The following is a 144,179-nucleotide window of genomic DNA, read 5'->3' as shown; positions in this document are numbered from 1 at the left end:
CAGCTAGCTGCCATGATTTATGGGATCATCCTATTTCCCAGTATGCCAAACTTCATTGACTTCACTGCTATCAGCATTTTCATCAGAGGGAATCCAATCCCTACTCTTCTAGCAGATACTTACTATGCCATCCACAGTAGGCATGGTAAGGGTGGAGCCATCAGGTGTTGCTTACCGCTTTTGTTCAAATGGTTCATGTCTCTTCTGCCAGCCAGTGGACCATTTGTGGATACCCAGAGCACTCTGAAGTGGACTCAGAGGGTCATGTCGCTCACTTCTTACGACATCAGGTGGCAGTCATATCGGATGGATGTGAAGGATGTCATCATAAGTTGTGGTGAATTCCGGAACGTGCCGCTCATAGGGACCAAGGGTTGCATCAATTACAACCCAGTTCTTTCTCTTCGCCAGCTAGGGTTTGTTATGAGTAGAAGACCACTTGAAGCTGAAGTAGCTGAGAGTGTATATTTTGAGAAGAAGGATGACCCTGTTAAGTTGGAGCAGATTGGAAGAGCCTGGAGATCTGTTGGAGTGAAGGATGGATCCGTCTTAGGGAAGAAGTTTGCCATTGCAATGCCCGATTACACTGATTGGGTAAAGAAGAGAGTGGAAACTTTTCTGCTACCCTACAATAGGATGGAGCCGTTGCAAGAGCAACCACCCTTGGTTCTTGCTGATAGTGTGCCTGCTGAGCACTATAAGCAAGCCTTGATGGAGAGTCGTCGTCTGAGAGAGAAGGAGCAAGACACTCAGATGGAGTTATACAAAACTAAGGCTGATAATCTGCACTTGGCCCATCAACTCAGGGAAGTGCAAGGAGAAGATGCTAGCAGAGCAAGGGGGAAGAAGAGATCATATGATGAGATGGAGTCTATGTTAGATGCAGAGCATAGGGAGTGTTTGAGACTGTAGAGAGCAGAAGTCAACTACCAAAAGAAGATCAGAGACTTGGAGAAGCAACTCAAAGACAAAGACACTCAGCTGAAGAAAGAGATGGAGTTGAGACAGAAGTCAGAGGATTATCTTGGAGGATAAGTCTTAGAGCTCAGAAGATAGTTGAAGGAGAAGATCACTCCGCTACCAGATTGCTCAGAATGTTCACTGTTGTTAGACCAGTGTCATTACCTGAAGACCCTCATTCCAGAAGACCGTCTGCCTTAGACTGTATCTTTGTTGGTTTTTTTTTTTTTGAATCACCTCCAGGCTTGTTGGATGGGATTCATTTGTGTGTAATCCATCTCTGTTGGATCTTTTCGTTAAGGATCACCTTCAGGCTTGTTGGATGGGATTCTTTTTCTTTGTACTCTGTTTTCGAATATTCAAGTTGTATGACCTTTTTACCCTTATTCATATATAAGGATGTCAGATTTTCCCTGTTGCTCTCTTCTTCCCTGTATTTGTTTGTTCTCTTGTTGCAGGTTGCCATTTTTTCAGAATGGGTCAGGCTCTTTGAATGCCTAAGAAATGAGCATCTCATGTGCATCATGCATATCATTAGACATCATAATCATATCATTTGCATAACAGGTGTTCTTGTGCCGTCTTCTCACTGTGGGTTCCTGTGTTGAGACAGGATAGCTGATCAAAGACAACACCGCTACTCAACGAGGCTCAACCATCAACGCAACATGGATCAAGTACAGGCCGAGTTGGCAGAGATGAGGGCAAGCATGGCCCAATTCATTCATATGATGCAAGGGGTTGCGCAAGGCCAAGAAGAGCTCCGAGCACTGGTTCAGAGACAAGAAGCTACATTGCCACCGCCCAACCAGCCTCTGCAAGAAGGAAACCCAGTTCCTGACGTTCCTGCCGCTGCTATTCCCGTCAACAACTATGCTGTGGGTGAAGAGTTGAGGGGTATCCGAGTTGACGGTCAACCAATAGCTCTAGATGCTACTAGTGCCAGAGCCATTCATGTTCCAACCCGTAACAGAATTCCGATTGTTGACAGACAAGAGGATTTGTTTACTATGCTCAGTGAAGACGACGACATTTTGGGCAGAAATGATGCGAGAGATCGCAAAGTAGAGGCCCTTGCTGAGAAGATCCGGGCAATGGAATGTCAAAACTCCCTCGGTTTTGATGTTACCAATATGGGATTGGTTGAAGGACTCAAAATCCCGCACAAATTCAAGGCGCCATCATTTGACAAATACAACGGTACCTCCTGCCCTCGCACCCATGTGCAGGCATACTACAGAAAAATATCCGCATACACAGATGATGAGAAGATGTGGATGTATTTCTTCCAAGACAGCCTATCTGGGGCGTCTTTGGATTGGTATATGGAGTTGAAGCGGGATTCCATCAGATGCTGGAGAGACCTGGGTGAGGCGTTCCTCAGGCAGTATAAGCATAATATGGACATGGCTCCGACCAGAACTCAGTTGCAGAGCTTATGTCAGAAGAACAATGAGAGTTTCAAAGAGTACGCCCAGAGGTGGCGCGAATTGGCTGCAAGAGTTCAACCCCCTATGCTGGAAAGGGAGTTGACTGATATGTTCATCAGCACTCTGCAAGGTGTTTATATGGACCGGATGGGAAGCTGCCCATTCGGAAGTTTTTCTGACGTCCTTATCTGCGGCGAAAGAACAGAGAGTCTGATCAAGGCTGGGAGGATCCATGATGCTGGTTCCTCATCTTCTTCCAAGAAACCCTTCTCTGGGGCACCTCTCCGTAGAGAAGGAGAAACCAATGCTGTACAGCACAGAGGGGGTGTGTACAGAGCAAGTGCAAATAGGGACCAGTATCGTCCAGTGGCCGCAGTAACCATCCCTGCACCTCAACCTCGTCCACAACAACAACCGCAACAACAACAACAACAACAACGTCCTTTCCAGCCTCAGCAGAGACAAAGGTTGAATCCTGATAGAAGATTTGACCCATTGCCCATGACGTACGCCGAATTGTTACCCGAACTACTCCGGTTAGGGTTTGTGGAATTGCGTACAATGGCCACTCCTACTGTGCTGCCTCCAGGCTATGACGCAAATGTCCGTTGTGACTTTCATTCTGGGGCACCAGGCCACCATACTGAAAGATGCCGAGCTTTGCAGCACAAGGTTCAGGACTTGATCGATGCTAAGGCGATCAACTTCTCTCCAGTTCCGAATGTGGTGAACAATCCTATGCCTCAACATGGCGGGCATAGGGTTAACAATGTTGAAGATGGAGAGGCTGAAGACTTGGTTGTCAATGTTGAAGATGTCCAGACTTCTCTACTTGTTGTGAAGGGCCGTTTACTGAAGGGGGGTGTTGACCCAGGCTGCGATGAGGAATGTTTGGGTTGTTCAGAAACCGACAATGGTTGTGACCAGTTGAAGACTGGTATTCAGAAGCTAATTGATGAGGGCTGTCTGCAATTCAGCCGGGCCGTTAAGAATGATGGGGCAGTGTCTACCGTCACCATATTTTACAAGCCGTCTGAAGGACGAGGGCGTGGGACTGCCAGTGCACCCACAACAAACAATGCTCCGGTTACCATTCCAGCTCCGGTAACCATCCGCGCTCCGACTACTATTGTTGCGCCTGGCAGAAGGCAGATTGAAAATAGTAGAGCAGTTCCCTGGAGATATGACGACGCCTATCGCCGAGATAGAAGGGCTGGTAACCAGACGAGACCAGCTGTGCAAGCGCCAGTTACTATCAGTGCTCCTGTGAGAACTCCTGCTGTTGCAAGTCTGGTGGTGGACAATGTTGGAGGACAGGGAGGCTTCACTAGGAGTGGACGACTGTTTGCTCCTCAGCCTTTGAGGGATGCTGCTGCTGAGACATCCGCAAGGGCTAAGGGCAAACAACCAGTGGTTGACGAAGAACCGGTTCAGAAGGAGGCTGAGGGTTCTTTTCAGAAAGATGTTGAGGAGTTCATGAAGATCATCAAGAAGAGTGACTACAAGATTGTGGATCAGCTCAATCAAACTCCGTCAAAGATCTCCATACTCTCTTTGCTGATGTGTTCTGAGACACATCGGGACGCTTTGCTTAAGATGCTGAACATGGCATACGTCCCGCAAGAGATATCTGTCAACCAGCTGGAGGGTGTACTAGCTAATGTGAGTACCAGGCACGGTGTGGGTTTCACTGACCTAGACCTAACGCCTGAAGGACGTAATCACAACAAGGCCTTGCACATCACTATGGAGTGTAAGGGTGCTGTTTTATCTCACGTACTAGTGGACACCGGGTCGTCCCTGAATGTCCTGCCCAAGCAGATATTGAAGAAGATCGATGTCGAGGGAGTTGTGCTCACTCCCAGTGACCTGATAGTTCGTGCGTTTGATGGATCCAAGCGTTCTGTCTTTGGTGAAGTCACATTGCCGGTGAAGATAGGTCCGGAGGTGTTCGACATCGTATTCTATGTGATGGACATTCAGCCTGCTTATAGCTGTTTGTTGGGGCGTCCTTGGATTCACGCCGCTGGAGCAGTCTCGTCGACTCTCCATCAAAAACTCAAATATGTCTGGAACGATCAGATTGTGACCGTATGCGGCGAAGAGGAGATTCTGGTGAGTCATCTCTCTTCATTCAAGTATGTTGAGGTGGATGGCGAGATCCACGAAACCCTGTGCCAGGCATTTGAGACTGTGGCGCTTGAAGGGGTTGCTTGTGCTGAGCAGAGGAAGCCAGGTGCTTCGATTACATCATACAAGCAAGCCAAGGAGGTGGTTGATTCTGGTAAGGCTGAAGGCTGGGGCAAGATGGTTGACTTGCCAATCAAGGAAGACAAATTCGGCATTGGTTATGAGCCTTTTCAGGCAGAGCAGCAAGCAGGTCCGAGCACCTTCACCAGCGCTGGGCTGATGAACCATGGAGATGTCTTTGCTACTGATGGTGAAGACAGTGGCAGTGATTTGGATGTCTGGGTCCGCCCTTGTGCACCAGGCGAAGTTATCAACAACTGGACAGCAGAAGATGTGGTCCAAGTTACTCTACTGACAGAGTAATTTTCTTTTGTTTTTCATTTTGCATGAAAACCCTACGTTCTGCCCAGGGCGTAGTGGTTCATTGTAGGGCCACATCATGTTCACAATGTTTATAAATGAAGGACGTTTTTTCAATCAAATTTTGAGATCTTTGTCTTTCTATTTTCTGTTTTCCACTTTTTTCAAAACAATAAAAATGGCAATGTTTTTGTTTTTTGTGACTTTTTTGAAATCTTTTTCTAAAAACAAAACATTACACATGCAGAAATGATCTTTTGGCATCCACTGTGAACGACTCTGTTATGGCTCAGTATGATTTCGATAATCCCATCTACCAAGCTGAAGAGGAGAGTGAGGAAGACAGTGAACTCCCTGCAGAATTGGTCAGACTACTGAAGCAAGAGGAAAGGGCCATCCAACCTCACCAGGAAGAGTTGGAAACTGTTAATCTGGGTACCGAGGACGCCAGAAGAGAAATCAAGATTGGGGCTGCTTTAGAAGACTCTGTCAAAAGGAGGCTAATTGAGATGCTAAAGGAATATGTGGAAATATTCGCCTGGTCATACCAAGATATGCCTGGGTTGGATACAGACATCGTGGTGCATCGGTTACCTCTTCGAGAAGAGTGTCCGTCGGTCAAACAGAAGCTTCGCAGAACAAGTCTTGATATGGCTGTCAAGATCAAGGAAGAGGTTCAGAAGCAGTGGGATGCAGGTTTTCTGGCTGTAACCAGTTACCCGCCGTGGGTTGCCAACATTGTTCCTGTGCCAAAGAAGGATGGCAAAGTCAGGATGTGTGTCGATTACCGGGATCTGAACAGGGCGAGTCCGAAAGATGATTTCCCATTACCTCACATCGATGTATTGGTGGATAACACGGCTCAATCCTCGGTATTCTCTTTCATGGACGGTTTCTCGGGCTATAATCAGATTAAGATGGCGCCAGAGGACATGGAAAAGACGACATTCATTACACCTTGGGGCACTTTTTGCTACAAAGTGATGCCATTTGGGTTGAAGAATGCCGGTGCTACCTATCAGAGGGCAATGACGACTCTCTTTCATGACATGATGCACAACGAAATCGAAGTGTACGTGGATGATATGATTGCGAAGTCGCAGACAGAAGAGGAGCATTTGGTAAATTTGCAGAAGTTGTTTGACAGACTGGTCAAGTTCAAACTGAGGCTGAATCCGAACAAGTGCACGTTTGGAGTGAGATCCGGGAAGCTCTTAGGCTTCATTGTCAGTGAAAAAGGGATTGAGGTTGATCCAGCAAAAGTCAAAGCTATTCAAGAGATGCCTGAACCGAAGACGGAAAAGCAAGTCCGTGGGTTTTTAGGGAGGCTGAACTACATTGCAAGGTTCATATCTCATCTAACTGCCACATGTGAACCAATCTTCAAACTACTCAGAAAGAACCAGGCGATCAAATGGAATGATGACTGTCAGAAGGCATTTGACAAAATCAAGGAGTACTTACAGAAACCTCCAATCCTGATACCTCCAGTTCCAGGGAGACCATTGATAATGTACCTTTCAGTCACCGAGACTTCGATGGGGTGTGTATTGGGGCAGCATGACGAGTCTGGTCGAAAAGAGCATGCCATATACTACCTAAGCAAAAAGTTTACCGACTGTGAAACAAGATATTCACTGCTCGAGAAAACTTGCTGTGCTTTGGCCTGGGCTGCTCGCCGACTAAGGCAGTATATGTTGAACCATACTACTCTGTTGATTTCTAGGATGGATCCAGTAAAATACATCTTTGAGAAGCCAGCTCTCACCGGACGTGTTGCCCGTTGGCAAGTGATCTTAACAGAGTACGACATTCAGTACACGTCACAGAAGGCCATCAAAGGTAGTATTCTGTCAGACTATCTTGCCGAGCAACCGATCGACGACTATCAGCCTATGATGTTTGAATTCCCCGATGAAGACATCATGTATTTGAAGATGAAAGACTGCGAAGAGCCGCTTGTCGAGGAAGGACCGGATCCTGATGACAAGTGGACACTGATGTTTGATGGGGCTGTGAATATGAACGGTAACGGTGTTGGTGCAGTGTTGATCAATCCCAAAGGTGCTCATATACCTTTCTCTGCCAGATTGACGTTCGACGTCACCAACAATGAAGCTGAGTATGAGGCTTGTATCATGGGGATAGAAGAAGCCATTGATCCGAGGATCAAAACACTCGACATATTTGGAGATTCAGCTCTTGTGATCAATCAGGTCAATGGAGATTGGAATACAAACCAGCCGCATCTGATTCCGTATAGAGATTACACCAGAAGAACGCTGACGTTCTTCAAAAAGGTGAAGTTGTATCATGTCCCTCGGGATGAGAATCAAATGGCTGATGCATTGGCTACTTTATCCTCTATGATAAAAGTTCATTGGTGGAATCATGTGCCACATGTTGCTGTGAATCGACTCGAGAGGCCTGCATATGTGTTTGCAGCCGAGTCTGTTAATGCTATTGATGATAAGCCGTGGTATTATGACATCAAGAATTTCCTCAAGACTCAAGAGTATCCTGAGGGTTCGTCAAAGAATGATAAGAAGACCCTGAGAAGGCTGGCTGGAAGCTTTTATCTGAATCAGGATGATGTGCTATACAAGAGGAACTTTGACATGGTCTTGCTCAGATGCGTGGATAGACACGAAGCAAACATGTTAATGCAAGAAGTGCACGAGGGTTCGTTTGGTACCCATGCTAGTGGTCATGCAATGTCGAAGAAATTGCTGAGAGCCGGATATTACTGGATGACTATGGAATCCGATTGCTTCAAATACGCCCGGAAATGCCATAAGTGTCAAATCTATGCTGATAAGGTGCATGTACCACCAAGCCCGTTGAATGTCATGAACTCGCCTTGGCCGTTTGCCATGTGGGGCATTGATATGATTGGGAGGATAGAGCCAACTGCTTCTAATGGACATCGCTTCATCTTGGTTGCGATCGACTACTTCACCAAATGGGTAGAAGCAGCTTCCTATGCCAACGTCACCAAACAAGTGGTTGCCCGGTTCATCAAGAAAGAAATCATCTGTCGTTATGGGGTTCCCGAGAGAATCATCACTGATAATGGTTCGAATCTCAATAACAGAATGATGAAAGACTTATGCAGAGATTTCAAGATTGAACATCACAACTCTTCTCCCTACAGACCGAAGATGAATGGTGCTGTAGAGGCAGCTAACAAGAATATCAAGAAGATTGTGCAGAAGATGGTCGTTACGTACAAAGATTGGCATGAGATGCTGCCTTTCGCTTTGCATGGATACCGTACTTCAGTACGTACGTCGACCGGGGCAACCCCCTACTCCCTTGTGTATGGTATGGAAGCAGTCCTACCAGTTGAGGTGGAGATCCCTTCTCTGAGGGTATTATTGGATGTCAAGCTGGACGAAGCCGAGTGGATTCGTACAAGGTTTAATGAGTTAAGCCTTATCGAAGAAAGACGGTTAGTAGCTGTTTGCCATGGGCAGTTGTATCAGAGAAGGATGAAGCGAGCCTTTGATCAGAAAGTGCGTCCTCGGACATTTCAAACTGGCGATCTAGTTTTGAAGAGGATCCTTCCTCCCGGTACAGATAACAGGGGCAAGTGGACTCCTAATTACGAAGGTCCATATGTTGTGAAGAAGGTCTTCTCCGGTGGAGCCTTGATGCTTACAACTATGGATGGTGAAGATTTTCCTTCCCCTGTCAACTCAGATGTAGTCAAAAAATACTTCGCATAAATTGACCCGCTGGACAAAAAGAATAAAAGAGTCCAGGCAAAAATGGGCATCCCGGCGAACCAAAAAACAGAAAGAAAAGGTTCGGGCAAAAGTTAGGGATAAAAATGAAAAAATTGTACACCCGGTAAGTCGAAAACCCGCAAGGGCGGCTTAGGAAAAAATGGGCATCCCGGTGGATTGAAAACCTGGAAGGGCGATCCAGCCAAAAGAGGGATTAGAGCGAAGACTACAGTCTGAGTCATCTGTACTTCATCATGCTTCGTCAGCTACCATCTCGACAGATGTGATCGGTCCAGTCATTCTTCTCAGAAAGCAAGGAATTGGGAGGAAACTGATGATCTATGCGTTATAACTGAGTTGGGAAACAGTGGATGCCGTGTTCACATTGCCATTAGGATAGTTTATTTTCCTTTTGTGCGCAATTACCTCTTTCTAGGAATTGCTTCCCAATGTATTTGCCTTTTCAGGCACACTTTCAATCAATAAAAGTCGTTATTCAGATAAATTGCTCTCTTGTTTTTACTTTTACTGTTTTGTTTGCAAAAACGTCCGAATTTTTGATAAACATTGCATATAAAAACATGAAGGCTAAACAATGACGTGCAGAAGGATTAAAACATTTGAAAATCATTTTGAATGTTGAGGACACTTGACCGTATCTTGTCCATGTACTCCCTGGGGCATCTGTTGTTCTGATTTGCAGGCCGTCACCTGTGAATATCTTCCCCAGAAAGGTCGTCGCCTGTGAGCATTCCCCAGCAGTGCTTTCCCCAGGCAGGATCATTCTCCTAACTATGGTTTGTTTAGGCCTTCCCCAGCAAAGCAGTTATCTCTCCAGCAGAGTTCATCCTACCAGTGGATTGAACGGGTGTCCATGACAGACGGATACCTACTTCCCTAGCTGAGTCGTTTCTACTTGTGAGCATTGTGGGTCGTCCCCGGCAGAGTAGCGGTTATTCCCCAAAGCACAGTCTACTTTATCTGAGGTGTCTGAACCCTATCCCCAGAGAGTTGCCTGGTTTAGCCTCCCCAGTGGAGCTTTTATTTCCCCAAGCGGAATTTTTTGTGGATTTGATTGGGCCACCCCCAGCAGGTTTCCCTTTGCTTTCCCCTAGCAGAGTTGCTCTTACTCCCCAGTGAGTTGCCTTGTCTTCCCCTGGTGGATTTGTATTGACGGCTCCCCAGCAGTTGTATTGCTTCCCCCAGTGGATTTATCTTGAAGATTCCTCAGCACAGTCGTCCTGTGCATCTTTCCCCGCAGAGTTCTTATCATTCCGCATTGCATCCTCAAAACTGCGTAGCATTTCCATCCCATATGGAGCATTACGCCATAGAAAAATTCAAACATATGCATTCATGTGTCCGAAACCACATCAGACTGTATCCCCGGCAGAAGCGGATCATTTTTGTTCGACATTAGCACCAAGCCTGCTACAGTTGCTTCGACAGCATTCAGAATTGATTATCCCCACAGAGGTTTATTTCCTCACCCGATGGTGACAGAGGTTTATTTCCTCACCCGATGGTGACAGAGGTTTATTTCCTCACCCGATGGTGACAGATAGCTTGTTTCTCCCCAGTGAGACCCCCAGCAAGTGATCAGCCTTGCCTTGACATGTCTAAGATGTCGTTCTTGTGATACCAGTAAGTGTCATGTCAACACCCGCGTGTGTCTTCTTTGTTTTGGTGTCGGTAAACGCCATTGTTTCGGTGTCAGTAAACATCGAGTTCCACCCAGTCATCGGTAAATGTCTGGTCATTTTTGGTGTCGGTAAACGCCATTGTTTCGGTGTCGGTAAACATCGAGTCTCACCCAGTCATCGGTAAATGTCTGGTCATTTTTTGGATGTCGGTAAACATCATCTTTCGATGTCGGTAAACATCGAGTTTCACCCAGTCATCGGTAAATGTCTGGTCATTTTTGGTGTCGGTAAACACCATTGCTTCGGTGTCGGTAAACATCGAGTTTTTCTTTCAGTCATCGGTAAATGTCTGATAATTCCCCAGCTAGAAATCCCCAGTAGAGTCATCGGTAAATGTCCTATCTGGTTTTCAGTTGCAAATATTTGTTTGTCTCTCACCAATAAATTTCCCATCCCAGTCATCGGTAAATGTCTGGTCATTCTTTTTGATGTCGGTAAACATCATCTTTCGATGTCGGTAAACATCGAGTCTCACCCCAGTCATCGGTAAATGTCTGGTCATTTCTCTTTGATGTCGGTAAACATCATCTTTCGATGTCGGTAAACATCGTGTCTCATCCCAGTCGTCGGTAAATGTCTGGTCATTTTTTGTTCTCTCGTTGATAAAATCAGAATCCCCAGAAGTTGTCGGTAAACGTCTTGTCTGGTATCACCACAAAGATTTTGTTCCTCCTCAAGCGGAGATGCCATCGGTAAATGGCCCAGTTTCTTCGATATCGGTAAATATCGAATTCCCAGTTGCAGCAGCCATCGGTAAATGGTCTTGCTAAGTTGACATCGGTAAATGTCAAGCTTCTTTGAAGCAGCCATCGGTAAATGGTCTTGCTGAAGTTGATATCGGTAAATATCAAGTTTTTAACCATCGGTAAATGGTTCTGTTTTTCTCAAAATTTGTTTCCCAGCAGCCATCGGTAAATGGTATGGCTGAAGTTGATATCGGTAAATATCAAGTTCTAACCATCGGTAAATGGTTTTGTTTTTCCGAAGTTTGTTTCCCCAGCCGCCATCGGTAAATGGTCGTGCTGAAGTTGATATCGGTAAATATCAAGGTTCCAGTTCTCCAACCATCGGTAAATGGTTTTGCTTTTCTGAAGCTGTCGTGCAGTTTGTCATCGGTAAATGACGTGGTTCCTTTGTATTATATCCTGTCGGTGCAAATTTCTACGGTTCTTTTGTATTCAATCCCTGTTTACCCTGAAAGTCTGACAGCCATCGCTATCATCTGTTCGGGTTCCCAGCTGATTGAATAGGGGCAGCTGTAGCACCTCAAATTTGCACCTATCATTGTACATACCATTTCATATTAGGTCATAGCATATCATGGTCCATTGCATAGCATTTGCATTGTTCCCAGTTGCCTCAAGAGCAAGCAAGCAAGAATTAGGTCAAACTGATCAAGAGATCAGTCCACCAATCAAGCAAAGGTATTTCTCAAGGAGCAAAAGCCCTAGGGTTTGTCCAACAAGTTCACATGACTTGGAGGTCCATTTGAAGTGTTCAAGTCAAGGGTTGGATGTTCAGAGGTCATCAGCCAATGCATGGCCAGGCAAAAACCCTAGAAAGTTAACAATCAGTCAAAGTAGTGGATGGTGGCCATTCTTGTGGAATTTGGGCACCATGGTCAATAATCAAGAGTCCATACAATTTGGAACATCATTTGAAGTCAAGGTCTCAAGGGAGTAGGGTTTGGAATTCATCAGAAGTGCACAGTCAGTCCAAAACCCTAGAAAAGTCAAAGTTGGTCAACTGTGTTTGATTCTATGGTTTTGATGGATGGAAATGGTTTGAGAGAGCTTATTCATGTCCTAATAGACCTCATGTGTCATGGCAATCAACCTCATTGAAGAATTTGAAGCCAATCAGAAAATTTCCCAAAATAGAAAGTGGACCTGTAATTTCAACTGCCAAAAATGGAAACTTCTTGATCCTCAACTTGCATCATGATACAAGCTTCAAATGAATTTTTTCCCAACATGAAAGTTGAAGGTCTTGTTCTCCCATTTTCAAAAAGTCCAAGAACTCTCAAATCCCATGCATGGTTGTCAAGATATGATCAAATCATTTTCACAAAATCTTGAACTTCAAAAGGCCATATCTCTCAAACCATAAGGCCAAATTTGGTGGGGTTTTTTCCTACAAACCACATTTTTCCTCCTCTTTCCAAAAATATAAATTTCATGAACCAAAACCTTGCCAATCAAAATGGCATTTTTTGACTTGTTCCATTTAAAATTCAAGTTTGACTCAAGTTTGACTTTTTGATTTAAACATTTTTGACATAATTGCCCAATTGGGATTCATTTTAAATGTCATTTGCAAGATGTTCCAAGCCCAAAATTGAGCAGCATTCCATCATACCACCTCCATATGCACCTTTGGTTCACAATTGGCAAAATTGGCAATTCTTTCCATTTGAGCAAAACAAACTTACCATTCATTTAGCATGGCTCAAACAGCAAAAATAATTGTCATTTGCAGCATGACTAAAGCCCAATTCGTGTACAACTCCACACCTCCATATCCACTTATGTCAAACTTAGCAATTTGCATTTGGCTTCATTTAAGTAAAACCAGCTTAGCATTGGATTAGCAGACCTTAAACAGTCATATATAATTGATTTTCTGACAGAAAGCAACCCTAATAGCAGCCTTCATACACAGAAAATCTCTTGCTCCCTCATTTGGCATTGTGACACTTTTGCATTTTTCTGCAAAAATTCCCCAAAACACCACGAACCATCTACATTGTTTCTTCACTTGGACATCATTTGGAAGGGTTTTCGAGCACCAAACCTCAACTGTGCTGCAGCATATCGACTGTTTTCTTCATGGACCCTTCAATGGCAGATCATGATTTGGTTGTCTCCAAGCATCAATGAGCTAAAGCTATCCAACCATTCATCATTTCAAAGCATCTGAAGCATCTGTTTAAGCTTGCAACCTTCAAATAACCGTTGCTGCTCCATTCACTTCAAATCCAAGTAAGATTTTGACTCACCTATTTTCCAAAATCATGCTGTGTTTATGAAGGGTCTTTGTATGCTGAAGCCAATGCAACTTGAACCATTGAAAATGATTAACTATGCTGTGAGAAATATGGATTTCAAATTTTATGCTCAAATGTGTTTTGGCTCGATTTGGTTTGTCTAGGCTGATTTAATGAAATCTATTGCTGAAATGTTGATGTACATGACTTGATGTTTCGATTGGTGTGTTCCATCCACGTTTCTGGAAAATTTTCGAATTGAGCTTGTTAGAGATGATGAAGATCATACTGTGCCATGATAAACCCTAGCTAGTTTCCAGAAATTTACATGAATGTGTTTGTTTACTGTTGCTTTAGTTGTATGAATGTCAATGCCATGCTATTGTGTGATGCTTGTTTGAATGTTGGTTTGTTGGTGTTGGCTGCACGATGCCCTGCTGTTCCAAAACCCCTCTTGTTCTGCCCAGAAAATTTACATGATCTATGCTTGTCTTGTTGTCATCTGATGGTGCATGATGATAGTATTCCTTTGCCATGTTTGATTGTTGATGCTGGTTATGTTGTTGTTCATGGTTAATGTTTGAAAATGAGTTGATGTTGTTGCTGTTTCTTAAACCCTAAGTTGCCCAGAAAGTTGAATTTCGATTGGCCTTTGATACATGAGGTTACTGTTCTATTGGAAGATGATCAATCAAATTATTTCGTGGCCTGGCCTTAAACACAGTCGTTTTGATAAGTGGCATGCTGAATTACAGAAATGCCACGCTGACTTCCTTTGACTCACTTAAATTATGTTATGTGTTCATGTTTGCTTCCATTTGTTCATTCAACTTACAAAATCCATTTCTCATCCAATTCAACTCCAAAAATTATGGGATTTTTTGCATTGTGACCTGTTGGATGTCTAGTATTTTACCATGATTTTTAATAATTTTTCTAATCATTGGATTTTAATTGGCCTTAGGGTTTGTGTTATGTGACCAAAAATGATACATGTTGCCAATCCTTTTGTGAAATGATCATGATGCATCCTTTGGTTCTGAAATTTTTTGTGGTAAAACTAGACACATTCACTTTTGTCTCCATGTAGAGTTTATGCATTTATCATATGTGGTTTGCTGGATATGAATTTTTGAACTTGGGTGTGACAACTTGTGTCACACCAATGATGTGCATTTTCCCAATTTTGATTGACATTCTTCCTTACATCCAAATGACCCCAAATTTTGCATGATCCCTCCCTTACATGTCTAGTTCATGTGTGAATTTTCTTGGAATTAATTGTGCTGTTTTCCATTTATTTGAGATTTTTCTTCCCTGCCTAGTCAAATGTTGACTTTTTGTGCTACATGTTGCCAAATCCTTTGGGAAATTCTCATACCTTATTGTATGACCATGAAATTTCATATGTGATAACTAGACATCTTGAGCTTTGCATTGGTGTTAATCTCATTCATTTCTCATCTGTTTTCAATTTGTTACGATTTTTTGAAGTTGACTCATGTTTGTTGACTTTCATTGTGCTTACTTGAAATTATGTTGACTTCATGATTTTCATTGACTGCCTTCCTCTCATCCAAATGCCATGAAATTTGACATGCTTACCATGCTAGATGTTAGGATTGAGTGTGATTTATTTGATGATTTTTGAGATTGTTTGGGTTGACTTTTGATGCAAGTCATTCTGTTGACTTTTTTGTGCTTTCATTTGCCTTACTTTGACTTCAAATGTTCATGAAATGATGATAATGATTGATATGCATGTGAGACCAATTGAGATTGCTTCTTGAATGTTTAAATTTGATTGTGGTGGACTTTCCTTTGCTGTTTTGACTTTCTCATTTGTTTTCGACCCTAGGCTAGTCCTAGTGGTCTTTTGAGCTTACAATTGAGTTAATGTTTCAGGTTAAGCATCAATGCTTCCAAGATCATACAAATGTGATTGGGTTTGATTACATATCATATGCTAACTTTTGTTTTGTAGGTTTGACTCATGTGTGTGAGTCTTGTGCTTGGCACAGTTGATTGTTGGTTTTGACTGTTTGTTTCCCAATTTCCTTTTGCTTTGACTTGTGGAATGTTTACTGATTAGTTTGACTTTTTCAGGTACTCTTAGTTGCTTAAGTTCTTTGAACTTGCTTTGCTTTGCTTTTTAGCAACTTGCTTGAGGTATAATTACTCTCTCTTCATGTAGTCTGGAGACCTGGTCTGTTATTTGACCGGGCAAACTGTCTGAAGTCCTCCTTAAGAGGCCATGCTTGTGTGTGTTTAAAATTGTCCCAAGCAGGAAAAGTCCTTCGAGTAAGGCAATTGGTAGATCAAAGGGATAAGTAGCCTATCCCCTACTATTCAGTGAGTCCTCTCCTTGCTCCCATTACATGGTTGTAGCATTGAGATAAAAACCCAAGATCAATCGAGTCAATAATGTGGAAAGAGCTCCATCTTTCTGAGCTCCCACACTTTCTAATATGCTCTCCCTGATCAGGGATAGAAGCAATGAGGCACACCCCTCATCTCCTTTCATTTGCTTCACCTTAGCCTCTCAATGGCAAGGTTAAGAGCACACTTACCCTATTCCAGTTGGCCCTAGTGCCTAACCCTTGTGTGAGCCTCTTGTATGCATATAGAGTGTGCTTTTTGTGATTGCCTGTTTACGTTTGCCTCTTTAGGTTTAGTTTAGACTTGCCCTTGTGCAGAGTAGGTTGTGCTTGACTTGCTTCCTGTGCAAGTCAAGTCTGTGTGGCTTACTCCTTGTGTGAGCCATGTTTAGAGTTGTTTGGCCGAACTACGGCAACTCTGATTCTCATGTTCAGATGAGATACGTAGGCACGAGATGCGATGTCTTGTCGAGTTTGACTAACCACTAACATCTAATTCTTTTCTCTCACCCCTGTTGTGATTGAGATATCCCCTTTCTCTTGCCCTGGTTGCAATCGAGACTTTGCTTTTTTTCCTGTGTCTGTTTAGGATAGGTTGGCCCTTGTGCCATTTAGCTAGAAACCATAACTTAGGGTTGATTTTGCATGACAACATCTAGGCTCGAGTCGTAGTCTCCCTAGAGTTGTGTCTCCCTCTGTTATCTGGTTAGGCTAGAACCTTTGTCCCTGCGTAGGGGAACTACATCGCCCTGATCTTCACACCAGATGAAGTATGTAGGCAGGAGATTGAGCTGATCTCTCCGGGCGCCTTTTCTTTCTTTTGTGTGTGTTGTCTGACCTTTGCTAGGCTCGAGTCTGTGACTCCTTAGCATTTGCTGTCTGTCTGTTTGTGTGTGTTTGACAGTTATAGGCTGAGTCCCCGACTCCCTATCTATCTGTTGTGTTGTTTTGGTTCGGATGCTGACATAAGTCCAGTGATAGGCAGTCGGGCTCCATGTTTGCCTGTGTTTTGTTTGTCTGTGTGCGTGTCAGCCGAGCTACGAATGCTCTGATTCTTCTCTTGTCCGAGAAGATACGTATGCATAGGATGCGACATCCTAGCGAGCATGTGTCGTTTCCCCAGTCCGAACTACTTGGACTCTGATGTCTATGCTTGATAGACTAAGTAGGCCCAGGATGCGATATCCTGCCGAGTTCAGTCTCAGTCAGTCTCTTTCGTTTCTTTCAGCCAGTGTGTGTGAGTTTGAACAGTGTTTAGCAACAATTTTCCTTTCTAGTGTGCGTGGATCCCGTAGAGTACTACGGATGCGTAGGGGTGCTAATACCTTCCCTTCGTATAACCGACTCCCGAACCCATCCTCTTTGGTCGCGAGACCATGTTCTTTCCCAGGTTTACTTCGAGCGTTTCCTTTCCCTCTTTTGGGATAAATAACGCACGGTGGCGGCTCTGTTGTTTCTTTCTTTTCCCGCCGGTTTTTCGCGTAATGCGACAACAGTCTATTCCCGCCATTCTTCGGGGTTGAAGATGACAGAGAGGAAGACAGAGAGGTTGATCAGTTCTCTATGCACAACGAGCCGTTTGGGCAATATGGCGTCCAACCTCCCAATAAAGAAATTCAGGTGCTGGCTGAGAAGATCAGGGCTTTGGAGAGTTATGCCACTCCTGGGGTCGTCAATATGTCAAACATGGGGCTAGTCGAGGGGATTGTGATCCCACAAAAGTTTAAAGCGCCCGCGTTTGATCGATATAATGGGAGTTCCTGCCCGGAAACTCATCTTCAAGAATTTGTCCGCAAGATCTCTGCGTATACTATGGACCAAAAGTTGTGGATGTACTTCTTCCAAGACAGTTTGTCTGGAGGATCCTTGGAGTGGTACACCAAGCTTAAGTCGTCTGATATCAAGAGCTGGCAAGATCTTGGTGACGCTTTCTTTAAACAATACCAATTCAATGCTGACATGGCTCCTAGCCGTACCCAGCTGCAGGGTATGTCTCAAAATCCGAGTGAGGGGTTTAAAGAATATGCTCAGAGGTGGAGGGAGTTTGCTGCCAGAGTGCAACCTCCATTGGTGGACCGGGAGATGTCGGATCTGTTCATGGGTACCCTGCAGGGGGCATTTGCTGAGAGGATGGTCGGTTGTCCGGTGACCAATTTTGCAGACATTGTCGTGGCTGGTGAAAGGATTGAGAGTTGGCTGAAATTGGGGAAGATTCAGGGTAATGCTTCATCTTCAGGATCGAAGAAGCCCTTCGGTAACGGCCAGAGGAAGAAAGAGGGTGATACCAGTGCGGTGTACACTCAAAGAGGACCCAGTAGGGATCGTTACTTTCAGCACACTGCTGTAGTAACTATTCCTGCTGATAATCAGCATCATCCTGCACAGCAGCAACAACAAAAACCTCAACAGCAAAGACAACCATTTCAGCAGAGACCTTAGAGGGCTGGATACCAAGTCAGGGGGAGGATGAATGATAGGCAATTTGACAAGCCGCCTGTGACCTACTCCTTTTTGTTAAAAAAGTTAAAAGACTTGGGGTTGGTACAGATGAGAACTCTGGAACCTTTGAGACCTGATCAGAGGCCAACCAATTATGATGAGAATGCAAAATGCAAATTTCACTCAGGTGCACCCGGACACAACATAGAGAACTGCAAAGCTTTTAAGCACGTGGTTCAAGGCCTGGTGGATTCAAAGGCAATCAACTTTGCACCATCTCCCAATGTGAATGCTAATCCCATGCCCGCGCATGGTCAAAGGGGGGTGAATGCTATCTCTGAGGAGAACAGGATTGGGCTGTCAAGTGTTGATCAACTGAAGACTCCTTCGGCTGAGGTCAAGCGGCAGTTATTGTTGAATGGGGTCTATCCGGGCTGTGGTAATGATTCTGCTGCGTGCACTATTTCTGTTGAGGGGTGTATACTGTTGAGAGAGGCTGTCCAGAGGTTGATGAACGATGGAAGCCTCAGATTTGAAAAGAAGGTGAATATGGGGAAGGATGATGTCTCCACCATAACGATTTACTTTGACCCGGTTGATTTGTCAACTTTAGCTGAGGCGGCTCCAGTTACCATCACGGTACCTGGGCCAATTCCCTACGACAAAGATGATGTCGTGCCATGGCATTATGGTGGAGAGGTTTATTGTAATGGAGAGAAAGTAGAGGATCAGACTGCTGGTGAAACCACCGTTTTAAAGGTAGATAATGTCGGACCCAGTGGTTTCACTCGCAGTGGAAGACTGTTTGCTCCGGATGCTCTGAGAGGTGGAGAAGGAGAAAAAGAGATAAAAGAAAAGGCCGAGGCTTTAGCCAGGGCGAAAGGAAAATAACAAGTAGTGAATGATGGTACTCCTGTAGTGACACCGGCGCCTGGTGGGTCGGAAGAAAAACTTGATGATGAGGCGGAAGAATTCCTCAGAATCATCAAGAAGTCTGAGTACAAGCTTGTTGACCATCTGCAGCAGACTCCATCCAAAATCTCAATTCTATCTTTGCTGTTAAGCTCTGAGGGGCATAGAGAGGCTCTGTTGAAAATTCTGAAGAAAGCCTATGTTCCTCAGGAAATAACTATTAACCAGTTGGAGACGGTGGTGTCTAATGTTCATGCCAGCCATGGGCTGGGTTTCACCGACATGGATCTGACTGTAGATGGGAGGAATCATAACCGGGCTTTGCACATTGCAATGGAATGTAAAGGAGCCGTGCTTTCGCATGTGCTGGTTGATACCGGCTCCTCGTTGAATGTGTTGCCAAAGAAGGCTCTGGCTAAGCTGAATTGTGAAGGGTTGATCATGACTCCCACTGATCTGATAGTAAGCGCATTTGATGGGTCGAAGCGGGCTGTATTCGGAGAGGTTGATCTTCCGGTGAAGATAGGCCCAGAGGTGTTTAAGTCTGTTTTCTACGTCATGGATATTCAGCCGGCATACAGTTTCCTGTTGGGTCGCCCATGGATTCATGCTGCTGGGGCAGTGACCTCGACTTTGCACCAAAAGCTGAAGTATATCTGGGAAGGACAGGTTGTCACCGTCTGCGGAGAAGAGGACATCTTTGTCAGCCACCTTTCATCTTTCAAGTACGTTGAGATGGACGGTGAGATATGGGAGACACCAAGTCAAGCATTTGAAACCGTTAAGGTAGAGAATGCTCTTTTCGCAAAAGAAGAAGAGAAACCGTCCATATCTTTGTACAAGCAGGCCGCTGAGGTGGTGAAGAATGGAGAGGCTCCTGGTTGGGGTAGGATGATGGATATCTCCGCCAAGAAAGACCGCTTCGGAGTGGGTTATCAGCCAGGCAGAGGCTCGTCAGGACAAGGCAGAGGACGCCGTATGTCGGTCACGTTCACTAGTGCCGGAATGCTGGATCCGGATCACATCTGCATGATGGGTGACGAAACTGATAGCGACTGCAAAATTGACCGATGGATAAAGCCGTGCGCACCAGGGATGGGAATCCAGAACTGGAAGGCTGAAAAGATCATCAGGGTCACTCTGCTCGAAGAGTAATATTTTCCTGTTTTTGATTTTATCTGCATGAAAGCCATACGTGTTTCCCGACACGTAATGGTTCATTGTAAGGGTCACCTCATGTTCATCTTTGCAAGGTTTTGCATTATAAATAAAAGGATGTTTTTCAATTAAAAGCGGTGTTCCCTGTTTTTCATTTATTTTTGCAGTTTAAAAAAAACAAAATAAAAATGGCAATGTTTTCATTTTTCTTTTCGATTTGTCTCGTTCCGGTTCTAAAGCAATGCATGAATCCACATTCATGCAGATGCGATCATTCTCTGGATATCATTGATAACAATCCTGTTACACCCTCATATGACTTCGACAATCCGATCTATAATGCCGAAGAAGAAGGCGAAGAAGATTGTGAACTGCCAGGGGAATTAGCCAGGTTGTTGAAACAAGAGGAGAAGGTGATTCAGCCGCACGAGGAGCAGGTTGAGGTTGTGAACCTGGGTACCGACGAGGTCAAGAAAGAAGTGAAAATCGGGGCTGCTTTGGAGGAAAGTGTCAAGAGCAGAATGGTAGCATTGTTGAAAGAGGATGTCGACATCTTTGCCTGGTCTTATCAAGATATGCCAGGTTTGGATACCGATATTGTTGTGCACAAGCTACCGTTGAGAGCAGACTGTCCTCCAGTGAAGCAGAAGTTGCGCAGAACTCGACCTGACATGGCGATGAAAATTAAAGAAGAAGTGCAGAAGCAGTGGGATGCTGGTTTCCTTGTTGTCACTAATTATCCGCCATGGGTTGCAAACATCGTGCCAGTCCCGAAGAAGGATGGGAAGGTGAGAATGTGTGTGGACTACCGGGATTTGAACAGAGCTAGTCCGAAAGATGATTTTCCACTACCTCACATTGATGTGTTGGTAGATAATACAGCTCAATTCTCGGTGTTTTCCTTCATGGATGGCTTTTCTGGCTATAATCAAATCAAAATGTCGCCAAATGATATGGAGAAGACAACGTTCATCACACCGTGGGGCACTTTTTGTTACAAGGTGATGCCATTTGGTCTCAAGAACGCCAGTGCTACTTATCAGAGAGCCATGGTGACTTTGTTTCATGATATGATTCATCATGAAATTGAATGCTATGTTGATGACATGATAGCAAAGTCCCAAACAGAAGAGGGGCATTTGGTAGATCTGGCCAAGTTGTTCGACCGGCTGAGACAATTCAGACTGAGGTTGAATCCGAACAAGTGCACTTTTGGAGTGTGGTCCGGTAAATTGATGGGGTTCATTGTAAGTGAGAAAGGAATCGAGGTTGATCCTGCTAAAGTGAAAGCGATAAGAGAAATGCCTGAACCGAGAACAGAGAAAGAGGTTCGTGGTTTCTTAGGTAGATTGAACTACATTTCACGGTTCATATCTCATCTAACAGCCACGTGTGAACCAATTTTCAAGTTGTTGAGAAAAGATCAAACGGTCAGGTGGAATAATGATTGCCAGCGGCATTTGAAAAGATAAAAGAGTATTTGCAGGAGCCTCCGATTTTGATGCCTCCTGTGGAGGGACGACCGTTAATTCTGTACCTGACAGTCCTCGAGGGGTCTATGGGGTGTGTATTGGGGCAGCATGACGAGTCTGGTCGAGAAGAGCATGCCATATACTACCTTAGCAAAAAGTTTACCGACTGTGAAACAAGATATTCACTGCTCGAGAAAACTTGTTGTGCTTTGGTCTGGGCTGCTCGCCGACTGAGACAGTATATGCTGGTTCATACCACTTTATTGATTTCCAAGATGGATCCGATCAAGTACATTTTTGAGAAGCCAGTATTGACCGGACGGGTTGCGAGGTGGCAAATGAATTTGACTGAATATGATATACAGTATACCTCTCAGAAGGCGATTAAGGGGAGTGTATTGTCTGATTACCTCGCCCAGCAACCCATTGAGGATTATCAACCGATGAAGTTTGAGTTCCCTGATGAGGACATCATGTTTCTCAAATCGAAAGATTGCGAGGAACCGATCCCGGAGGAGGGGCCTGACTTTGAATCCGAATGGATTCTGATGTTTGATGGGGCCGTTAACGTGAATGGTAGCGGTGTTGGTGCTGTTTTGGTTACGCCGAAAGGATCCCACATTCCTTTTGCTGCCCGACTAACATTTGAGTGCACCAACAACGTGGGTGAATACGAAGCTTGCATATTGGGGATTGAAGAGGCAATTGATTTGAGGATCAAGAACCTTGTCATATATGGAGATTCAGCTCTGGTTGTAAATTAGGTTAAGGAAAATGGTATACGCATCAATCTCATTTAGTTCCATATCGGGATTATACGAGGAGATTGTTGACGTTTTTCACCAAGGTGAAGATGCATCATGTGCCTAGAGAGGAGAATCCGTTGGCAGATGCTTTGGCTACTCTGGCCGCCTTAATTAAGGTGCAGTGGTGGAATCAGTTCCCCAGTGTTGAGGTGGGACGTCTGGATAGACCGACTTATGTGTTTGCTGTTGATACAGTACCTGATGATGAGAAGTCGTGGTATTACGATATCAAGCGCTATCTAGAAACTCAAGAGTATCCTGAGGGAGCATCTAAGAAGGACCGAAAGACTCTGCGGAGGTTGGCCATGGTGTTTTACTTGAATAAGGATGGGGTTTTGTATAAGCGGAAATTTGATTGGGTCTTGCTCAGATATGTTGATGATAGAGAAGCAAGCCAATTGATGAAAGAGGTTCATGAAGGATCGTTCGGTACCCATGCCAGTGGGAATGCAGTGGTGAAAAAGCTGCTGAGGGCAGGTTATTATTGGATGACCATGGAGGCCCAATGTTTCAACTACGTGCGAAAGTGTCATAAATGCCAGATTTATGCTGACAAGGTGCACGTGCCTCCAAATCCGTTGAGCTTAATGTCGTCTCCATGGCCGTTTGCTATGTGGGCATTGATATGATCAGAAAGATTGAGCCTACAGCTTCGAATGGGCACAGATTCATATTAGTGGCTATTGATTACTTCACCAAGTTGGTGGAAGCAGCCTCTTATACGAACGTGACGAAGCAGGTCATTGCCAGATTTCTCAAGAGAGACGTCATTTGCAGGTATGGGGTTCCTGAGAGAATCATTACTGATAATGGTTCTAATTTGAACAATAAGATGATGGCAAAACTGTGCCGGGAATTCAAGATCGAACATCACAATTCTTCTCCTTATCGTCCGAAGATGAATGGGGCGGTTGAGGCAGCCAATAAGAATATTAAGAAGATTGTGCAGAAGATGGTTGTGACCTATAAGGATTGGCATGAGATGTTTCCGTTTACATTGCATGGGTATCGAACGTCGGTGCGCACATCTACTGGGGCAACGCCTTTCTCTTTGGTATATGGAATGGAAGCTGTATTACCGGTTGAGGTTCAAATTCCCTCTTTGAGAGTCCTGATGGACGTGAAATTGCAAGAGGCTGAATGGGTAAGGACCCGGTATGAAGAGTTGAGCCTGATTGAAGAAAAGAGGCTGGCAGCCATATGTCATGGGCAGTTATACCAACAAAGGATGAAGCGTGCTTTTGACCGAAAGGTACGACCTCGTGTGTATCACGTAGGTGATATGGTGCTGAAAAGGATCATTCCTCCTCAAAACGATCGTAGGGGCAAGTGGACACCCAATTATGAAGGTCCATTCGTGGTCAAGAAGGTCTTCTCTGGCGGAGCCTTATTGTTAACGACCATGGATGGCGAGGATTTTCCATCCCTTGTGAATGCGGATGCGGTTAAAAAATACTTCGTATAAAAAGACCCGCTGGACGAAAAGAATAAAATAGTCCAGGCAAAAAGGGGCATCCCGGCGAACCAAAAAAAACAGAAAGAAAAGGTTCGGGCAAAAATTAGGGATAAAAAGAAAAATTGTACACCCGGCAAGTCGAAAACCTGGAAAGGCGACTTGGGCAAAAAAGAGTATCCCGGTGGACTGAAAACCCGAAAGGGCGGTCCAGGCAAAAGAGGGATTAAAACGAACAACTGCATCCAGCATGATTGTTTGAGCTTTGGTTAAAGCATCCTGGATAATACCCGGTAGGGATCAATCAGAAGCATCTTGTTCAGAAGGCAGAAAGCATGGAGAGTCTGAGGACATATGGGGTGTAACCGAGTTGGAACTCGATGAGATCACGGGTTTCACATTGCCATTAGGATAGATTTTTTCCTTTTGTACGCAATTACCTCTTTTCAGGAATTGCTTCCTTTGTATTGCTCAATTTGAGCCACACTTTTCAATCAATAAAATGCATATTCAGTCAAATAATTTTGTTTTTGTTTTTCATTACCGCTTTGATTGCAAAAACATCCGATTATTTTGATAAAGAATCTTTGCATTTTAAGACATACAGGTCCCTTCCAATGCATGTTTATGAGATTGGAAATTTGAAATCTTATTCGGAAGGTTGAGTGACCCAAGTGTTGAAATCTTGACACGCCTAGGGCACGGTTTTATCTAACGATCTCTTTTGCAGGTGCTGTTAGATATTTTTCACTCACTTGCAGGTTGTGATGTGGAAGCTTTTGACAAAACATATCCCCATGGAGTCCAATCAGGGACGAATGAATAGAAGAACGGTGAGAAAAGACGACCACTACGCCAAAAAGGTTTTTTAACAGCGCATCTTAGACAGCGCTTTTAAAAGAAAGCGCTGTCTAAGGTTAAGATAAAAATAAAACACGGAAAATATTCTAAAAAAATAATGAAAGCGCTGTCTAAGGGGGGGGGGGGGGGTCTTAGACAGCGCTTTTAGAAAGCGCTGTCTAAGACCCCCCCTTAGACAGCGCTTTTAGAAAGCGCTTTTAAATATAGACCTTAGTCAGCGCTTTTGAGAAAGCGTTGTTTAAAGTCTTTCAATTAAAAAAAAAATTAAAACCAAAAGCGCTGTCTAAGGTGGGGGTTTAGAAAGCGCTTTTGGAAAGCGCTGTCTAAGGCATATCTTAGAAAGCGCTTTCCACAAAAGCGCTGTCTAAGGTCTAATTAAAATTAAATTTCAGACTTCTATTTTCGTTCTCAGTTCTTTTTGTTTTCCCTCCTGCGATTAAACCCCTCCAGCGAACCCTAACAGCGAACGAGAATACATTGTAATCATTCGGTTTCAATACCAGAAAGTGTTTGAAGAATCGGTTTCAGAACATCATTTCTACTACGGTATGTTCTTCATTTCTGCATTTTTTCATTTCTGATTCAGTTCGTCATTTCTACTGCGTTTTGTTCGTCATTTCTTAACATTTTCATTCATTTGGTTTCATGCATTGCAAGTGTTTTTGACAATGTTAGGGATAATCCTGATGGGTTTAGTGTGTGGTATGTTATATAATATACTTTCTCTCTTGATATAATTATATGATACTTTTGGTTTTTTTTCCCGATTTTATCTTATCTGTGATACCTATTGAATTTCACCCTCAATCATGTATTTGGTGTTGGTTTCTTGTTTACTGACTACCATTTTATTTGATATTTCAGAATATTGAATGGTTTTAATTGTTGATTCTGGTCTGGGTATATAGTCAGCTTATGAAGTTTTAGTTCAAGTTTTCAAATATATAGAGCCATGAGTTTTGTTTTTCGAGGAGCAAGAGGTGATATAGAAAATGGGTTTCCAGGATTTATGCCTGAGAGGCGTGCATTGGTATGTACTGCCTGCATCAATTATTATTTGCATAAATGTGTTATTATATCTAAAAAATTTGATGCTTTTATTGTTTCTTTGATTTATGTTTAATGAATAAAGTGTTGTTTTGTACTGATTTTAATCTTTTCTTCAGCGTGTTCATGCAACACGTCCTAGTAATTCCAACTCACTCACTTTTCTCGTAACAGGTATGTTTTCAAATTAAGTTTCTTTTATAATTTGTTGTGTAGATAATTTGCATTTTTATATTTTCTCCAATGTTCCATTCACAACTTAATCCGTATATATTTCAGTTCTCCTGTTATTCATGATACTGAACTCCCACCAGATGTCACCAAATTTTCTGGTAAGGTCTTATGTATCTAAACAAAGCATATAAATTTCATCTAAAAAAATATGAACTTGTTAATATCTTTTATGATTTATGAGGTTTTCTGTTTGTAGCTCTGGCTAGTGCTTGGTGTTTTTTTGATGGCTACAATGCTAAGGATGTATGCGACATGTCAACAGCTTCAAGCCCAGGCCCAAGCTCATGCAGCAGCAGCCAGTGGCCTTCTTGGCCACACAGAACTACGGTTGCATATGCCTCCATCGATAGCACTTGCAAGCCGAGGGCGTCTGCAGGGTCTCAGACTTCAGCTGGCACTTCTTGATCGGGAGTTTGATGATCTAGGTTTGTTTGTTCTTTTCATAGTATAAATTCTTACTCTGTTTCACAATAAATTTTTTACAACCTTTTGAAATTAAAAAATATTGTAGTTAATTTATGTGTTCACTACTTTTCAGGTGTATTATATAATAATATTCCTAATTCGTTTTATTTTTCCTTTTCCAATTTTAGATTATGAAACTTTAAGAGCTCTGGATTCGGATAATGTTTCTACTGCACCTTCTATGACTGAAGAAGAGATAAATGCTCTTCCAGTTCACAAATACAGGGTTTCTGTTCCCCAAAAGTAAGTGATCAGTCCGATCAGTTGTTATATATTCCCTTAAATTATAGAGAAACGTGGTTAAACTGTTTATATAAGTTGTAAGTTGTCTTTTTAAGTTATCTTGAAGAGCATATTGAAATTATATGAAAATAAGATCCCATTTGAATATTTGATGCAACTAATGAAGACAATGGGAAGCTTCTACCTATAATTAACAGTTGGTAAAATAAAATGCATGATAATGCATTTTTATATGGGTTTATATTAATAGTGTAGGAATGCTAAAGTATTACAGAAGCCAAGTTGCCAACATGTATGCACGCACACACACTTTTACTACTTTATTCATAAATTTATGAAGTCTACATGCACTAAAAGGTTATATTACTGATTATATGACAAGAAGCTGCTTTTGCTTACAGAAGTAGTTCCTTAGTGCCACAAGTATCGCCATCCACTTCCGCTGAGGTATCATCTACATCATTGTTTTTTTTGGTTATTTATTTTTATGATGTGCCCTCCATTTAGCCTAAACAAGTTAATTACATTGCTTCGCATGAGAACTCCGACGATTCCTTGAGAGTATGGTTTTATGCATGTTGTTACTTAATACTTCGATTTTCCTGGAAACTTCCTGGTGGTACAGGAAAGAGATGACAATCCTTTAATGGATATTACATGATGAGTTAAAAATAAATAGCACATTTATCATTGTTGGGCTTGGGACTTCGAAAATCTATGCCATTATATTATTTTCTTGAATATCTTTTTATCATTTTTATAGACCATTATGGCTATATATAGACCACCATCTCTGACATTGTCTGGTGAATTTTCCACCAGTTAATGTTCCCAAAAGGGAGATAAATAGCAAAATGATGAGTATACAACATCGATTATTTTCCTTACTATCAAATTACTATATTTTCATTTGGAGTGACGGCAGGTTTGCATGATTAATTTCTTTTTGTTTCTAGCAGAAAACGCAGGATAATTCAAATGCGGCTGGAAACTCAAAAGCCTCAGATGATGATCTCACCTGCAGTGTATGCTTGGAGCAGGTTAATGTTGGAGATGTACTTCGTAGCTTGCCCTGCCTGCATCAGGTGTGTTTAGCTGGTCTGCATTGTTACATTTTAGCAAATAGTTTGTTTTCTATTTGTTTGATGATATATCCTGCCAGTTCACTTAGTCATCTCAGCTAATGTTCATCTAAGTCACTAATATATGCAAGAAGTCAAATCATGTATTTTGTGTGCGTTGACACTCATTCTGAATTCCGGAGTGTTGGCACCTAGATTTTACCAAGGGTGGACAAATGCACGTGCTCTCTTACGCCCACACACACTTAAAAGCCAATAGTCACTTTGAACTTAATAGAAAGAAGATCAAGCTTTTTATGTCATGTTTTAATCTTCATTTCTGTTATAAAATTTTAATGAAAAAAGTGTAGTTGAAATCCTTTAAAATTTTAGCTACAGTTGAAATTGGATGTGCAAGATATTGACTTTTTATTAGCATTGCCTTTGTTTTGAAAAGTATTTTTCTTTGGATGTTCCATCACGAGCTTGAGTTTATCATTGAGAAAAGGCATCTTTGATGTAGTTGAACATTTATTGTGGAATATTCTCCAGTTTTAAATTTATAAACTGATTTTAGTAGTTAGGTATGTTGAAAACCTTTATATTCTCCCCCACCCCAAACAAACATTAAATCAACATTTCAGTTTTAAGTGAAGTAAATTGACAGTGGCATGATATTAACTAGTATTATATTAAGAAGTCAGGCTATTCGTAAGTATATAAAAATCTCATGCTTGACACTCTTTATAATTTTATCTCAATTTGTAACTGATGTTGTTTATTTGTTTTCTAGTTTCATGCTAATTGCATTGATCCTTGGTTGCGGCAACAAGGGACGTTGGAATTAATTCAAAATATGTTATATTATTATGTAGTACTTTGATGAATTCAAGTGTGCATTTTATACAAAGGATCAAGTGGACGAAATCAAAGAGGAGTGGTGTCAATTCATGATAAAGCTCAATGTTTGTTTATAAATTTGTGTAATTAATGTGTACATTTGTAGTATATGTTATGACTTGTAAATGTGTACATAAATTTGTATATATTTTGATACATTTCAGGCAAAATTGGTTTGAATTGGTATATATATATATATTTGTTAGCCAAAAATTGGTAGAAAAAAAGGCCAAAATGGCATATATAAAATGTGATAATTGTCTGTCAAAATCTGGTTGAAAACAGGTAGAAATTCTGGTTTATAAACCTGGAAAAAATGTGGTTTAAAACAAAAGCTTCAAAAATTTTCTTATACCTTAGACAACGCTTTTGTAAAAAGCGCTGTCTAAGGGGGGATTAGAAAGCGCTTTAGGCAAAAGCGCTGTCTAAGGGGGGGGGGGGGGGGGGGGGGGGGGCTTAGACAGCGCTTTTTGAAAAGCGCTGTCTAAGGTATACCTAAAAAAATTAAAATAGGAGGGTCTTAGAAAGCGCTTTTGGCCAAAGCGCTGTCTAAGGGGGTGGGGCTTAGACAGCGCTTTTCAAAAGCGCTGTCTAAGGTATACCTAAAAATTTTAAAATAAGAGGGTCTTATAAAGCGCTTTAGGCAAAAGCGCTGTCTAAGGGGGGGGGGGGGGCTTAGACAGCGCTTTTAAGATTTAAAAAAGCGTTGTCTAAACCTTTAGCAACGGAGGTTTAGACAGCGCTTTAAAGCGCTGTCTAAGGCTAAAAAAAGCGCTGTCTAAGGTCTTGTTTGTTGTAGTGGACGAGACGTACGGCGATCCTTGGAATTAATCAAGAAGACTCTTCAAAGTCTGAAAATTGAAAAGTCTGTATAAATCCCAGGAGTGTGCTCTCCGTCGAGTGCGGAGCGGTTGGGAATACAAGGTGATGAATCAGGAAAGTCTAGACGAGTCTGGGAGTTCTCAAAATTGGAAAGCTGATAGTGGGATGGTGGATGCCAATGGGTCGACGCGTTGACGGGTGTTCGGTATCAGATTTTCCTCATCTCACCAAGCAGAGTCGGGAGGACTAATTCTCCAGCAGATTCAAGGTCTTTGGCTTTCCTAGCAGGGTCAGGATGGTTATCTTCGACAGGTTTCAGATCGATGTTTCCCCAGTCGCCAGGCCTGAAGGTTGCTAGTTCCCAGCGGAGGTATCTGTGAGGGTTTCCCAAGAAGAGTCGGGATTTATATCCCCAGCCAGTCAGAAACCGTTGTTTCCCCACAGAGTGCAAAGGAGGTATTCCCCAGCAAGGGTTGCCTTATCCCAGCAGCAGCAGTGCTATTCCCCGGCAGGGTGGAGATCGGAATGTTGTCGAGTTCCTCAGCAGAGTGTCTCAAACTCCCCAGAAGAGTCCCTTGAGGGGGATACTTTTTATGCATTCATCATGTAGAATAAGCATAGCATATTGCATAATAAATCGCGTAGCATTTCCATGATTATGGAGCATTACGCTGAAAAAAGTCATGCATCATCATTGCAAGCATAGGCTAGTCTCAGGCCGTGGTTACCGTTTGAGATATGGTTTTGCCAGTGGGTGAAGATGCTACTCAAGCCGTGGTTACCGTTTGAGGAGTGGTTTCGCTAGTTGGAAAATCGTTAACATTGCAAGTATCAGTTACTCGAGCCGTGGTTACCGCTTGAGGTTTGGTTTCGCCGGATGGTGAAGATGTTACTCTGAGGAGTTTAACATCGTGGTGTTGGGTCAACAATATTCCCCAGTAGTGCGATACTGGAGGAGATTTCTGTCGTGCGAGACAGAAGTTGGAAGATGTTACTCTGAGGAGTCTAGCATCATGATGTCAGATCAGCAATGTTCCCCAGTAGTGCGATACTGGAGGAAATTTTTTCCGTCGGGCGGAGATGGAAATGAAATCAAAGGACGTTACGCGATCAGTGCGACAATCGGGGTTCAAACGGAGAAAGGGAAATGTTGAGGCATTTTTTGGAGAGAGGGGTCCAAATAGAGATTGGAGTTGAAAATTGTATCCGGGATGAGGTCCTCAGGATTATCTTCTGTTCATGTGTCACCTTAGACTTTGGCTGAGGCCAACAGAGGTCGTTATAGGTGTCTTCTGAGGAAGAGATGCACATGTTACATTCCTTTTGTGAAGGTGTACCCTCTGATATATCGCCCTCAGAGTGGTGTTTGGTGTTATTTCCGACGTTGCCAGCAGAATTATCACAAGAAATTGGAGAACGGGGTTCAAATGGAGAAAGGGAAATGTTGAGGCATTTTCTGGAGAGCGGGGTTCAAATGGAGAAAAGGAGACACAGGATGTTTTCTGGAGAACGGGGTTCACAATGGCGATCACAAGTTATCGTCAGGCGACTGGGGTTCAAAGGGAGAATGGGGTTCATTATTTTGGCAAACAAGATGTCGGGGTTCAAATGCAATGATCTGGGATCATTTGCGCGAAAAAAAATTTCGGGGTTCAAGAAAAGCAAAAAAGAGAGAGATGATAATCCCCAGCGGATGTGGTGTTCAGGCCATGGTTATCTCTGCGTTATCATTTATTTTGGTATCCAGGTCAGATTTCTGTTTCGGTGTTCAGGCCGACTTTCTCTGTGCCAGACGGATTTTTCTTTCAGCATTGTTTCTTTGCCGATTCTGACAGGCATTGTTAATTATTTCCCATCAGAGTGCAAATTGTTCGTTTGTTCTTGGTATTCAATCACTCTTCATCCTGATCATCTGAAAGTCGAGGCTATTCATATCGACAGGTTCACAGTGGATTGAATAGGGGCAGCTGTAACACCTCAAAATTTGCCCTCCTCTCTTGGGACTAGCATAACATATTGCATATCATTTTTAGGTCATTAGGCATTGCATATTTGCATATCATATGGCAACATCAAGCAAGTCATCCTCCTAAGTCTTGATTAGAAGATGAAGAGGTTGAGATATTCAAGTTGAGGGTTTCATTGGATTGATCACTAACCATCTGAGGGTTTGTGCTTAAAGTTAGGGTTTCTTGATTCAAGGAGGTTGAGCTTTATCTTGGTTGAAATGGTACATCATCATCATCATGGTCTTGTCATCACTAAGAGATTCATTGTGCTTGATCAGATACCTTGGGATTAGGGTTTTGACCTCTAGTCAACCCTAATCATCTGCATTGTGCCAATCAGGGTTTTGCAAGGATATGAGGGTTTCAATGGATATGGGGATCATCATATGATTATATTGAGCTTATGGAAGCTAGGGTTTCATCATTGAGCCATTTCATCAGGAGATTGAAGCTCAAGTTCATCTGTGCATGGCCAGTTCATCTATTAGTCAGAAAAAGTCAACCAAAGGTCAACTGATGAATTTGGAGGTGGGAGAGGGTTAGAGACACTTCATTCATGTCCAAACAAGTTTCATTTGACATTTCAAAGATCAACAATGAAGAAAATAAAGTCATATGAAAACTTTCCAAAAATAGAAAGTGACTTGTAATTCAAAATTGCCAAAAATGGAAAGGATTTCTCCTCAAAATTACATGTCCAAAAATGCTTCAAATGAAATTTTGTTCAACATGAAAGTTGTAGATCTTGCTCTCACCTTTCCAAAAAGTCCAAGAACATGAATTTCTCATTTGTGGTTGGCAAGTTATGGATCAATCATTGTCAAGAAAAGTTGAATTTCAAAGAGGCATAACTTTTGATTCACAAGGCCAAATGGAGTAAGACTTTTTGGAGCAAATTTCTTTTGATGTCCTATATCCAAAACAAGCATTACATGTCATGAATTTTGCTCACACAAAAATGGCATTTTTCAAGTGAATCAATTTTGAATTTTGGTGGGAAAAGGTGATTTTGAAAAGTATGCATAATATTCATTCCAAACCAATTCCAATTGCCTTAAAACAGATTTTTGGACTTGTTTCAAGTGAATTTGCATTGTTCTATTGCATAGCATAACATGAGGGCATTTTGGCCAAATTTGCATAACATACTTATTTCACTTAATCCATTTACATTTTGCTAATCATGTTTAACTAGCAGGATTAACAGGTGGTATAAAGTCCTAATCATAACAGAATTCTGCATCAACACATTCACAATTTCAGATCCAAACACTTTTTCATCTCAAATTCTCTCAAACTTTTTCAACTTTGTTCATCGAATTTCACCATTCCTTTTGCTTGTTCTTGTGCTAATCATCATCTGCAGGAAGTATTGAAGATCTGTTGAAGCAAATATTGGAGAATTCTTGAAGAATTGGAACTGTTGGAGCTTGAGCATATTCATGGCATTTGGAGATTTCTTCGAATTCAAGCACTGTTGAGCTAAATCCTTGCATTCATTCATCTTCCTCATCATCATAGATCATCTGTTTTCACCTTTGAGGCCTTGAAACTCACGAATCAAGTTCTACATCTTCAAAGAGGTTAGAACTCGATTGCTCCAATTCTTGCAGTTCTCATGTGGTTCTTGTAGATCTTAGCATGTAGATCATTATGCAATTTAGATCTCTTAATTTCATTAGGTATTGAGAAAGTTATCTTGATTTGAAATTTGGATTGTGAAACTTATTTGGATCGGTTCTTGTGATATGGTTAGAATTAGGCTAAATCCTTGCTATATTGTTGATGTGTGATGAAAGACGATTTGAATGATATATGTTTTGTAAATTTCTGTGACCAAAATTTCATGATGATTATGAACATGATGATGATGATGATGAATGTTTAGGTTTTGTTTCCAGATCGCGTTTCAATCTGCCTTGGCCTTGTTTGCATGTGATTTTGGTGTTTGTGAGCCATGTAACCAATCACGTCGTGCCATGTACTTAAGTGAAACGCAGCGTTTCACTTAAGTAGCGCTTCATTTGAATAGCGCGCGTGTTCGAGTCCGGACTGAGGACTTTTCTCTTTTGGCTTTTGTGTTTCTTTTTCAATTGTGCATATCATGTTCATATGCTCCCTTTCATTTTTTTAATTTTCTTCCACATTAGAAAATTCATAACTTCATAACCATTAATCCAATTGAGATGAAATTTTTTGTGCCATGATCCTTGCCATGTCTACTATTTTTTGGTGATTTTTATTAAAATTGTGCACGTGTGATTTTTTGAATGGCCTAGGGTTTGTTCACATGTGTTCTTTCATGCACCTTGCTTGATGTTTTGATCATGAAATGATGATGCCTAATCCAAAATTCTTGAAATTTTGTATGCATAATCTAGACACCTCAATTAACATTTTGGTATATAGTTTGTGATTTTTGCTTTTCTGGATTGTGAGATATGAGCTGTTGAATCTAGGTGTGACAATTTGTGTCACACCATTTCTTGTCTAACTTCCTGATTTTATTTGCCATGCCATATGAACTTGAAATGAGCTGAATTTTTGCATGATGATACTTCTGGATGTTAGGTTCACTTGTGAAGTTTTGTGGATTTTTTGGATGCATTTCCTATTTGTTTGAGAATTTCTTTTCTGTTTGGCCAAATGTGGACCTTTTGTGAGTCATGATCTTAAATGATTTGTGAAATTCTTGATATGTATTGGATGGACTTGAAATTTTGTGGAGAGATTCTAAACACTTTGAAGTGTATCTTGGTTTTGGTTTGGTGCATTTATCATTTTCCTACTCTGTTTTGTGCTTGCTTGAAGTTGATGCATGATTTTAGGCCTTGTATGAGCTCGTTTTGCCTTACCTTGACTTGATGAATTTAATTGACTTGCTTCCCATTGTCCAATTGACTTGAAATTTGGTATGATGATCATGTTATGAGTGCTGTTTAGCCATGAATTGTTTCGGGATTTATTGAATTATTTTTGATTGAGTTTGGATTGATTCATTCTGTTTGGTCCAATGAGCTTTGAACTGACATGCTTTGCCTTCTATGTTTCATGGAATGAAATTGGTGAATGATATGAATGTGAGACCACTTGGATTTGTTTCTAAATCGATTGAACTTGATTTTTGATAATTGTCATGTTCTGTTTTGGATTATTGATCCCTATTTGACCCTAGGCTTTGTCCTAGGGGTTTGCTTCTCATGTTTGAGTTGTGTTTTCAGGACAAAAGGCATATGGCATGGGGGAATTAATTCACTTGGCTTGAGTTGTTCATTTGATTGATGTTGATTAACATTAAGTTTGTTTTGTAGGTGGCTCTTAAGTCATTTGTGTTGAGCATTGGCTCATGCTTTGCTTGATGCATTGCTTGTGTACAGTTAACTGTTAACCATTAGTTTGTCTGTTTGACTGTTTGAGCTGTGTACTGATTATGTTAGATTGATTTCCGGTACATTAGTTGCTATAGTTCATTGTGAACTTGCTTTTGCTGTTGCTTGGTTGCTTAACCAATTGAGGTATATCATCACTAACTTCATGTAGTCTGGAAGACCTGGCCTGTTACTTGGCCAGACACCTGTCTGAAGTCCTCCTTAAGAGGCAATGCTTGTGATTGTTTATTTTTGTCCCCAAGCAGGAAAAGACCTTTGATAAGGCAATTGGCAGAACACAAGAGATGTGCAATCCATCTCCTGCTATTCTTGTTGAGTCATCCCTCTGCTCACACAACTGGTGTTGATGCATTGTGGATATTAACCCAAGATCCTTGTACAGTTGTACAGTTGAGTCAGTGTCATAAGTGTAGAAGGGTTCCCACTTTCTGAACCCACACTTCATTGTCTAAAGCTCTCCCTGGCCAGGGATAAGAGTTGTGAGGCACACCCCTCACTTCCTATTTCATCTGCTTCACCCTGACTCTCAATGTCAGGGTTAAGAGCTAACATCACCCTGATACAGTTGACTTGCTTTGGCAGTCTAACCCCTGTTTGAGCCCACTTTGTCTGTATATAGTGTGTGCTAATTATGAATGTTTGCTTTGTTTTGATTATGCTTGCATGCTTTGCTTTGCCTGTTTAGGATTAGCTTGATGTTGTGCAAGTAGATAGAAAACTCAACCTAGGACCATTGTGGAATACATGATAACTATTAGGCTCGAGTCAGTCTCCCTTCTAGTTAGTCATTTCCCAGTCTCTGGTTAGGAGAAAGTTTCTCCCCTATTCAGGGGAACTACGTTGCCCTGATCCTCATACCAGATGAGGTACATAGGCAGGAGGTCGTGCGAGATCTCTCCGGGCACCCTTTATTTTCCTTTTTGTGTGTGCTTGCTTGACAGTTGCTAGGCTCGAGTTCCCGACTCCTTAGTAACTTGTAGCTTGTTTGTTCTTGTCTGTGTAGGAGATGGATGTAAGCCCAGTGATTGGCATTCCGGATCCTCTTGTTGTGTGCTTGGAGTCCGGTATAAGTCCATCAAGTGGCATCTGGTTTCCAGTGTGGGTTTGTTTGGTTCGGAAGCTGATGTAAGTCCAGCAATTGGCGTTCGGGTTCCATGTTTGCCTGTTTGTGTATTTGTTTTGATGTCTCAACGTTTGTGCATGTGTTTTGTTTCGGCGTGCGTGAGCCGAACTACGGTAGCTCTGATTCTCGTTCCAGACGAGATACGTAGGCATAGGATGCGATATCCTAGCGAACCCTTTTCCCTCTTCCCACCTGTGTTTCTTGTGTGTGTGTGTGTGTTGTTTGTTTTAGCAACCTTTTCTATCTTTTAGAGCGTGGATCCCGTCGAGTACGACGGATGCGTAGGGGTGCTAATACCTTCCCTTCGCATAACCGACTCCCGATCCCATTCTCTTTGGTCGCGAGACCATGCTTTTTCCAGGTTTACTTCGAGCGTTTCCTTTCCCTCTTTGGGATAAATAACGCACGGTGGCGGCTCTGTGTTGTTTAGTTTTTAGCTCGCCGGTTGTTTTTCGCGGATGCGACACGACGTTACTATGCAATCTAACGGATGCTCGACCTTTGGAGGCTTACTCACCTATAGTAGAAGGAGTTAACGTGTTCTTAGGAAAAAGAAAATCAAAGATTTTGTTTGTGTTTTAGGAATGCTCATGGAAAAAGGAAGTCCTAGACGAAGGAACTGTGCTACCTTAATTGACATGCAAATGAGAGACTATGCGAAGCCTAGCAATCCTATGGGGAGACGACCACACCACACAAAACATATAGCATAAAATAAACACACCAACAAAGGGCTCAAACATACATGGGTAGGGCTTTAGTCAAGAGGGGTCATATCAACCTCGACAAACAAGCCATGGAAAGGTAATCAAATGGGCTCTTAACCGCGGATATTGAATGTCAGGGTGAGCAGATCAAAAGGGTAATGAGGATAAGACCTCATAGCTCTTAACCCTGGACAGGGTGAGCTCATGACAAAGCATGGGGGTTCAGAAAGGTCGGACCCTCCCCACTGACTGACGGGACAAAAGATCTTGGGCTTTTGTTCTAAAGCATCGACACGTAGTGCGAGCATATAGAACGACACACTGAATAACAGGGGATTGACTACTAATCCCTTTTATCCGTCAATTTCCTTTTCATGGAGGTCTTTAGCACTGGTGCCTTCTCTTGGAGGTCTTTGGGCACAAAAGTAAACACACAAAAACATTGCCTCCTATCGAGGTCTTCCAGCTAAGAAAGCGGTAAAATGCTGGAAAGATGTAAAAGGGATCAAGAGATCTACCACACGGATAAAGATCCGAAGTAACAACAAATAAAGACGCAAGAAACCCATAGATCTCTCAAGCTAGCACCATCAAGAAAGCAAGTCAGCAAAGCAATCAGAATAAATATCCAAATGGTATCCCACAAATAAAGTGGAATACCGAGCAAGTTATCTCTTCAAGAGTCATGTGATCCCTCATAAAAACTCAACAAACAAGTTAGAATAACAAGATGGGGTGCAATCAAGAGTTGCACCAAACAGAAGAATCATAGCAACCACATGAATCATGCTATTAAAGTTCACAAAAAGCTCACAAAAAACAACCAAGGATAGGAGGCCTAAACCTCTTGTCAAACAAATGCATCAAAAGGGTATCAAAACTCAAAGTCAGGGAGCAAGGCTCCACACATCAATACATGACATACCCACTAAAACAGATTAGAGAGCAAACAGAAAAACCAACTACTGTCATGATCGCTACGGCTTCGCGTAGCGAAGACTTAGCGAAGCTTCGCTACAGGTTCGCCTAGCGAGATGCTAGCGAATGCCTACGGGTTATGGGTTCTTCCTTGATAATAGTCCAATTCCAGAAATCCAAAAGTCTAATGATACCCAATCTCCCAAATTTCAGAAACAAAGTAATTTAACATGCTAAGAATCGTTCTAAACATACATGCAAACCTAAAAACCCAATCTCCCAAATTCAACCCTAATGATTCATTCTATAGAATTTACAACATTGAAAGCATAAAAGAATGGAGACAGAACAAACCTGATTGAAGAGGTTGATTGATTTTGAAATGTAACGGTTAGGGTTTGCAATGCAACCGTTAGGGTTTGTGTGAGATGGAAGCGAAAAGTGTGAGACTCAGCTTCAGAGTGAGAGATGGAAGTGAAAAAATCTGAGCGTCAGAGTGAAACTAAAATAATTTAAAAAGGTTTTTTTTGGGCCCAAATGAGTGGGCCTCTGAAAATTAAATGGGTTTCTACCATGCTCGCTACCGTCTTCGCCTAGCGAGCAGCTAGCAAATCATCTCGCTACTGTCTTCGCCTAGCGAGCATCTGGCGAACATGACGGGATTTTGTTTTTTTTCAAAACAGCATGCAAAGCACAATTCAGCGAGGTTCCATCAAACACCCCCAGACTTGGAACAAAGCTAGCAGTTACTCGCTAGGCGAGCATCCAGCGAGCAGGTAGCGAGCAATTCCAGTAGCAACATCATCAAGGTTCGCTGGAGCGAAGGAGGAAGCGTGGGCTTCGCCTAACGAGCATGACAGCTCAGAAACATCTTTCCAAATTTGGTAACCTGTGCACTGGACCTTTGTTCCAAGATTAATGTTTTGAATGATGAATAAACCCCATTTGGACATGTTGGAAGTATCTCAAGTCATTCCCTAGCGATTTGACCCTCAGTCGACCTACAGTTGACTTTTGACTTCACAGTTGAATTTTGAACTGTACTAAGCCCATTAAGCTTGATCCTTTGAAGAAAACTTCTGAAAATGAAACCCTAGCTCCCATGAGCTCTACACAACATCCATAAGACCTTCAAACCAAGAATGTATCTCAATCCTTGAGGAACCCTACTTTGACTGCCTTGATTCCCAAATGAATACAAACTTCCTTGAGTGTTGAGAAAAATCCTAGTTGATGCACAATCTCCCTTGTGTTGACTGATCAATCAGATAGAACCCACAAAGTGACTTGGATGATAACCAAGCTTCTTGGAAGACAAAATCTTGGAGCTAATGATGAAATGCAATATGAAATATTAAATGACCTAAAAATGAATGCATGAATGAGGAGGGCAAATTTGAGGTGCTACAACTGCCCCTATTCAATCAACTGTGAACCTGAACGGATGAAAGCAGCGGCTATCAAACTTTCAAGGCAAATAGGGATTGAATACCAAAAGAATCGGGGAATTTGCACTCTGTAGGTGACGGATCAAAGAAAGCGAGGCCATTTACCGATGGCGGCTTCAAAACAAATTTGATATTTACCGATATCAAAGAAAGCGAGGCCATTTACCGATGGCGACTTCAAAATAAATTTGATATTTACCGATATCAAAGAAAGCGCTATATGACCAGACATTTACCGATGACTGGGAAGGAACTCGATGTTTACCGACATCGAGCAAAGATGTTTATAAGTGAAACAAGACCAGACATTTACCGATGATTGGGAAGGAACTCGATGTTTACCGACATCGAACAAAGATGTTTACAGACACCGAGGAAAGAATACATTTATGAAATGAAACCATTTACCGATGGCGAAAATGAAATACTCGATATTTACGGATAGCGAAAACACACAGTTATTTAAACGACAAAACCATTTACCGATGGTTAACAAGCGACTGATGTTTACCGACATCGAACAATGATGTTTACCGACACCAAAAAAGGAAAGGACACACACGGGTGTTGACAGAACGATTTTTTTTGTAGACACCATGAAAGACATGCCATTTATTGATGGCCAACGATTGGAATTCGATGTTTACCGACATCTAAAGATGATGTTCGCCAACATCAAAGAAAAGCACAAACATTCACGGGGATCAACACGACACTTACCGGTATCGCAAGGATGGTATTTACATATGTCAAAATAAGGCAGACGCTTACTGGTGACTAAATCGTAAGAGAATCAAGCTTTCCTTTCACGGACTGGTGAGAAAATAAATCTCACCGGAATTATCGATTCTAAATGTTGCCAAGAGCAACTGCTGCAAATATGCTACACTGATGTTGAAAAATGATCCGTCTCTTCCGGAGATATGATCCAATCTGGTTTAATACATGTATGCATATGTTTGAGTTTTCCATGGCGTAATGCTCCATACTGAATGGAAATGCTACGCGATTTGAGAATGCGAATGCAAATGATGATTACTACATGCAAGATGCAAAGGGAGGAGAACTCCTGTTGGGAAAGCAAATGATCACTTTACTGAGCACACAATTTCTGATTCGATCTTCCAACTCTGTGGGGGCATACAATAATTCCGCTGAGGATACTTACTGATCTGACATTCTCGGAACGGTAGAGAAACCAACTCAACTGGGGAGTCACTTGTTGGGAAAACACCAACCTCTCGACCATGCTGGGGAAACAAATTCTGAACTCGACTTAGACGACCCAACTTCTTACACGACTGGACAATGTTGAAACAACAGGGTCTTCCTTCGAACAAACTTTGGCTCATCTGCTTTAGCCATCAATCAAAGATAGTAACCTGCAAAACGGCAAGACATACATGCCCTAGGGGATCGTATGGACAAAATATACTCAAGTGTACTCAACATTCAAAATGATTTTCAGATGTTTTATCTTTCCGCACGTCATTGTCTAGCCTTCATGTTTTTAGATGCAATGTTTATCAAAAATTCGGACGTTTTTTTGCAAACAAAACAGTAGAATAAAAAAAACAAGAGAGCAATTTGACTGAATAACGACTTTTATTGATTGAAAATGGCCTATAAAGGCAAATACATCGAGAAGCAATTCCTAGGAAGAGGTAATTGCGCCAAAAGAGAAAATAAACTATCCTATTGGAAATGTGAACACGGCATTCCACTATTTTCCAATTCTGTTATGACTCATAGGTCTTCAATTTCCCCCAAATTCTTTGCTTTCTGAGAAGAGTGATTAGACCGACCATATCCTTCAAGATTGTAGACACTGAAACGCGATGAAGTACAGATAACTCAGTCTGTAGTCTTCGCTTTAATCCCTCTTTTGCCTGGACCTCCTTTTCAGGTTTTCAATCCACCGGGATACCCATTTTTGCCTAAGCCGTCTTTGCAGGTTTTCGACTTACCGGGAGTACATATTATTTTCATTCTTTATCCCTAACTTTTGCCCGAACCTTTTTCTTTCTTTTTATTGGTTCGCCAGGATGCCCTTTTTTGCCTAGACTTTCTTTTTTGTCCAGCGGGTCAGTTTATGCGAAGTATTTTTTGGCTACATCTGAATTCACAGGAGACGGAAAATCTTCACCATCCATAGTTGTAAGCATCAAGGCACCACCAAAAAAGACCTTTTTAACAACATATGGACCTTCATAATTCAGAGTCTACTTGCCCCTGTTATCTGTACCGGGAGGAAGGATCCTCTTCAAAACTAAGTCACCTATTTGATAGCTTCGAGGATGCACTTTCTGATCAAAGGCCTTCTTCATCCTTCTCTGATATAGTTGTCCATGGCACATGGCTGCTAATCGCTTTTCCTCAATTAAATTTAACTCATCAAACCTGGCTTGAATCCACTCAGCCTCGTCAAGTTTTACATCCATCATCACCCTCAAAGAAGGGATTTCAACATCTACTGGCAAGACTGCCTCCATGCCATACACAAGTGAAAACGGAGTTGCCCCGGTTGACGTATGCACTGAGGTACGATACCCATGCAAAGCGAAAGGCAACATCTCATGCCAATCCTTGTACGTCACCACCATCTTTTGCACAATCTTCTTAATGTTCTTGTTTGCCGCCTCTACAGCACCATTCATCTTTGGTCTGTAAGGAGAAGAATTGTGGTGTTCGATCTTAAAGTCTTTGCAAAGCTCTTTCATCATCTTGTTATTGAGATTTGAACCATTATCAGTGATGATTCTCTCAGGAACCCCATAACGACAGATAATTTCTTTCTTAATGAATCGAGCAACCACTTGTCTGGTAACATTGGCATAGGAAGCTGCTTCCACCCACTTGGTAAAGTAATCAATCGCGACTAGGATGAAGCGATGTCCATTAGAAGAAGTAGGTTCAATCTTTCCAATCATATCAATGCCCCACATCGCGAATGGCCAAGGAGAGTTCATAATATTCAGAAGGTTTGGTGGTACATGCACTTTATCTGCATAGATCTGACATTTGTGGCACTTCCGAGCGTATTTGAAACAATCGGATTCCATGGTTATCTAGTAATAAACGGCTCTTAACAATTTCTTGGCCATTGCATGACCACCAGCATGGGTACCGAAAGATCCCTCGTGCACTTCCTGCATTAACGTGTCTGCTTCGTGTCCAACCACGCATCTGAGCAGAACCATGTCAAAGTTCCTCTTGTACAACACATCATCCTTGTTCAAGTAAAAGCTTCCATCTAGCCTTCTCAGTGTCTTCTTGTCATTCTTTGACGCTCCTTCAGGATACTCTTGGCTTTTGAGGAAATTCTTAATATCATAAAACCACGGCTTCTCATCAATGACAGACTCGGCTGCAAACACATACGCATGCCTCTCGATTCGATTCACAGCAACGTGTGGCACATGATTCTGCCAATGAACTTTAATCATGGAAGACAATGTGGCTAAGGCATCAGCCATTTGATTTTCATCTCGGGGTACATGATACAACTTTATTGTCTTGAAGAAAGTCAGGATCCTTCTGGTGTAATCTCTATAAGGAATCAAATGCTGCTGATGAGTACTCCACTCCCCATTGACTTGGTTAATCACTAGAGCAGAATCTCCATAAATGTCCATAGTTTTGATCCTTAGATCGATGACTTCCTCAATCCCCATGATACAGGCCTCGTACTCAGCTTCGTTGTTGGTTACTTCAAAAGTCAATCTGGCGGAAAAAGGTATGTGTGCACCTTTAGGATTAATAAATACTACCCCAACACCATTTCCATTCACATTTATCGCCCCATCAAGCATCAGTGTCCACTTGTCATCGGGACCCGGTCCTTCCTCGACAAGAGGCTCTTCACAATCTTTCATCTTTAAGTACATGATATCTTCATCGGGGAATTCAAACATCATCGGCTGATAGTCATCAATTGGTTGCTCGGCAAGGTAATCAGATAGAATACTACCCTTGATGGCCTTTTGTGACGTGTACTGGATATCATACTCTGTCAAAATCATCTGCCAATGAGCCACTCGTCCGGTAAGAGCCGAATTTTCAAAGATATACTTTACTGGGTCCATCTTAGAAATCAACAAGGTAGTATGGTTCAACATATACTGTCTTAGTCGGCGAGCAGCCCATGCCAAAGCGCAACAAGTTTTCTCGAGCAACGAATATCTTGTTTCACAGTCGGTAAACTTTTTGCTAAGGTAGTATATTGCATGCTCTTTTCGACCAGACTCGTCATGCTGTCCCAATACACACCCCATCAAATTCTATGTTACTGAAAGGTACATTATCAGAGGCCTCCCAGGAACTGGAGGTATAAGAATTGGAGGTTTCTGCAAATATTCTTTTATCTTATCAAAAGCTTTTTGACAATCATTGTTCCACCTGATTGCTTGATCTTTTCTTAGCAATTTAAATATCGGTTCACACGTAGCTGTTAGGTGAGATATGAACCGTGCAATGTAGTTCAGCCTCCCTAAAAACCCACGAACCTGCTTCTCCGTTCTTGGTTCAGGCATTTCTTGAATAGCTTTTACTTTCGCTGGATCAACCTTGATCACTTTCTCACTGAAAATGAAACCTAACAGCTTCCTAGATCTCACTCCAAATGTACACTTGTTCGGATTCAACCTCAGTTTGAACTTTCTCAATCTTTCAAACAACTTTTGCAAGTTTACCAAGTGTTCCTCTTCTGTCTGAGACTTCGCAATCATATCATCCACGTACACTTCGATTTCTTTGTGCATCATGTCATGAAAGAGAGTCGTCATAGCTCTTTGGTAGGTAGCACCGACGTTCTTCAACCCAAATGGCATTACCTTATAACAGAACATGCCCCAAGTAATTAATGTTGTCTTCTCCATGTCTTCTGGCGCCATCTTGATTTGATTATAGCCAGAAAATCCATCCATGAAAGAGAAAACCGAGGACTGGGCAGTGTTATCGACCAATACATCAATGTGAGGTAATGGTAAGTCATCTTTCGGACTGGCTCTGTTTAAATCTCGATAATCGACACACATCCTGACTTTACCATCCTTCTTCGACACGGGTACGATGTTGGCCATCCAAGGGGGATAATTGGTAACTGCTAGAAAACCTGCATCCAACTGTTTCTGAACCTCCTCTTTGATCTTGACAGCCATATCAGGACTAGTTCTGCGAAGCTTCTGCTTTACCGAAGGACAATCTTCTCTGAGAGGTAGCCTGTGCACCACAATATCTATATCCAAACTAGGCATATCTTGATACGACCATGCGAATACATCCACATATTCTTGCAGCATTTCAATCAGCCATCTCTTGACCTTTTCCTCTAAAGCATCCCCTATCTTGATCTCTTTCTTTGCGTCCTCAGTACCGAGGTTAATGACTTCTAACTCTTCCTGATGAGGATGAATGACCCTTTCCTCCTGTTTCAATAGTCTGGCCAATTCCTTGGGGAGTTCACAATCTTCTTCACTCTCCTATTCGGCTTGGTAAATGGGATTATCGAAGTCATACTAAGCCATAACAGAACTGTTTTAAATGGAATCCGCAAGATCAATTCTGCACGAATGATGTTTCATGCTTTATTTTAGAAAAGGGTTCAAGGAAGTCACAAAAAACATTGAAAATGAGCCATTTTTATTGTTTTGAAAATGAAAGTAATAAAAACAGAAAGACAATGAACACAAATTTGATTGCAAAACGTCCTTTATTGATGATAATCATTGAAAATTTAAAACATGATGTGGACCTACAATGAACCACTACGCCTTGGGCAGAGCGTAGGGCTTTCATGCAAAATGAAAAACAAAAGAAAATTACTCTGTCTGAAGAGTAACTTGGACTATTTCTTCAGCAGTCCAGTTGTTGATCTTCTCCCCTGGAGCACATGGGCGCACCCAATTATCCATATCATAATCACTGTCACCATCTTCATTGTCTGTTGCAAAGACATCCCCGTGATTCATCAATCCAGCACTAGTGAAAGTACACGACCCTTTCTGATTCTGGACGCTCTGCTCTGATGATTGAAAAAACTTATAACCAATGCCAAACATGTCTTCTTTTACGAGCACATCAATCACCTTGCCCCAGCCTTCCGCGTTACCTGAATGAATGACCTCCAGAGCTTGTTTATAGGACGCAATCGAGGTACCTGGTTTCTTCTGTTCAACAAAAGCCACCTTCTTAATACTGACAGTCTCAAAAGCTTGACATAGAGTTTCATGAATTTCGCCATCCATCTCCACATATTTGAAGGAGGATAAATGGCTCACAAAGATGTCCTCTTCGCTGCACACAGTCACAACCTGACCATCCCACACATATTTTAGCTTTTGGTGGAGAGTCGAAGAAACTGCTCCGGCTCCATGTATCCAAGGAAGCCCCAACAGACAACTATATGCTGGTTTGAATATCCATCCCATAGAAGACAATATTGAACACTTCTGGGCCGATCTTCACAGGCAACGTGACTTCACCAAAAACTGATCGCTTGGATCCATCAAAAGCACGGACAACAAGATCACTTGGTGTGAGAACAACCCCTTCGGCATCAAGCTTACTCAGGGCCTTTTTGGGCAGCACATTCAAAGAAGAACCGGTATCAACCAAAACATGCGACAGAACCGTGCCTTTGCATTCCATCGTGATATGCAGAGCTCTATTGTGCTTGCGACCCTCAGGTGTCAAGTCTAGATCCGTGAATCCCAAACCATGTCTAGTGTTAACATTTGCAATAACACCTTCAAGCTGGTTAATAGAAATCTCTTGAGGCACATAAGCCATATTCAACATTTTCAACAGGGCGTTACGATGTGCCTTGGAACACATCAACAGAGAGGGAATAGAGATTTTTAACGGTGTCTGGTTCAACTGATCCACGATCTTGTAATCACTTTTCTTGATAATTCTCATAAATTCCTCCACGTCCTCCTCAAAAGAACTATCGGGCACTTCCTTTCGCACTGGTCCTTCTTCAACTACAGCTTGTTTTCCTTTTGTCCTACCAAGAGCCTCAGCATTGTTATCCTTCGGAACCTGTGGTACAAACAAACGACCACTTCTCGTAAATCCTTCGGGTCCTCCCACATTACCCACATCCGAACCAACTGTTACTGGAGTCTTATTTGACGAACCAATCATCACTGGAGTATGATTTACTGATTTGGTCTGATTCTCTGGTCTTCTATTTCTGCAAAAAGCATTGTCATATTGCCACGGAATTGCTCTAATATTCTCAAAAAGTCTTCCACTAGAAGCAGTAATGGTGGTAGGAGTACTGATAGTTACTGGAGCATTAATAACGGGAACACCAACAGTCACCGGAGCAGATACGGTCACGAGCGCAGCTACAGTCACAGGAGTACCAATAGTCACAGGCGCACTAATAGTTCTTGGAGAACGTACAGGACCTTCTGACAGTGTAAAGTAAATGGTAACAGTCGATACCTCTTCACGGTCTTTCACTACTCGATCAAACTATAAACAACCTGCATTCATCAATTCCTGGATACCTTCTTTCAATTTCACACAGCCGTTTTCATGATTACCACAATCTGAACAATTCTTATCACATCCTGGGAATACCCCCTCTCTAAGCAGACGTTCCTTCACTACAAATAACGAAGTCTGAACATCATTAATACCGACTACCAAGTTCAAATTTTCCCCATCTTCCACACCATTTACTCTGGACCCTCCATGCTGAGGCATAGGATTATTCACCACATTCGGAGTAGGAGCAAAGTTAATCGTCTTGGCATCAATCAAATCTTGAACTTTATGGTGAAAAGCCCGACAATTCTCGATGTGGTGCCCTGGCACACCAGAATGAAAATCACAACGGACATTAGCATCATAACCCGCGGGAATCCTTGTTAATGGAGCCATAGTGCGAAGTTCAACAAACTTTAACCTGAGCAGTTCAGGGAGTAATTTAGCGTAAGTCATTGGCAACAGATCAAAATGACGATCTGGTGCTCTTTGTCTTGGTTGGAATTGGCGTTGTTGTTGTTGTTGTGGTTTTCCTCTTTGTTGTTGTTGAGGTTGGGTTGCTGGAATAGTCACAACAGCAACTTGACGGTATTGTTGTCCTTTGTTTCCATTTCTCTGATTATGTATAGCATTTGTCTCACCCTCTCTCCTTCTGGGTGCCCCTGAAAATGGTTTCTTAGCACTTGAAGAACTTGAAGAACCAGGGTCTTGAATTTTTCCCACTTTGATAAGACTTTCAGTTCTTTCTCCACAAATCACAACATCCGAAAAACTACCAAACGGGCAACTTCCCATATGATCCATGAATACACCTTGCAGGATTCCAATGAACATATCAGTCAATTCTCTCTCCAACATCGGAGGTTGTACTCTCGCAGCCAGTTCACGCAACCTCTGGGCGTTTTCCTTGAAACTCTCACCGGTATTTTGAAACAAACTCTGCAACTGGGTTCTTCTCGGAGCCATGTCCATGTTATGCTTATATTGCCTCAGAAAAGCTTCACCTAACTCTCTCCAGCTTCTGACAAATTCTTTTCTCAAGTCCATGTACCAATCCAAAGAGGCTCTAGACAAGCTGTCTTAGAAAAAGTACATCCACATTTTTTCATCATCAGTATAAGCGGATATCTTCTGGTAGTAAGCTTGCACATGAGTTCGGGGACAAGAAGTGTCATTGTATTTGTCGAAAGGTGGCGCTTTGAACTTGTGCGGGATCCTCAAACCATCAACTAAACCCATATTAGTAACATCAAATCCCAAAGAATTCTGGCACTCCATGGCGCGAATCTTTTCAGCAAGGGCGTCAACCTTTCTATCTCTCTCTTCCGCCTTTCCAAATTCATCATCATCACTGGGAATAGTGAACATATCTTCTTGCTTGTCAACCAAATGAGAAGGATGGTGAACTGGAGCACGTGCCGCTCGAGCATTAGAAACCTCTGTAATGATGGGTTGTCCATCGATTCTAATACCACACAATTCGTCACCAGTAGCATAGTTGTTGACAGGGCCGGTAGCAGCAGCGGTGTCATTGACAGGGGCTCCTTCTGGCAGATTCTGACCTACAGGGGGAATCACAGTTTCTTGTCTCTGGGCCAAGGCTCGGAGTTCCTCTTGCCCTTGCACTACCCCTTGCATCATACTCATGAATTGGGCCATGTTGGTCCTCATCTCTGCTAGTTCTGCTTGAACTTGATCCATGATCCTCTGTTGATTCTGCCTTGTTGCATAACGATGCGGACGATGCTCAACAATTCTTCCTGAAACGGGAACCAGAATGAGAAATCCTCTTCAAGAACACTTGTAATGATGCAAGAATGATATGTGTATGATGCGTATGCTATGTTTTATCATTTCTCAGGTATTCAAGAGTCTCGCCCACCTTTGAAAAATGGCAACCTGCGCCCGAAAGTGGAACATAAACAACAAAGAAACACCATACACTGGACGGAAAGCAAAAGTGAAACATCAATAATCTCATCCAGAGACATAAGAAATAAGGTTCATACAAACATAGTTCAAGCAAAGATTCAGTTCATCAGTGTAGAACAAGGAATCCCATCCAACAATCCTGGAGGTGATTCTCAAAATGAACGACAAGACAAACTAGGGGAGTCGTCCTTCAGGAATGAAAGTCTTCAAATACTGACACTGATCCATCAATCAGTCACACTCTGAACACTCAGGTAGAGGGGTGAGCTTCTCTTTCAGTTGCACCCTGAGTTCAACAACTTCCTCTCGAAAATGAGATGCACGGATGTCACTTCCTCTGAGCTGGCTCTCTGCTGCATGCCTCAGATCTACCTCTTTCTTCAACTGAGTATTTTTGTCCTTAAGCTGTCTTTCCAAGTCTCGTATCTTCTTTTTGTAATTGGCTTCCGCTTTTTGTAATCTCAAGCGTTCATGGTGTTCTTCATCCAACATTGTTTCTATCTCATCATAGGACCTCTTTTTGTTTCTTGATCTACTAGAACTTTCACCTTGCACTCCTTTGAGTTTATGAGCCAAATTCAGCCTATCAGCTTTTGCTTTGTAAAGCTCCATTTTGATCTCTTGTTCATTTTCTTTCAACTGGCGATTCTCCATTAAGGCTTGTTTGTAATATTCAGCAGGCACACTCTCAGAAAGGATCAAAGGCGGTTGCCCCTGTAATGGTTCCATCCGGTCATATGGTAGCAACAAAGTCCCAACTCTTTCCTTGACCCACTGATAACATGAAATGATATAACATTCTAGGACTCAATTTAATTAAATTATATTAATATTTACTTCAATTTATTTCATTTTATTCGATATTACTCTGTATTTTCTTTCTATTTATCTCAGGTAGCTTATTTGAAGCACAAGTGAAAAAGGAAGAAAAGGAGGTGAAAAAGGAATGAAAGGAAGCAAATATCAGAAGCCAAAGCCCAGCCCAAAAGCACAAGCGCTGCGCCTGTGACGAGCGTCACGCTCTACCCACTTGTATTACGAGCGTAACACATGGTGTGACGGACGTCACACCAGTCTCCTATATTTTTTGGCTTCAGAAGCGCAACAAAGACGTTGAGGCCTATTGTTACGCTTGAACATTGAACGTGAACGGAAGAATTTTAGAAACCGTTACAACAAAGTGACCAGTATAAATATTGGCTTTGCAAACCCTGCGGGAGAGTTCAGCCACTTCGTTCAATTTTCTTCTTCCAACCGTGCAACATACCATTATTTTTCCTTTACTGTTTTTGCTTTTAATTGCAGTTTCTATTTTTATTTTCTTTTCCAGTTAAGCTTTCAGCATTTAATTAATTCTTTTTCGCACAATAGTTTCTACACCGGAAACTATTGTGTATCTTTTACTAGATCTAACCTTACGTTAGACCCAAGATTTTTTTATTCCTTCACTTTTATTTTCCTGCCCGATTGAAGAATTCAAGAACAAATCCAACCGGTCTGTGGTGGATTGTTCAAGACTGCTATTTAATTACTCAGGTTCTTTAATTATTGTTTGAATTTATATATGCTTTGTTTTACTATTTATTTATATTATTTGCCTGAGATGGAATTGTTTATGCATGCTGATTATTTAGATCTGTTTAGTATGTCTGGCTAATTTATTTAGGTATCGGTATGTAAAGTAAGCGGAATGAAGGAATCAAAACTAAGTTGGTTTAATTACATTTAAAAATAAAATCACTCTTTTTACGGTCTCAATTTACAGGTCTAATAACGAGGTTTTTATACGAAAGTAAAAGACATAAAGAAGTTAAAACCAATAGAACGAGAGTTTGAGTTTTTAACTGGACAGTGTAAATTGGACATTAATTCTAGATCAGGGCGAAAACAATTTTTAGAGTTAATTAAATTCTAATCTTTTTCAAAAAGTATTTTTAAAGGTTAAATGTGAGGATGAGAGTTAAGCATTTGAATTTAATCATATAATCTAAGTCAATAGAGCGAGAGTTTGAGACAAGGGTGTTTAAACGGTTAGTGTTTTCTTAAAAAGAGTTTCTACGGATTCTATTGTTTTCAAAAAGTGATTTTGGACTTAACTAATAAGTGACAGCTACGTTAATATAAAATCATAGTTTACTCAACAGAGCGAGAGTTTGAGATAAGACTTTTAACCAATAGTGTCTACCGAAAGGATTTATTTTAAAACTAAGAAACCAACGAAGAATTGATTCCCTAATTACGACGAACTACATACCGATATCCGCTTATTTGATATTTAATTTAGATCTTATTTTAGTTTTAACTTTTCCCCCAAACAATCAAAGTATCATCCGCCTTAGCTTTACGAAGTAACCTTAGAAAACGGTATATCGGTTCATAAGTCCCTGTGGGATCGATATCTTTTAAAACTACGCGATAGAACTGTGCACTTGCAGTTTGTACCCCTAATTCGACTCATAAAGTCGCGATCAAGTTTTTGGCGCCGTTGCCGGGGACTTTTATTTAGTCGATATCGTAAGTCTTCTGTTACGCTGTAGAGACTAAGGCTTATTTTTTTCTTTTCTTTCTTTCGTTGATTTGTATGCCACATACTCGCTCACAAGGCGAGCCGTTCTACTTACGAATCAACGATATCGAACTATATCTCCGAGTCTTACGACGAATTCGGGAATACCGTGCTGCAAACAATCTCCCTCCTGTCGAACTTCCTGATCTCAAGAATCTTCTTCCTTCGCCGATACCCGAGATGGCAGAACCAGCTCGTGCTCTTCGAGATTACGCTTCTCCATCGCAAGATGAGCCGCATTCGAGTATTGCTCCACCCGCAATCGAAGCAAACAACTTCGAACTTAAACCTTCACTATTGCAGGCAGTGCAACAAAACCAATTCTCTGGAAATCCTACAGAGGATCCAAACCTTCATTTATCCGTATTTGTACAATACACTCATACTGTTAAAGCTAACGGTGTCACTTCAGAGGCAATTCGACTTCGTCCTTTTCCTTTCTCGTTAAGAGATAGCGCTAGAAGATGGCTCCAGTCTCTTCCTTCCAACTCAGTCACCACATGGAACGAGTTAAAGAAAGTCTTCCTTGCTCGATATTTTCCGCCGAGCAAAACAACTATGTTAAGAGCCCAAATAAATGGATTTAAACAGAAAGATAACGAGTCTCTTTTCGAAGCATGGGAAAGATACAAAGATATGATGAGACTTTGTCCACACCATGGTTTAGAGGACTGGTTAGTAATTCATACCTTCTATAATGGTCTCTTGTACAACACGAGGTTAACAATAGACGCCGCCGCAGGTGGTGCACTAATGAACAAACCTTATGCTGATGCTTACCAACTTATCGAAAGCATGGCCCAAAACCACTATCAGTGGGGAAGCGAACGAACAATGGTAGAAAAACCTCAAACGAAAACTAGCATGTACGAGATAAGTAACCTTGATCATGTTAATGCAAAAGTGGATGCTCTGGTCCAGAAAATTGAAAGTTTAAATGTATCACCTCCAACCACCGTGGTTGCCATAACCCAGAATTGCGAAGTCTGTGGAATCCAAGGTCACACTCCTGCAGATTGTCAACTCCTAACAGGAATCCAAGCGGAGCAAGGGAACTATGCTCAAGGAAGCCCCTACTCGCATACCTATAACTCAAACTGGAAGAATCATCCAAATTTTTCATATAAGAGTAATAATTCTTTATACGCACATGGACAATCTCCGAATCAAGCCCCAACTATACCTCCGGGATATCAAAAGCCGATCCCATCTACACCTAACAATAACGCCCCTAGGAAATCCAACTTGGAAATCATGATGGAAAACTTTATAGCCTCTCAACAGCAAACCAATAAACATTTCTTAAACCAGAATGTACACATTGGCGAACAAATTAAACAACTAGCAAGTAAAGTAGATGCCCTGGCTACCCATAACAAAATGCTGGAAACGCAAATATCACAAGTAGCTCAACAACAAGCGCCTACTGCTGCCCCAACTGGTACATTTCCTGGACAACCCCAACCTAACCCGAGAAGCCACGCTCATGCAATCATACTGAGAAGTGGAACGGAAGTGGAAGGACCGTCTGACCCAAGGATAGAAAACCAAAACTCTGAAAAGTCAACTGAGGAAGAAAATAAACCTAAGGAAAAGGAAGAGAGTAATAAGGAAACCGTAGAAAAGAAGGAACCTTATGTACCTCCACCACCTTATAAACCACCTATCCCTTACCCTCAAAGGCTTATTAAAACCAAAGATGCGGGCCAATTTAAAAAATTTGTTGACCTACTGAAACAATTAAATGTCACAATTCCGTTTACAGAAGCTATTACGCAGATGCCCTCATATGCCAAGTTCTTAAAAGAAATTCTTTCTAATAAAAGGAAACTTGAAGATAGCGAAACTGTTACACTCACTGCTGAATGTAGCACTATAATCCAGAATATGCCTCCTAAACTTAAAGACTCGGGTAGTTTCTCTATACCCTGTCACATAGGAAAATTTGTCATTGACAAAGCCTTATGCGATTTAGGAGTCGGTATTAGTGTTATGCCTTTATCCATATGCAAGAAACTGGAAATGGGAGAATTAAGACCAACTAAAATGTCTGTGCAACTAGCAGATCGTTCCATTAGATATCCTATAGGAATTCTTGAAAACGTTCCCGTGCGCATAGGTCAATTTTACATTCCAACCGATTTTATAATTATGGACATTAGAGAAGACGAAGTTACACCCATTATACTGGGAATACCGTTCTTAGCAACTGTCGGTGCAATCATAGACGTAAAACGAGGACGACTCACTTTCGAAGTAGGAGAAGAGAAAATTGAGTTCATTCTTTCCCAATTTTTGAAAGCACCTACAATAAAAGATTCATGTTACTTCATGGATATCATCGATGAATGCATAAAAGAAACAGAGTTAGAAAAAGACAAATCATCTGACTATCTTGTAGAAGACAAACTTAACCAATGTTTAGCAATAACACCGGACCCTACGCAATGCCTTAAGAAACCAACCCTAGACCTGAAAACACTTCCCAAAAATCTGAGATATGAATTCCTAGACTTAGAACTTGAACGACCAGTGATAGGTAATGCAGACCTAGGAAGACTCGAAATAGAAAAACTCCTGCATATCTTAAGAAAGTATCCAACCGCACTAGGATACAACATCACCGATCTTAAAGGAATAAGTCCTTCTATTTGTATGCACCGCATCATGCTAGAAGAAGACTGTAAAACTTCTAGGGAACATCAGAGGAGACTAAACCCGATCCTGAGTGAGGTAGTGAAGAAGGAAATAACCAAGTTATTAGAGGCAGGTATCATATATCCTATATCTGATAGCAAATGGGTTAGTCCTGTACACGTAGTACCAAAGAAAGGCGGTATAACAGTTATTGAAAATGAAAAAGGAGAAATTATAACCAAACGAATCGAATCGGGATGGAGAATGTGCATTGACTATAGGAAACTAAACAAAGCAACCCGAAAAGATCATTTCCCTTTACCATTCATTGACCAGATGTTAGAACGATTAGCAAAACATTCTCATTTCTTTTATCTAGACGGTTATTCAGGCTTCTTTCAAATACCGATTCATCCTGATGACCAAGAAAAGACAACGTTCACGTGTCCTTTTGGTACCTTCGCTTATAGACGAATGCCGTTTGGCTTGTGTAATGCTCCTGCAACCTTCCAAAGATGCATGATGGCAATATTCGCCGATTTTCTCGAAAACAGCATGGAAGTATTTATGGATGACTTTTCCGTATGCGGACAAAGCTTTGAAGAATGCCTTGAAAACCTAGAAAGAGTTCTAGAGCGATGTGTAAAAGTAAACCTAGTACTTAATTGGGAAAAATGCCACTTTATGGTACAAGAAGGAATCGTTTTAGGACACATCATCTCGAACAGAGGAATTGAAGTAGACAAAGCCAAAATAGAGGTAATCGAAAAACCTTCAACCCCCGAAAACTGTGAGAGAAGTACGAAGCTTCTTAGGACATGCCGGTTTTTACCGACGATTCATTAACGACTTCTCTAAAATAACTAAACCTTTAACCGGGCTATTGATGAAGGATGCCGAATTCATATTCGACAATAAATGTTTTGAAGCATTTAAAACGCTTAAACAAGCACTGATCTCCGCGCCCATAATGCAGACACCAGATTGGAACGAACCATTCGAAATAATGTGTGATGCCAGTGATTACGCTGTAGGTGCTGTTTTAGGACAACGAAAGGATAAAAAGCTTCACGTTATATATTACGCAAGTAGAACTCTAGATGAAGCACAAATGAATTACGCCACAACCGAGAAAGAACTTCTAGCAGTAGTATTTGCGCTAGATAAATTTCGTTCTTACTTGGTCGGAGTCAAAATAGTCATTTACACTGACCACGGTGCTATCAAATACCTCTTAACAAAAAAGGATGCTAAACCTAGACTCCTAAGGTGGATCCTGTTGCTACAAGAGTTCGATTTGGAAATCAAAGACAAGAAAGGAACTGAAAATGTAGTAGCAGATCACCTCTCTAGACTTGAGAACCTTGAACCGGAAAGAACATCAATTAACGATGATTTCTCGTACGATAAACTTATAGCTACTTTGGAAGAAAATAACGCTGATAAATAGGTAGAAACCACCTTAGCTATATCTGTTACACCATGGTACGCTGATCTCGTCAATTATTTAGCTGCCGGAATAGTTCCACCTACTTTATCCTACCAGCAGAAGAAACGATTCTTCTATGACATGAAATACTATTACTGGGATGACCCCTTACTTTTTAAAAAAGGCCCCGATGGTATTTTCCGTCGGTGTATACTCGAAGAAGAGGTAGAAAATATAATCCAACACTGTCACTCCGCTCCTTATGGTGGACATGCAAGTACATCCAAGACCTGCTCTAAAATCCTACAAGCCGGTTTTTATTGGCCAAATATATGGAAGGATGTACATGCAGCTATTAAGAAATGTGATAGATGTCAACGCACAGGAAACATATCTAGACGTGACGAGATGCCACAAAAGGGCGTTTTGGAAGTAGAGATTTTCGACGTGTGGGGAATAGACTTCATGAGACCTTTTCCATCCTCTTTCGGTAACAAATACATACTCGTGGCAGTCGACTACGTATCGAAATGGATTGAAGCTATAGCTTCTCCAGCAAACGACACACGAGTAGTAACTAGACTCTTTAAGAATATAATATTTCCAAGGTCTGGTGTCCCAAGAATAGTAGTCAGTGATGGTGGATCGCATTTCATATCCAAGGTACTCGAAAAACTACTATTTAAGTATGGCGTAAGGCATAGAGTAGCGACACCTTACCACCCTCAAACCAGTGGGCAAATGGAAGTGTCTAACAGAGAAATCAAACATATATTAGAAAAAACAGTCGCCACCTCAAGGAAAGACTGGTCATTGAAATTACCAGAAGCTATATGGGCTTATCGAACTGCTTACAAAACTCCCATAGGGACAACCCCATTTAAGCTCATTTATGGAAAATCCTGTCACCTCCCAGTAGAATTAGAACATAAAGCCTATTGGGCTATTAAAAATCTAAATTTAAACTATAAGGCCGCCAGTGAAAAAAGAATCCTTGATATAAGCGAATTAGAGGAACTCAGAAGAGACGCTTACGAAAATGCCAGAATCTACAAGGAAAGAACAAAACAATGGCATGACAAGCGCATATCAAGGAAAATCTTCAAACAAGGCGATACAGTCCTTTTATTTAACTCTAGGCTAAAGTTATTCCCGGGAAAACTACAATCTAGATGGTCAGGTCCTTTCCAAATCACCAATGTCTTTCCCAGTGGAGCGGTAGAAATTAAAGGCAAATCTATGGAACCCTTTACCGTAAACGGGCAACGTCTAAAACATTATCACTATGCAGAAAACAATGAAGATTCGCAAGTCTTGCACTTAGACGAAATGCCTCCAGAATTTATAGATTATAATTGATAGTTTTTATGTCGAGCTTGCGACATTAAACAAAGCTCTTAGTGGGAGATAACCCACAAATATTTATATTTTCATTTCTTCCTTAATTATTCTTTTAAATTTTATTTAGTATTCGTTCTTAATTTATTTTACTTTATTAAAAACTTTTCTCTTCTTCTTTCGGCATTTGGCCAAATCCTAACTAAAACTATTGTTTTTCTTTTCTCTATCTAACATTAACCTGATGGGACAAATTGACCGTATGGGTATCAAATTCAGAGGGAAAGCTCAGAAACAAAGGTTTGAGGAACTAGCCATGAGAGAGATACTGTCTAGTTTGTATGCTGATGACTGGGCAATGACTGCCCTTGGACTAAGACAAAGTGTCCTGTATTTGTTGAGTCAGATAGGGTGGGAAACCTCTCCTATCCGTAGACATTTTGTCACTTACCGGAGACTAACACTAGAGTTCCTTAGCTCCCTGATCTATCTACCCAGCCATGGAAAAGGAATAAGCAAAGGTTTCATCCAGTTCAGAATGTTTAACATGGAGTATCAATTTAACATTAGAGACTTTACCAACCTTTTAGGTTTCCCTACCTCCCTTGATACATTCACAGTGAGCCAAGAAGAACTTTTTGAATATAGAGAACTTGAACACTTTTGGGGAAGCTTGACTGGAAATGACGATCCCGAGGAACATGAGTTTCTCTCTGGAAACATACATAACCCAGCCTTTCGTTATTTCCATAAGATCCTGACCCACACCTTATTTGGGAAGAAGTCAAACAGTACCTCAGTTTCACGTGATGAGCTCTTTATCATATTTTGTGCTTCCCAGAACCATCCAGTAAACGGTGCCACTTTTATGTTGGCAAATTTTGACCACCTTATCCAAGATGAACGAGCACCAATTCAAATAGGCAGTTTGATAACCATGATTGGTAATGCTATCGGATTATGCCAGCCTATGCTTGACTTAAGCCTTTTTTGTGGCATTACTATTATGAGTATACCCTTCCTCTTCAACACTATGTTTATAGCAAATCTAGGGTCTGAAGAGTTTGAGCTTATAATTAATAACCAAGTTCTTTGCCTATTCACCTTGCCCAATCCTAGGACTAGTGTTCATAACCGCAATAACTGGCTCTACAATCTGAACGAAACCCCCTCTCCTGCTAGATCCACTGAATCCATCCAGGACTATGAGATTTGTGATGACCAGATTCCTTATGCTGAATCTGACCCTCAGACACCATCTGGTTATTATGATATTGATCCTCCTCCTCAGTCTGTCCCGGCCGAAGAATCAGCAATACCCGATCTTTGACATCATATGCCCGGAGCTGATTATAACACCGCCATTCAAGCTTTGATGTCAGAACAAGACGCCCTCAGAGAAGAGTTAGCTAACATGGGACAAGAATTTATGGGATACATGAACAGTATGACAAATCAGTTTCACGAGTTGCTACACCGTGTTAACTCCTTTGCTCCTCCGGCCAGAGATCGTGCAGATGGATAAAAGTTGTTTTTCTTAGTTATTTAGTCTTAGTTAGATTATTCATTAATGTTATTTCAAATTATGTTCGTATTTGTTTCCCTTTCGCATTTTTTGTTTTTTTTCTTCCAATGTTACATTATGATTATTTTATGAAGCTATTGTTTTATTTTACTTTATTATGAATTATGCAATATCTATCAATAATGCTCTCTACTGTTGCTACCTACATAACTTATTAAAGATATATATATTATGGAAAGTAGAATAGCATGCAAGGCAATTTAAAGTATCAGAATAGCCAAGTAAAATAAACCGAAGCAAAACAAAATAATTAAAAAAAAATCACTATAATTATTATGAAGAACGCAAGTAGTAACCATGCCAAAATGACTGTGTGACGAGCGTCACACAATCCATTACGGTCGTCACACCAAATGCTTGTGACGCCCGTAACGCCCCTGTCACGAGCGTGACACCGTCTGACCAGGTGAACGTTACAAGCCGTTGGAGACACGACCGTTACACCAATTCCACCTTTTTACCTTCCCCATTTATTCACATTTACCCACATTTATTTACTTTTCAACCACTCCCTTTCCAACGTCCAAATCTTTTCCTATAAATACCCATCATACCTTTCTTCATACACCACAAACCATTCTATAAAATCAATTTCATTTCCCTTCTCCCCTAATTACCTCTTTCAAACCACTTATCGATATGGCGGGCAACCAAGCTTTCGGAAATATCATCTTCCGATCCGAAGATGATAATTATCAAAGGGAGCAGTTCGAGCGTTTCCAACAGCGAGGTGTCATCTCTACCAGGTATCCTGATCTAACTTGTTTACAACAATTAGGATTACTTCAAGGTATAGAATGGATGCTTCGCCTTGCTGATTTAACCTTCCTTTGCACTCATAATCAACCTACCTACCCCTCCCTAACCTTAGAATTCTTAAGCTCATATGCATACAACACCCCCACCGGTGAAGACGAGTACTTAACCGGTACCGCAACCTTCCGTATGTTCAACACCGAATACTCCTTATCCCAAAACCAATTGATCACCATGCTACAATTCCCTGTAGAAGGTCAAGTCCACCCTAGGATACCTCCAAACTCCCAGTGGCATATAAACGCCTTCGACCTTTTCAGGAAAATATCCGGTGTAGATACCAACAACTGGGATGTGCTCCTTGCCTCCCATATACATAACCCAACTATCCGGTACTTTATCCGCATCTTGCAAAACACAGTTTTCGGAAGATCGAACAACAACAAAGTCAACGCCAAGGAATTATTCTTCCTCCACTGCATTTTTGCAGCAGATACACAAGTAAACACCGCCTCCTTCCTATTTCATCATATCCGCACCTTATATGCTAGAGGTCGTCAACCTTTTGTAATTGGTGGATTAATCACCACCATAGCACTTGGCTTAAACCTAGGGGACCGACTCCAAACTTTAGAATCTCTACCTCCCATATTTATGGATATAAGCTACTGTCGGTTCAGCCGCCTAATTAAGAACAGAGTAGGCGGAGGGTATTACCTTATGGTGAACAACCAGGAAGTCCCAAGCGTTGTTCTACCCAACATTGCCCTAACAGATGTCACCAACCACAACAGCCACCTCTATGATCTGAATGCTCCCGAAGCCACCGAGCCTTCACACGCAAATCCGTCTACAGACGAGTTCGAAGAAATGGAGCAAGGTGATCATGCCCCTGCACAACAATCAGTCCCGCTCAACCCTTCCGATAATCCAGCTGGTCCATCCTCACGACGTCGTCGACGAAGAAGGCCTGCCACCAACGACGACAGCATGGATGCTATTGATGGTATGCAAGCGCAGAATCTCGAAATGATGCAAATGATGCGCCAAATACAACAACAAAAGGAAGCGAGGAATGCCATAACCGATCAGCGGTTCACTGAGTTGTTCAGCAGATTTGACGACTTAGAAGTCCGTCAACGATCACCAGGTCCAAGAACAAGAGGCGGAAGACCGCATTGACTTTAGTTTCCCTTTCCTTTCTTTTTGTATTTCTTTTATTTTCCTTAACTAAAACTATTGTTTTTCTTTTCTCTAGCTAACATTAACCTGATGGGACAAATTGACCGTATGGGTATCAAATTCAGAGGGAAAGCTCAGAAACAAAGGTTTGAGGAACTAGCCACGAGAGAGATGCTGTCTAGTTTGTATGCGGATGACTGGGCAATGACTTCCCTTGGACTAAGACAAAGTGTCCTGTATTTGTTGAGTCAGATAGGGTGGGAAACCTCTCCTATCCGTAGACATTTTGTCACTTACCGGAGACTAACACTAGAGTTCCTTAGCTCCCTGATCTATCTACCCAGCCATGGAAAAGGAATAAGCAGAGGTTTCATCCAGTTCAGAATGTTTAACATGGAGTATCAATTTAACATTAGAGACTTTACCAACCTTTTAGGTTTCCCTACCTCCCTTGATACATTCATAGTGAGCCAAGAAGAACTTTTTGAATATAGAGAACTTGAACACTTTTGGGGAAGCTTGACTGGAAATGACGATCCCGAGGAACATGAGTTTCTCTCTGGAAACATACATAACCCGGCCTTTCGTTATTTCCATAAGATCCTGACCCACACCTTATTTGGGAAGAAGTCAAACAGTACCTCAGTTTCACGTGATGAGCTCTTCATCATATTTTGTGCTTCCCAGAACCATCCAGTAAACGGTGCCACTTTTATGTTGGCAAATTTTGACCACCTTATCCAAGATGAACGAGCACCAATTCGAATAGGCAGTTTGATAACCATGATTGGTAATGCTATCGGATTATGCCAGCCTATGCTTGACTTAAGCCTTTTTTGTGGCATTACTATTATGAGTATACCCTTCCTCTTCAACACTATGTTTATAGCAAATCTAGGGTCTGAAGAGTTTGAGCTTATAATTAATAACCAAGTTCTTTGCCTATTCACCTTGCCCAATCCTAGGACTAGTGTTCATAACCGCAATAACTGGCTCTACAATCTGAACGAAACCCCCTCTCCTGCTAGATCCACTGAATCCATCCAGGACTATGAGATTTGTGATGACCAGATTCCTTATGCTGAATCTGACCCTCAGACACCATCTGGTTATTATGATATTGATCCTCCTCCTCAGTCTGTCCCGGCCGAAGAATCAGCAATACCCGATCTTTGACATCATATGCCCGGAGCTGATTATAACACCGCCATTCAAGCTTTGATGTCAGAACAAGACGCCCTCAGAGAAGAGTTAGCTAACATGGGACAAGAATTTATGGGATACATGAACAGTATGACAAATCAGTTTCACGAGTTGCTACACCGTGTTAACTCCTTTGCTCCTCCGGCCAGAGATCGTGCAGATGGATAAAAGTTGTTTTTCTTAGTTATTTAGTCTTAGTTAGATTATTCATTAATGTTATTTCAAATTATGTTCGTATTTGTTTCCCTTTCGCATTTTTTGTTTTTTTTCTTCCAATGTTACATTATGATTATTTTATGAAGCTATTGTTTTATTTTACTTTATTATGAATTATGCAATATCTATCAATAATGCTCTCTACTGTTGCTACCTACATAACTTATTAAAGATATATATATTATGGAAAGTAGAATAGCATGCAAGGCAATTTAAAGTATCAGAATAGCCAAGTAAAATAAACTGAAGCAAAACAAAATAATTAAAAAAAAATCACTATAATTATTATGAAGAACGCAAGTAGTAACCATGCCAAAATGACTGTGTGACGAGCGTCACACAATCCATTACGGTCGTCACACCAAATGCTTGTGACGCCCGTAACGCCCCTGTCACGAGCGTGACACCGTCTGACCAGGTGAACGTTACAAGCCGTTGGAGACACGACCGTTACACCAATTCCACCTTTTTACCTTCCCCATTTATTCACATTTACCCACATTTATTTACTTTTCAACCACTCCCTTTCCAACGTCCAAATCTTTTCCTATAAATACCCATCATACCTTTCTTCATACACCACAAACCATTCTATAAAATCAATTTCATTTCCCTTCTCCCCTAATTACCTCTTTCAAACCACTTATCGATATGGCGGGCAACCAAGCTTTCGGAAATATCATCTTCCGATCCGAAGATGATAATTATCAAAGGGAGCAGTTCGAGCGTTTCCAACAGCGAGGTGTCATCTCTACCAGGTATCCTGATCTAACTTGTTTACAACAATTAGGATTACTTCAAGGTATAGAATGGATGCTTCGCCTTGCTGATTTAACCTTCCTTTGCACTCATAATCAACCTACCTACCCCTCCCTAACCTTAGAATTCTTAAGCTCATATGCATACAACACCCTCACCGGTGAAGACGAGTACTTAACCGGTACCGCAACCTTCCGTATGTTCAACACCGAATACTCCTTATCCCAAAACCAATTGATCACCATGCTACAATTCCCTGTAGAAGGTCAAGTCCACCCTAGGATACCTCCAAACTCCCAGTGGCATATAAACGCCTTCGACCTTTTCAGGAAAATATCCGGTGTAGATACCAACAACTGGGATGTGCTCCTTGCCTCCCATATACATAACCCAACTATCCGGTACTTTATCCGCATCTTGCAAAACACAGTTTTCGGAAGATCGAACAACAACAAAGTCAACGCCAAGGAATTATTCTTCCTCCACTGCATTTTTGCAGCAGATACACAAGTAAACGCCGCCTCCTTCCTATTTCATCATATCCGCACCTTATGTGCTAGAGGTCGTCAACCTTTTGTAATTGGTGGATTAATCACCACCATAGCACTTGGCTTAAACCTAGGGGACCGACTCCAAACTTTAGAATCTCTACCTCCCATATTTATGGATATAAGCTACTGTCGGTTCAGCCGCCTAATTAAGAACAGAGTAGGCGGAGGGTATTACCTTATGGTGAACAACCAGGAAGTCCCAAGCGTTGTTCTACCCAACATTGCCCTAACAGATGTCACCAACCACAACAGCCACCTCTATGATCTGAATGCTCCCGAAGCCACCGAGCCTTCACACGCAAATCCGTCTACAGACGAGTTCGAAGAAATGGAGCAAGGTGATCATGCCCCTGCACAACAATCAGTCCCGCTCAACCCTTCCGATAATCCAGCTGGTCCATCCTCACGACGTCGTCGACGAAGAAGGCCTGCCACCAACGACGACAGCATGGATGCTATTGATGGTATGCAAGCGCAGAATCTCGAAATGATGCAAATGATGCGCCAAATACAACAACAAAAGGAAGCGAGGAATGCCATAACCGATCAGCGGTTCACTGAGTTGTTCAGCAGATTTGACGACTTAGAAGTCCGTCAACGATCACCAGGTCCAAGAACAAGAGGCGGAAGACCGCATTGACTTTAGTTTCCCTTTCCTTTCTTTTTGTATTTCTTTTATTTTCCTTAACTAAAACTATTGTTTTTCTTTTCTCTAGCTAACATTAACCTGATGGGACAAATTGACCGTATGGGTATCAAATTCAGAGGGAAAGCTCAGAAACAAAGGTTTGAGGAACTAGCCACGAGAGAGATGTTGTCTAGTTTGTATGCGGATGACTGGGCAATGACTTCCCTTGGACTAAGACAAAGTGTCCTGTATTTGTTGAGTCAGATAGGGTGGGAAACCTCTCCTATCCGTAGACATTTTGTCACTTACCGGAGACTAACACTAGAGTTCCTTAGCTCCCTGATCTATCTACCCAGCCATGGAAAAGGAATAAGCAGAGGTTTCATCCAGTTCAGAATGTTTAACATGGAGTATCAATTTAACATTAGAGACTTTACCAACCTTTTAGGTTTCCCTACCTCCCTTGATACATTCATAGTGAGCCAAGAAGAACTTTTTGAATATAGAGAACTTGAACACTTTTGGGGAAGCTTGACTGGAAATGACGATCCCGAGGAACATGAGTTTCTCTCTGGAAACATACATAACCCGGCCTTTCGTTATTTCCATAAGATCCTGACCCACACCTTATTTGGGAAGAAGTCAAACAGTACCTCAGTTTCACGTGATGAGCTCTTCATCATATTTTGTGCGTCCCAGAACCATCCAGTAAACGGTGCCACTTTTATGTTGGCAAATTTTGACCACCTTATCCAAGATGAACGAGCACCAATTCGAATAGGCAGTTTGATAACCATGATTGGTAATGCTATCGGATTATGCCAGCCTATGCTTGACTTAAGCCTTTTTTGTGGCATTACTATTATGAGTATACCCTTCCTCTTCAACACTATGTTTATAGCAAATCTAGGGTCTGAAGAGTTTGAGCTTATAATTAATAACCAAGTTCTTTGCCTATTCACCTTGCCCAATCCTAGGACTAGTGTTCATAACCGCAATAACTGGCTCTACAATCTGAACGAAACCCCCTCTCCTGCTAGATCCACTGAATCCATCCAGGACTATGAGATTTGTGATGACCAGATTCCTTATGCTGAATCTGACCCTCAGACACCATCTGGTTATTATGATATTGATCCTCCTCCTCAGTCTGTCCCGGCCGAAGAATCAGCAATACCCGATCTTTGACATCATATGCCCGGAGCTGATTATAACACCGCCATTCAAGCTTTGATGTCAGAACAAGACGCCCTCAGAGAAGAGTTAGCTAACATGGGACAAGAATTTATGGGATACATGAACAGTATGACAAATCAGTTTCACGAGTTGCTACACCGTGTTAACTCCTTTGCTCCTCCGGCCAGAGATCGTGCAGATGGATAAAAGTTGTTTTTCTTAGTTATTTAGTCTTAGTTAGATTATTCATTAATGTTATTTCAAATTATGTTCGTATTTGTTTCCCTTTCGCATTTTTTGTTTTTTTTCTTCCAATGTTACATTATGATTATTTTATGAAGCTATTGTTTTATTTTACTTTATTATGAATTATGCAATATCTATCAATAATGCTTTCTACTGTTGCTACCTACATAACTTATTAAAGATATATATATTATGGAAAGTAGAATAGCATGCAAGGCAATTTAAAGTATCAGAATAGCCAAGTAAAATAAACCGAAGCAAAACAAAATAATTAAAAAAAAATCACTATAATTATTATGAAGAACGCAAGTAGTAACCATGCCAAAATGACTGTGTGACGAGCGTCACACAATCCATTACGGTCGTCACACCAAATGCTTGTGACGCCCGTAACGCCCCTGTCACGAGCGTGACACCGTCTGACCAGGTGAACGTTACAAGCCGTTGGAGACACGACCGTTACACCAATTCCACCTTTTTACCTTCCCCATTTATTCACATTTACCCACATTTATTTACTTTTCAACCACTCCCTTTCCAACTTCCAAATCTTTTCCTATAAATATCCATCATACCTTTCTTCATACACCACAAACCATTCTATAAAATCAATTTCATTTCCCTTCTCCCCTAATTACCTCTTTCAAACCACTTATCGATATGGCGGGCAACCAAGCTTTCGGAAATATCATCTTCCGATCCGAAGATGATAATTATCAAAGGGAGCAGTTCGAGCGTTTCCAACAGCGAGGTGTCATCTCTACCAGGTATCCTGATCTAACTTGTTTACAACAATTAGGATTACTTCAAGGTATAGAATGGATGCTTCGCCTTGCTGATTTAACCTTCCTATGCACTCATAATCAACCTACCGACCCCTCCCTAACCTTAGAATTCTTAAGCTCATATGCATACAACACCCCCACCGGTGAAGACGAGTACTTAACCGGTACCGCAACCTTCCGTATGTTCAACACAGAATACTCCTTATCCCAAAACCAATTGATCACCATGCTACAATTCCCTGTAGAAGGTCAAGTCCACCCTAGGATACCTCCGAACTCCCAGTGGCATATAAACGCCTTCGACCTTTTCAAGAAAATATCCGGTGTAGATACCAACAACTGGGATGTGCTCCTTGCCTCCCATATACATAACCCAACTATCCGGTACTTTATCCGCATCTTGCAAAACACAGTTTTCGGAAGATCGAACAACAACAAAGTCAACGCCAAGGAATTATTCTTCCTCCACTGCGTTTTTGCAGCAGATACACAGGTAAACGCCGCCTCCTTCCTATTTCATCATATCCGCACCTTATGTGCTAGAGGCCGTCAACCTTTTGTAATTGGTGGATTAATCACCACCATAGCACTTGGCTTAAACCTAGGGGACCGACTCCAAACTTTAGAATCTCTACCTCCCATATTTATGGATATAAGCTACTGTCGGTTCAGCCGCCTAATTAAGAACAGAGTAGGCGGAGGGTATTACCTTATGGTGAACAACCAGGAAGTCCCAAGCGTTGTTCTACCCAACATTGCCCTAACAGATGTCACCAACCCCAACCGCCACCTCTATGATCTGAATGCTCCCGAAGCCACCGAGCCTTCACACGCAAATCCGTCTACAGACGAGTTCGAAGAAATGGAGCAAGGTGATCATGCCCCTGCACAACAATCAGTCCCGCTCAACCCTTCCGATAATCCAGTTGGTCCATCCTCACGACGTCGTCGACGAAGAAGGCCTGCCACCAACGACGACATCATGGATGCTATTGATGGTATGCAAGCGCAGAATCTCGAAATGATGCAAATGATGCGTCAAATGCAACAACAACAGGAAGCGAGGAATGCCATAACCGATCAGCGGTTCACTGAGTTGTTCAACAGATTTGACGACTTAGAAGTCCGTCAACGATCACCAGGTCCAAGAACAAGAGGCGGAAGACCGCATTGACTTTAGTTTCCCTTTCCTTTCTTTTTGTATTTCTTTTATTTTCCAGGCTAGCTACAATAGCATGACTCGAACTGGTTTGCATGAGGTAAGATTATCAGATGTGGTAACGGTAGTTCTTGATGTCGAGATTTAATTCAAGTTGCTTCGAAACAAAATCTACTTGCAACCTAGTACAAATTGATGTGTGTTTTGAAATTTCACCTGGCTAAATTTTTAAACGAGTTCTATACTGTATTTTGCTTGAGGACAAGCAAAGATCTAAGTATGGGGGAGTTTGATAACATGAAATGATATAACATTCTAGGACTCAATTTAATTAAATTATATTATTATTTACTTCAATTTATTTCATTTTATTCGATATTACTCGGTATTTTCTTTCTATTTATCTCAGGTAGCTTATTTGAAGCACAAGTGAAAAAGGAAGAAAAGGAGGTGAAAAACGAATGAAAGGAAGCAAATATCAAAAGCCAAAGCCCAGCCCAAAAGCACAGGTGTTGCGCCTGTGACGAGCGTCACACAGGCTGTGACGAGCGTCACGCTCTACCCACTTGTGTTACGAGCGTAACACATGGTGTGACGGACGTCACACCATTCTCCTATATTTTTGGCTTCAGAAGCGCAACAAAGACGTTGAGGGGTATTGTTACGCTTGAACATTGAACGTGAACGGAAGAATTTTAGAAACCGTTACAACAAAGTGACCAGTATAAATATTGGCTTTGCAAACCCTGCGGGAGAGTTCAGCCACTTCATTCAATTTTCTTCTTCCAACCGTGCAACATACCATTATTTTTCCTTTACTGTTTTTGCTTTTAATTGCAGTTTCTATTTTTATTTTCTTTTCCAGTTAAGCTTTCAGCATTTAATTAATTCTTTTTCGCACAATAGTTTCTACACCGGAAACTATTGTGTATATTTTACTAGATCTAACCTTACGTTAGACCCTAAATTTTTTTATTCCTTCACTTTTATTTTCCTGCCCGATTGAAGAATTCAAGAACAAATCCAACCGGTCTGTGGTGGAGTGTTCAAGACTGCTATTTAATTACTCAGGTTCTTTAATTATTGTTTGAATTTATATATGCTTTGTTTTACTATTTATTTATATTATTTGCCTGAGATGGAATTGTTTATGCATGCTGATTATTTAGATCTGTTTAGTATGTCTGGCTAATTTATTTAGGTATCGGTATGTAAAGTAAGCGGAATGAAGGAATCAAAACTAAGTTGGTTTAATTACATTTAAAAATAAAATCACTCTTTTTACGGTCTCAATTTACAGGTCTAATAACGAGGTTTTTGTACGAAAGTAAAAGACATAAAGAAGTTAAAACCAATAGAACGAGAGTTTGAGTTTTTAACTGGACAGTGTAAATTGGACATTAATTCTAGATCAGGGCGAAAGCAATTTTTAGAGTTAATTAAATTCTAATCTTTTTCAAAAAGTATTTTTAAAGGTTGAATGTGAGGACGAGAGTTAAGCATTTGAATTTAATCATATAATCTAAGTCAACAGAGCGAGTGTTTGAGACAAGGGTGTTTAAACGATTAGTGTTTTCTTAAAAAGAGTTTCTACGGATTCTATTGTTTTCAAAAAGTGATTTTGGACTTAACCAATAAGTGACAGCTACGTTAATATAAAATCATAGTTTATTCAACAGAGCGAGAGTTTGAGATAAGACTTTTAACCAATAGTGTCTACCGAAAGGATTTATTTTAAAACTAAGAAACCAACGAAGAATTGATTCCCTAATTACGACGAACTAGATACCGATATCCTCTTATTTGATATTTAATTTAGATCTTATTTTAGTTTTAACTTTTCCCCCAAACAATCAAAGTATCATCCGCCTTAGCTTTACGAAGTAACCTTAGAAAACGGTATATCGATTCATAAGTCCTTGTGGGATCGATATCTTTTAAAACTACGCGATAGAACTGTGCACTTACAGTTTGTACCCCTAATTCGACTCATAAAGTCGCGATCACCCACTCAATGTAAGCAGGCATAGCAATTGCAAACTTCCTCCCTAAAGCAGATCCATCTTTTATACCAATATTCCCCCAAGCTTTTCCCACCTGCTCTAATCTTGCTGGATCGCTCCGTTTCTCAAAGTACACACTTTCAGCTATCTCGACATCTTGCAGCCTTCCATTCATGACAAAACCCAACTGACGGAGAGAAAGAATCGGGTTGTAGTTGATGCAACCCCTAGTTCTTATGAGTGGAACATTGCGAAACTCTCCGCAACTCATAATGACGTTGCGCACATTAATCCTATAAGCTTGCCACTTGATATCATAAGATGTGAGCGACATGATCCTCTGAGTCCATTTGTGAGTATTCTGAGTATCCACAAACGGTCCATTGGTTGGCAGAAAAGACAAGAACCATTTGAGTAGCAACGGGAGACAACACCTGATAGCTCCACACTTACCATGCCTATTGTGTATTGCATAATAGGTGTCAGCTAACAAGGTAGGCATCGGGTTTCCTCCAATGAAAATAGTGATTGCTGCCAGGTCCACGAAACTAGGCATACTAGGGAACAGAATAACTCCATAAATCATGACAGCCAACTGAGCGTTGAAAGCTACCCAATTTCCTTTCTTTGCTTCTTCCTTAGCCATCCTTACCAAGAACTTTAAGGATAAGCCCACAACATCACCGCTTGGTTTCCAATTATCGCTCTCTTCCTTGATGCTCAAGTAAAGAGCCTTAGCGACAACCTCGAAATCCACCTCCTTTGGCACATCCAGGAAAGGTACTCGGTTTTTGATTCGGACATTCATAAGAATGGAATACTCTTCAAGAGTGGGAGCTAACTGGTAGTCCTGAAAAGTAAAGCAATTAAGCTCCGGATCATAGAACTGTAAGAGAGTCTGCAGAGGTACCGAATCAACCACCATTTTCAACAATGCCAAGATATCCTCATATTGATCACCAAAAAATTTCTGATTACGGTCGTTCACGAGGTTACCCAATTCTTCCAAAGATGTCAACGGCTCACGGTAAAAGTTGTAGGTCCAAGTCTTCCTCTTCAACTCTGGAATGGCAGCCATCTCTCGGAGTGAACAGACTCCTTAATAAACCTGAAAAATGATATGCATATGCGGGTTAACTTTTTTTTTATGCATTATTTTTTTGAAAATGAACATGCTATGATGCAAAATGATGAAACGATGGTTGGTTGGCTGCGTATCACGAGGCACAGGATCAGAACTTCACCATGAATTCGGAACCGAGAACCATAGAACACAGTCATCAACTTAAAACCCATACTTCAGAACCGACGGTCACCAACAAGAACCAAACAAAAGTCACCATCAGAACAAGTCACCATCAGTACCTGTAAATGATTCATTCCCGCCCCACTCACGGGTGTAATCTAGGCCAGGGTAAGGGCAAGAGAAACGCAGGATAAACAATCCTTTCAAGAATATCATCATATGCACACCAGGTGTATGCAATGATAATACCCCATCAGAATCTGAACTGCTCGTGATACCATGTTCTGCTAAGTGGCATCATACCACCCGCTTCCCATGAATCACTCTATTCCTAGGTGTCCTAAAGTTCACTCATAGCCTGTGTATTGGGCCTTTTACCTCTTGTGACTCCCACCCAACAGCGAAACAGATACGCAGCCAGCACAGTATGCATGAAACAGTAAAGCGCACATAGGATGCAATGCAAACAGATAAGTATGCAAAGCAATAAATAAATAAATAACACACAATAGACAATAAACAAACAAACACTAGGAAAGGCCCACTAGGGAAAATAAATCCCCAGCAGAGTCACTAGCCGTCGCTCCCCGGATTTCCCGAATCCAAGTACAAACGCGAAAAGGAGTGGCGCAGAGAAAGAGTAGATTCGCCAGCTATGTACTTTTATCCCAAGAGGAGGGAAAGGTAGTACTGCATAACTAAGAGGGAATGGATAAAACAAAGTCTCGAACCAAAGAAAACCGAGTAAGGGGGCCGGTTACGTGAAGGGAAGGTTATCGCACCCCTTCACGTCTGTGGTACTCCACAGGATCCACGCTTGCTATTTATGTCTAAAGTGTGTGTATAAAAAGTCATATATGTGATGCGAAAGAGAGAAAAATCAAAGTAGGGAAAAGAAAGAGTTATTGCTCGCACATGCCCTACCCTGCTGCATACGTATCTCGAGAAGGATTGAGAATCAGAGCACCGTAGCTCGGCTAACCTATTTTTGTTTGTTTTGTGTTTTTTAGATGAACGACGTTACTACTCAATCTACCAGATGCTCGACCTTTGGAGGCTTACTCACCTGTAGTAGAAGGAGTTAACGTGTTCTTAGGAAAAAGAAAATCAAAGAGTTTGTTTGTGTTTTAGGAATGCTCATGCAAAAAGGAAGTCCTAGACGAAGGAACCGTGCTACCTTAATTGACATGCAAACGAGAGACTATACGAAGCCTAGCAATCCTATGGGGAGACGATCACACCACACAAAACATATAACATAAAATAAACACACCAACAAAGGGCTCAAACATACATGGGTAGGGCTTTAGTCAAGAGGGGTCATATCAACCTCGACAAACAAGCCATGGAAAGGTAATCAAATGGGCTCTTAACCGCGGACATTGAACGTCAGGCTGAGCAGATCAAAAGGGTAATGAGGATAAGACCTCATTGCTCTTAACCCTGGACAGGGTGAGCTCATGACAAAGCGTGGGGGTTCAGAAAGATGGAACCCTCCCCACTGACTAACCGGACAAAAGATCTTGGGCTTTTGTTCTAAAGCATCGACACGTAGTGCGAGCATATAGAACGATACACTGAATAACGGGGGATTGACTACTAATCCCTTTTATCCATCAATTTCCTTTTCATGGAGGTCTTTAGCACTGGTGCCTTCTCTTGGAGGTCTTTGGGCACAAAAGTAAACACACAAAAACATTGCCTCCTATCGAGGTCTTCCAGCTAAGAAAGCGGTAAAATGCTAGAAAGATGTAAAAGGGATCAAGAGATCTACCACATGGATAAAGATCCGAAGTAACAACAACTAAAGAAGCAAGAAACCCAGAGATCTCTCAAGCTAGCACCATCAAGAAAGCAAGTCAGCAAAGCAATCAGAATAAATCTCCAAATGGTATCCCACAAATAAAGTGGAATACCGAGCAAGTTATCTCTTCAAGAGTCATGTGAGCCCTCACAAAAACTCAACAAACAAGTTAGAATAACAAGATGGGGTGCAATCAAGAGTTGCACCAAACAGAAGAATCATAGCAACCACATGAATCATGCTATTAAACTTCACAAAAAGCTCACAAAAAACAACCAAGGATAGGAGGCCTAAACCTCTTGTCAAACAAATGCATCAAAAGGGTATCAAAACTCAAAGTCAGGGGGCAAGGCTCCACACATCAATACATGACATACCCACTAAAACAGATTAGAGAGCAAATAGAAAAACCAACTACTGTCATGATCGCTACGGCTTTGCGTAGCGAAGACTTAGCGAAGCTTCGCTACAGGTTCGCCAAGCGAGATGCTAGCGAATGCCTACGGGTTCTGGGTTCTTCCTTGATAACAGTTCAATTCCAGAAATCCAAAAGTCTAATGATACCCAATATCCCAAATTTCAGAAACAAAGTAATTTAACATGCTAAGAATCGTTCTAAACATACATGCAAACCTAAAAACCCAATCTCCCAAATTCAACCCTAATGATTCATTCTATAGAATTTACAACATTGAAAGCATAAAAGAATGGAGACAGAAAAAACCTGATTGAAGAGGTTGATTGATTTTGAAATGTAACGGTTAGGGTTTGCAATGCAACAATTAGGGTTTGTGTGAGATGGAAGCGAAAAGTGTGAGAGTCAGCTTCAGAGTGAGAGATGGAAGTGAAAAAATCTGAGCGTCAGAGTGAAACTAAAATAATTTAAAAAGGTTTTTTTTTGGCCCAAATGAGTGGGTCTCTGAAAATTAAATGGGTTTCTGCCACATTCGCTACCGTCTTTGCCTAGCGAACAACTAACGAATCATCTTGCTACTGTCTTCGCCTAGCAAGCATCTGGCGAACATGACGGGATTTTGTTTTTTTCAAAACAGCATGCAAAGCACAATTCAGCGAGGTTCCATCTAACACCCCCAGACTTGGAGAAAAGCTAGCAGTTACTCGCTAGGCGAGCATCCAGCGAGCAGGTTGCGAGCAATTCCAGTAGCAACATCAACAAGGTTCGCTAGAGCGAAGGAGGAAGCGTGGGCTTCGCCTAGCGAAGGATTGCTCGCCTAGCGAGCATGACAGCTCAGGAACATCTTTCCAAATTTGGTAACATGTGCATTGGACCTTTTTCCCTTCAAGATTAATGTTTTGAATGATGAATAGACCCCATTTGAACATGTTGGAAGTATCTCAAGTCATTCCCTAGCCATTTGACCCTCAGTCGACCTACAGTTGACTTTTGACTTCACAGTTGAATTTTGAACTGTACTGAGCCCATTAAGCTTGATGCTTTGAAGAAAACTTCTGAAAATGAAACCCTAGCTCCCATGAGCTCTACACAACATCCATAAGACCTTCAAACCAAGAATGCATCTCAATCCTTGAGGAACCCTACTTTGATAGCCTTGATTCCCAGATGAATACAAACTTCTTTGAGTGTTGAGAAAAACCCTAGTTGATGCACAATCTCCCTTCTGTTGACTGATCAATCAGATAGAACCCACAAAGTGACTTGGATGATATCCAAGCTTCTTGGAAGACAAAATCTTGAAGCTAATGATGAAATGCAATATGAAATGTTAAATGACCTAAAAATTAATGCATGAATGAGGAGGGAAAATTTGAGGTGCTACACCTTCTTCTAGCCTCCTCCCCATATTTACCATTTTGGTAAAATCACTGGGGCACTGGAAATCATCCTCTCATAGTAAAATGAGCTCAGGGTCTTCAGAAAAATCTTGGTCACCTCATTTTCCTCTAAAGGAGGGGTAATCTTAGCAGCAAGTTATCTCCACCTTTGAGTATACTCCTTGAATGTTTCTTTGTCCTTTTGAGACAACGACCTCAACTGGTCTCTATTGGGATCCGTATCAACATTGTATTTATACTGCTTCACAAATGCTTTGCCCAAATCGTTAAACGTGCGGATGCTCGCACTATCCAACCCTATGTACCACCTCATAGCGACATTGGACAGACTGTCTTGAAAATAATGGATCAACACCTGATCATTATCTATTTGAGTAGACATCTTTCGGGCATACATCACCAAATGACTGAATGGACATGTATTTCCCTTGTATTTTTCAAAGTCAGGCACTTTGAGTTTCATTAGGATTTTCACATTGGGAACCAAACATAGTTCCGCAGCACTCTTCCCAAACAAGTCCTTACCCCTCAAAATTTCCAACTCCTTGCGCAGCTCAAGAAATTGATCCTTCATCTCATCCATCTTCTCATACACATTTGGGCCCTCAGACGGCTTTGAATGATAGATGATGTCTTCTACACGAGGCAAGGTATGCACAACAGGCGGTGGCACAGACATGACCGGGCTAGATGTCAGCATGGAAGCAAAGGTAGGCGCAAAGCCTTCGGGCACAAAGTTTGGAGGCATTCCCCACGGGAATTTGGCATGCATATGCGGTGAAAAATGAGCAGCAGTTACAGGAACAGTGGAGGTAGGCACCTCTGAAATAACAGTCCTCTGAGGAGGAGGAGTTACGGACGTTGGAGAAGATTGGCTCTGTGCAGCTAATATTGACTCCATCATGGCAGTCAGGCGAACAATCTCCTCTTTCAAGTCTATATTCTCTTGCTCAAGATGTTCCATGATTCTGGAGTGATTGACGCGAGTATTATATCGATGAGTCAGCCTGGGTGAAGCACAAAAGAAACACCAATGAGACATCTAGAGAAAGAGAAACCTGCTTATGCAAATGATGCATAAAATGCAATGTTTGATTATTTTTATTTTCAAGGAACTTACTATATTATTTGCAAATATATATTTAACAATAATTGCAACAATTTGATATGACCATAAAAATCTCTTTTATTTATATAATTGGAAGGATTACACTGAGTACAATTTTAGAAACCAAATGAAAAATACAAGAGAAAAAGGAGACTAGTCATCCTAAGGATCCCTAACAACAATGTCAGAAGATCTGGCTGTAGGCGCGTACTTCCTTCGAATGTGTTAGATTTCGGTCTCAAAAGAAGCCTTCATCTGAATCTTCTCGAGGATAAGTTGATCAACAATCCTCTTCCGAGAAACAAAAGGTTGAGGCATACTAGAGGAAGATGAACCCTCTGGCTCTCTCTGTCTCTTTGTCACTCGATCTTCAAGTAGCTAAATAAGTGCATCTTTGTCCTTAGACTCAAGCTGCAACTCCTCATGCTTTTTGCTCAAAGCATGGAAACGCTCTTCCCACATATCCTTCTCTTGTTTCATCTTGGCGAGTGCGTCTTCCAACTCTTTTACATCTTGGTTAGGGAGATTTAATGGCTCAACTACAACCGTAGACATATGTCTCTCACAAGGATAAGGCATCTTCAGCTCCAAAGCTCTCTTCTTCACCCAAAGAGTGTAAGCTTCCAGAGCTACACAATCGCGCGAACCAAGCTCAGATCTTCCTTTCCTATGCACATTATTCCAAGCATGCACAATCTTCTGCTTCAAATGTTGGGGATCTTTACCCTCTTGATAGAAAATACCCTCTAACAACATGTTATTAGGTTTGTCTTTCAAGGGGAACCCAAGTTGTCGACGAGCCAAAGCAGGGTTGTAGTTAATTCCTCCTTGTGTACCAATGAGAGGCACATTAGAGAATTCACCACAACAATCAATAATCTCCAAACTACTCAAATAAGGATCATACCAAACTATATCATCATTAGTGAGAGACATAAGTCTCTGAGACCACCGTAGACATTGTTTGTTCTCCATAAAAGCAGGCATCTGAGGCAAGTGCAAAATAAACCACTTGTACAGAAGAGGAGTGCAACAGACAATCGTTCCACCACCCTTAGAATTCCTTAGATGCAAAGAGAAGTACATATCACCCAACAAAGTAGGCACATGATTCTCAATCAAGAAAATTCTAATGGCATTAACATCAACAAAATCGTCAATGTTAGGGAACAAAGTTAATCCATAGATGAGCAACACAAAGATAACTTCAAAAGCATCCACACTACCGGCTTGAGCAAAGGTTGTAGCTTCCTTGATGAGGAAATCAGAAGGCACCCCAAACAATCCTCCTTTCTTCACCCAATGAGCCTATATCTCAGACTTATTCAAGTGAAGAGCTTCAACAATAAGATGAGATATGGGAATCTATTCCAATCCACTAAATGGAACTTTGTAAGAAACAGGTATTCCCAAAAGATGGGCATACTCCTCCAATGTAGGCACAAGCTGATAATCTGGAAAAGTGAAGCAACGGTAGAGAGGGTCATAAAACTGCACCAACACACTCAAAAGTCCTTCAACCACATCAGCAGACAAGATAAACAGAAGCTTCCCATGGCATTGTTTGAAGTCCAAGGGATCTAATACAAAATATGCTAGCTTCCTTAACTCTTTTAAATTGGGACATCTGAAACTGTACTTCTTAGTGTTCCTTCGTCCATAATCCTTGGTCTGAAAATATTTGCAAATAATACCTCAGTTCCTTGAAATTTTCGTGTGGTGAATGTTATGATGCGCATGAATGCATGAATACAACAATCACAAATAAGGGATCACACACAAGGCAAACAAACAAAGGTCAAAGGATGAATCAAGTCATTGTCAAGATCAATCATCCATTTTGGTGGATTATGGTTTACACCTTATCAACATCCAAGTTCCATTGATATTGACAAGACTTGATTGGATCAACCAAGAATCAAGGGTTTATTGTGAGTCACAAGCATAGAGTCAAGGTAAGAACCTTCCCAAAGGAGTGAACTAAGGATAAAAACCTGTAGATCATGTTCTAAAAAGTTCCCAGAGTCTTAATTCCATCTATCGGATATTACAGGTTAGGATGACTGACTCTTCAACCCATAATATTCTCAAGAGAAACTCGTCTGAGTGTAGTATCGCGTAACAACTGTTATCAAGTCTACACTTGAACAGTCTCTGCACTACGTCCTAAATAGGCCAAGAGGGATTAAATGTTTTACGGTCCTCAACTTCTCGGACCCCAAATCAGAGATATTAATGCCTAACCATAAATACTTGTGTGACATTTCCAAATCCAAAAGGGTCTCCACTGAGCAGATGGGTCTCAAGCCAACTTGTTAAGGACTAATCCACACAAGTTGAACATGACTATACCATCCTCCTATCTGAATTGCACTCAAGTTCGGGTTAGAACTTATCTCACCACTCAGAGATCACCAAGCACAACAAGCAAATTATATCACACAAACAAATATACATATATCAAATATACAGTTATATACACACAAAAAAGTAGGCTAAACCCACTGGAGACTACTCCTCAGCAGAGTCGCCACTTAATTTCTGTAGCGGTAAATTCATGACCATCAAGCTATGGATAAGCTAGACGTCACATAAACAAGAGTCACCACCGCGCTTTTATTGTTTCCAAGGGAAAAGGGAAAAGTGCGAACAAAACCCAAAAATAAGAAGTTTTCAAATCAAAACTAATAAAAAGCCAGAGATTACAGGTAAGGGGGTTGGTTACACAGAGGGAAGGTGTTAGCACCCAAAGTGCCATAGGTACTCCTAGGAAGCCCTTTTTTGTATGCATATGTGTTTTTATACAAATTATGTTTACAAACAAATAGAATGGGGGATGAGAAAAGAATTCATTAATTATATTTTTGTGTTTGACAAGACCTTCGGACTTGTGCCTACGTACCAACATAAAAATGAGGGATCAAAACCTCGTAGTTCGTGGTATCAATTTCAAAGTGGATGCATCGCTTTTAACAAAAATTTAAGTTTGAAAGGCACAAAGGCCTAAAAATGGTTTAAATGAGTTAGTTCTTTTTGGATTTTGAAAATTTTAAGTTAAGTATAGTTAAGTATATTTACAAATTATATTAAGAAAAGAAGTTTGAAAATGCAATGGCTTAAGGCCAAAGTTTCTAGTTTGCAATATGGTCTAAGTTTATAAAAACAAGCACAAGCAAAGAAGTTTTTTAAAAGGAGAGAGATATTTTGAAAATTAAAGAAGTGGGGAGGAGATGAAGAGACTAATCCTAAGCACAAAATTAAAAGTTGAGAGTTGAAAAGATCTGACCATTGGGCTGCAATCCAATAGACAAGAATGTCACATAGAAACCCAAATTTCCCTTGGACATTAGAATTAAGCAACAAGCAATGCACAAAATATCAACTTGAAGAGAAAGGCATCAAATAAAGATAGCCACATCCAAGCTTAACAACTCCATGATCTTCTTCAAGTTTTGCCATGTAGCAGATGAATTCCACAATGCATAAGTCACAGGTTCAAAATAACAACTTCACAATGATCATGTTGCAAATGAACTCAAAAGGGGTCTTCAATTGTGTATCAGATGAAGTTTCAATTTATAATTACTTGGTTACATGAAAGTTGGCATTGACCAAGTCCTTTGCATAGGGAGTGTTGCCTAACTTCTAAGTCCAATTGTCTCAGATTAAACCAACAGTCCACACACGATATTTTTTAGAGTTTTTGTTCTTATCATGTACATTAACGGTCAAAGACCATACAAACAAACACAATATACACAAACAAAATATATCACAAAATATGGTCCAAGTGGACAAAGTGAAAATGACATTAACATAAACAATTAGAATGGTATGAATAATGACAAAATGAATAAGGCTTAAAAATTAAATTGCATTAAGAGTAAATGACTTGAAATTAAATGTTAGTTGTTAATGAGTTAAGAGTTAGTATTGCTTTTGCTTTGCTTTTTTGTTTAAGTCATTCTTTGGAGAATACTCAACCCACTTATCACAAGCATGAATCCTTGAACCAAGACATATTCCAAAGGAAGGAAAAAAGGACAAGTTTCCACACAATACCATGAAAGATGGGAGACTTACAATCTCACTAACTAGAATGTTATGCCTTTGTGTCAAAATTTAGCGTTATGTTAAGCAATTGTAATTGGACTTATGTATAAGTCACAACTATTTGAGGTTGGACAATAGAATTTTGGTGTTAATGCATGTTAGAGACATAGTATGATGAACTATGCTCACGAAACATACCACACACAAAAAGAATATGCAAAGTGGGGGACCTAATCTCATCCATACTTATGTTGATTTTGCAATCATCTAGCCTTAGGATATAGAGATATCATAGGTCCATGACATGAATGCATAAAGAATGGGAATGAGATGAAGAGGGAGGGGAAATGGATCAAACTCAAATTGGACAAAGGAGGACTTTTACCAAGTTAATATCATTCATTCATTTTGAGAGATGGAATGTACATTCCATCAATCCCCTAAATCCAATGATCTTAACCTAGCAAAGTCAAATCAACCTTGACCAAGACCCAACAACACAAGTCAAACTTACAAAGTCAATTAAAATGACCCCACACAATTAATTTGGTATTTAATCAATCAAAAATATTAAGAATAATGCATTAAATTAAATATGGTTGGTCAATTTCCTAAAACCTCATCAAAATACCAAAGAAATGGCCATGAGATTTATCATAGCTCAAACAAGGTCAAAGGACCTTGGACAAAAAATTTCAGAATTTTTGGAAACTTAAAAGTATTTTTAAACAATTAAAAATATTCACAAAATCAATTAAATCATGAAAAATATTAATAATGATCCAAAAAATAATTTTAATTCATAAAATGAAAGAGGATTCTATTTAATTTTTTTTGGTGAAACTCTCATATTTTTTGGATCAATATTAAAATTAATATGAATTAATAAAAATCAAAGGAATAAAAATAAAAATCAGATAATAAAAAAATGGGGACCACTTGATCTCCCTCATTAATTGAGGTGGCAAATCAAGTGGTGGAGAGCGCACGTTCCATGATGCACTTGAGTCAAATGATCACACGCTGGGTAATCATAATGTACGCTCCTGATTAAAACATTTTAAACTCATCTAATGGCTCTGAACACTTCCAGCGCATCGCTGGAGCCAAAGGCTGGCCGGACTGGTTCAATCATCACCACATCATAAATTAAAAAAGAGGACATGATCTTAAAGATAAAATGACGTAGATCACGAATATCACCTCAATTTTAACTAACTCCAAATATATAGAGAGATACTTGGAGTTGAATTTTGAGATGTGTCAACTGAGTTGCTTCGATTTGACCTCGAAGCAACTCAATCTTCTTGCCTACATTGGTAGGACTTCAGACAGCCAAGGATCCAAGAGAATTGATGAGTATTAAGAGAGAATCGAAGAGAAGAAAAATCTGGAAAGTTACCTTCAATGATGTGTAGAAATGGATCTCTCTTGCTTCAATTCGTGCTTGATCTTGCTTATGGAGCTTGTGGAAGTGGCTTAAGAGTAATGCAAAGCTTTGGATCCTGGAGTTTTTGAATCTCCAAACAGTGAGATTCAAACTCAAATTTCAAATAAAATTTCTCAGGTTTTTCTTTGAATTGAAAGGGTTTGAAAGGTTGGGGGCAAAGCTGGCGCGCAAGGTCCTTTGAATTGAGGCATTGGACCTCTATTTATAGCAACGAGAAGTGTTATTTACACACTTGAAAAATTCTCCAAAATTGGCAATGCAATGCACATGCTTGCATGGGCGCTAGTAGGCCCATGAAGCAATCCATTTAGGTCCACAATCAACTGAAATGAGGTCTGCATGAAGCTTGGATGGCAAGGCAAAGTTGTTTGAACATTTGAAGCATTGATCTTGCCAACTGATACAAACATGTTTAAGCCATGCTCAAACCTATCAAACTTTGTCCAAAATAAATGAACTATGACTCTTTGGAAAGCTTAGATCAAGAGGAACAACTCTTATGTTGAACACATTTCCATTAGGAACTTGTATCATGATGAATTTTGAGGTGGAAGTTTGGATATTTTAATATGTCAAAATATTTTCTAAGTGTCAAGTCACATATTCAATTATTCCACCTTGCTTAACTTCTTATGTGAACTCCAAATGAGAAAAGTGTCTTCATTAAATGTGTATCTATTTCAAAAACCTTCAAAATAGTCACAAATTTGATATCATTTGGATTTAGGATGAGTGAGTTATGCATTTTTGAAGTTAAGAAAAATCACTTGTTCAATGGTATTGGTCCAAAATGACCTATAATGTATCCTCATATCACATGCTCATAAAAGTTGATTTAGATATCACTCCAAACATGAAAGTTGAAGTATGCATCTTGAATTTGATTATGCAACTTGGAAATCTTTCATCTCATAAAATTTGAGCAAGTTATGGCCTTGGCAAGTTGACTTTTTATCTGGCCAACCACCATCAACCAACTTGCTAACTTGCAATTCTCTTAACTTTTTAGGCTCATGGTAGATCATATATGTATAAGATGATGAAATTTGAAGTGTCCCTTGAAATATTTGACCAACTGATGAAGAAACTTGTAGGAGAAGTTACTCAAGATACCCAGATGAACTAGGGTTTCTAAGGCAAACCAACTCCAAACTCTTGAAGAATACTTGATCAAAATAACATGTAGAGATCATTAGGACTCATATATGATGCTTAGAGCCTTTGTGGATCATTCCTTGGTTGTGCTCTTAGCAATGAGGGTCTTAAACCCTAGATGTGAACTTGATAGATCAAAGGGTGATCATGCCCTACCTACAAAAGAGTTAGGCAAATGCAAAGATATATTTTTGGTATTTTGGTTAGTAAAATGATAATATACAAGTATGATATAATCACATGGTGCTTGGTGATCTCTCCCAACACAAACCCCATGAAAGAGGGGTAAGCAGGATGCCAAGGTATGATCTCATTGCCAATGCATATGATGAGATAGCATGAGAGATCTTAGGGTCAAAATTGGGGTCTTACGACGCCCCTGAAGATGCATTGTCCACTCTGCTCGTGCTATCTCGACCAACGATGGGAAAAACTTTATACCTTTATTCGGCCGAATTCAAGGAGGCATTCAGTGATATCCTTGTAACAGAGATAAGTCGTCATTAAAACTCGATTTTTTTCATCTCAAAAGCCCTATTTGGACCATAGGCATGGTATCAAGAGATAAAAAAGGTCATGATGATTTAGTGATGGTATACAAAAAGATAAAAAGCTATTTCTTAGCACAAGCCATAGTCATCAGGACCGGCTTGGCGCTAAGGCGATTTCTCCACTAGCCATAACTAGCTAGGAGACTGACAAAATAGTTCACCAATATGTCTAAGTTTGATGTGTCCTATGAAGCCATGAAATATTTAAAGACACAAATATTTGCAGATTTCATAGCAGAAATGACCTCAGGCACACTAAAGCCGACAGATACATGGTTAATATTTACAGACGGGTCATCTAATAGCCGACATATATCTGGTTAGTATTTACATATGGGTCGTCCAATAGCCGACACATACATGGTTAGTATTTAGAGATACCTTGGAGAACGAAGTTGTACTAACCTTCAAGGTATCTCTACATTTCTAATTTCCTACTACCAACAACCAAGTCGAGTATGAAGCAGATATTGTTGAGCTTACACTGGCCGCCGAGATTGGGGCAAAAAGCATAAAACAGATGACAGACTTCTAGTCTTAGCCTCACAAGTTAAAGGAGAAACTCAAACTAAAGAGCCACTACTACAACATGATGTTTTCTTAGCAAGAGAGAAATTGGTGAAATTTTAAACACTAGAGATATCGCACGTCCCAAGAGAGCATAACACCTGAGCAGACGTCTTGTCTAAATTGGTTAGCACAAGGTTGTATGGGATAAATAATTCCTTTATTCAAGAAACTCAAAGAATCCCCAAAATAGAAATTCCAAGATTTGCAATGATGGTAACAAACAACGACACCAACAGTCTTGGATAAGGCCCATCACATCATACATCGAACAAGAAATACTATATGGCGACTCAATCGATGCTAACGTTTATAAAGAAAATGGCCAGCTCTTACTCCTTGATTAATAATTGTTTCTCTTTGTTCTCCTAGTTAATGGCATTAAGTCCTTCATTATAAATAATTTCTCTAATTATGTTATATATTTTTCAGTATTTTATGATAAATATTTTATAAAAATATTAATAAGATACCATTACGAACACAAAGGTACTACCTGATTTGGTACACACATTTGTACACAAGTTGAAGAATAGTGAAGTTAATTATCTCATAAATTGTTTTTTAATTATAAAAACTAAAAAATTGAATCATGTGAATATTGTTGTAATTTATTAAATACAAGTGTGTTCCAAAATGACAAATGGTGGAAGTGAGTTAATGCTAATAAATGCATGAGATAACTCTTCATGAATTTTGAATTTTGAATTTTGAGTTTTTGAATTTTGAATTTTGAATTTTGAATTTGGAGATTGTAACTCTTGATGAGATGTTGCAAAGGCGAAACCATGCAACTGTTGGTGAAACATGTTGCAGGTCAACCATTATGATTATTGGAAAAGGACATTGCTTCACCAAGGGTCGCTACCTTGTGAAACAATATCAACATGGCCTATAAAAGCATAAATCCGGATTCAGAATAAAACACAAAATCCGAAAATCCTCTAAATAATTCCAGACACTCTTCGCTGCATTCGGGTTTTCGCCAGTCTTGCGCAAACTCGATAAGGATGAATTATCCTGGGTATTCCTGCATCAGAACTCTAAGACAATCGAGAGTGCTTGAAATACTATAAGGAAAGTTTTGCATTCACGATTCAAGCCTGGATCCCTTTAATATTTCTGAAATTTCTAACAATCTTATAGTAACTGTTAGAAATTTCTAATACAGTTAGGTATCTTTCGATTTGAACTTAACCTTAGTAAAGACAACGCAAAGCCTAATCGGAACGTTAGGTAGCTATGCTTTGAACCATTATCCCATGTGATCATACCGGCGTTGCTATACACACACTTTTGGAGGTTCTTCGCCTACATATCTCGCCTGAAAAATTCATGAAAACAGGAAAAGCACATGGCCATAGATATTGCTAGGCGAGATATGTAGGCGAAGAACCTCTAAAAGTGTGTGTATAGCAACGCCGGTCTGATCACATGGGATAATGGTTCAAAGCATAGCTACCTAACATTCCGATTAGGCTTTGCGTTGTCTTTAATAAGGTTAAGTTCAAATTGAAAGATACCGAACTGTATTAGAAATTTCTAACAGTTACTATAAGACTGTTAGAAACTTCAGAAATATTAAAGGGATCCATGCTTGAATTGTGAACGCAACACTTTTCTTATAGTATTTCAAGCACTCTCGATTGTCTTAGAGTTCTGATGTAGGAATACCCAGGATAATTAAGCCTTATCAAGTTTGCGCAAGACCGGCGAAAACCCGAATGCAGCGAAGAGCGTCTGGAATTATTTAGAGGATTTTCGGATTTTGTGTGTTTTATTCTGAATCCGGATTTATGCTTTTATAGGCCATGTTGATATTGTTTCACAAGGTAGCGACCCTTGGTGAAGCAATGCTCTTTTCCAATAATCATAATGGTTGGCCTGCAGCATGTTTCACCAACAGTTGCATGGTTTCGCCTTTGCAACATCTCATGAAGAGTTACAATCTCCTAATTCAAAATTCAAAATTCAAAATTCATGAAGAGTTATCTCATGCATTTATTAGCATTAACTCACTTCCACCATTTGTCATTTTGGAACACACTTGTATTTAATAAATTACAACAAATATATATTGCATGCAATAAAACTTATATATTACTGTGATAATTATACATCAATGACACAATTGATATGTAATCATTTCAATTTTGCACTAGAAAATTAATATTAGGTAAACAAAATTCTAAAAGCTGACAAAATCTAAACTTAGTAATAGGAGAAATTAAAGACATTTAAAGAAATGATATTTTAGATCCTTCATATTATTCTTGCATTTCACAACTCATGTCAATCTTTAACGGTAAAACTATAACATCGCCAACTTTGAGTTTGCTATCTTTTCTGAAGTTATATATATATATATATATATATATATATATATATATATATATATATATATATATATATATATATATATATATATATATATATATATATATATATATATATATATATATATATATATATATATATATATATATATATAACATTGTACTGCTTAAAAATTATAAGGTGTGTGTTCTTCCTGCAAGGGCAGGGAGATTTAGAGGTCCTAGTATGTATATTATGGTTTTTGGGGTGAGGGATAGTTTAAGGAGGTGAGTAGCCTAGTACAGTTGTTTTTGAGGCTGTTTGAGGGACCAAATCACGTGAGTTGGGAGACCCTATTGGTGGTTGGCGTTGTTGGGTTTGCATGCAGACGGTTAGATGACAGTGTTAGGGCTATTAGAAGCGCAATGCTCTCTAAGTAGTAGTAGATGTGTGTGACTTGTGGATCCTCATATCCCAGTGAGGAATAGTGTATTTATCAAGGTTCCCTATATCTAGGATTTTCTTAGGAAAAACCATCGCCCCTTAGTCAAAAGGTGGACAATTGAATCCCTATTTCTAATGGGGAAGTAATGACTATGACATTTGCATTACACCAGACCCGTCTTATCCCATGTTTTGCCTCTTCAGGGGCGAAGACAAATTTAGAGCGAGGAGGTACCTCCCTTCGGGCGACCTCGTGTCGTCCCCATTTTTTAGAACGGTTCCAAGTTGTCGCCATAAGCAAGGTTATTTGCAAATATAATGTTACACAGTCACTCAGGCATGCGTCCCTCGACAAAGGGCATAGTATTTTTTTACCTGTAGCTAATGGGAGTATCTCGAGGACTGATGTTTTCCCTTATGAGGTTCCAATTGACCTTTACGAATCCAAGCCTTTACAAACTTACTAATATGTAGTTTGGCAGATGAGGTGCTAAGCCCATCAGATGAGTCACTCTTAGTCAATCTTTTGAAGAACCTAAGTTCCTCAAATGTTGCATCGTGTAACCCGGCTTTCTAGACAGGACTTCTACCAAGCCCTCTACCAAGACTTGACACCAAGTATCTGGAGCTTGATATAAGTCGTTCCCCCTGAGTGTTATTTTTAGAAGTAGTATCGCCCAAGGAGATATCGAGTCCCTCAGGCGATATTTTTATCAGTTATGGGGATTCTATGTCACTCAGACATTGTATCATGCAACCCGACTGTCGAGACGCTGAGTCCCTCAGGCAAGGGTGTTTGGCGTTTCAGAAGGAACTTCCCTTGATCCCTCTAACAAGACTTGATAGCAAGTCTCTGGGGCTTGATATAGGTCGCGTTCCTATGCGTTAATTTTAGAAGCAGGCTCGTTCGATGAGATACTGAGTTCCTAAGCGAGATTTTGATCATGGTCAGGCATATCCCATGAGGGCGGAAGGGGTCCTCCTATGAAGTTGCGTAATTAGCTCGAGCGACGGAAAGGATCCTTCGTGAAGGTCTAACATATAATTTCCTCGAGGGGCGACAAAGATCCTTCAGTGCATGTCCAACATATAATTGCCTCGAAGAGCGACAAGGATCCTTTTGTAGAGGTCCAACATATAGTTGTCTCAAGGGACGAAAAGGATCCTTCCGTGAAGGTCCAGTATATACTTTCCTTGATGGGAGGTAAGGATCCTTCCGTGAAGGTCCAACATATAATTGACTTGAGGGACGACATAAATCCTTCACTACTACCAATAATACATTTCATGACAAAACTTTCCCCTCACAAAAAAAGAGGTATAATGCCAAGGGGATCCATGTTTTAAAAAAATATCACATATTCTCTCGGTTTCTAAATATAACCGAGGAGAAAAATAATTCAAGACATGCTTCAACTTCCAGCAACAACTGTTTGTCCTTTTATTTCTTTAAAAATGGTGTCCTTCTTTTTATTTTTAAATTAATGATATATTCCTTATGTTATGTTTAGTAGCCAAGGAATTAGATAATCATATATTACTATAAAATCACTCGTTAATCAGATTTTACCATAAATCTAACTTATATGTAACCGTTCCAAACTTGTATGCATCATAATTTGGGATGAGTTGCAAGACAAAAAAAATCCAATGTGCTTCTATCTTGAACAAAACATTTTTATAATGTAAAACATAGACAATTAGTTTGTTGAGTGTGGTTTCGACTTCTGTCACATAAATTTAATTATTTTGAATAATTATTTTTCATAACTTTTGAATTATATATGTATTTTAAAATATTATATAATTGGTTAAATTAAAATCATTAATAATAAATATTTAAATTAATCAATGTCAAAACATCTCTTTTAAAAGTGATGCATAAGAGGAGGATTCAATTAAGTCTTTCACTTATGTACCACTCATTTTAGTCATTAAATTAAAAGTACATCGATTATATTAGTCATTACCACAATGAATTTTGACTTTTTCCTGAACCATTTATTTCTCTCATGGAACATGATTCACATTCTCTCTACAAACTGCAAGTTCATGTGTGACAACTATACGAATCAATAACTCAATGAATCTTCAACAAATAATTATGAAAACATGTAAACCTCAAATCTCTTAATTCAATTAAAATAAAAAAAATTGAAATAATGCTGGCAAGATAAGTTTTGTGAAGATAAGAATCTAAGACTCCAATAAACCATGTTAAAAAGAATTTAACATTGCAATGAACTATGTGTTATGGGCCAACCTCATGTTCACTATAAGGAAGACTCAATTTTGCCCTCTACATAAATATTCTAATTTAAGAAGATAAATGTATGATTTTCAATCCACAAGTTCACAATTTTGGCCCTAGACAATGTGGCTTCCCCCGTATATTTGAAGTTAAATTGCCAAAATGATTATGGTCGGCCTTTTGTAATCAAAGTCTCCCTTTGTCGAGCTCATAGGATATAGGGGTGATACTTAAGAATCCTTTAACAACTATCTTCATCTTTGAAAGAATAGTCGAGGAAGCTAGTAGAGCGATGAATGTAGTTGACCTCGACTCTCAACCGAGATCAAAGTGAAGCTTCTAAGACTGATTATGGACAGAGATAATCTGATGAGGTCGGTAAGGATATGAGTTGTCTCACCGTCTGAAGTAAATCAAATATTAGTAAAATGCTTGAGAGACAACACAAATCTCTTCTCCATCTCTCCCCGCGAGATGCCGGGAACAGATCCTAGGGTGGAGTGTCACTTGCTATATGTTGATCCCGGTGCCCGATACATGTCACAAAGGAGAAGACGACCGTCTCCTGAGAAGGCAGAGGAAGCAACAAAGACAATCCAAGGTCTGTTGAATGCTAATTTTATCTCTAAGGTGAAATACACTAAGAGGTTATCTAATGTAGTGTTGGTCAAGAAAGTCTTATGAAATTGGAGAATATGTGTTGATTATACTAATATGAACAAAGCATGCCCTAAGGACTTATATTGTGTCGCAAGTATAGATAAGTTGGTTGATAACCCTTCCAAATATAAGCTCATATGGATGCATACTCTTGCTACGATAAGATACCCATGTACGAGACAAAGGATATACCTCTTTCATGACTGAGCAAGCTAACTACTAGTACAACGTAATTCTCTTTGGTTTGAAAATGCACAAGCAACATATCAAAGGATAATGAACATGGTTTTCAAGGAAGAAATATGCGAAACATTGGAGGTGTATAAGGATAACATGATTGTCAAATCCAACAAACAAGGGTTACACGACCAACATCTCGCCTGGGTTTTTCGAATAGTCCAACAGTATACTCTGAGGCGTAATCTAGAAAATGGCACATATGGGATGAGACTCGGAAAATCTATGGGTTTTAATCTGAAGGAAATACACATAGAAGCAAATCCTGACAAGTGTGGGACTAACCTTCTCATGGAGGCACCTACAACGAAAAGGAAGTCATGAAGGTGAACGAGATGTTAATGACTTTTAATATCTTAATTTCAAAGTTTGTATAACATACCATCTAGTTTTACAAGTTGTTGAAGAAATAATCACTTATCAATTGGACACTTATGTGTCAACAAGCATTCACGTCCCTAAAGATGCCTTGTTGGCATACCCTAATTTTGTCCTCCCCAATTTTCTTTACTCGTTTTTCTCAATTCATTTGCATATTACATCCATTACATTTTTCCAATAAAGTCAAGATAAAAAAGAAAGCCAAAGTTTCAAGATTGATCATTTTCATTCCATTGCATTGCATTTTGTAATTTGGTCATTTTAAAATCATGTTTAAAAAATAAATATAAAGCCAAATGTTTTTTTACAGTTTGTCATTACATGATTTTTATGAGTATTTGTGATGAATTCAATGGAATTTCAAGTTAAATATGAGCTAAATTTGAAGAAATATGAATAAAGTGAAGAATTCGAAGAAACAAAGCAAAGCCAAGAAATCATGAAGAAATTATGAAGAAACGAGTATCTTTCAGCATAATTTACATCCTGGTGTATATCTAGTCACTTAATCATATATTGAGTTCCGTAACTCGTTTTGAGACGATATTTTTTTTCTAAAGAAAGCTAAAAAGGAGATCTGAATTCTGGAAAAATCAAGCAAACAATGGAGAGTATCGCAAACACGATGAAAATCAATCACGCACGCGATGGCGCGCCCATTGCACACGATAGGTCTGTTTTTTAGCCTTTTTTGGCGTGTTCTGGCCCATTCTGACAGCTTTGAAAAGGGGTCTTTGGCATATTTTTAAGGGTTCTGCAATTTTGACTAAAAGTGATGGTAAAAAGCATCAAGAGGGGGAGTTTGAGAGCATTGGAAGCCATTGAAGGCCAGTTCTTCATGGATTTTCATATGAAATCTTCATCTTATTTCTTGATATTTATTTGTATCGTTATTAGTAGCTAAACTTCTATATGTTAGGTTTTGTATATGAACTTATTTTGAACCTCTTGGGATATATGTTTAATTTGTCAGTGCATGAATAATTAAAGTTATATTTCTATTTAATTGCTTGTTATGCTTAATGATTTTTATGTGAGTTACTCTTTTGATTTGATTATGGGCACATAGGAAATACTGACTATTAGTCTATGTGTTGGAACTAGGGAAATTATTATACTTATGTTGGTTGAATTGAGATATGAGACCTCAAGTAGTGACATTTGAGTTAATGTACTGTTGCATTGCCTAATTTCACTTGCGCTGGTTAGATAGGAATATGAGACCTCTAGTAGGAATTAGTGAGCTATAAACCAAGGGATCGAGTATAGTGGTTTTGTTAATTCGTCGTGAAAATGTAACGACTTTATCATTCATCTAATGCATTAAACATCAACAAGGGATAAATAGGGGATTCTATACAAAACATGACTACTTTCGCATTTTTTTCAGAACCACTTTTATTTTTCGCATGAAAACTTGAACCCCTCCACCCCAATTGTTACTTTTAAAACTTGCACCAATGTTGTTTTGTTCAATAGCAGTCCCTCTAGATTGAAATATTTTTATTACTGTGACACTATCGGTACACTTGCCTAGAAGTCATCAAGTTTTTGGCGTCATTGTCGGGGATTGCAAATTTAAACAAGACAATTTTTGTGCGAAATTGGTTAGGTTTAGTTTTTTATTTGTTTTTATTTATTTTGTTTTTATTTTTGTTCCTATTTTTATTTTAGATTTACATTTAAATTTGGTTTAGATTTATATTTTCAGCTAATTACTCTAGATTTAGATTTTTTTTAGGATTAGATTTGATTATTCTTCTTTTTATGTTATAAACAAGGTGAAAACATACATGGAAGATTAAATCTATGCTAAGTTGGAAAAGTTTGAAGATTATTCGAAGGAACTCGAAGAAAAAAATCTAATTCAAAAAAATGCGAGAAATTATTCAGAGTTAGAACCTTACATTAACACTCATCATTCATGGAAGGAGGATTCATCATCTCAACTTGCGGAAACCTTGTCTTAATTTATATAGAAGACTCAACTCAATTTGTAGAAATCAAAAGGCATCAAGAAACCATGTGACATGACATGGTAACATCCTTAGAGAATTTAGAGATGCAACTTGGTTAAGTATCTAGTCAATCAGCACTAAAACTGATATCTAAAAGGGATTTCTATGAAAATATGTTAGATAGTCCTAGAGATGTGAATATTGAAAGAGAAGTCAAATAGGAATGCGTGGTAGTCGATGAAGGACGAGTTGAAAAAGAGAAATAAAAAGAAAAATGCACACCATCTGATAAAGAAATAGAAGCAATGATAGAAGAAGCGGAGGTGAAAAATATATGTGGGAAAAGAACAAGAATGAAATATGAAGATTATGTAGTTTATAATGAAGCTCCAAATTTTATAATTTGTTTAGACATATATGTTCGACAACAAAATCTTCAAAAAAAAAGTCCTACTTCTAGCAAAAAGGCTGATGAAAGAGGAGAAATAGATGAAGTATTTGATGAGATTTATGCCTTGTTCGATACTATCAAGATGAATAAAATATGAAAGAAATGCTTTCAATTCCTCAAAGTAATGGAATTCCTACCAAAAAAGAGGAAGAAGAATGAAGATGTGTTTTTCATGTCATATATGTCGCCCTAATAAAAAATCGAAAGGTCAAGCTTAGGACCTTAAAGAAGCACTTAATGAGAGGTAACCCATTAGATAAGTTTTTATTTCGTTTGCAATTTTAAATTTCATGTTATTTCAATTAATCATTTTTATTTTGTATCATGTCATATTAAGAAGCAGTATGAAAAAGACTTGAGAAAGCGATTGAAAGAAGAAAAAGAGAATAAAAGTTCTCTATAATCCTAATTTTTATCTCTAATATATTTGCACTTTTTCGTGTTGTTGTTGTTGTTGTTGTAAGACCCCGATTTTGACCCTAAGATCCCTCATGCAATTTCATCATATGCATTAGCATTGGGATCATACCTTGGCATCCTCCTTGCCCCTCTTTCATTGGGTTTGTTTTGGGAGAGATCACCAAGCACTATGTGATTGTATCATACTTGTATATTATCATTTTACTAACCAAATACCAAAAATATGTCTTTGCATTTGCCTAACTCTTTTGTAGGTAAGGCATGATCCCATTGACTTATCAAGTCCATATCTAGGGTTTAAGACCCTCATGACAAAGAGAAAAACCATGAATTGATCCAAGGATGGTTACAAGCATCATCTATGAGTCTCAATGATTCCTACATGTTATATTGATTAAGTATTCTTCAAGAAATTGAGGATGATTTGCCTTGGAAACCCTAGTTTGACTGGGTATTTTAAGTAACTTCTCCAATAAGCTATCTCATCAATTGGTCAAATTTCTCAAGGGACACTTCTAATTTCATCATCTTATGTATATATGATCTACCATGAACCAAGAAAATCCAAAGAATTGAAGGTTAGCAAGTTGGTTGATGGTGGTTGGCCAGATGAATTCATCTGATCAAAATTGGGTCTCCCTAGACCCTATCTCCTACAATTTTCACCATATGAAAATTATTCCAAGAGAAAATTTACTCTAAGTGACACTCCAAACAACTTTAATGTTGAGACCTAGAGTTATTTTTGCTTGGAAAATTATTTTCTATGTTGAAACATCATAGGTCATTTTGTCTAAACCCTAATTTGAAAGTCAACTTCCCAAGGCCATAACTTGCTCAATTTTTATGATATGAAATATTTACAAGTTTCAAAATCAAATTCAAGATGTCTACTTAAACTTTTATGTTTTGAGTGGGAGCTAATTCAACTTTTATGAGCATGTGATATGAGGTTACATTATAGGTCATTTTTGACCTATACCATTGAACAAGTGATTTTTCCAAACTTCAAAAATGTATAACTCTATCATTCTAAATCCAAATGACATGAAATTGGTAACCATTTTGAAGGTATTTGAAAGAGATACAACTTTAATGAAGACACCTTTCTCATTTGAAGCTTGCACAAAAAGTTAAGTAAGATGGAATATTGAGATATATGGCTTAACACTTAGCAAACATTTCAATATGTTGAAATTTCCAAACTTCCACATCAAAGTTCACCATGTTCCAAGCTCCAAATGAAAAAGTGTTCAACATCAAACTTGTTCCCCTTGATCTAAGCTTTTTAAAGAACCTAAGTTCATGCATTTTGGACAGGAATTGATAGGGTTGCATATGGCTTTAACAGGGATGCATCATTGTAAAGAATCAAATGTACAAACTTCATTTCGCATTGCCTTGCCATTCAAGCTTCATTCAGACTTCAACATGAATCATTTTGGACCTTAATGCATTGCATCATGGGCCTATACATGCCCATGCACTCGTGCCATTCACATTGCCAAATTTGGACAGATTTTGAAGTGTTCGAATAACACTTCAATTGGCTATAAATAGAAGGCTTCTAAGCTCATTTGAATCACACCATGCGTGCCAGCTTTGCTTCCCAATTCAAACCCTCTCATTCTAAAGGAAAACCTGAGAAATTTCAATTTGAAATTTGAGTTTGAATCTCAACTGTTGGAGATTCAAGAACTCCAAGATCCAAAGCCTTGCAACCTTTCCAAAACTTCCTACTAGCTTCTCAAGTGTGATCAGATCGTGTTTGAAGCAAGCAAGATCAAGTTCTGCATAGCATTGAAGGTAATTTTCAGAAAACTTCATCTCTTCGATTCTCACTCAATTCTACTCAATTCTCTTGGATCTTTGGTTGTCTGAAGTCCTACCAATGTAGGCAAGAAGATTGAGTTGCTTATAGGTCAAATCGAAGCAACTCAGTTGACACACCTCAAAATTCAACTCCACGTATCTTTCTAGATATATGGAGTTAGTTAAAATTGAGGTCAGATTTGTGCTCTACACCATTTTTTCTTTCAGATCATGTCCTCCTTTTTTATTCTGGTGATGGTTGAGGGTGGACCAGTCCGGTGAGGTCCACCGGAGAAGAAGACCGGAGTTACAGCTCCGACCGTGTGTTGACACGTCTCAGACCATAGGATCCTTGCAAAACGTTTTAATCTCGTGTGTTGGTTTTAAATTTCATCCCTGCAGCGCATTGACTAGTATCCATTGTGGAACGCGCGCTGAGGACCACTTGATCTGCGACCTCAATTAATGAGGGAGATCAAGTGGTCCACATTTTTTGCTATTTTCTGATTTTCATTTTAATTAGTTTATTTTCATTGATTCATATTAATTTTAATATTGATCCAAAAATTATGAGAGTTTCACCAAAAAATTTCAAAAAATTTCCTCTTTCATATTTTGAATTAAAATTATTTTTTGGATCATTATTAATATTTTTCATGATTTAACTGATTTTGTGATTATTTTTAATTGTTTTAAAATACTTTTAAGTCTTTAAAAATTCTGAAATTTTTCATCCGAGGTCCTTTGACCTTGTTTGACCTATAATAAAATATCATGGCCATTTCTTTGGTGTTTTAATGAGGTTTTAGGAATTTGACAAACCATATTTGATTTAAATGTATTATTTTAGTATTTTTAATTTGAATAAATGCCAATGAATTGTGTTGACCATTTGTGATGACTTGCTTGAGTTTGACTCTTGTTGTTGGGTCTTGGTCAAGGTTGATTTGACTTTGCTAGGTTAATATCATTGGGTTTAGGGGATTAATGGAATGTACATTCCATCTCCCAAAATGAATGGATGATATTAATTTAGTAGAAGTCCTCCTTTGACCAATTTGAGTTTTGATCCATTCCCCTCCCTCTTCATCTCATTCCCCTTCTTTATGCATTCATCTCATTTGGCCTATGATATCTCAAAATCCTAAGGCTAATTGATTGAAAAATTAACATAAGTATGGATGACATTAGGCCACCTATTTTGCATATTCTTCTTGTGTGTTGTATGTTTCATGAGCATAGTCCATTATACTATGTCTCTAACATGCATTAACACCAAAATTCTATTGTCCGGTCTTAAATAGTTGTGACTTCTACATAAGTCTAATTATAATTGCTTAGCATAGCGCTAAATTTGTGACACAAAAAGCATAGCATTCTAGTTAGTGAAATTGTAAGTCTCCCCATTTTCATGGTATTGTGTGGAAACTTGGCCTTTTTTCCTTCTTTTGGAAGATGTCTTGGTTCAAGGATCCATGCTTGTGATAGGTGGGTTGAATGTTCTCCAAAGAATGACTAAGATAAAAAGCAAAAGCAAAACAATACTAACTTCTAACTCATTAACAACTAACATTTAATTTCAAGTCCTTTATTTTAATGCACTTTAATTTTTAAGTTCTATCCATTTTCCATTATTCATACCATTCTAATTGTTTATGTTAATGTCATTTTTCCCTTTGTCCATTTGGACCATATTGTGTGATATATCTTGCTTGTGTATATTTTGTTTGTTTGTGTGGTCTTGGACCATTAATGTACATAATAAGAACAAAAACCCTAAAAAACCTTTGTGTGGACTGTTGACTTGATCTTGGACCAATTGGACTTAGAATTTAGGTAACCTTCATATGCTAAAGGACTTGGCCAATGCCAACTTTTGTGAAACCAAGTGATTGCAATTTGAAACTTCATCTGATACATCATTCAAGATCCCTTTGAGTTCATCTGCAACATGATCACTGTGAAGCTGTTATATTGAACCTGTGACTTGTGAATTCATCTGTTACATGGGCTATCTTGAAGAAGATCATAAAGTGGAGAAGCTTGGATGTGGCTATCTTTATTTGATGCCTTTATCTTCAAGATTGATATAATTGTATGCATTTGTGTGTTTCTTGATTCTAAATGTCCAAGGGAATGTGGGTTTTTATAAGACATTCTTGCCTATTGGATTGCTACCCATCGGTCAAATCTGTTCAACTCTTAACTTTTAATTTTTGTGCATAGGATTAGCCTCTTCATCTCCTCCCCATTTCTTTAATTTAAAAATCCCTCCCTCCTTTTAATGAAAAACTTCTTTGTTTGAACTATTTTGTTCTAAACTTTGACCATTTTGCAAAAAGGTAGAAACTTTTGTCTTATGCCATTGCATTTTCAAACTTCTTTTCATAATCAAACTTGTAAGTGACCGTAATTATACTCAACTTAAACTTTCAAAATCCAAAAAAGAACTAACTCATTGAAACCATTTTTAGGCGTTTGTTCCTTTCAAACTTATTTTTTGTTAAAAGCAATGCCTCCACTTTGAAATTTGTATCACGAACTACGAGGTTTTGATCCCTCATTTCTATGTTGGTACGTAGGCACAAGTCCGAAGGTCTTGTCAAACACAAAAATATAATAAATGAATTCTTTTCTCATCCCCCCATTCTATTTTTTTGTAAGCATCATTTTGTACAAAACACATATGCGCATAAAAAAGGGCTCCATAGGAGTACCTAGGACACTTTGGTGCTAACACCTTCCCTCTATGTAACCAACCCCCTTACCTGTAATCTCTAACATTTTATTAGTTTTGGTTTGAAATTTTCTTACTTTTGGGTTTTGTTCGTACTTTTCCCCTTTTCCTTGGAAAAAATAAAAGCGCGGTGTCGACTTTGGTTTTATTGATGTCTAGCTTATCCATAGCTTGACGATCATGAATTTACCGCTATAGAAATTAAGTGGAGACTCTGTTGGGGAGTAGTCTCTAGTGGGTTTAGCATACTTTTTTGTGTGTATATAATTGTATATATGTGATGTTTGTATATATGTATGTGTGATATAATTTGCTTGTTGTGCTTGGTGATCTCTGAGTGGTGAGATAAGTTCTAACCCGAACTTGAGCGCAATTAAGATAGGAGGATGGTATAGTCATGTTCGACTTGTGTGGAGTAGTGCTTAACAAGTATTTATGGTTAGGCATTACTATCTCTAATTTGGATCCGAGAAGATGATGACCGTAGAACATTTACCCCCTCTTGACCTATTTAGGATGTAGTGCGGAGACTGTTCAAGTGTAGACTTGATAACAATTGTTACACGATGCTACACTCAGACGAGTTTCTCTTGAGAATATTATGGGTCGATGAGTCAGTCATCTTAACCTGTAATATCCGATAAATGGAATTAAGACTCTGGGAACTTTTTAGAACATGATCTACAAGTTTTTATCCTTAGTTCACTCCTTTGGGTGGTTCTTACCCAGACTCCATGCTCGTGATTCACAATAAACCCTTGAGTCTTGGTTGATCCAATCAAGTTTTGTCAATCTCAATGGAACTTGGGTGTTGATAAGGTGTAAACCATAATCCACCAAAATGGATGATTGAACTTGAGAATGACTTGATTCATCCCTTGACCTTTATTTGTTTGCCTTGTGTGTGATCCTTTATTTGTGATTGTTGCATTCATGCATTCATGCGCATCATGACATTCATCACACGAAAATTTCAAGGAACTGAGGTATTATTTGCAAATGTTTTCAGACCATGGATCGTGGACGAAGGAACACTAAGAAGTACAGTTTCAGATGTCACGACTTGAAAGAGTTAAGGAAGCTAGCATCTTTTGTATTATATCCCTTGGACTTCAAACAACATCATGGGAAGCTTCTATCTATCTTGTCTGCTGATCTGGTCGAAGGACTTTTGAGTGTACTAGTACAGTTCTATGATCCTCTCTACCGCTGTTTCACTTTCCCAAATTTTCAGCTTGTGCCTACATTGGAGGAGTATTCTCATCTTTTGGGGATGCCTGTTTCTAGTAGGGTACCTTTTAGTGGATTGGAAGAGATTCCCATATCTCATCTTATTGTTGAAGCTCTTCAATTGAAGAAGTCTGAGATAGAGGTTCATTGGGTGAAGAAAGGAGGATTATTTGGGTTTCCATCTAATTTCCTCATCAAGGAAGCTATTGCCTTTGCTCAAGCCGGTAGTGTGGATTCTTTTGAAGCTATCTTTGTGTTACTCATTTATGGATTAGCTTTGTTCCCTAAGATTGACGGTTTTGTTGATGTTAATGCCATTAGACTTTTCTTGATTGGGAATCATGTGCCTACTTTGTTGGGTGATATGTATTTCTCTTTGCATCTAAGGAATTCTAAGGGTGGCGGAACGATTGTCTGTTGTATTCCTCTTCTGTACAACTTGTTTATTTCGGACATGCCTTAGACACCTGCTTTTGTGGAGAACAAACAATGTCTACGGTGGTCTCAGAGACTTATGTCTCTCACTAATGATGATATAGTTTGGTATGATCCCTCTTTGAGAATTTTGGAGATTATTGATAGTTATGGAGAATTCTCTAATGTGCATCTCATTGGTACACAAGGAGGAATTAACTACAACCCTGCTTTGGCTCGTCATCAACTTGGGTTCCCCTTGAGAGACAAACCTAATAACACTTTGTTAGAAGGTCTTTTCTATCAAGAGGGTAAAGATCCCCAACATTTGAAGCAGAAGATTGTGCATGCTTGGCATAATGTGCATAGGAAAGGAAGATCTGAGCTTGGTTCGTGCAATTGTGTAGCTTTGGAAGCCTACACTCTTTGGGTGAAGAAGAGAGCTTTGGAGTTGAAGATGCCTTATCCTTGTGAAAGACCTATGTTCACGGTTGTGGTTGAGCCATTAACTCTCCCTAACCAAGATGTAGAGAAGTTGGAAGATGCACTCACCAAGATGAAGCAAGAGAAAGATACGTGGGAAGAGCGCTTCCATGCTTTGAGCAAGAAGTATGAAGACTTGCAATTGGAGTCTAAGGACAAAGATGCACTTATTGAGCTACTTGAAGACCGAGTGACAAAGAGACAGGGAGAGCCAGAGGTTTTATCTTCTAGCATGCCTCAGCCTTCCATTTTTTGGAAGAAGATTATTGATCAGCTTGTCCTCGATAAGACTTAGATGAAGACTTCTTTTGAGACCGAGATCCGACACATCCGAAGGAAGTACGCGCCTTCATCCAGATCTTCTGATGTTGTTGTTAGGGATCCTTAGGATGACTAGTCTCCTTCTCTCTTGTATTTTTCATTTGGTTTCTGAAATTGTACTCAGTGTAATCCTTCCAATTATATAAATAAAAAGAGATTTTTGGTCATATAAAATTATTGCAATTGTTGATATATGTGTGTGTGTGTGTGTGTATATATATATATATATATATATATATATATATTTGCAAATGATATAGTAAGTTCCTTGAAAATAAAATTAAATAAGCAAGCATTGCATTTCATGCATCATTTGCATAAGCAGGTTTCTCTTTCGCCAGATGTCTCATTGGTGTTTCTTCTGTGCTTCAGCCAAGCTGACTCATCGGTACAATACCCGCGACAATCATCTGAAAATCATGGAGTGCCTAGAGCAAGAGAACAGAGAGCTGAAGGACGAGATCGCCCGCCTGACTCCCATGATAGAGTCAGTGTTGGCTGCTCAGAGCCAAGCTTCTCCAACACCTGCAAATCCTCCTCAAAGGACTGTTATTTCAGAGGTGGCTACCTCTACCATGCCTGCTGCTACCGCCCATTTCGCACCCACTATGCCTGCCAGATTCCCATGGGGAATGCCTCCAAATTTCATGCCTGAAGGCTTTGCGCCTACCTTTGCTTCCATGCCGGCATCTAGCCCGGTCATGTTTGTGCCACCTCCCTTTATGCACACCTTACCTCATGTAGAGGACACCATTTATCACTCCGAGCCGTATGAGGGTCCGGATGTCTACGAGAAAATGGATGAAATGAAGGATCAATTTCTTGAGCTGCGCAGGGAATTGAAGACGCTAAGGGGTAACGAATTGTTTGGGAAGAGTGATGTTGAGTTGTGTTTAGTGCCCAACATCAAGATCCCAGTGAAGTTCAAAGTGCCTGACTTTGAAAAGTACAAAGGGAACACTTGTCCACTCAATTATCTAGTGATGTATGCTCGCAAGATGTTTACTCAAACTGACAATGACCAACTGTTGATTCATTACTTCCAAGACAGTTTGACCGGTGCGACGCTCAGATGGTATATGGGATTGGATAGTGCAAGCATTCGCACTTTCAATGACTTGGGAGAGGCTTTTGTCAAGCAGTATAAGTACAACATGGACATGGTGCCTGATAGAGACCAGCTGAGGTCTATGTCTCAGAGAGATAAGGAGACATTTAAAGAGTATGCGTAGAGATGGAGGGAATTGGCTTCCCAGATCACTCCTCCCTTGGAGGAAAAAGATATGACAAAGATCTTCTTGAAAACTCTGAGTTCATTTTATTATGAACAAATGATTGCTAGTGCCCCCAGTGACTTTATCGAAATGGTAAACATGGGGATGAGGCTTGAGGAAGGAGTCAGAGAAGGACGTTTGTCGAAAGATAAAGCATTGTCGAGTAAGAGATATGGTAGTAATTTTAGGAAGAAAAAGGACAATGAAGCTAATGCAATAAGCAGTGGGAGGTAGAGGAGGCCTCAAATCAGAAGGAGACAATCATCCCGTCAACACCATCACCAAGTATCTTCAGTCATTCCAGTATTCTCTAATAATCAATCAGTGCCAGTTCAACAACCACAACGTCAACAACAACAACCGCAACAACGATCAAACACCTACAACAACAGCAATACCAGCAACAATCATCATTAACAAAACTTCGAGAGGAAAAAGGTCTCTTTCGACCCAATTCCTATGTCATATGCAGAATTGTATCCGTCTTTGGTTCGCAAGAACCTACTTCAACCAAGAAACCCGCAACAAATTCCAGAACCACTTCCATGGTGATATAAACCTGAGCTCTTCTGTGCTTTTCACCAAGGAGCACCCGTACATGATATCGAGAATTGTTATACGCTCAAGTATGAGGTTCAAAAGCTGATGAAGACTGGAATGGTGTCCTTTGAGGACCGCACGCCAAATGTGAAGGCAAATCCATTGCCCGCTCATGGGAGTTCTTCTGTGAATATGGTGGATGGTTGTCCTGGCGAGTTTAAGGTTTTTGATGTTCGTTTTATTCGAAGATCCTTGGTGCAGATGCATAAGGATATTTGTTTGGTAAGTGATTGTGAACATGACCATGACGGTTGTGTTATCTATAGTATTAACCCGAGCGGTTGTGAAGTTGTGAAAAGGGACATCCAACGACTGATGGATGAAGGCATGATCCAAATTGTTCAATCCCGTCATGTAGATGACGATGTGAATGTCATAGTGTCTGTTTTCAAACAACCATAGAAATTGGTAATCAGTACGACAACAGTAACAACAACAACAATAGATCAGTATCGTCGTTGGTTATACGGTTAGCGGGCCTGGTCTCGTATTCATCTGATAGAGTTGTGTCGTATCAGTATAATGCTACAATGATAAAAGGTGGTCAAAAGGTCCCATTGCCTACGACCAGCTCTGTAGTGAGCATTGCTGATGTTACCAAGGTGACCCGCAGTGGTCGAGTGTTTGGGTCGGTGTTCCCAAAGGATAAGGAAGAATTAGTTGTTGGTAAGAAGGTGGAAGTGCATGTTATATATCTTAGTAGAGCTTCAAAGGGTAAGTATGGTGAATCCAACGATTTGAAGTCTAACAATGATGATTAGGTACTTCGATTGATCAAGAAGAGTGAGTTTAATGTGGTAGAGCATGCTATTGGAAATGGAATATTTCACCATCTTTTTTGGGCGTATCAACCATGCATCAAAGGTTTTTCTTTCTGTAAACCTATTATACAAATTGACGGTACATGGTTGTATGGGAAATAAAGGAACATTACTGATGGCAGTGGCACAAGATGGCAACAACAACATTTTTCCAATCGCCTTTGTCCTTGTTGAAGGGGAGACTGCTGAGGGATGAAGTTTTTTCCTAAGAAATCTTCGATTGCACGTTGCTCCTCAACCTAACTTATGTTTGATCTCCGGCCGACACCCTTCAATAGTCAGTGCAGACAAAAACATTGATAATGGCTTATAGGATCCTTCGTCGACGCATGTCTTTTGCATTAGACATATCGCTCAGAATTTTATGCGGGAGATCAAAGACAAAACATTACGAAAGAAGGTTGTCAACGCAGGTTACGCAGTATCAGAACCTTCTTTCAAACACTACCACATAGAAATAACATTTCAGGCTAGGGGCGTTGTTTGAGACCAGATGTTCCAAATGGAGCTAGTGTTGCAATCTAGGCAGTTGTTCAGTGATGCTTCAATGAAATTCATTAGACACGAAGCTGCCAAAGAAAACACACATGTGGTCACGGTGTTTGACCGTACTAAAGGTTGATACAGTGTTGCTGAGTCCATGGTGTTAGACGATAGTACCGATCTAGAAGGGGGGTTGAATATATGAGTTTGGAAATTTAACGCTTTTTATAAATGTTTTTAACGGTTGCGGAAGCACCCTAGATTATAATCGTCTAAACGATTTGTTAATGGAAAGATCGGATATGCATGAAACCGAATGGAATTACTTAAGATAAAGATTATCAACCCTATCTAAATCAATCGATTAACCACTATGATCCTTGATATCGTTACCTCTAATAATGCTTAACACAATAAGAGATCAAGTAAAATATTACTAAGTTTGTGTGAGATTAATTTTATCGAACACTTGGTGTGCACTCCACACTAAGTTTCAATTTCACTCAAATTGAATGTGAAGAATTTTACTCAGTTGCAATCCAAGTGATTGCAACAATTTATCGAACAATTACTATGCACACCACTTAAGCGATATTGATTCTACGATTAATTTCACACAAACCGTAATTAATGCAGAATTTAAAGAGTTAAGAGATAGAGAGAACAAGGCCGGATTTGTTGAGGCAGTTCCCCTATTGTCCTCACTTAGGGTACATCTTCCCTCAAATCTAAATCTAGAATCGAGATGTTTTTATTAACACGTTGCAAATTCAATACAAGAAAACATATGATCACCACCAATCAACCGCTAGAGTTGTTGCAGATCCTATTCTATTCTCTCCCCTTGATTCGAGTTGAATCAAGTCCTTCAAGCGCTTCGAACAAACCTCCGGTTACCGCTACCTTATTGCAAGAACGCCACGTTTTCCAAAACTTTAGCTTGACTGATTTCGAACGCAAGTCGCTTGAACGCTAAGCTTTCTTCATAATCCTCCGGTTACCGCTACTCGTTTGACCGAACCTTCCGTTCTTCAAAAGTTTCACTTGGCTGAATCTGCGAAGCAAAGGTAGTGCAAAACCCCCCAATTCTTGGAGGACAAAATCTCAATGGTTTTATTCAAGAAAAACCCACACAAAGTCTCAACCCAAACTAAGATAATCCAATCTTATTTGAACGTTATCACAAGAGCAATGCACAATGCTCAACAAAGATTATTGTGTGTCATTATTGAGAAATGCAATGAAGAATGAAAATGATGAGCATTTAGGTGTATATCTTTCACCTTTCTTGTTAAAATGTGGAACAAGAGACTCTAGAATATTTATATGATGCATGGACAAAGTAACAGACATAATAGAATAATTTTGCAAAAATGCACAGCAGAAAATTGAGTGCCAACAGCGACCAGTCGATCTGTTAACATAGTTGAGTCGACTTAAAAAGGTTGAGTCGACTCATGACTCGACCTGTTCATACCCATGACAACATGGTTCAAATGAAACAGTCAATGAGTCGACTCAAACAGCCAATGAGTCGACTTAAACAGGGGATGAGTCAACTCAAACAGGTTTTTCCAAAGTTGAGTCGACTCATGACTCGACCTGTTCAGACCCGTGGCAACATGGTTCAAATGAAATAACCAATGAGTCGACTCAAACAGGGGATGAGTCAACTCAAAATCCTTAAACTGTCAAAAATGAGTTTTTGATATTTTGGTTAATTCAAACAATTTTCTTATGAACCTAAGGTACCAATGACGATCAAGTGCATTATTCACATCTATGAAATGCTCATATATACATGGACTCATTTCACTTATACTTTGAACATGTTGGAGGATGAATGTATTATATGATATGATGACACCGTCCAAAGCACACATTATGAGGAACGAAGAAGGTTTGACATCATTAAAATAAGGACAAGGGATCTTCGCCCTCACACATGGATCATAATAAAGGCATGCCGATGGGACAATACAAAGTGGAACTAGATAGAGGTTGATGCGACTGCGGAAAGTTCTAAGTCTTTCGTACGCCCTGCTCCCATGTCATTGCGGCATGGTCAAAGGTTCGAAGGGACCCATCATACTTACTATCTGACATTTACAAAGTCATAAGCTTATCCAATGCTGACAAAATTAGTTTTTTAGTAGTTGCAAAAGAGGATTATTGGCCAGCATATCAAGCGGACATTGTCTGGCACAATGGAGTTATGCGAAGAAAGAAAAAGGGTCTCCTAAACAGCACTCGTATTCGAACCGAAAAGAATATGGAGAACAAAATGGTTCGATTATGTAGCTCATGTCGTCAGCCAGGTCACAACCGTACTAACTGTCCTAGTGTTGGAACGAGCACAACAAGATAATTTTACATGTACCTCTTTTGCAATATATAAAAAAATATTATTTCATATGATAACTTTGTGAGGAAATATCATCACAAACAAATACAACACATTCAACACACAAGTAATAATAAACAATAACACAAACAAATACAACAATTAAAATACCATTACTATAACTAAGCGTTTACAACCATCAATACAATTTTGAACATATTATGCACCATCCTGCGAATGTCTTTGTCAGTCTTAATATCCACTCATTCAAGTACTTCTCCATTTTTGTTGAACGTGAACTCAAGCCATTGAATCCTTTTAATCCTTTCACCACTGCAATTTCTCCTTCTAACCAACGATCCAACGTCCGATTTAGACGTTCTAACAAATCTATATTCCAAAATCGAATCTTTATCGGCGGTGCGGCTGCTGAAAAGATTAAATTGGTATTTCTCTTATAAATGTATTCAGACATGGTTAAAAATAAAAAAAAATTAAGGAGATTGAAGTAGAATGAAAGAAAATGTGGTTTGAGGGTAAAGGTTGTGTGGAGATGCGCGAGGTATTTATAGATGAAGCTTTCAATTCATGCGCCAAAGAACTAGGCGTCACAAGCACATAATCAGAAACACATGTATGCACCAAATGCATGGGGCAAGACACATGCATGCGCCAACAATCTTGGCGTCTCCATGCATGTTAAATTGATGCGGCAGTTGATCTGACGCATCGGTTTGGAAATATAATTATTTGGGTGAATTTTAAAAAAAAAAATTATTTCAGAAATTAATTTAAAAAATATGATTATTTTTATAAAAAATCCATATATATTGTGAAAGAAGTACATTGATTTCTTCATTAATGCAACTATATCAGAATCTCTATTATAGTATTCCAATTCATTAATGCCGTTATATCCGAATATTTATTATAGATCCTAAGATATATATGTTAATGAAAAAATAATTAATGCATTTCAAAATTCAAAAAATATTATTATATTAATTGATAACATTAGTTGAATTTGATTAGTTTAAAGTTATATTTTAAATTTTGAGTTAAAGTTAAAGGATATTGAATAAAAGGAGCTAACCGACTAATTAGAGGTATAATTTCATCGTGTCAGAGTTGTCAATTGAATATTTTAAAGTACTTTAGAATACTTTGGAGTCATTTTATTTATTTATTTTAAGTAATTCTGACATGTTTAGAGTTGTCAGATTTATTTTTCGAATTTTTTAGAATTAAATCTAGTGAACTTTATTTTATAATAATAATAATAATAATAATAATAATAATAATAATAATAATAATAATAATTTGATATTATTAATTATCATATTTTGAAGTTGAGTTAGAGAGATTTATCAATTAGAGTTGTTTTTGAGTTGTAGAAATTGTTATAGATTTGTTTGGAGTTCGTCTTGAGCACTCTTTTGAGTAAAAGTCAAGAATTGCTAACCTTAAATGAGTTGCGGGTATAAAATAAATTAATTATTAATATGTTGCTATATTTCGAGTTTTTGTTGAATTGAGGTGTAAGTTGGGGTTACTCAGTAATAATATAATTTTACTTTATTATTTTTAATATAATTATTGATATTTAATTATATAGTATTCTTTTCGAATTGTGTAGTTTGGAGATAATTCTTGTGTTGGTATTGAATTGACAAATTGTGGTTCAAAGGGAACCTTGTCCAGAGAGGACTTTGTTCAGAGAGAATATTTTGCGAGATTACGAGATTTTATCTGTTGATCGATTTTGAGTTGTGATTGACATTATATGGCCATGCATTCATGTATATTGAAGATAGATATGACTTCGTCCGACGAGTTCCAGTGCTCAGAGAGAGACAATGACGAGGTCTAGTGCTCAGAGAGAGCTAGTGACTAGGTCCAGTGCTCAAAGAGAGCCAGTGACGAGGTCCGGTGCTCAAAGAGAGCCAATGACTGTCTCCTTGTTCAGAGCGAACATTTTCCAAAGAGGAATTGGAGACGTGGATAATTCTGTAAAATAACTCAAACATCCAAACTATTGGTAGCACATGCATTTTTGGAGGAGGAGTACATTGCATTAATACACTGCACTGTGATATGTCATTGTTGTTTGTGTATGATTGTGTTATGTATATGTATGTTATCCTTGCTGACTAATACACCAATAACTTCGGTAAAGTTATTCTCACCCTTTCTATTGTTGTGTGCCTCGTTATGCCTATGTTGCAGATACAAGTCGCGGGTAGTAGCTATGAGTTGGAGAATGACGCATATTATCTTCTTCTTTATTTACATTTTTTAGTTTCTGTTGGTTTCGTGTTGTCGCTCTGATATGTAACACTGGGACGTGATTTATTTTTGAATTGTGTTTTATTTTTTCGAGAGTGATGAGACTATTTCCCCTCAGGTTTGAGTATTGAATCATTTGTTTGGATTTATTCAGTTAAAACTGTTGAGATTATCCGCTACGTATTTTTAAAAAAGTTTTGAGAAGCATGTTGTTTTAAAGAGATGTGTAACACCCTTAGTGCTTAATTATGTTTATTTTTATGATTTTAATTAAATAAGAGTCATGGGGTTTCAGGGTGTTACATAGTTGGTATCATAGCAGGTCGGTTCATCCGACCAGGTTTTATGATGTTGTTCATTCCCTAGGATACGACGAGTGGGTGAACATTGTTTATACAATATTTCTTCTAATAGTTGTTTGTTGTTGTAACCGAGAAACAGATGGAAGAAATGATCGCGTAATTGTCGATGCCTTGACAGCTTTGGCTCAGGTTTTGCAAGCTCAGTAGAATCCACTGGTTAAAAATGATGAATCTCATGGGCTGGACATGTTTTAGAGAAATAAACCACCAACCTTCAAAGGAAGGTACGACCCTAAAGGTGCTCAAGTTTGGTTGCAAGAGATCAAGAAAATATTTCGAGTGATTGCTTGTGTGAACGCTCATAAGGTTCTTTATGGTACTCACATGATGTTAGAGGGAACAGAGTACTGGTGGGGTAATGCTAGATAGAGATTTGAGGCTAATGGTATTGTGCTAACTTGGGCTATTTTTAGGGATGCGTTCTTGGAAAAATATTTCCCAGCTGATGTATGTAGCAAAAAGGAGATCGAATTCCTTGAATTTAAGCAATGGAATATGACTGTTGCAGATTATGAAACTAAGTTTGAGGAATTGTCTAGGTTCTACCCTCACTACAATGGGGGTAGAAGCTGAAGTGTCCAAATGCATTAAGTTTGAGAATGGACTTTGCTTAGAGATCAAACAGTTTATTATATATCAGAAAATTCACCAGCTCTCCATGTTGGTCAACAAATGCGGTATATATGATGAAGACAATCTTGCTAGATCTACTCACTACAAGAGTGTTAGTGAGAAGAAGAATGGAAACTAGAGTCGTGGCAAGCCGTATGCGACTCCAGTTGCTAAGGAGGATCATAAGACTCACCAGAACACTACAAGTGGGGGAAATGCTCATACTCCTATTAAATGTTTCAAGTGTGAAGAGTTAGGTCATCATGCTTCAGAATGTACTGCTATGAAGTGTTCCAAGTGTGGAAAACTGGGACATCGTGCTAATAAATACAAGAGTGCAATTATGACATGTTTCAATTGTGGAGAGCAAGGTCATATTTGTACTCAGTGCCAAAAGTCGAAGCAAGCTCAATCAAGTGGAAGAGTTTTTGGTTTGATTTGGTTCGAGGTATGTGTTTCATAATGATATCTCTTTTGTTGCAAGCACCGCTGAGGGTGGCGTGCATGGCAACATAACCCGTACCCGCCCCGAAGTTGACGGGGAAAACCCGCTTTGACTGGGTTTGGGTTTTCCCCAATTATAAAATATGGGGACGGGTCGGGTAATGGGGATGCTAATATCCACCCCGAACTCGTCCCCAAACCCGCCCCATTTATTTCTTTATGTACATTATTATTTATTTTTGACAATTTAGAATATTAAATATGTGGTCAATGTTTTGATATTTTAATTTTAATTTATTATTTAAAATATTTGAAATATATGTATGGAATTTTTTATATTTTTTTATTTTATTATTTGTAATATAATTTTGTTTTGGAAAAAATAAATATTTTTATTAAAAAATTTGATTTCACTAAATGAATGGTGGTAGGGCGGGGATACCCGAACCCAACATGAACCCGTTTGGGACGGGTTTGAGTTTTGATTCTCCATCCCCGTTTGGGTTTGAGGCGGGGAACGTGGATTGTTTGGGGATTCCGGTTTGGGTTTGGGGGAGGTAAAAACCGTCCCCGACCCGCCCCGTTGCCATGCCTGGGTGACGTGATATGTGGGTTAGAAAACCAGTTGAGGGAGTCTTGGCTAGTGATGTTTAGTAAGAGATTTTCGAGGACGAAAATCCTTTTAAGTGGGGGAGAGCTGTAACACCCAAAATTTAGTTATTTATTTTTAATCGAATTTATATTAGTTTATTTCATTCAATTTAATTATATATTATAAATATTAAGAAAATTACAGATATTTTAGAGTCGGGAGAAAATAAAATTTTATTTAAAATTAGAGAGAAAATGGTGTTTTGAGTAAGGAGTTTAGGGTGTGGTGAGATTTAGTGAGAATAATGGAATTATTATTTTAATTAAGATAATTGAGTTTATTTGAGTAATTATATAATTATATAATTAGAATATTGTTTGAGTTGGAATATAATAATTATTTTAAAATTTTATTTAATTAATTGAATAATAGAAATTAAATAAAAAATAGAGTTTCAGTGAGAGTGTGAGAATAGATTTAGGGGTGAAAGAAGTAATTGAGACTTTTAGGTTAAATAAATAGATAATTTGAATGAGATTTTAGGAAAAAGAACGCGAATTTGTGGGAAAGAGTTAGCGGCAGAAAAATCTAAGGAGAGCGATCATTTGGAAATGGGCATAAACAAACTCTCTAACCCAATTTTTTTATCGATCGTTAAACTTTGAGGTAAGGGGGGAAAACTCTTTACCTATGAGTATTTAAGTAGTCTGATAGATAAGGATCTTTATCCTCCTATCTTTTTCCTTCTTCTTTTGTGTTTTGTTTTGTGATCATGGTTTGTGGGCAAAAGGGGTTTGAGCAAAACCCTTTAGGCATCGATTGATAGGTTTTCCTTATTTTCATGAGTATTTATAAATTTATAAGGTTATTTCTATTGAATCTGATTTGATTGCATTGTTGTTGTATGATAATCTGTGTTTGTGTCCTTGAGGAAAATTATAATAATTGAGTCTGTTGTAAATATTGATTTAAATCAATCGAGTCAGAAACAAAAAAAAAGGCCCTGAGGCAGAGCTGCGAGTTAATTGATAAATATTGTTGAGTTATTTATTCATTTATAAATATTGTTAAAAGTTATTATTATTTTAAAAGAAAAGAAAATGGACTCGTATTATTTGTTATTGTCATATGTCGTGTCGCTAACACAATCGCATGGGTGAATTTACAAGACAATAACATGATATTAGTTTGTCACGTTTATAATTCTATTTTTATTCGCTACAGTAACATGATCAGAAATTATTGAATGATATTCCAGTTGAAAAATAGTATGAATATGCATGCATACAGAAGTAAAAAAAAGGTAAAGATTTAGCATACCAGTAATTCTATTAGTATACTTTTTTGCATTTGAACAATGTTATCTGTACGCTATTATTATTTTCAAATAACCAGTATGGAATATTTGTTATTATGAAATGCGAGATCAAAATACAATGATCAGATTAGTTTTGATAATATACATTATTATTATTATTATTATTATTTTATTATTATTATTATTAATATTATTATTATTATTATTATATTAATTGATAACATTAGTTGAATTTGATTAGTTTAAAGTTATATTTCAAGTTTTGAGTTAAAGTTAATGGATATTGAATAAAAGGAGCTAACCGACTAATTAGAGTTAGAATTTCATCATGTCAGAGTGGTCAATTGAGTATTTTAAAATACTTTAGAATACTTTAGAGTCATTTTATTTATTTATTTTAAGTATTTCTGACATGTTTAAAGTTGTCAAATTTATTTTTCGAATTTTTTAGAATAAAATCTAGTGAACTTTATTTTATAATAAAACAATAATAATAATAAAAATAATAATAATAAAAATAACAATAATAATAATAATAATGATTTAATATTATTAATTATCATATTTTAAAGTTGAGTTAGAGATATTTATCAATTAAAGTTGTTTTTGAGTTGTAGAAATTGTTATAGAGTTGTTTAGAGTTCGTCTTGAGCACTCTTTTGAGTAAAAGTCAAGAATTGTTAACCTTAAATGAGTAGCGAGTATAAAATAAATTAGTTATTACTATGTTGCTATATTTCGAGCTTTTGTTGAATTGAGGTGTAAGTTGGAGTTATTGAGTAATAATATAATATAATTTTATTATTTTTAATAGAATTATTGATATTTAATTATATAGTATTCTTTTCGAGTTGTGTAGTTTAGAGATAACTATTGTGCTGGTATTGCATTGGCAAATTGTGGTTCAAAGGGAACCTTGTCCAGAGAGGACTTTGTTCAGAGAGAATATTTTGTGAGATTACGAGATTTTATATGTTGATTGGTTTTAAGTTGTGATTGACATTATATGGTCATGCATTCATGTATCTTGGAGATAGATATGACTTCAGTCCGACGAGGTCCAGTGCTTAGAGAGAGCCAGTGACGAGGTCCAGTGCTTAGAGAGAGCCAGTGATGAGGTCTGATGCTCAAAGAGAGCCAATGACAGACTCCTTATTTAGAGCGAACATTTTCCAGAGAGGAACTGGAGACGTGGATAATTCCGTAAAATAACTCGGACATCCAAACTTTTGGTACCACATGTATTTTTGAAGGAGGAGTACATTGCATTAATACACCGCATTGTGATATGTTGTTGTTTGTGTATGACTGTGTTATGTCTATGTATGTTATCCTTGCTGACTAATACACCAATAACTTCTGTATAGTTATTCTCACCCTTTCTGTTGTTGTGTGGCTCGTTATGCCTATGTTGCAGATACAGGTAGCGGGTAGTAGCTATGTGTTGGAGAATGACGCACATTATCTTCTTCTTTATTTACATTTTTTAGTTTCTTTTGGTTTCGTGTTGTCGCTCTGATGTGTAACATTGGGACAAGATTTGTTTTTGAATTGTGTTTTATTTTTTCGAGATTGATGAGACTATTTTCCCTTACGTTTGAGTATTAAACCATTTGTTTGGATTTATTCAGTTAAAACTGTTGAGATTATCCACTACATATTTTTAAAAACGTTTTGAGAACCATGTTGTTTTAAAGAGATGTGTGACGCCCTTAGTGCTTAATTATGTTCAATTTTATGATTTTAATTAAATAAGAGTCATGGGATTTTAGGGTGTTAGACTAAACACCCCGCCTGAGTGACTCTGCGTCTCACAAGCCGGGCTATGCGATACAATATTTGAGGAACTTAGGTTCCTTAAAAAATTAACTAAGAGTGACTCATCTGATGTACTTAGCACCTCATCGGCCAAACTTCATATTAGTAAGTTTATAAAGGCCTAGATTCGTAAAGGTCACCTGGAACCTCATAAGGGAAAACATTAGTCATATGGATACTCCCATTAGCTGCGGGTAAAAAACATAATGCCCTCTACCGAGAGACGCATGCCTGAGGGACTGGAGACGTGGATAATTCCGTAAAATAACTCGGACATCCAAACTTTTGGTACCACATGTATTTTTGAAGGAGGAGTACATTGCATTAATACACCGCATTGTGATATGTTGTCGGATAATTGGTGTCTTTGTTGTCCAAATTGCATCATCATCATGGTTAACCTGATGATCAAGACCCAGATATGGCCTCTAGATAAACTGTACACCAATACGACATGATTAGATGATAAATAATTTGAGAAGTATTTTTAAATTAAAATAGAGTTGTGCATGAGTATTACATCGTCTGGTCCAATGTGATCCAATAGATTGCAATAGACTACTATAGCGTGTTTCAAACACCTATTGTAGTTAATCCCTCTAACTGACCACCTAGATCAAAAACAATTGAAAAATGTTATTTACAGTTAATTGTAATATAAAGTCTAATTAATTACATGGTAAAGTTTTAAACTTACTTTGTTGCAAAAGGGAATATGAATGGATTCTTGTTTACTGGGGCGAGTGACGACATTCTTGACCAACCCCGTGCTTGTAGCAAATACGCACGTGAATAAAAAGTACAAGACGAGACTTGTGCTATTGGAAATGGAATATTTCACCATCTTTTTTGGGCGTATCAACCATGCATCAAAGGTTTTTCTTTCTGTAAACCTATTATACAAATTGACGGTACATGGTTGTATGGGAAATAAAGGAACATTACTGATGGCAGTGGCACAAGATGGAAACAACAACATTTTTCCAATCGCCTTTGTCCTTGTTGAAGGGGAGACTGCTGAGGGATAAAGTTTTTTCCTAAGAAATCTTCGATTGCACGTTGCTCCTCAACCTAACTTATGTTTGATCTTCGACCGACACCCTTCAATAGTCAGTGCATACAAAAACATTGATAATGGCTTATAGGATCCTTCGTCGACGCATGTCTTTTGCATTAGACATATCGCTCAGAATTTTATGCGGGAGATCAAAGACAAAACATTACGAAAGAAGGTTGTCAACGCAGGTTACGCAGTATCAGAACCTTCTTTCAAACACTACCACATAGAAATAATATTTCAGGCTAGGGGCGTTGTTTGAGACCAGATGTTCCAAATGGAGCTAGTGTTGCAATCTAGGCAGTTGTTCAGTGATGCTTCAATGAAATTCATTAGACACGAAGCTGCCAAAGAAAACACACATGTGGTCACGGTGTTTGACCGTACTAAAGGTTGATACAGTGTTGCTGAGTCCATGGTGTTAGACGATAGTACCGATCTAGAAGGGGGGTTGAATATATGAGTTTTGAAATTTAACGCTTTTTATAAATGTTTTTAACGGTTGCGGAAGCACCCTAGATTATAATCGTCTAAACGATTTGTTAATGGAAAGATCGGATATGCGTGAAACCGAATGGAATTACTTAAGATAAAGATTATCAACCTTATCTAAATCAATCGATTAACCACTATGATCCTTGATATCGTTACCTCTAATAATGCTTAACACAATAAGAGATCAAGTAAAATATTACTAAGTTTGTGTGAGATTAATTTTATCGAACACTTGGTGTGCACTCCACACTAAGTTTCAATTTCACTCAAATTGAATGTGAAGAATTTTACTCAGTTGCAATCCAAGTGATTGCAACAATTTATCGAACAATTACTATGCACACCACTCAAGCGATATTGATTCTACGATTAATTTCACACAAACCGTAATTAATGCAGAATTTAAAGAGTTAAGAGATAGAGAGAACAAGGCCGGATTTGTTGAGGCAGTTTCCCTATTGTCCTCACTTAGGGTACATCTTCCCTCAATTCTAAATCTAGAATCGAGATGTTTTTATTAACACGTTGCAAATTCAATACAAGAAAACATATGATCACCACCAATCAACCCCTAGAGTTGTTGCAAATCCTATTCTATTCTCTCCCCTTGATTCGAGTTGAATCAAGTCCTTCAAGCGCTTCGAACAAACCTCCGGTTACCGCTACCTTATTGCAAGAACGCCATGTTTTCCAAAACTTTAGCTTGACTGATTTCGAACGCAAGTCGCTTGAACCCTAAGCTTTCTTCATAATCCTCCGGTTACCGCTACTCGTTTGACCGAACCTTCCGTTCTTCAAAAGTTTCACTTGGCTGAATCTGCGAAGCAAAGGTAGTGCAAAACCCCCCAATTCTTAGAGGACAAAATCTCAATGGTTTTATTCAAGAAAAACCCACACAAAGTCTCAACCCAAACTAAGATAATCCAATCTTATTTGAACGTTATCACAAGAGCAATGCACAATGCTCAACAAAGATTATTGTGTGTCATTATTGAGAAATGCAATGAAGAATGAAAATGATGAGCATTTAGGTGTATATCTTTCACCTTTCTTGTTAAAATGTGGAACAAGAGACTCTAGAATATTTATATGATGCATGGACAAAGTAACAGACATAACAGAATAATTTTGCAAAAATGCACAGCAGAAAATTGAGTGCCAACAGCGACCAGTCGATCTGTTAACATAGTTGAGTCGACTTAAAAAGGTTGAGTCGACTCATGACTCGACCTGTTCATACCCATGACAACATGGTTCAAATGAAACAGTCAATGAGTCGACTCAAACAGCCAATGAGTCGACTTAAACAGGGGATGAGTCAACTCAAACAGGTTTTTCCAAAGTTGAGTCGACTCATGACTTGACCTGTTCAGACCCGTGGCAACATGGTTCAAATGAAATAACCAATGAGTCGACTCAAACAGGGGATGAGTCAACTCAAAATCCTTAAACTGTCAAAAATGAGTTTTTGATATTTTGGTCAATTCAAACCATTTTCTTATGAACCTAAGGTACCAATGATGATCAAGTGCATTATTCACATCTATGAAATGCTCATATATACATGGACTCATTTCACTTATACTTTGAACATGTTGGAGGATGAATGTATTATATGATATGATGACACCGTCCAAAGCACACATTATGAGGAACGAAGAAGGTTTGACATCATTAAAATAAGGACAAGGGATCTTTGCCCTCACACATGGATCATAATGAAGGCATGTCGATGGGACAATACAAAGTGGAACTAGATAGAGGTTGATGCGACTGCGGAAAGTTCTAAGTCTTTCGTACGCCCTGCTCCCATGTCATTGCGGCATGGTCAAAGATTCGAAGGGACCCATCATACTTACTATCTGACATTTACAAAGTCATAAGCTTATCCAATGCTGACAAAATTAGTTTTTTAGTAGTTGCAAAAGAGGATTATTGGCCAGCATATCAAGCGGACATTGTCTGGCACAATGGAGTTATGCGAAGAAAGAAAAAGGGTCTCCTAAACAGCACTCGTATTCGAACCGAAAAGAATATGGAGAACAAAATGGTTCGATTATGTAGCTCATGTCGTCAGCCAGGTCACAACCGTACTAACTGTCCTAGTGTTGGAACGAGCACAACAAGATAATTTTACATGTACCTCTTTTGCAATATATAAAAAAATATTATTTCATATGATAACTTTGTGAGGAAATATCATCACAAACAAATACAACACATTCAACACACAAGTAATACATAAACAATAACACAAACAAATACAACAATTAAAATACCATTACTATAACTAAGCGTTTACAACCATCAATACAATTTTGAACATATTATGCACCATCCTGCGAATGTCTCTGTCAGTCTTAATATCCACTCATTCAAGCATTTCTCCATTTTTGTTGAACGTGAACTCAAGCCATTGAATCCTTTTAATCCTTTCACCATCTGCAATTTCTCCTTCTAACCAACGATCCAACGTCCGATTTAGACGTTCTAACAAATCTATATTCCAAAATCGAATCTTTATCGGCGGTGCGGCTGCTGAAAAGATTAAATTGGTATTTCTCTTATAAATGTATTCAGACATGGTTAAAAAAAATTGAAGGAGATTGAAGTAGAATGAAAGAAAATGTGGTTTGAGGGTAAATGTTGTGTGGAGATGCGCGAGGTATTTATAGATGAAGCTTTCAATTCATGCGCCAAAGAACTAGGCGTCACAAGCACATAATCAGAAACACATGTATGCACCAAATGCATGGGGCAAGACACATGCATGCGCCAACAATCTTGGCGTCTCCATGCATGTTAAATTGATGCGGCAGTTGATCTGACGCATCGGTTTGGAAATATAATTATTTGGGTGAATTTTAAAAAAAAAATTTATTTCAGAAATTAATTTAAAAAATATGATTATTTTTATAAAAAATCCATATATATTGTGAAAGAAGTACATTGATTTCTTCATTAATGCAACTATATCAGAATCTCTATTATCGTATTCCATTCATTAATGCCGTTATATCCGAATATTTATTATAGATCGTAAAATATATATGTTAATGAAAAAATAATTAATGCATTTCAAAATTCAAAAAATATTTTATAAAAGATTCAAAACATGATTTTTTATAGATATTCTCGCAACAAACTATGAATCTTTTTTAAATTGAGCCTCATATTGTACTGTCAGACTCTTCGAAAAAATCGGGCTAGGTGCTGGCAGTGTAACTCTTCTTTGATGGACTTGAAAATCACGTCATCCTTATAAACCTCTAATGTTTTGCCTATTTCTTTCTTGAAAACCTTATTCATTATCCTTTGATATGTTTCTCATGCCTTTTCAAACCAAAGAGAATTACGTTGTACTAGTAGTTAACTTGCTCAGTCATAAAAGCGATAATTCCTTTGTCTGGCTCGTACATTGGTATCTTATTGTAGTCAGAGTATGCATCCATATGAGCTTGTATTCGACTGGGCTATCAACCAACTTATCTATAATTGCATCTCGATATGATTCCTTAGGGTATGTTTTGTTCAAATAAGTATAATCAACACACATTCTTCATTTTTCTAAGGCTTTCTTAACCTACACTACATTAGATATACCCTTAGTTTATTTCACATTAGAGATAAAAAATAACATTCAACAGAGCTTGGATTATCTTCGTTATTGCCTCTACCTTCTCAAGAGATTGTTGTCTTCTCCTTTGTGACATGTATCGAGCATCGGAATCAACCTTTAGCTAGTGACATGCCACCCTAGCATCTATTCTCGACATCTCGTGGGGAGAGATGTTGAAGAGATTGATGTTGTCTCTCAAACATTATACTAATCCTTCATTTACTTAAGAAGGTAGGTCAACTCCTATCCTTACTTACCTAGTCGTATTATCGTCTAACTGGACGGTCTCGAGGTCTCTGTCCATAACCAATCTTAGGACCTTCCCTTTGATCCTGGTTGAGAGTCATAAATCATTTTCCAACATGGTTTCTTCTTTTCGAGAGTTGGGGTCAACTACAATCGTCGCTCTACTAGCTACTTCGGCTCTTCCTTTAGGGAAGAAGATAATTGTTAAGGGATTATTCCGTATCACTTCCTATATCTAATGAGTTCCACAAATGGTGACTTTGATTACAACAGGTCGACCATAATTATTGTGGTACTTTAACTTCTGATTAGGGGTGGCAAAACGGGCTCGGTCCGCGGGGAATGCCCGTTTTGCCCGCACTTTTGTGCGGGGCGGACCAAGGATTTAGGCCCTCACCCTCAAATGTGTCCGCCCCGCCCCGCCCCATTTTTTTCGCGGGCTTTTGCGGGCACGTGTATTTACATATATTTTTGCATTTTTAGGCTTAAAGAGTATAGTGCCAGCGGGCTTTCCCCGCCCCGCCCTCACTTTTTTGCGGGGGCGGGTCTAAGTTTTAGGCCCGCATCCTCAACTATGACCGCCCCGTCCCGCCCCGTTTTTTTGTGGGCTTTTGTTGAGCGGACCTAAACGGGGCGGGCATGCCCGTTTACCACCCCTACTTCTGATATATGGGGAAGCCACTAGGAAGAAATTGTGAGTTTTTGTGATTTAAAAATCATACTTTTTTTCTTCTTAAATTATGATATTTATGTAGTTGGAAAAGTTGAATGTTCTTTATATTGAACAGACACATAATTCATTGTAATGTTAAATTTTTTTTAACATAGTTCATTGGAGTCTTAGATTCATATCTTCACAAAACTTATTTTGCCAACCTCATTTTAATTTTATTTTATTTTAATTGAATTAAGAAATTTGAGGTTTACATATTTTTACAATTGTACGTTGAAGAGTCATTGAGTGATTGATTTGTGTAGTTGTCAGACATGAACTTGCAGTCGGTAGAGAGAGAGAATGTGTATTATGTTCCATGACTAATATAATCGATACATTTCTAATTTAATGACCAAAATGAATGGGACATAAGTGAAAGACTTAATTGAATCTTTCCCTTGTGCGTCACTTTTAAAAGAGATGTTTTAACATTCTTTAATTTAAATATTTATTATTAATGTGTTTATTATAATCAATTATCTACCCCCTCTCTCTCTCTCTCTCTCTCTCTCTCTCTCTCTCTCTCTCTCTATATATATATATATATATATATATATATATATATATATATATATATATATATATATATATATATATATATATATATATATATATATATATATATATATATATATATATATATATATATATCAGGGCCGACCCTGTACAAGTGCAGCATGTGCTGCAGCACAGGGTCCTAAATATTAGAGGGGCCCAACTTTTGAAATTTTCAATTTTTTTTTATAAATATTAATAAAAATACATATTATTTTATTAAAAAACTCAATAATTAAAAGAAATTGATGATAAAAACTCAATATATACAAGAATCAAGATTGATCAAAACTCAAAATAATTATAATTAAATTTATTTTTAATTAATACATAATTGTATTTTTGATATATTTTTTTCATTATTATAATTGTAATTTTAAAAAAAATTGAGCCCATTTTTATAATTAGAACGGAGCCTCTGATATGAACGGGGCCTCTGATATGTGGTGGGGTAATGGTGTGAGGTTGGTTGTTGGGTTTGGGTGATTTGACATTGGTGTTGGACGGGAACTTGTTGTTGGGCGTATGATGACGAAGCTAGTTTGCATGGATCAATCAAATACCTTGGCACAAACACAAACTATTGCGTTGTAGTCGATCTAAACCATGCCATATATCGTTGAGTAGGTCTAGCACCCAGTATGACTGGTTCGTTTAAGATGTGTTGTCTTCAATTCCTCCAATGACGACACATCTCTTTTGTGAAGTCTCTCCTGTCGGAATAATTCCATTGGGCATCGACTTTTTTTTTATGCCAATCTCTCAAATATGTCGGAGGTTCTGGAATTTGTTGTTGCATGCCGAATTGCCGTTTTACCCGGTCACTCTAATGCATCTCCACAGTACCGAACCAAATAATTGGTGTCTTTATTGTCCAAACTGCATCATCATCATAGTTAACCTGATGATCAAGACCAAGATATGGCCTCTAGATAAACTGTACACCAATACGACATGATTAGAAGATAAATAATTTGAGAAGTATTTTTAAATTAAAATAGAGTTATGTATGAGTATTACGTCGTCTGGTCCAATGTGATCCAATAGATTGCAATAGACTACTATAGCGTGTTTCAAACACCTATTATAGTTAATCCCTCTAACTGACCACCTAGATAAAAAACAATTGAAAAATATTATTTACAGTTAATTATAATATAAAGTCTAATTAATTACATGATAAAGTTTTAAACTTACTTTGTTGCAAAAGGGAATATGAATGGATTCCCGTTTACTAGGGCGAGTGACGACATTTTGACCAACCCCGTGCTTGTAGCAAATACGCATGTGAATAAAAAGTACAAGACTGGACTTGTGCTATTGGAAATGGAATATTCCACCATCTTTTTTGGGCGTATCAACCATGCATCAAAGGTTTTTCTTTTTGTAAACCTATTATACAAATTGACGGTACATGGTTGTATAGGAAATAAAGGAATGTTACTGATGGCAGTGGCACAAGATGGCAACAACAACAATTTTCCAATCGCCTTTGCCCTTGTTGAAGGGGAGACTGCTGAGGGATGAAGTTTTTTCCTAAGAAATCTTCGATTGCACGTTGCTCCTCAACCTAACTTATGTTTGATCTTCGACCGACACCCTTCAATAGTCAGCGCATACAAAAACATTGATAATGGCTTATAGGATCCTTCGTCGACGCATGTCTTTTGCATTAGACATATCGCTCAGAATTTTATGCGAGAGATCAAAGACAAAACATTACGGAAGAAGGTTGTCAACGCATGTTACACATTATCATAACCTTCTTTCAAACACCACCGCGAAGAAATAAGACTTCAGGCTAGGGGCGCTGTTTAAGATTTCAGGTTACGCATTATCATAACCTTCTTTCATTAGACACGAAGCTGCCAAAGCAAACACACATGTGGTCACGGTGTTTGACCGTACTAAAGGTTGATACAATGTTGTTAAGTCCATGGTGTTAGACGATAGTACCGATCTAGAAGGGGGGGTTGAATATATGAGTTTTGAAATTTAGCGCTTTTTATAAAAAATTTCAACGGTTGCAGAAGCACTAGATTGTAATCGTCTAAACGATCTGTTAATGGAAAGATCGGATATGCGTGAAATCGAATGGAATTACTTAAGATAAAGATTATCAACCCTATCTAAATCAATCGATTAACCACTATGATCCTTGATATCGTTACCTCTAATAATGCTTAACACAATAAGAGATCAAGTAAAATATTACTAAGTTTGTGTGAGATTAATTTTATCGAACACTTGGTGTGCACTCCACACTAAGTTTCAATTTCACTCAAATTGAATGTAAAGAATTTTACTCAGTTGCAATCCAAGTGATTGGAACAATTTATCGAATAATTATTATGCACACCAATCAAGCGATATTGATTCTACGATTAATTTCACACAAACCATAATTAATGCAGAATTTAAAGAGTTAAGAGATAGAGAGAACAAGGCCGGATTTGTTGAGGCAGTTCCCCTATTGTCCTCTCTTAGGGTACATCTGCCCTCAATTCTAAATCTAGAATCGAGATGTTTTTATTAACACGTTGCAAAGTCAATACAAGAAAACATATGATCACCACCAATCAACCCCTAGAGTTGTTGCAGATCCTATTCTATTCTCTCCCCTTGATTCGAGTTGAATCAAGTCCTTCAAGTGCTTCGAACAAACCTCTGGTTATCGCTACCTTATTGCAAGACCGCCACGTTCTCCAAAACTTCAGCTCGACTGATTTCGAACGCAAGTCACTTGAATCCTAAGCTTTCTTCATAATCCTCCGGTTACCGCTACTCGTTTGACTGAACCTTCCGTTCTTCAAACGTTTCACTTGGCTGAATCTGCGAAGCAAAGGTTAGTGCAAAACCCCCCAATTCTTGGAGGACAAAATCTCATGGTTTTATTCAAGAAAAACCCACACAAAGTCTCAACCTAAACTAAGATAATCCAATCTTATTTGAACGTTATCACAAGAGCAATGCACAATGCTCAACAAAAATTATTATGTGTCATTATTGAGAAATGCAATAAAGAATGAAAATGATGAGCATTTAGGTGTATATCTTTCACCTTTCTTGTTAAAATGTGGAACAAGAGACTCTAGAATATTTATATGATGCATGGACAAAGTAACAGACATAACAGAACAATTTTGCAAAAATGCACAGTAGAAAATTGAGTGCCAACAATGACCAGTCGACCTGTTCACACAGTTGAGTCGACTCAAACAGGTTGAGTCGACTCATGACTCGACCTGTTCATACCCGTGGCAACATGGTTCAAATGAAACAGCCAATGAGTCGACTCAAACAGCTAATGAGTCGACTTAAACAGGGGATGAGTCAACTCAAACAGGTTTTTCCAAAGTTGAGTCGACTCATGACTCGACCTGTTCAGACCCGTGGCAACATGGTTCAAATGAAATAACCAATGAGTCGACTCAAACAGGGGACGAGTCAACTCAAAATCCTTAAACTGTCAAAAATGAGTTTTTGATATTTTGGTCAATTCAAACCATTTTCTTATGAACCTAAGGTACCAATGATGATCAAGTGCATTATTCACATCTATGAAATGCTCATATATACATGGACTCATTTCACTTATACTTTGAACATGTTGGAGGATGAATGCATTATATGATATGATGACACCGTCCAAAGCATACATTATGAGGAACGAAGAAGGTTTGACATCATAAAAATAAGGACAAGGGATCTTTGCCCTCACACATGGATCACAATGAAGGCATGCCGATGGGACAATACAGAGTGGAACTAGATAGATGTTGGTGCGACTGCGGAAAGTTCCAAGTCTTTCGTACGCCCTGCTCCCATGTCATTGCGGCATGGTCAAAGGTTCGAAGGGATCCATCATACTTACTATCTGACTTTTACAAAGTCATAAGCTTATCCAATCCTGACAAAATTAATTTTTTAGTAGTTGCAAAAGAGGATTACTGGTCAGCATATCAAGCGGACATTGTCTGACACAATGAAGTTATGCGAAGAAAGAAAAAGGGTCGCCTAAACAGCACTCGTATTCGAACCGAAATGAATATGGATAACAAAATAGTTCGATTATGTAGCTCATGTCGTCAGCCAGGTCACAATCGTACTAACTGTCTTAGTGTTGGAACGAACACAACAAGATAATTTTACATGTACCTCTTTTGCAATATATAAAAAAAAATTATTTCATATGATAACTTTGTGAAGAAATATCATCACAAACAAATACAACACATTCAACACACAAGTAATACATAAACAACAACACAAACAAATACAACAATTAAAATATCATTACTATAACTAAGCGCTTACAACCATCAATACAATTTTGAACATATTATGCACCATCATGTGAATGTCTCTGTCAGTCTTAATATCCAATCATTCAAGCACTTCTCAATTTTTGTTGAACGTGAACTCAAGCCATTGAATCCTTTTAATTCTTTCACCATCTGCAATTTCTCCTTCTAACCAACGATCCAACGTCCGATTTAGACGTTCTAACAAATCTATATTCCAAAATCGAATCTTTATCGGCGGTGCGGCGGTTGAAAAGATTAAATCGGTATTTCTCTTATAAATGTACTAAGACATGGTTAAAAATAAAAAAATTGAAGGAGATTGAAATAGAATGAAAGAAAATGTGGTTTGAGGATAAAAGTTATGTGAAAAAATACGGGAGATGCGCGAGGTATTTATAGATGAAGCTTTCAATTCATGCGCCAAAGGACAAGGCGTCACAAGCATATAATCAGAAGCACATGTATGCGCCAGAAGCATAGGCGCAAGACACATGCATGCGCCAGAAGCATAGGCGCAAGACACATGCATGCGCCAACAATCTTGGCGTCTCCATGCATGTTAAATTGATGCAGCAGTTGATCTGACGCATTGGTTTGGAATGTAGTTATTTGGGTAAAAAAATTTGAAAAAATAATTATTTCAAAAATTAATTTAAAAAATGTGATTATTTTTAAAAAAAATCCATATATATTGTGAAAGAAGTACATTGATTTCTTCATTAATGCAATTATATCATAATCTCTATTATAGTATTCCATTCATCAATGCCTTTATATCCGAATATTTATTATAGATCGTAAAATATATATCTTAATGAAAAAATAATCAATGCATTTCAAAATTCAAAAAATATTTTATAAAAGATTCAAAACATGATTTTTTATAGATATTCTCGCAACAAACTAGGAGTCTTTTTTGGGAAGTTTCCACCTTTTAGGGAGAGTTTGTTATTTAGTTCCAAATCATTCAGTTATATATACAATTGAATTCAAGAGTGTCACTTTATATAATTTAGGATCACATCAATATTTTTAAGTATACAAAGTTCATCATGGATGAATATTATTGTACCGCACATCCTTCAATCGATTGTGATGCATTATGCGACAATGACCCGTATCTTAATATAGAATTCAATTACACCATTATCAGTGTTCCAAGTGATAAAATGGTGCCATCTTTAAGTGAAACCAAAAGTTACGTTCTTTGTTATGTGTCAAAAGATAAAGAGATCCAAAAAGCTATCATTCTAGCATGGCTTTCTGAAATAGATGTTCCTGAAGATGCTTTTACCATGGTGCTAAAAGAAATTTCGCAATGTGTAAGTGAGATGATTGATGGGATATATAAGAACTCGAAAGATCTTTCTATTCGAGTTGATTTTTCTGTTACACGGAATATTAAAGAGGGTGATGAAGATGAAGGTCACGAGGAAATGGAGGTTGAAGAAGATGAAGATAATGAATCAAGAAGGTCTACTGAAGATTATCGTCGTGGAAATGATTATGGAGATTCATGGAGTTCGAATAGGGAAGAGGATATGGGAATTGAAGATGGTAGTATATTCGTTCTTGACGTTGCAAGTGATGAAGATGAATGGGAGTATGGTTGGGAAGAGGGAATAGAGATGGAACAAGATATTAGATTTATTCCTGCGGCTAAATCGTGTATTGAGGGATTGAAGATGGTGACAGTTGAAGAGGCGGAAAAATGTAGTATTTGTTTCGAAGATTTTAAGGTTGGTGTCTGTCTGTCATGTTCGCATATGTTTCATAAGGATTGTATTCAAGATTGGTTGAACATAGGCAATTCTTGTCCCTTGTGTAGGTTTCAATTGCCTACTACTAATAGTAATGACACAAATGAATAATAAGAAGTGCGTTGCAATTTTTGCTTACAATTTGTTTTATTAATTATGATATTTTTTATTGTGATGTTTAATGAATGCGTGTTTATGATTACTTAACCAATAAGTATTTACTTTTTCAAATTCTACCCATGTTTCACTTCTTCTCTAAGATTTAAGGTGTCATAACTCTAAAAAAATAATATTTTTAAGTTTTTTGAGTTTATCACTTCAATCGAAAATAAAGCATAGTTAATTTCATTGTTGCTATTCTAATTTATGAAAAAATTATTTGAATTTCCTATATTAACTATGGCTAAAAAATAAACAAATTCAAACATATTTATAAGAAATTATTTAAATTAATTTTTTATTTAACTTTTTAAAAAAAAAATCTTTTTAATTGTATTAATAAAATATAATATTATAAAAGTTAGTTATCAACTACCTACCTATTATTGGAACATGTCAACCTATTATTGGAACATGTCAACATACTCTCATTTGTACCCTTTTTTATTTTTCATATTTACACAACAAAACACCCATAATTGTAATTAAGATATTATGTAAAAACAATTCTCCACTTATTGGTCTTTTCCGACACTCGTGTGATGATCGTATTCTCTCTCTCTCTAGGGCGCAGCTGCTCCAAACCCCCTCGAAAATCTCAGTGTTGTCTCTGCTCATGAATTCTGAAGCGCACAGAGAAGCACTGCAGAGAGTTCTACAACAAGCATTTGTAGAACATGATGTTACAGTGGATCAATTCGATCATATTATGGCTAACATCACTTCCTACAACAATCTTAGCTTTTGTGATGAAGAACTTCCTGAGGAGGGCAGAAATCATAACTTGGCTTTGCATATTTCTATGAATTGTAAGGAGGATGCTTTGTCAAATGTGCTTGTTGACATCGGGTCATCACTAAACGTGCTGCCGAAGTCAACTATGTCAAAGATATCGTATAAAGGAGCGCCTATGAGGTATAGCGGTGTAATCGTCAAAGCTTTTGACGATTCGTGCAAAACTGTTATTGGTGAAGTGGACCTTCCAGTCAAGATAGGTCCAAGTGATTTTCAAATTACTTTCCAAGTAATGGATATCCACCCGGCCTATAGTTGCTTGTTGGGAAGGCCATGGATCCATGAGGCGGGAGCTGTTACCTCCACATTGCACCAGAAGCTCACATTTGTGAAGAATGGCAAGCTTGTGATTGTTGGCGGGGAGAAGGCGTTGTTGGCCATCCACCTGTCATCTTTCTCTTATGTTGAAGCTGAGGAAGAGGTTGGAACTTCGTTCTAAGCCTTATCTATTGTTATTGAAAAGAGAGTCAGGGCCCCCATGTCCTCATTAAAAGATGCCAAGAAGATTGTGGAAGAAGGCGATGTTGATCAGTGGGGGCACATGGTAGAGGTCTCCGACAACAAAGGCAGAACCGATTTGAGGTTCCAGAAAGGTTCATCAACTGCAAGGTGTGATGATATATAACTTAGCTTCCGTAGCGGAGGGTTCATTCATGGCAATGAACAACACTTAGCTGTTGTCCTAGAAGATGACAAAGAGGAAGATTGCACCAATTTTGTGACGCATGGAAAGGCTTACAACAATTGGACTGCTGTTGATATTCCTGTTATTTTGCATCGATCTAAGTAATTGCTTTTATATGTTTTCAAAATCCTTCTCCTATGCCTAAGGGAGAAGTGAACATTGTTTGGGCATTTTCAAATTGATCATTAATAAAATTAATTCTATTCATCCACATCTATGAAGTTTGTTTTTACTTTTTGCTTTATTCTGAAAATGGTAATCACAAAAAACATAAATAAACAATGTAATTGTCTATCTGCATAATATTTGATCACAAATCTACTTCTCTAAAATCAAAATATCAAATCATTATGCAGGTTGGTTTCTAACCCCATTGAATACAATGATACTTCTCCTTCTCCAAATTTTGAATTCCCTGTGTTTTAGGCCGAGGAGGAAAGCGACAAAGAAGTGAATGATGAATTGTCTCGACTTCTTGAGCATGATGAAATAATTATTCAACCGTTTGAGGAGCAGATTGAGCTAGTCAACTTGGGTTCCGAGGATGATGTGAAGGAAGTCAAAATTGGGCCTCGCCTGAGTCCAGATGTCAAGAAGGGGTTGATTGATCTTCTTCGAGAGTATTCATATGTGTTTGCTTGGTCCTATCAAGACATGCCTGGTTTGGATTCTGAGATTGTGGAGCATAGATTGCCGTTGAAGCCAGAATGCCCGCCAATCAAGCAGAGGTTGATAAGAACGCATCCTGATATGGTTGTGAAGATCAAAGAAGAAGTGCAAAAGAAGATTGATGTCGGTTTCTTTGTAATCGCTGAGTATCCGTAATGGGTGGCCAATATTGTGCATGTGCCGAAGAAAGATGGAAAAGTCCGCATGCGTTTTGACTATAGAGATTTTAATAAAGCCCGTCCAAAAGATGATTTCCCTCTGCCACACATAGATATGTTGGTAGACAATACTACTAAATTCAAAGTCTTTTCGTTTATGGATGGATTTTCCGGACATAATCAGATTAAGATGGCACCCGAATATATGGAGAAGACCACATTCATTACACCTTGGGGAACAATCTGTTATAGAGTGATGCCTTTCGGTTTAAAAAATGCTGGTGCAACTTACCAAAGAGCAATGACTACTCTTTTTCATGATATGATGCATAAAGAGATTGAAGTATATGTCGATGACATGATTGCTAAATTAATTAATGAAGAGGAACGTGTTGAGAATTTGTTGAAGCTATTCCAGGGTTTGAGGAAGTATAAACTCCACTTGAATCCCAATAAGTGTACTTTTGGTGTTCGTTCTGGTAAGTTGTTGGGCTTTATTGTCATCGAGAAGGATATTGAGGTTGATCCTGCCAAGGTCAAAGCAATACAAGAGATGCATGCGCCCAAAACTGAGAAGCAAGTCAGAGGTTTTCTCGGCCGCTTGAATTATATCTCCAAATTCATTTCCCACATGACTGCCACATGCGCGCCTATATTCAAGCTTCTTCGGAAAGATCAGTCTTGTGATTGGACCGAAGACTTCCAGAAAGCTTTTAATAGTATCAAGGAATATCTGCTTGAGCCTCCAATTTTGTCTCCACCTATTGAAGGAAGATCGTTGATCATGTATTTGACTGTGCTTGATGAGAGTATGAGTTGTGTTCTTGGTCGGCAAGATGAGACTGGAAAGAAAGAATTTGCAATTTACTACCTCAGTAAGAAGTTCATCGACTGTGAGACTCGATATTCTATGCTTGAGAAAACTTATTGCGCATTGGCTTGGGATGTTAAGCGTCTGCGTCAGTATATGTTAAATCATACCACTTGGTTGATATCCAAAATGGATCCAATCAAATATATATTTGAGAAGCCTGCTTTAACTGGGAGAATTTCCCATTGGCAGATGTTGTTATCAGAGTATGATATTGAATACCGATCTCAGAAAGCAATCAAAGGTAGCATCTTGGCTGACCACTTGGCTCACCAACCGATCGAAGATTACCAGTCAGTGCAGTATGATTTCCCTGATAAAGAGATTTTGTACTTGAAAATGAAAGATTGTGATGAACAATTTGCTTGAAGAGGGGCCAGAACCTGGTTCCCGTTGGGGCATGGTATTTGAAGGAGTTGTTAATCAATATGGAAATGGCATTGGGGCAGTGATCATTACTCCTCAAGGCACGCATCTACCATTTACAGCTAGAATGACTTTCAAGTGTACAAACAACATGGCAGAATATGAAGCTTGATGCGGCTTGAAGAGGCCATGAATCTCATAATCAAGTATTTGGACGTCTTCGGAGATTCCGCTTTGGTTGTGAATCAAATCAAAGGTGATTGGGAGATAAATCAACCCGACTTTATACCATATAGAGATTATGTGAGAAGGATTTCAACTTTCTTTACAAAGGTTGAGTTCCATCATATCCCTCGAGATGAGAACCGGATGGAAGATGCTCTTGCAACGTTGGCGTCAATGATTGTAGTGAAGTATTGGAACAAAGTTCCCAATTTGTCTGTGATATGTCTTGATAGGCCAACACATGTGTTTGTTGTTGAAGAGATCAAAGACGAAAATTTGTGGTATTACGACATCAAATGTTTCCTCCAAAGTCAGATTTACCCGTCTGGGGCATCTTTGAAAGATAAGAAGACTTTGAGAAGATTTGCCGACAATTTCTACTTGAATGGCGATGTACTGTACAAGAGAAACTTCAACATGGTTTTGCTCAGATGCGTGGATAGACACGAAGTAGACTTGTTAACGACTAAAGTACATGAAGGTTCCTTTGGTACTCATTCCAATGGACATGCAATGATGAAGAAGATGTTGCGAGCAGGTTACTATTGGCTGACAATGGAATCTGACTGTTGCAAATTTGCGAAGAAATGCCATAAGTGTCAAATTTATGCTGATAAGATTCATGTTCCTTTGACACTATTGAATGTTATCTCTTCCCCATGGCCCTTCTCTATGTGGGGAATTAATATGATTGAGCCCAAAACTTCGAATGGACATCATTTCATTTTAGTGGCAATTAACTACTTCACAAAATGGGTTGAAGCGGTATCGTATGCAAATGTAACTAAGCAAGTTGTTGTAAGGTTTATCAAGAATCAGATTATATGCCGTTATGGTGTGCCAAGTAAGATCATTACTGATAATGGATCGAACTTGAATAATAATATGGTGGAAGCTCTTAATAAAGACTTCAAGATTGCACATCATAATTCTTCTCCCTATAGACCCAAGATGAATGGGGTTGTTGAAGCTACGAACAAGAACATTAAGAAGATTATCCAGAAGATAGTTGTGACATATAAGGATTGGCATGAGATGCTCCCATTTGCTTTACACAGGTATCGAATATCCATTCGCACTTCAACAGGGGAAACCCCTTTCTCTCTTGTATATGGTATGGAAGCAGTGCTCCCCGTAGAGGTTGAGATTCCTTTATTGTGTGTGCTCATGGAAGCCAAGTTGACCGAGGCTGAATGGTGTCAGACCAGGTTTGACCAGCTGAATTTAATTGAAGAGAAGAGATTAACTACCATGTGTCATGGTCTGTTATATCAGCAGAGGATGAAGAAAGCTTTGGATAAGAAGGTCAGACCTCGGGTATTCAGAGAAGGTGGCCTTGTGCTCAAGAAGATTTTGTCGTTTAAACCAGATTCTAGGGGCAAATGGACTCCTAATTACGAAGGCCCATATGTTGTTAAGAGAGACTTTTCAGGAGGTGCATTGATTCTTACAACTATGGATGGTGAAGAGTTCACTCTTCCTGTGAACACAGATGCAATCAAGAAATACTTCGCATAAAATGAAAAAAACAGCTCGTTAAGTTGAAAACCCGAAAGGGAGGCTTAGGCAAAAATGAGCATCTAGGTGGATTGAAAACCCGAAAGGGCGATCCAGACAAAAATTAGAGACATAAAAACAAAAAGAATTTCCCGATAAGTTGAGTACCCCACCTTGGGGCAACTTATGCAAAAATTAGGGATTATGGCAAGTAACTGCAGTCTGTTGATCTTCCAATTTTTGAGAGACCTTGGTTGAGCACAAGGGTTGACGTCGATTCACCATCCCAGTAGCGGTCAAGAGCACAGTGGATATCAAAAGTGGTAGAAGGATTAAGGATCATTTGTATTCAATGTAACCCTTTTCCATGAAAATTTCCATTTTCAACTTTGTAAAAATCTATGGAGTCTTGTCATTTACAGACTACCATTATATCAAATAAAGTTGAGCCTTTATCCAATTATTTCTACTCTTATTTACTTTAACCAATAGTTTAAATTTTATTATGATCATTTTGGAATTTTTTTTTAATCAAAATCATTTTTCTTAAAACGTATAAAAACAAGAATTTTTCAAAGCAATTAAAAGGAAATATCAACATCACTTCAAAGAGCGGCAAGTCCTTAAGTGCGAAGCATCAAAGGTCCCCCAAGCAGTTAACCCTTCGGGTATCCCTAGTTGTTTGTGTTGACCTGGTTCTCCTACAGAGTGGTTGTTCCCAGCGGAGTCTCGATCCTTTTCCCCAGCGGAATCTCGATTCTTTTCCCCAGCTGAGTTGGTTGATTTAGTACCTTGCGGCGTGTTTTTTTCCCTGACAGAGTTTCTGTGTTCCCCAACGGAGTTCGTGCTTCTTCAGCAGGGTTGATCTTTGGTAGAGTAAGATGATCTTCCCTAGTAGATCGCGTTGGTTTCCTCACCAGTCACCATCCGACTTGCTCCCAGTCAGAGTTTCCCTCATGGTTTTTGAGCAGCTATTTGTGTTTATCTTCTGTATGGTTGTCTCCCATTTGATATGGCGTTGACCTAAAATTACCTACAGACTTGATAATGATTCCTCTCCTCAACAGATCTCCTCCTTCAGCTAGATATGAGCTTTTGGGTTGTTGATCTCTCTATTCTCCAGCAATTGTCTCCCTCTTTTGTGGATTGACCGAGGATTGTACTGATGATTCAAATCCTTTGCGACACCTTTATATCCTTTTTATCGTTTTGTCAGCATAATCATCATATATACATATACACATACATTCATATAATTTCATAATTGCATATTTGCATCATCATATTTGATTAATTTGTTGGTTTGAGATTCTCATTCTCTGTTATGGTGATACTTTATCCCCATACAAGTTCGGTGTCTGTCCTCCCTCAATTATAGAGTGTTAGCCCCTTAGGCAGAAAGACATTAACCTTTCTCCTTTTCCCCACTGAGTTGTTTCCTCGTGGATGATTATTACTTCAGTTTCCTCCTGATAACATGAAATAATATCACATTCTTGGACTCGACTTAATTAAATTATATTATTATTCGCTTCAATTTATTTCATTTTATTCGATATTACTGGGTATTTTTCCTCTATTTATCTCAGGTAGCTTATTTGAAGCATAGGTGAAAAAGGAAGGAAAGGAGGTGCAAAAAAGAAATGAAGAGAAGAAATTTCACCAAAGCCCAGCCCAAAAGAATACAAGCATGAACGCTGAGCCTGTGACGAGCGCCACACAAGGTGTGACGAGCGTCACGCCCTGCTGCCTTGTGTTACGAGCGTAACACATGGTGTGATGGACGTCACACCATTCCCCTATATTTTTGGCTTAAGAAGCGCAACAGAGGCACGTTGAAGCCTATTGTTACGCTTGACTCTTGGAACGTGAAGACCACATATACGGAAAGGGCTTTTGGAAACCGTTACAAATGGGAGTAATATAAATAGTGGCTTTTGGCAAACCCTGCAGCTCTTTCTCTTCTTCGTTCAATTTTCCTCTTCCAGCCGTGCAAGCATACTATTGCCTTTTTATAGTTTTTGCTTTAATTGAAATTTTTATTTTTATTTTCTTTTCCAATTAATCTTTCAGCACTTAATTAATTTTTCACACAATAGTTTCTACACCGGAAACTATTGTGTATCTTTCACCGGATCTAACCTTACGTTAGATTCTAGGTTTTTATTCCTTCGCTTTTATTTTCCTGTCCGATTGAAGAACTCAAGAACAAATCCAACTGGTATGTGGTAGAGTGTTCAAGATTGCTATTAATTATTCAGGTTCTTTAATTATTGTTTGAATTTATATATATCCTGCATTATTGTTTATATATATTGTTTGCCTGAGATGTTTCTATTTAAGCATGATGATTGTTTAGATCTGTTTAGCATGTCTGGCTAATTTATTTAGGTATCGGTATGTAAAGTAAGCGGAATGAAGGAATCAAAACTAAGTTGGTTTAATTTAATTTAAAATAAAGTCACTCTTTTTATGGTCTCAATTTACAGCATTAATCCCAAAGTTTTTGTACGAGAGTAAAAGACATAAAGAAGTTAAAATCAATAGAACGAAAGTTTGAGCTTTTAACTGGACAGTGTAAATTGGACATTAATTCTAAATCAGGGCGAAAGCAATTTTTAGAGTTAATTAAATTCTAATCTTTTTCAAAAATTATTTTTAAAGGTCGAATGTGAGGACGAGAGTTAAGCATTTGAATTTAATTATATAATCTAAGTCAACAGAGCGAGAGTTTGAGACGAGGGTGTTTAAACGGTTAGCATTTTCTTAAAAAGAGTTTCTATGGATTCTATTGTTTTCAAAAAGTGATTTTGGACTTAACTAATAAGTGACAGCCACGTTAATGTAAAGTCATGGTCTATTCAACAGAGCGAGAGTTTGAGAAAAGATTTTTAATCAATAGTGTCCACTGAAAAGATTTATTTTAAACTAAGAAACCAACGAAGACTTGATTCCCTAATTACGACGAACTACATACCGATATCCTCTTATTTGATATTTAACCTAGATCTTATTTTAGTTTTACTTTTCCCCCAAACAATCAAAGTATCATCCGCCTTAGCTTTACGAAGTAACCTTAGAAAACGGTATATCGATTCATAAGCCCCTGTGGGATCGATATCTTTTAAAACTACGCGATAGAACTGTGCACTTGCAGTTAGTACCCCATTCGACTCATAAAGTCGCGATCACCTCCCTAGTTGATTGTCTGGATGGAATCACGCCCCTTAAGTTATGTCCTCATTGGGTTGAGTCTTGGTTGTCTGTTTCTTTCTAGATTTTGCCTAGGTAGATGCTTTGAGTCTTCTAAGAGTTTGTTACCCAGTAACTGGTAATATTCTTCTTAGTTCGAAGTTTGTTACTTCTTGCCCAATGCCCGACAGAAGTATCCCTGTTTTTTCCCAGCAGTGGAATCCCCAGTGGATTCAATTTTCTGATTCCCCAGGAAGTATATCCTTGATATGTTCATCATAACCGATGATGGGTATCTTTCTTTCCCCTGTCTGAGTCTATCCTTGATATGCTGATCCTAACCGATGGCGGCTATTCTCATCCTTTGGTATTCTACCCAGTAAAAAGGTAGTTGTAATCCCTATTTTGTTCTCCAGAGAGTTAATCCTTGACATGTTCATCCTAACCGATGACGGGTTTCCTTCTCTTTGTGGTATTCTACCCAATAACCGGTAGTTGTAAACCCTGCTTTCTCCCGTAGAGTTTATCCTTGATATGTTCACTTTAACCAGTGACGGATACTCTCTCTTGGTATTCTATCAAGTAACTGATAGATGTAATTCCTATTTTCTCTCCTCACAGAGTCTATCCTTGATATGTTCATTCTAACCTATGATGGATTTTCTTCCCTGTTGAGTTTATCCTTGATATGTTTATCCTAACCGATGACGGATATTCTCATCTTTGCTCTTCTGCCCAGTAACAGGTAGTTGTAAATCCTATTGTCCTACAGTTTTCCCCAGCAAGGATATTCTTACCCAATAACCGGTAATGAATATTTCCTCCTGGCAATCCTCATTGAGTCATCCTTGATATGTTCATCCTAACCGATGACGGGTGTCCTCTCTGTCAGATTTTTATTATCTCCTTACCCAGTAGCCGGTAGAAGATAATAAATTTCTACTCCTCCTGCGTTGAAGTTTTTCTTCCCTAGTCGAGTTGAGAGTGCATTTCCTTAGTGAAATCGCTTTCCCTGCATGATTCAAGTACTTCAGTTTTATTCTGACTTACTCGTATCCTCTGCAGATGTTGTTGTTCCCTGACTGAGTCTTTCCATTTTATATGGAATTCCTCAGGTCCCCCAGCAGTTTTAAATCGTAGCATGGTCTATGCCATAATTCCTTTTTCCCCCAAAGTCTCTGTCTTCCCAGTGAGTTTTCCTTATGGAATGCATTATACTCTTGCGGATTTTCAGTCTCTCTGATTCCTTTTCCTTTTGTGGCAATGTTTCCCCACAGAGAATTAGCTTTTACATTCATATTATATGCATCATGAGGTCTCTTAGGGACCAAAATTTGTTTCTATATGTTGTTATTTAAGCCCATTCTACTGAGTCGACATGAATATTTTAACCTTCGCCTCCTCAGTTAGAATGTCCTTAAATAGGGGCAGCTGTAAGACCCCAATTTTGACCCTAAGATCCCTCATGCAATTTCACCATATGCATTAACATTGGGATCATACCTTGGCATCCTCCTTACCCCTCTTTCATTGGGTTTGTTTTGGGAGAGATCACCAAGCACTATGTGATTTTATCATACTTGTATATTATCATTTTACTAACCAAAATACCAAAAATATGTATTTACATTTGCCTAACTCTTTTGTAGGTAGGGCATGATCCCATTGATATATCAAGTTCATATATAGGGGTTGAGACCCTCATGACAAAGAGCACAACCATGAATTTATCCAAGGATGGTTACAAGCATCATATATGAGTCCCAATGATTCCTACATGTTATATTGAACAAGTATTCTTCAAGAGTTTGAGGGTGATTTGCCTTGGAAACCCTAGTTTGACTAGGTATCTTGAGTAACTTCTCCAACAAGCTATCTCATCAATTGATAAAATTTCTCAAGGGAAACTTCAAATTTCACCATCTTATGTATATATGATCTACCATGAACCAAAAAAGCCCATAGAATTGAAGGTTAGCAAGTTGGTTGATGGTGGTTGGCCAGATGAGTTCATCTGATCAAAACTGGGTCTCCCTAGACCCTATATCCTACACTTTTCACCATATGAAAATGATTCCAAGGGAAAAGTTACTATAAATTACATTCCAAAAAACTTTCATGTTGAGACCTAGATCTACTTTTGCTTGGAAAATCATTTTCTATGTTAAAACATTATAGGTCATTTTGTCTAAACCCTAATTTGAAAGTCAACATCCCAAGGCCATAACTTGCTCAATTTTTATGATACGAAAGATTTCCAAGTTACAAAGTCTAATTCAAGATGTCTAATCCAACTTTTATGTTTGGAGTGGGAGCTAATTTAACTTTTATGAGCATGTGATATGAGGTTACATCATAGGTCATTTTTTACCTATACCATTGAACAAGTGATTTCTCCAAACTTCAAAAATGCATAACTCTATCATTATAAATCCAAATGACATGAAATCGGTGACCATTTTGAAGGTATTTGAAATGTATACAACTTTGATGAAGACACTTTTCTCATTTGAATCTCACACAAAAAGTTAAGCAAGATGGAATATTAAGATATATGGCTTAACACTTAGAAAAAATTTTAACATGCTAAAATTTCCAAACTTCCACCTAAAAATTAACCATGTTCCAAGCTCCAAATGAAAAAGTGTTCAACATTAAACTTGTTCCCCTTGATCCAATCTTTCTAAAGAACCCAAGTTCATGCATTTTGGACAAGAATTGCTAGGGTTGTGCATGGCTTTAACAGGGCTGCATCATTGGAAAGAATCAAATGTACAAACTTCATTTCACAATGCCTTGCCATTCAAGCTTCATTAAGACTTCAATATGAATTATTTTGGACCTTAATGCATTGCATCATGGGCCTGTACATGTCCATGCACTCGTTCCATTCACATTGCCAAATTTGGACAGATTTTGAAGTGTGCAAATAACACTTCAATCAGCTATAAATAGAAGGCTTATGGGCTCATTTGAATCACACCTTGCGCGCCAGTTTTGCTCCCCAATTCAAACCCTCTCATTCTAAAGGAAATCCTGAGAAATTTCAATTTGAAATTTGAGTTTGAATCTCAACTGTTGGAGATTCAAGAACTCTAGGATCCAAAGCCTTACAACCTCTCCAATCACTTACTGCTAGCTTCCCAAGTGTGATCAGATCGTGTTTGAAGCAAGCAAGATCAAGTTCTGCATATCATTAAAGGTAATTTTCAGAAAACTTCATATTTTTGATTCTCACTCAATTCTACTCAATTATCTTGGATCTTTGGTTGTCTGAAGTCCTACCAATGTATGCAAGAAGATTAAGTTGCTCAGAGGTCAAATCGAAGCAACTCAGTTGACACACCTCAAAATTCAACTCCTCATATCTTTCTATATATGTGGAGTTCGTTAAAATTGAGATCAGATTCGTGCTCTATGCCTTTTTTTTTCCAGATCATGTCCTCCTTTCTTATTCTGGTGATGGTTGAGGGTGGACCAGTCCGGTGAGGTCCACCATAGAAGAAGACCGGAGTTACAGCTCCGGTCGTGTGTTGGCACGTCTCAGACCATAGGATCCTTGCAAAACATTTTAATCTTGTGCGTTGGTTTTAAATACCATCCCTGCAGCGTATTGACTAGTGTCCATTGTGGAACGCGCACTGAGGACCACTTGATCTGCCACCTCAATTAATGAGGGAGATCAAGTGGTCCACGTTTTTTGCTATTTTCTGATTTTCATTTTAATTAGTTTATTTTCATTAATTCATATTAATTTTAATATTGATCCAAAAAATATGAGAGTTTCACCAAATAATTTCAAATAATTTCCTCTTTCATATTTTGAATTAAAATTACTTTTTGGATCATTATTAATATTTTCATGATTTAATCTATTTTGTGATTGTTTTTAATTGTTTAAAAATACTTTTAAGTCTTTAAAAATTCTGAAAAATTTTCTCCAAGGTCCTTTGACCTTGTTTGACCTATAATAAATCTCATGGCCATTTCTTTGGTGTTTTAATGAGGTTTTAGGAATTTTACAAACCATATTTGATTTAAATCTATTATTTTAGTATTTTTAATTTGAATAAATTCCAATTAATTGTGTTGACCATTTGTGATGACTTGTTTGAGTTTGACTCTTGTTGTTGGGCCTTGGTCAAGGTTGATTTGACTTTGCTAGGTTAATATCATTGAATTTAGGGGATTGATGGAATGTACATTCCATCTCCCAAAATGAATGGATGATATTAATTTGGTAAAAGTCCTCATTTGACCAATTTGAGTTTTGATCCATTCCCCTCCCTCTTCATCTCATTCCCCTTCTTTATGCATTCATCTCATTTGGCCTATGATATCTCAAAATTTTAAGGCTAGTTGATTGAAAATTTAACATAAGTATGGATGAGAATAGGGCACCTCTTTTGCATATTCTTTTTGTGTGTGGTATGTTTCATGAGCATAGTCCATTATACTATGTCTCTAACATGCATTAACACCAAAATTCTATTGCCCGACCTCAAATAGTTATGACTTCTACATAAGTTCAATTACGATTGCTTAACATAACGCTAAATTTGTGACACAAAAGGCATAGCATTCTAGTTAGTGAGATTGTAAGTTTCCCCTCTTTCATGGTATTGTGTGGAAACTTGGCCTTTTTTCCTTCCTTTGGAAGATGTCTTGGTTCAAGGATCCATGCGTGTGATAAGTGGGTTGAGTATTCTCCAAAGAATGACTAAGAGATAAAAAGCAAAAGAAAAACAATACTAACTTCTAACTCATTAACAACTAACATTTAATTTCAAGTCCTTTATTTTAATGTACTTTAATTTTTAAGTTCTATTCATTTTCCATTATTCATACCATTATAATTGTTTATGTTAATGTCATTTTCCCTTTGTCCATTTGGACCATATTGTGTGATATATCTTGCTTGTGTATATTTTGTTTGTTTGTATGGTCTTGGACCATTAATATACATAATAAGAACAAAAACCCTAAAAAAACTTTTGTGTGGACTGTTGACTTGATCTTGGACCAATTGGACTTAGAATTTAGGCAACCTTCCTATGCTAAAGGACTTGGCCAATGCCAACTTTTGTGAAACCAAGTGGCTATATTTATTTGATGCCTTGATCTTCAATATTGATATAATTGTATTCATTTGTGTGTTGCTTGATTCTAAATGTCCAAGGGAATGTGGGTTTCTATAAGACATTCTTGTCTATTGGATTGTTACCCATCAGTCAGATCTTTTCAACTCTTAACTTTTAATTTGTGTGCATAGTATTAGCCTCTTCATCTCCTCCCCATTTCTTTAATTTCAAAATATCTCCCTCCTTTTAAAAAAAACTTCTTTGTTTGAACTATTTTGTTCTAAACTTTGACCACTTTGCAAAAGGGTAGAAACTTTGGCCTTATGCCATTGCATTTTCAAACTTCTTTTCATAATCAAACTTGTAAGTGAAATTAATTATACTTAACTTAAACTTTCAAAAGCCAAAAAAGAACTAACTCATTCAAACCATTTTTAGACCTTTGTGCCTTTCAAACTTAATTTTTGTTAAAAGCAATGCATCCACTTTGAAATTTGTATCACGGACTACGAGGTTTTGATCCCTCATTTTTATGTTGGTACGTAGGTACAAGTCCGAAGGTCTTGTCAAACACAAAAATATAATAAATGAATTCTTTTCTCATTCCCCCATTCTATTTGTTTGTAATCATCATTTTATACAAAACACACATGCACACAAAAAGGGCTCCCTAGGAGTACCTAGGACACTTTGGGTGCTAACACCTTCCCTCTATGTAACCAACCCCCTTACCTGTAATCTCTGACATTTTATTAGTTTTGATTTGAAAATTTATTACTTTTGGGTTTTGTTCGTACTTTTCCCCTTTTCCTTGGAAACAATAAAAGCGCGGTGGCGACTTTGGTTTTATTGATGTCTAGCTTATCCATAGCTTGATGATCATGAATTTACCGCCACAGTTGTTTCTGGCAATGGGTCCAAAATGAAGCCACACCTCTTGAGCATTAACATCAATCAAACGAGGGTAGAATGGACCAAAAAGAACCAAGACATCAACAACACCATACAAGACGTGCAAGGCTTTTTCTGATCAAACGACATAAGAATGTGGAGTTTTCAGAATTTGTATTATTTTCCACAATTTTCTTTTACATCCTACAAGGCAATCTAGAGTAGTAGCTACATACTCGATTCTCTTTTATACCACTTCTCTAATGCTTTACTTAACAAATGAGTTTATGACGGTTGTTTCTTGCAATTAATAATTTTCTTCCTTATCAGTGACTAGATGAACAAAAAGAAAATCACAAGAAAATATTGAATCATCACAAAAGTTCCCCTTGCAGATTGAGAGTTAATGAAGAAAGGAACAACTAACTAACTTGTACTCAATTTCTAGATACCTCAACTAGTAAGGTTTGAGCCAAAAATTTAATTGTTTATTTTTCCTTCTTATGAGTGTATCTGTACAATTGTTATTTTCTAGAATTTGAATTATTTCTGATTTAATATATTGGTTTGATAAATAAACACAGAGGCACTTGTTTGTGGTAAACTCTTAGCCTTTTTAAGCTAACTCGTATGTAATTTTTATATCATTTACTAACCATTTTGAGCCTAAATCATTTCTTTCAGTGACAGCCAAATATATTAGACATTTGACTTGAAAGATTAAATCTTTCCACCATATCTTTGGTGTTAGGTAGAAAATTTAGTTCCTTTTACATATGAAGAAGAATAAGTTTGGGGTTGGTCTTGGAAGTGAGCAAAGTTTAAGTTTGGGGTTGGGATACTCAAGATTTTGGTCAAAAAATTAAATTTTTTTAGAGAAGATAAAAAACTTATAATAACTTCTTTTTAAAAAAGAGAGAAAGAATGATAAGGACCATAAAACGTTAATCTCTAATACCGATTAATTAAGAAAGAGTTGATATGAAAATGAATATAATAATATAAGGAAAGCTAAGCACCAAACTCCAAAAGTTTAAGTCTACTCTCCCAAATTATCCTACCTTGACACAAGCCTCATTACCACATTAAAAGCCCTCCAAAAGTGTGTGTTTAGATGACTTTGATTGATTTTGTTAGAAATTTTGCAAACTTATTGTAAAATTCTTTTCTACGTTGATTGTGTGACTACACTATCAATGCGAGTGAAATAATAGTGAGATGAGAGACAGGTTGAATACTTATTATGTTGGAAGAACATTTCTGATTTATCTTGATTGAAGTGGGGAGTGAAAGTGATGACCAGGTAAAAAATAAAATAAAAATGAAGGACATGTTCATAAGTAAGGGTGAGCATTTTGTTTTCTATTGAAACTTTCAGTTGCAGACAAGTTACTTGAGGACAAGCAATAAAATAGGTTTGGGGTTATGATGACAGTTTGCCATTACATAAATTTTATGAGTATTTGTGATGAATTTGATGAAACTTTGAGTTAAAGATGATCTAAATATGAAGAAATATGAATAAAATGAAGAAGTCGAAGAAACAAAGCAAAGCCAATAAATTGTGAATAAACGAGTATTTTTCAGCATAATTTACATCCTAACGTCTGTCTAGTAATTTGATCATATATGGAGTTCCGTAACTAATTCTGAGACAAAAAAAAATTCAAAAGAAAGCTAAAAAGGAGATCCACATTCTAGAAAAATAACAAGCGCGATAGAAAGTATCATGCATGCGATGGAAAGCAATCACACGCGTGATGGTGCGCGATGGGGACGCGATAGGTCTGTTTGATGGACTTTTTTGACTCGTTCTGACAACTTTAAAAAGGGGTTTTTGGCATCTTTTCAAGGGTTCTGCAATTTTTGACTAAAAGTGATGATAAAGAGAATCAAGAGGGGGATTTTGAGAGCATTGGAAGGCATTTTAGGCCAGTTCTTCAAGGATTTTCATATGCAATCTTCATCTTACTTTTTGTTATTTATTTGTATCTTTATGAAAAGTTAAACGTATATATGTTAGTGTCGCACCGTGAAAAATACCTAAGCGCATCGCACGCTCGAAGATACTACAGAGTTTCCACCAAACTTTATTTATTCCCGAAGGAAAGAGAAAATATCGATAAAACCCAATGGAAAAATACGTAAGGAAGTTGGTTATGCAATGGGAAGGTATTAGCATCCCTCACATCCGTTGTACTCAACGAAAACTGTTTTGATTGTTCTATGTGTGAATGGGTGTTATTATCTAAAGGTTACTTGCAAATGGTCAAAAGGAAAAAATAATTTTATTAATTAGTGTGCTTACCAAGGATTCGAACTCTCATGCCTATGTATTCTCATAGTGCAATGAGAAAATCAGAGCTCCGTATTTCGTGGTAGAAAATACATATTTGTTGGTTATTTTTAGTGAACGATGTTATAGTCGTATCCTAGAAGTGTGTAGATGTTAGATGATTTTGATCATTCTTCGGATGCTCAAAGCTTTTAGTCTGACTGCTAAGAAACAAATTATCACAGTTCTTTTATGAAAAGAAAGGAAATTATTTTGAAAAAGGTTTGTGCGATAAATAAAAAGAAAGAGTTGCTTGAATTGAATTAAAAAAGGAAATTGCTTAAATTGAAAGTGTTGTTTGAATTGAAAGAGTGTTGTGATGCAAGTAATGTTTTGCCTAAGCATGAGACTAACAAGACAAACATGTGTGAGGGGACTTGCCAAAGCATGAGACTAACAAGGCAAGGGCTTGCCAAAGCAAGGGACTGACAAGGCAAGCATGCAATAAAAGGAATGTTTAAACATGAGACTAACAAGACAGATATGCAAGGAAATAGTTTGTCTAAGCACCGTGTCTGACAAGACAAACATAGAGAAGAGAGGGGGGTCTGCCTAAGCATGGGACTGACATGACAGGCGTGAAAGAAAGGGATTTTCCGAAGCATGGGACAAACAAGGTAAACATGCATGAAAATGAGTTTCTCTAAGCACAAAGTCTGACAAGACAAATAAGCAAGAAGAGGATTTATATAAGCACATGGTCTGACAAGGCAAACATGCATGAGAAAAATTTGTCTAAGAACATGGTCTGGCAAGACAAACAAGCAAGAAGAGGGTTTGCCTAAGCACAGGGTATAACAAGGCAAACATGGATGAGAATAGTTTGTCTAAGCACATGGTCTGACAAGATAAACAAGAAAGCAAGGCTTGCCTAAGCACATGGTCTGACAAGGAAAACATGCATGAGAAGAGTTTGTCTAAGCATATGGTCTGACAAGAAAAACAAGCAAGAAGAGGGTTTGCCTAAGCATAAGGTCTAATAAGGAAAACATGCATGAGAAGAGTTTTTCTAAGCACGGGATTTGACAAGACAAACAAGCAAGAGACAAAGGTTTGCCTAAGCATAGGGTTTGACAAGGAAAACATGCATGAGAAGATTTTATCTAAGCACATGGTCTGACAAGACAAACAAGCAAGAGAAGAAGGTTTACCTAATCACATGGTCTGATAAGGAAAACAAGCAAGAAAGGTTTGTCAAAGCACAAGGTCTGACAAGACAAACATGCAAGAGAAGAAGTTTTACCTAAGCACAGGGTCTGATAAGGCAAACAAGCAAGAAGGGTTTGTCTAAGCACATGGTCTGACTAGTCAAACATGCAAGAGAAGAAGGTCTTCCTAAGCACGTAGTCTGACAAGGAAAACAAGCAAGAAATATTCATTTAAGAACATGGTCTAACAAGACAAACAAGCAAGGAGAGGGAGTTTGCCTAAGCACGAGGTCTGACAAGGAAAACATGCATGCGGAAAAGGTTTCAGTTCAAATATGGGTATTTGACCATGAGGTGCTTAACCCAAAGAATGTTTGGAAGTATAAATAATGAATTGTTTGGTCCAAAGAGGCAAGTACTATTAATGGATATTGTTGCAGTATCTGTGGGGAAGAAGGCTTAACAATCATTCAAAATAAATTGCACTAAAATTTATGAATGGAGGTGAATACTTTGAACAATTGGGTCAGGCGTCATGTATCCAAATATATTCGGAATGAGGATATGAATACTCCCTTTCGTTCCTTCTTCATTTCTAGGACTAGGGACATTGATAAAGTTTGAAAGCATAGGTATTATAAAAACACCCTAGGTCCCCTGGAGTATGACGCGAGTCAAACATATAGATTTGTGCCATAGTACTTGACTTTTGAAAAGTACCCCCTGATTAATTCTAAGTGACAATCCGACATAATTTAGACCCGCGTACATGAATGATTGGTTGGGAAACCATAATCTTAGGCCCCAAAATGATGAAAAGACAATAAAAAGGAAACTACCTTCTAAGTTAGGTAACCCTCACACAATTATTTAGCCTAACGGTGGTTGAATCCTCAAAATGTCATCCCAAAGTAGACCAATAAACGCTAAAGTGTGTAAATTAATCAAAAAAAATAAATAATAAAAAGGTGTCTAAAGCAAAAATTCTCGACCGGTCTTGTGCATGCGGCGAAAAAAAGAAATAAATTTCCTTAATATTGAATGTCTGAATGAAAGGGGAAGGGAAAAATCGGAAAAAAAGACTTAAGCCCAAATCATAGTTGAAAAGGTGTTCGAAAGCGAGACTTAGGTCCGTGGATTTACTGCAGTTAGTATTCTTGTGAATACATTGGTTGTCAAGTGATTATCAAGAGTGTTAGGACGGTTTTGTAAACCGACAAGGGCCTTTAATTGAAATGGGTTTCTAAATCTTTAAAAAAAGTTGATGCGGTTGGCACTAATTGCCGTATCAAATGCCGCAAATATGAAATAAGGACAGTTTTTACATAAGGGTTGCAATCCATGTGTAGAAAAATGGATAATTTCTTGTAGTGTTTCTTTGTGAGGATTCTTATAATCTTTTTTCTGTTGTCCTGTCATCACTCTTCTTTCAAATTTGTTTCCACTTGCATCTACTGGGTGTATATAGCCATCAACTACCATATCCTATAGATTAACAGCGTGACCTAAAAAGAAGCTCTCTATTCTATCCGTCCAATAATCAAATCTATCTCCATAAAAACAGTATGTTTAACATTATAGTGATCTCTATCATTTGTTTGAGCAACTGGTGGTGGGATATTAGCCATTGTGTTTCACACTGGATCTTTATTTGACAATGTTAAGTGTTTGATAATCTTAGATTT

General features: G+C 38.8%; 2 protein-coding genes and 1 non-coding gene across 3 annotated transcripts; 2 read left to right on the top strand and 1 right to left on the bottom strand.

Annotated features, from left to right (window-relative positions):
• Positions 1-25,726: 25,726 nt before the first annotated feature.
• LOC127081470 (E3 ubiquitin-protein ligase SDIR1) lies at positions 25,727-123,649 on the top strand. The gene is made up of 10 exons (XM_051021725.1): positions 25,727-25,866; positions 26,003-26,057; positions 26,163-26,215; positions 26,314-26,542; positions 26,711-26,825; positions 27,076-27,117; positions 27,227-27,272; positions 27,785-27,910; positions 28,680-28,744; positions 123,550-123,649. Exons 1-10 carry the CDS (start codon positions 25,789-25,791, stop codon positions 123,647-123,649), a joined length of 909 nt encoding a protein of 302 aa, XP_050877682.1. The 5' UTR covers positions 25,727-25,788.
• LOC127088434 (small nucleolar RNA R71) lies at positions 51,756-51,862 on the bottom strand. Its single transcript, XR_007790269.1, has one exon. It is a non-coding gene; the product is annotated as a small nucleolar RNA R71 (small nucleolar RNA).
• A 65-nt stretch (positions 123,650-123,714) lies between the features above and the next one.
• LOC127081469 (uncharacterized) lies at positions 123,715-124,533 on the top strand. The gene has a single exon (XM_051021724.1). It carries the CDS (start codon positions 123,715-123,717, stop codon positions 124,531-124,533), a length of 819 nt encoding a protein of 272 aa, XP_050877681.1.
• Positions 124,534-144,179: the final 19,646 nt, after the last annotated feature.

Source organism: Lathyrus oleraceus, chromosome 5, assembly GCF_024323335.1.
Source record: "Lathyrus oleraceus cultivar Zhongwan6 chromosome 5, CAAS_Psat_ZW6_1.0, whole genome shotgun sequence".
Classification (NCBI taxonomy): Eukaryota; Viridiplantae; Streptophyta; class Magnoliopsida; order Fabales; family Fabaceae; genus Lathyrus; species Lathyrus oleraceus.
This window is presented reverse-complemented; position numbering and strand designations above follow the sequence as displayed.

Bases quoted from the DNA above. Each gene is read 5' to 3' on its own strand.
- LOC127081470 (XM_051021725.1), top strand. From the start codon at position 25,789: ATGAGTTTTGTTTTTCGAGGAGCAAGAGGTGATATAGAAAATGGGTTT. The intron at 26,216-26,313 runs GTAAGGTCTTAT...TTCTGTTTGTAG, and splicing joins AGATGTCACCAAATTTTCTG to CTCTGGCTAGTGCTTGGTGT. The intron at 26,826-27,075 runs GTAAGTGATCAG...TTATATTAATAG, and splicing joins AGGGTTTCTGTTCCCCAAAA to TGTAGGAATGCTAAAGTATT.
- LOC127081469 (XM_051021724.1), top strand. From the start codon at position 123,715: ATGGATGAATATTATTGTACCGCACATCCTTCAATCGATTGTGATGCA.